The following is a 106,750-nucleotide window of genomic DNA, read 5'->3' as shown; positions in this document are numbered from 1 at the left end:
ACCCTAATGCTTCTTCACTCACCTCTCATTTTTAGCAAAGGGCATCAGATCTTCAATGCAAGCAGCAATGAAAAAAGTGGAAAAGGGAGGAGTTTGGGGGTCTTCGTCCTAAGGTATCAGAGAGCAGATTTAATACAAAGAAGTTATCCAGCCAGGCTCAACCTAAACCAAGATCTGTCTGTGTCCAGTCCTGCCTGCCTGACTGGGGAAGGTGGGTTTAGTACAGGGAACCATCTTTCCCTAAAATGTCCTGAAGGAATAATATGTCCCAGGGCCAAGACAAACCATGACATAAGAGGATCGCAATCCTATTCAAGAAGCTACTTGCAGGGGATTCTAAAATGCAGTGCTTTCGGGAAGGCGCTTCATTGTAGGTGCATCGTTAACAGAGAGGCCACCTGAATTTCTGGAAGGAAAGGTGAGGCCAGTGAAACCCAGGGTGAAGTGTGTGAGAGGAAGAAGGGAGACTTTCACCAGGAGGACATTGAGGACATCCCAGATTGTCTCCAATGGCAGAGGACGCAATATACCAGGGCCAGTGGTGTGGGTGCACATCGTGTCCCTGGCCAATCAATGCTTCTAGGAGGTAAACCAGAATGAGTCGACCTGCATGGTATCTTCTCAAGACAGAGCCTGAAAATCTGTTGATCGGCTTACCCATCAGCTGAAAGGACCACCATGCCAGCGCTGGGTGAGTGACCAGGGGCGTACCAGAGCAAACATCAAAAAGACCATGCACCCTATGTCTGGTGAGGTAGCTTCAGCCCCAGGATGCGGAGTAAGATAATCATTAAACACAGGAGCTAAACACAACATGATTGGAGCAAGAGAACTAAAGCTTTCCTGGGGAATCAGGTCCTTCATGGTCTATTACAGGTCTGGTAGCAGAAAGTCAGATTTGAAGGGGAAAGCAGGAACTCTGGATTGACATCAGCTGTTATTTAAAAATTTATTTCTTGGCCAGGCACAGTGGCTCACACCTGTAATCCTAGCACTTTGGGAGGCCGAGGTAGGAAAATCGCTTGAGTCCCAGAGTTCTAGTTCAGCCTGGACAATATAGCAAGACCCCATCTTTACAAAAAAAATACATTTTTTTAAAAAAAAGTAAATAAAATTTGATGCTACCACTTGTTCACTGGGTGATCTTGGACTGGTGCCTTAGTTTCCTGCCATAAAAAAGTACCACAAACTGGGGGGCCTAAAATAGCAGGAATGTATTCTCTCGCAGTTCTGAAGGTCAGCAGACTGGGACTGGCAGAGTTGGCCCGTTCTGGAGTTTCGGGGAGACAATCCTTCCCATGCCTCTCTTCCAGCTTCTGGTGGCTCCAGGTGTTTCTGGGCTTGTAGACGCATCACTCTAGTCTCTGCCTCTGTCTTCGCATGATCTGCTTTTCTTTCTTTCTCTGTGTGTCCCCTCCTCTTCTTATAAGGACACTGGTTACTAGATTTGGGGCACACGCTAAATCCAGGAGGATTTCATCTCCAGATCTTAACTAACTATATTTGCAAAGGCACCGTTACCAAATAGAGTCACAATTTTACTTTCCAGGTGCACATGATTTGAGGGGACAGGAGGATATTATTCAACCAAGATTAATCAGTTACTCTGCTTCTTGGGAATCTCTGTTCCCTCATCCACACAATGCACACGATAATGACACCTGCTGGTGAGAATCAACTGAAAAATCATGACTAAAATACGTAGAATTATCCAGGCCAAAATGTCAATTAAGCCACAGTTAAGAAACCCTTCAACTGAAACCCATCAGCCCTCTCTGACCTTAATGCGGCACGTGGTCTATGGTAAAGGCTTAACGGTAACCAACTTCCTTTTTCACCTTTAAGGATGGGAGTGGGGACATGTGTCCAAAGAGAAGAACCAAGTCTATCGTCCACTTGAAAATCCTTTGTCACAGTTCAGAAGGAATGTTTGGCTATGCATTGGCCTTAAAGGATGAGGACTAAAGAATGAAACTTTCTCTAGACAGAGATGCGGAAACAGAGAAATTCCTCCACGAGGTAAGCTGAGATTGATTTTGTTAATAGCTCCTTTAAATGTATATGGAAATGAAATTTCACAGAGAAATCTCTAGTCTTGCGTGTGACATGAAGCTCGTCTCTGCTGGAACACCAAGTCAATGGGCTCAAGAGACTTCTCAGAGGCTCTATCCAACATCAGAAAAGGGCTGATGAGTTTAAATTAAAGGTTCTTTGACCTTGGCACTATTGACATTTGGGATCAGATAATTCTTTGCCATGGGGGCCGCCCTGTGCATTGCGGCATGTAGAGCCGCATTCCTGGTCTCCGCCACTCCGTGCTGGCAGCATCCCCCTGGTCGTGATGACTAAAAATGTCTCCAGATACTGCCAATGTCCCCTTGTGGGGAGAAGGAGGAAAAATCACCTCTGGTTGAGAGCACTGAGTTGGGATAAGAAGAGAAGAACTGTCATTTCAGGAGAGCTTGGCTGAGAATGAGCTAGAATTGGTCCATTTTTGCCATGCCACTAGACCAGAGTTATAATGTTGAATAATGTCAACAAAAGGAGCTAATATGTGCATTGCGCAGTCTCACTAAATACCAAACACTGAGCTAAGCTCTGGGCGTATCTTACCATACAAAGGGATATTAGAAGTCACACAGCCCATCTTTTTAATGTTTGCATTTCCTTTACAATATAAATAATAGTTGTTCACTTAAATCAAGAAACTACCATATGTGGGTCATTGTGCTAAGTTCTTCAATTCATTGTCTCATTTAATCTTCATAGGGACTCCTACAAGGATAGTGTTATTTAGCCCCACATGCAGGTGGGGAAATGAGTCCCAGGAAGGCTGAATAACTCGCCCAAACTCACAAGGCTAGGATGCAGCTGAGTTGGCATTCAAATCTTGCTGTTTAAGCCCAGAGTGCATTCTTTTAACTATATGTCAAACAACCCATACACACCATCTTCCTTCTTGGGATGACCTTGCTTTCTCGATCTGCCTAGAAAATTATTCCTGCTGATTTTCAATACTCAGCTGAAAGGTCTCCTTTTCTGTGACATTTTTTTCTAACCACTATCACTCCAAGGCAAAGCTGGGCTCCAGACCTCTCCGAGAACCCACAGCACCATGTATATGTCTCTGTTGCTTCTCTTTTCATACGGTCCTGAACTGGTTTGCTTAGCTGCTTGCATCCCTACCAAACTCTAAGTGCTTTGCAGGCCTTGCTAAGGAGTCTTTGTATTTCCAGCCCATCCATTGTTGATTGAATAGGACAGACTCGACCTCAGGAAGCTCTGCATGCTATTGTTGGGTAGATTTCATTCCTGTAGAATGTTTTGTTCGACAGAACCACAACTGGCCTGTCTGATTCCCAAGCACATGTGAAGTGGGCTAGTTAGGTCTCCCCTTCCCTTCTCATAGCAGTTTGTTAGATTTTGACAGCAGCTCTCACCTGTCCAGAAAGACCTCCCTCAACCGTGTCATCCAAAGATATTTTCCCTAGCAAGTTCCTATACGATCACTCTGTTTATGTTTTTTACATTTATTTCTATTTAAAAAGTATATGGTTTACTTCTTTCTTCTCTCTCTGCAATGAAACTCTGAGCCTCATGCATGGAAGCATGACCTTGTTCATCTTTTTCACTACTGTGTTCCTTCTGCCTCCTTCAGTGACTCACGCTAAGGAGGAGCTCAATTAACTGTCACTGAATGAATGAATGAATGAATAGTTGGGGACAAAAATCAAAATGTGTAGTAATCTAAGAAAGCCTTAAAGCCAGGCACGGTGCTCACACCTGTAATCCTAGCACTCTGGGAGGCTGAGGTGGGTGGATTGTTGAGCTCAGGAGTTCGAGACCAGCCTGAGCAAGAGCAAGACCCCATCTCTACTAAAAATAGAAAGAAATTAGCTGGACAACTAAAAATATATAGGAAAAAAATTAGCCGGGCATGGTGGCACATGCCTGTAGTCCCAGCTACTCGGGAGGCTGAGGCAGGAGGATCGCTTGAGCCCAGGAGTTTGAGGTTGCTGTGAGCTAGGCTGACGCCATGGCACTCTAGCCCAGGCAACAAAGTGAGACTCTGTCGAAAGAAAGAAAGAAAGAAAGAAAGAAAGAAAGAAAGACAGACAGACACCGATGAGACGATGGATGAGAAGGGACTTCCCTGACCTAGCAAAGAACATTTGATGTTCTTACTCTCAACCTCACCTTCCAATAAGCACACTCATACTGTCCTGAAACACCACTTGCACACATCGTCTCCAATACTGAGAACTTCTGAATTATGTTCTGGACCATTTCAACACTATGAACTTTTGGACTCTGTCTCAAAAGAAAGCCTTAAACTCCAGCTTTAGTGTGACATCGAGGTGAGCAAAACAAAGAGCTAGAGCTAGAGATGGCAGTCAGAGGTTAAGCAAAGGAAAAACATCTTGATCGAGATTCATGATTACAGAGAATCAAGTTGGAGAACCTAAAAGATAACCAAGGTAGGTGCATCATTGATTTGGGCACCAGAGGACCTTAAGTAGTCACCCACCCAACAGGGACCCTTCCTGGTTTTCAAGTAGCCCAACTTCTTTGGGCATCTGGTAAAGCAGACCTTTACTGGATCCATCCAAGGTCTACCCTCCTTGTCTGAAAAAGCCAGCTTCCCCTTCCATCTCTCTGTTCTCCTCTATATCTCCCCACTAATCATGGCAAGAGATGCTCCTTGCATCCAGAAGTTCTCAGTGTTAGAAGTGATGTGTGCAAATGGCATTTCAGGACAATATGGGTTTGCTCATTGGAAGGTGAGGTTGAGAGTAAGAACATCAGATATTCTTTGCTAGGTCAGGGCAGTCCCTTCTCATCCATCATCTCATTGGTCGTCTTTTTTGTCAACTACATTCATTCAGCAGAATTTTGTTGAGTGCTAAGCATAATATTCTCCACTCCTGTCCTACAAAATCAAGCCTCAGACAGATGGCTGATGTTCTGGACAACTTCTCACACACCTGCACTGTAAAGGGACATATGAGTTCCAACCTCGATCACTCATATGTCCCTAGGTCCACATCCTAAATATCATCCCACCTCTGCCTCATTGCAAACTTTGGCTCTGCCCTTCTCTCACACAATAATTTGGAAACAAGCCCTTTCTCATGGTTCTAGACTTAATTTTTTTAATCCAACCTCATCATCCCCTATTATCTTGGGCAAGTTCTCCCTACATCACATTCTAGTCTCGTCAGAATCTCACCTTGGCTTTGGCCCCAGGGAATCCGGGGTGGTATGTATTCTGACATTTCACTTGGGCTGTCTTGTGTTTGCTAGCCTGGGGACAGACAGTTTAACTCCAAGCATTTGTAGGTAGTGTTTTTCTGGAGGGGGAAGGTAAGACTTTTAGTTAGAAATGGCAAAATCAGGGCACAATGTTACTGTTCCCCACCTCCTGACCAGAGCAGACATAAGGATCAATTATGGTATATTTTTTGTCTTAATGAGCCTGAGCTGCTCATACCCTTTCCCAAGAGACTCCAGACAGCCACCATCAAACAACTGAAGTTAGCGTGTAAGATGAAACTAGCCCCATCGAGACCTCTTGCCAAATGCGCTGTTCTTCCTGCAGGTGAATTACGCCTCCTGGAGGATGGAGGAATCAAATCAATCAATGGCCACAGATTTTATTCTCATGGGACTCTTCAGCCACACAGGGCCACACTTGGTCCTGTTTTCCCTGGTGGCTGCCACATTCACCACAGGCCTTCTGGGCAACACCGTCCTGCTCTTCTTGATCAGCACAGAATCCAAGCTCCACACACCCATGTACTTCCTGCTCAGTCAGCTCTCTCTGTTGGACATTGGGTTTCTACTGATCACCATCCCCAAGATGGCAGCCGACTTCCTGCAGGGAGGGGGCTCCATCTCATTCGGGGGGTGTGCAGCTCAGATGTTCTTCCTGATGGTGATGGGCATCTCTGAAATTGTCCTGCTGTCCCTCATGTCCTATGACCGCTACGTTGCCGTGTGCCACCCCCTGCATTATCCCATGCTCATGCAACATCAAGTCTGCCTGCTCATGGTGGGCACTTCCTGGTTCTCAGGTGTGCTCGTGGCCTCCATCCAGACGTCCATCACCCTGCACTTTCCATACTGTGCCTCACGCAATGTGGACCACTTCTTCTGTGAGGTGCCCGCCCTCCTCAAGCTCTCCTGTGCTGACACATCTGCCTACGAGTTGGCGCTGTCCGTCTCAGCGGTGCTGATTTTGCTACTGCCCATGTCGCTCATCGCAATCTCCTATGGCCATGTGTTGGCAGCTGTTCTTCACATGCACTCAGCAGAGGCCCGACACAAAGCCTTCACCACGTGCTCCTCACACATCGCCGTGGTGGGACTCTTTTACGCGGCTGCCCTGTTCATGTACATGGTGCCAGGCACCTACCACAGCCCACAGCAGGACAACGTGGTCTCTCTCTTCTACAGTCTCATCACCCCTACACTGAACCCCCTCATCTACAGCCTGAGGAACAGAGAGGTTCAGGTGGCTTTGGTCAAGGTCCTTGGCAGAGGTGGCTTCTGGTCAAAGAGATGACCTCTTTGCTGGTAAATTCTTTCAATTACATGAGAAAGAAATAATGCCAATCCCATACAAATTCTTAAAGAGAAGATAGAAACACTTACGCATTTTATAAAACCAGAAAAACCCTGATATCGAAACCCAACAAGGACTTTATAAGAAGATAAAATTAGAGATCAGTATTCCTCATGAACATAGCTGTAAAAAAAATCCTGCAGAAAATAGTAGTGAAATATCCCATCATATATAAAAAAGATCATCATGACCAAGTGAGGTTTACTTCAAGAGTACAAGTTGGATTTGCTATTTGCTATTTGAAAATCTATCAGTATAATGCAGCATATTGACAGAATAAAAGAAAAAAGCAAGAGGTTATCTCAATAGATACTGGAAAATCATTTGACAACATTCAATATGCAGTAATCTTAAAATAAGAAAAGCTCAACAAACTATACGTAGAAGGAAAATTCTTCAATATAATAAATAGTACATACAAAAAAACATACATCTAACATCAAACATAATAGTGAAAGACTGAATTCTTTCCCCTTTATGACTGGGAAAAAGGCAAGAATGTCTGCTCTCATCATTTTTATTTAACATTTCACTGGAGGTTCTAACCATCAGATAAGAAAAAGAAACAGAGTCATAAAGATTTCTTCAAACTGTCTTCTTGCAGGCAACCTGGTTGTATACATAGAAACTCAAAAATCTACAAACTACTAGAACCAATAAATGAATATAGCAAATGTAGGGGGCAAGTTTAGCCTATTAAAAATCAATTATATTCCCATGTGTTATCAGCAAATAATTGGCATATGACATTTTTAAAGCAATAATATTTATAATAGCATCAAAAACCATAAAATAGGCCGGGCGCGGTGGCTCACGCCTGTAATCCTAGCACTCTGGGAGGCCGAGGCGGGTGGATTGCTCAAGGTCAGGAGTTAGAGACCAGCCTGAGCGAGACCCCGTCTCTACTAAAAATAGAAAGACATTATATGGACACCTAAAAATCTATATAGAAAAAATTAGCCGGGCATAGTGGCGCATGCCTGTAGTCCCAGCTACTCGGGAGGCTGAGGCAGTAGGATCGCTTAAGCCCAGGAGTTTGAGGTTGCTGTGAGCTAAGCTGACGCCACGGCACTCACTCCAGCCTGGGCAACAAAGTGAGACTCTGTCTCAACAAAAAAAAAAAAAAAAAAAAAAAAAAACCATAAAATAACTAGAAATAAATGTAATAAATGTGTGCAAGACTTTTACATTGAAAAATACAAAATTTTTTAAAATAATTTTTTTAAATACATGAGGAGATATACCATGTTCATGAATAAGACTCAAAATGATTACAATGTTTATTCTTCCAACATTAATCTATAAATCTGTATATTAATCCTAATATAAATACTCACAAGATTTTCATAGAAACTCACAGCCTGAATCTAAAATCTATATAGAAATTACAAGTGTGACCTTGAATAAGTTGACAATTGTGAGGAAAAAAAGAGCAAAGTTAAAGGACTCGCTACCTAATTTCACAACAAAATAGAGTCCAGAGATAGCCTCACACGTATTTAGTCAATTGGTTCTCTACAAAGACTCTGCAGTCAAGGGGAAAGGTGAATCTATTCAACAAAGTGTGCTGAAGCAACTGGATACTCTCAAAGAAAAAAAAATTAACCGTGACCTACCTCAGACCATACACAAACATTGAGCTGAGATGGATCATAAACTTGAAGGTAAAATCTAACACTTTAAAGTTTTTAGAAGAAAACATAAGACCATGGAGTAGGCAAGAAAATGTTTAGCAGGGCACAAAACACACTAACCCTAAAACAGTTCATAAATGAGACTTCATCATAATTAAAAACTTTGCTTATCAAAAGATACCGTTTAAAAAATAAAAGGCAAACACAGACTGGGAGAAATATTTTTGATAATATATCTAACAAAGAATTTATTCATGGCCAGGCACAGTGGCTCAAGCCTGTAATCCTAGCACTCTGGGAGGCTGAGGCAGGAGGATCACTTATGGTCAGGAGTTCCAGACCAGCCTGAGCAAGAGTGAGACCCCGTCTTTACCAGAAATAGAAAAAAATTAGTTGGGCATGGTGGAGTGCACCCATAGTCCCAGCTACTTGGGAGGCTGAGGCAGGAGGATCTCTTGAGCCCAGGAGTTGGAGGCTGCAGTGAGCTATGATGACACCACTGCACTCTAGCCTGGGCAACAGAGTGAGACCCTGTCTCAAAAAATAATAATAATAATTTATATTCATAATGTATAAAGAACTCCCACAAACTTAATTTTTAAAACTCATTTTTAAATGGGCAAGAGACTTGAACAGACACTTCACAAATGAAGAGATGTGAATAGCACATGAAATAAGCCCATGAAAACATGTTTAATATCATTAATCCTCAGGGAAAGGCAAAATCGCATAACAAGGAGACACTTACACAACACACATTTGGGTGGGAAAAATTTAGACAACTGACAATACCAAGTGTTGGTACCAACTGGAATGTTCATAATTTGCTTAGAGGGAGTGTAAAACAATGCAATCGCTTTGGAAAATGGTTTGGTGCTTTCTATTAAAGTTAAACACACATCTCCCTTGTGACTCAACAATTCACCCCCTAAGTTGAGACATAATGCACACATCCACAAAAAAGACTTGTATGAAAATATTCGTAACAGCTTTATTCATAATAGCAAAACAACAGAAGTAACCCAAATGTCCATTTACAGGAGAACAGATAAACAAAATGTAATCTATCTGTACAATACAATGGAATACTATGTGGCAATCACAAGGAATGAGATACTGACACATAAAACAACGTGCATGAATTTCAAAAGCATTATATTGCATGAAGAAGCCCAACAGAAAAAAATACACAATAATTCCATTTATTGAAGTTTAAGAAAAGACAAAAACAAATGGATCTATGGCGATAGAAATTCAGTGGTTGCCCTGGGAAGGGTAGAATGGGATTGGGACAGAAAGGGGCAAAAGGGACATTTCTGGAGTGATGGGAACACTCTCTATCTTGGTTTAGTGATGTTGAAATCGCTGTTTGTTGATTTGGGTGAATATTCTCTGTCGTGATTTGGGTGACAATAACATAAGTAATTACATTTGTCTAATCTCAAGAAGCAAGGGTCCCCAACCTATGGTGAGTGGTATAATTATTTCATTATATATTGCAATGTAATAATAATAGAAATTACAATGTAACAAAATTATAGTGTAATAATAATAGAAATACAATGTAATAATGATAGAAATGAAGTGCACAGTAAATGTAATGCACTTGAATCATCCCGAAACCATCCCCCCACCCCCACCCCAGTCTGCGGAAAAATTGTCTTCCGTGAAAGCGGTCCCTGGTGCCAAAAAGGTTGGGGACCACTGTTTTACTATATATAAATTATACCTCAATTTTTAAAAAATTTAAAGGCTGGAGGAAATGACAGTGGGGACTGCAGGTGCAAGACGGGGAGACATAAAGAGAGAGCATATGTCTTGGGGGGGCTCTGTGTTCGGAGCTACACAGGATGGAGTAACTTTGAGGCCAGAACCGGGGGGTGGATCCCATCACAGAGAGCTCTTTCTGCTGCTGCGCTGCCATATCCACACACTGACAGTGCGGTCAGTGACAGACCGAGTATATGACGGTGGTCCCATACGATTATAACACCATATGTTAACTGTACCTTTTCTATGTTTGGATAAGTTTAGATACACAAATACTTACCATTGTGTTCCAATTGCCCATGGGGTTTTTTAATGAATAAGGCTGTAATGAACATTTTCCATGCATTATTTCTCTTGGTAGAAACGGATCTTGCTATGTTGCTCAGGCTGGTCTTGAACTCCCGGCCTCAAGCCATCCTCCCACCTGGGCCTAAAGTGCTGGGATTACAGGCGTGAGCCACTGCACCTGGTGCCTATGTATTCAGTACAGTAACATGCTGTTCAGGTTTGTACCGTAGGAACAATAGGCTACACTAGACAGCCTAGGTGTGTAGTAGGCTATACCATCTAGATTGGTGTAAGTGGACTCTAGGATGTTTGCACAATGACAAAAATCACCTGATGACACATGTCTCAGAAGGTATCCCTGTCACTAAGTGACACATGTCCATGGCTGTATATGAATTCATTCCTCAACAGTAGGTTGATTGCAACTCTTTTGTGGCATATATTCCAAACCAATCACCAGGAGGCACTAGCATGTCAAAGTCAAATGGGTCGTTTCGGAAAATTCTCCAGGGGCATCATATTTTGCTGCTCAGAGTCTGGACAGGCCCAGCTATTTCTTTCCAAATATCAAAACCGGGCAGTGCCCTCCCTGCCCCTGCTTCGTCTCAGGAGACTCTGAAATTACTGGAGATCTGGGTAGAGAAAGAAAGAGAGAGAGAGAAAGGAAGGAAGGAGGGAAGGAAGGAAGAAAGAAAGAGAAAGACGGAAGGAAAGAAGGAAAGAGAAAGAAAGAAAGAAAGAAAAAGAAAGAGAGAAAGGGAGGAAGGGAGGAAGGATGGAAGGAAGGAAGGAGAAGAAAGAAAAAGAAAACAAAAAGAGAAAGAACAAAGAGTTTGGCTGCAAAATACAAAAGGAAAACCACAAAAACAGAAATCAATAAACGTTTAAAGAAACGACTGCCAAATGGAATGTCACATTAACTCCATTCCTTGTTGGCATTAGCATTTATAAAAACACCATTACAGCCCGCACAAATGACCCAAATGTTCTTCAACAGGTGAATGGTTAAACAGACTCTAATACATCCATGCAATGGCTACCACCCTGGATCAGTTTCCTAGGGCTGCCGAGTGCCACAGACTGGGTGGCTTAAGACAACAGAGATCTATTTTCTCACAGTTCTGGAGTCTAAAAGTCCGAGACCGAGGTGTCAGCAGGGTTGGTTCCTTCTAATGGCCATAAGGGAAGAACGTGTTCCCGGATTCTCTCCGTGGCTTGTGGATGGCCGACTCCACCCTGTGTCTCTATTTCGTCTTCCCTCTGTGCATGTCTGTGTCCAAATTGCCTCATCTTATAAGGACACCAGTCATATACATTCGGGTGCATCTTCATGACCTCATTTTAACTTAATTACCTCTATAAAGACCCTATCCTTAGGGCTTCAACGTATAAATTTGGGGTGGGAGGGGAGGACACAATTCAGCTCATAGCATACCCAACGATAAAAAAAAAAACAAAAAAAAAAACCCATAACATATCCAAAATGACTTGGATGGGTCTCAAGGGCATTTTGTTGAGTGCAAAAAAAATTAAAAGTTAGTCACAAAAGGTAGTATACTGTATGACTCCATTTCTGTGATGCCTTCAAAATATCTAAAATTATAGAGACAGAGAACAGGTTAGTGGTTTCAAGGAGGAGGGGGCGGATAAGTGTCCTAACAGGAGGGATTCTTGCAGTCCGGAAACAGTTCTGTCGCTTGATTGTGGTGACGGCTACCCGAATCTACACGTAATAAAATCACATAGAACTGTATACACACGTTGTACCAGTGTGAATTTCTGGGGATCTGATACTGTACTGTGGTTATGTAAGATGTAGCTATTGAGTAAACAGATTCTATTGGGTATCTAGGATTCTATGTCCTATTTTAAGAACTTGTCATGTGTTTATATTTATTTCAAAATTAAAAAGTTTTTTTAAAAAACCTTGCTTTGGTAATCCTCTAAGTATCCAGCTAAGGGTTACATAAACTCATGGTAGCAAAATAATTTCAAGAGGAAAATTATAAAGATCTTTTCCTTTTTTATAGAAAAAGTGTATACACACACGTAAATTTAATGTAAAACTACATTTTAATTTCTCTCTTAGGAAGTGGCATGTCTAGCAGAGTACAGAGATGGGTTGAGCTACCCAGGTTTAACCAAACGAACCCTCACATAATGGACAAGTAGTTTCAAGAAAGTTCCTTGAAAGGTACCGACAGAATGAAATTCATTTTAACAATGCAAGCACCGTGCCTGTGAAAATGACTAAGGAAGGACCCTTTGCTGGGCACAATGTGATGGGAAAATAATCTATCAGCTGATTTGGCAGATTACATTCTCCAAGGATGTCCATACCAGTATATCTATCTCCCACCTGCATAATCTTCTTACAATCTGATGTTGACATTTCTCCATTGAGAAGTAGGGTTGAAGTTCCCTCCCCTTAAATCGGGTGCTGGGGGGAGGCTGTGTCTGTGACAGAGTGGCATTATGTGACTTCCAAGGCTGTAATTAAAGGTGATACAGCTTCCACCTGGTCCTAGCTCTTGGAAGCCAGCAGCCATGTTGTGAGGAAGCCCAGCAGTCACCTGGAGGCGCCATCTGCAGGTGTTCCAGCCCAGCCCCAGCTGAGGTCCACCCGACAGCCAGAGTACATTTCGCCTCCAATGGATCCCAGCGCCTAGCCATCGAGTGGAAGAGATGCGCTGACCTCGCCAAGTCCTGTTCAAATTGAAATTCATAAGCAAAATTAATGTTGTTTTTATCTACTAACTTTTGAGGTTACTTGTCACACAGCAATTGATAACTGAAACAGCTGGGGTAGATGTCAGCCCTCCAAAACTCAAAAACGTCAAGAGGACAGATTTGTGTGCATTGATGTTAACCTTGATATGTGCCTTGAGGTATAAGCTAAGAATGCTATGAAGCCTCCCATAATTAAAAATCCATGTAAATTGTATTTATTTCACTCTTGCCTTTTATAAATTAATATTCACAGGTTATATTTATGTAAAATATCACATATTAGGCAAAATGCTGTACATTAGGTAAAATATTATATATTATCTCTGTAGTGCCTGTACATAATTTAAAAATAAGCATGAGTATATGGTACCAATGCTTTTAATTATAAAAGTGCTATGTAAAAAAGTGCGGAGGCCACTGTCTAGGTATGTGAGCCATGGTGGGATTTGGAGCAATAGAGGAGCACCAAGGACTTGCCACCAATGACCCAGGAATGCCAAGGAATTCTGAGATTTCTAAGGTCCTTGTAGAAGGTTCTCCCTAAAGTAAGTGCCCCAAAGACCGGGGTCTCTCACCACCCCAGGCTCAGCAGAAATGGAGGAAAATGAAAAAGGACACAGTGAGTGTGGCTCTCTTTCCCCAAGTGGCCACAGCGAACTGTGGTTCCATTTGGTGCAGACAATTATGTGGCATCTGGCTCCCTAATAAGGGACTCAGGGGCTCAGCTCAGGGTGCAGGGATGGGGGTAGGAGCACTGTCAGCCCCCCCCCCAGGGACCTGCCCCCCATGGGCAAAGCCCTGACCCCATCCCCCACATAATCCAGCTCTCCACTGGACAGATACCCCCAAAGCCAGAAGGCACAGATGGATGGGCCATCGTGGGCAATAAGGCTGACAACATCGCTCACCTTCCAGGTAAATGGGGAGAGAGGTAGAACAGGTGAAAACAGAAAGAGAAAGCAGGCGTTCTGGAGTCAGCCAGACCTGCTGTGTGACCATCGACAAGTAACTTTGCCTCTCTGGGCATTGGATAGTTAGTCTACATGTTACATAAATGAGACCATAAACATCTCACATGTGTCATAATAGATCTTATGTCGCAATGTATTTAACAATGGGCTTTGGAACCAAACGGACTGGGTGACTTCACCTCCTGGAGCTGCCGTGTCCTCCCCTAAAGAACAGAGTAACAGTAGCTACCTCAGGGAATGAGAAAAATAGCATGCAGAAAATCACTCAGTGAGTGCTCAGCACTGTGAACTGTCTACAGCAGGGAAATGGGGAGCTGCCGAAGGGGCCCCGCATGGGAGAGGCAGGTCGGGTTACTTTGCAGATTGCCGGGGTGGTGGGGAGTTAGAGGAGGCGTTCAGGTGACCAGTGAGGGGCAGATGGGCAGTCCAGGAGGGAGAGGATGCAAACCGTGTGAGGGCTCTAGGAAGGGGTGCAGAGGACAGGAAGGAGGTCAGATCAGGAGGGTGGTGATGGACTGGCCCTGTGTGTGAGGAAGAGGCAAGAGGGGTGGACAACACCTGGTGTCTGGTTTGAGGCAGTGAAGGTGGCGGGGAAGATTATCAGGGAGGCTGAAAGTCCTGAAGGGTGTCCACCGGGAGAAGCCCAGGAGGGTAACCTCAGCCCAAGCAGTGTGGATAGAATCCAGAAATACTGGCCTGTCCTAGTTCATTCTGGCTGCTGTAACAAAACACCATAGACTGCGTGGCTTATAAACAACAAGCATTATATCTCACAGTGCTGGAGGCTGGGAAGTCAAAGATCAAGACACCAGAAGACTCTGTGTCTGGTGAAGACAGGCTTTCTGGTCTGGACATGGCACTTTATAGCCATGTCTCCACATGGTGGAAGGGGCAAAGCACCTCTCTGGGGTCTCTTTTATAAGATTTCTAAGGCCCTTGTAGAAGGTTCTCCCTAAAGTAAGTGCCCCAAAGACCAGGGTCTCTCACCACCCCTGGCTCAGCAGAAATGGAGGAAAATGAAAAAGGACACAGTGAGTGTGGCTCTCTTTCCCCAAGGGCACTAATTACACTTATGAGGGCTCCGCCCTCATGACCTAATTATCTCCCAAAGGCTCCACATCTTAATGCCATCACATTGTGGACTTGGGTCAACGCATCAATTTTGAAGGGGACACACAAACATGCAGCCACAACATGGATGGTGGATCCACTTCATTTGTTCACACATTCTTCCTTGAGAATGGAGGACAGGAACCATGTCAAGCATGTGTGTAAGGGTGTGTGTGGGTGAGAGAGAAACAGAGAGAGAGAGAGAAAGAAACAGAGACAGAGACTGAGAGACACAGAGATAGAGAGACAGAGAGAGAAATAGAGAGAAAAGCATTTAGACTTCAGGCATTCAAAAATTGTTCGGTATCTTTTTTATTATTATTATGCAATGTCCACAGAGATTGTTCAAAATTGCCAATGCTGACTATGTCACAAGTCACCATCGCAGGGTGTTGGGAAGAGTTTTTAATTCACAATAACCATCCCTTATATGAACCTCATTGGTTATGATACTACCGCTGTGCAGACCTTGTTCAGTATCTTGATTGTGGTGATGATTTCCCGGGTCACACATATGCTGGAGCTCATTGAAATTCTGCATTGAAATATATACCAATTATTGAATGTGAGTTACACCCCAGCAAAGCAGTAATAAAGGTCAAAAGGGAAAATGTTCAAGTATCATTAATAATATTAATATCATTTATAAGGTAGGTCTTAAGGAGAATCAGTAACCTCCTGTGAGGCAACTGCCTTAAGTAAAGTTGTTGCAAAGTCTTCAAACCAGGTAAGACTAATCTCATCATTTAGGAAAAGAGTGGTTGGGTTTGGTTTGTTTTTTGCTAGAAAGCAAAACGTGGGGGGCAGGGGTTGGGGGTTCAAAGTTCTCATTTTTCATATATATCCACCCAAATATTCCCATTCTAATTTTCATAATCCAACTCCTCACCAATCAACACTCTAATTTTTATATAAAGAACCTTGCAAGGCCGTGAGTTTGACTTAAACATGATTACGCTGCAAATCACAGAATCAGATTCCAGGTCTGTTTTTCAGCTACCTCAGCTGTTAGCTGCAAAAAGTGAGAGCATCTTTTAAAGCTGTCTTGGAAGAGCTCTGATTCTCTGACCATGATTTCAGCCACGGATTTAAAGCCCCGAGCTCGCCATTTTCCTTCTGTAAACTCTCCAGTGCAGCTTAAAAAAACAGCCATCTCATCCCGCAGCACCCGCCGTCGTGGTTCTCGCCTTAACAGTCCACTGTCGCGGCCGCTGCTCTTCCAGGGCAGGCGACTCCAGGTAGCAACGAAGGTAATTGTTCTGCTGATGCCCCAGTGGACTCACAGTAGCCCACTTGCCACTGGCCACTTGCAGACAAGTTCAAACAAAAAACAAAACCAATCCCAAAGTCATAATCTATTTGAGAGTCCATTTCCTAGGGCCACTGCTAGTACCAAATACCGTATCAGGCTAGTTTCATTCAGGAAAATAGAAACCACTCTAGGTATTTCCAACAGAAAAGCATTTAATAAAAGCAATTAGGTTGGAAGGTCAGGAAATTGGTGAAAGGTCAGGATGAGCAAAAAAAAAAAAAAAAATTGAGGGGAGATGGTATTACCCAGATATCACCAGCTGCAGAAACCACAGCCATTTCTGCAAGAAACGGCATCGGTTTGTCCCCATGCTGCTGTGCAAATTCTGATTCCTTGCTGGTGGCTGCCCCTGCGGGAGCCTGCGTTCTTCAGCACACACTTTTCTGTCCTTGCATTGCCACGTCAGGGCCTGTGTAAGATTCTGCCGTTCCCTGCCACCGCCACGCAGCTGTCAGAGCCGCAGACATCTCCGTTCCGTCACTCCTCATCTCCTGCTGATGCTACTGTGAGAGCCTCCGGCACTATCACAGTCACCTACCTCTTCAACCGTCCTCCCACCTTCCGATTCTACGTGAGGCCCTCATATCAGCAGAAAGTAAGCGGAAACCAGTCGGCTGCTGAGATGACCAACGCGCAGAAACGCAGTGAAATGTGAGGACATGTCTCCCCTCGTGCCCTGGGAGGCGCCACGTCCTCCGTAGCCCTGACACACTGCAGCCCGCACCCTCTGCCCAGGACAGCGCCTGGCCAGACAGGCTTTCCTGGCTCTTCCTCAGGGACCTCTCTTCATCCCAGGGTGTCTCAAAAGCCATCTGAGCATAAGATGTCCGGGTCCAGAAAGAAGGCGGCGGACAGCATCACATGCCTCCTGAAGTTCCGCACCAAGAAGGACACGACACCACTTCTGTGGTTCCTGTGACACTGTCCAACTTGAATCTAAGCACGAGGAAACATCTGGTAAACCCACGCCGAGAGGCATTCCGCACGAAAACGGGCCTGGATTTTTCAAACGTGTCAGTGTCAAAATGGTGCGAACTAGGTCAGGCGCAGTGGCTCAGCCTGCAACCCCAGCACTTTGGGAGGCTGAGGTGGAAGGATGGCTTGAGGCCAGGAGTTCGAGGCTGCAGTGAGCTATGATCGCAACACTGCACTCCAGCCTGGGCGACAGAGCGAGACTCAGTCTCTAAAAAAAAAATGAAGAGGAAAGAAAGAAACCGAATTTCAAAAATGGAGAGGGGACTGCAGGGCAAAGGCAGATGGGGGGCAGGGAATGTTGTGTCGGGGCGAAGCACACCTCCGAGCTGGAGTTCGGGTTTCCTGGAGCCGGGATAACTAGGAGGGAAGAGTGAGGAGCCGGCAGCCCAGCGGGGGCTGCGCGTGGATTTTCTGCGCCCCCACGTGGGCGCGGGTCCTGCACCCTCCCAGGGCGCGCTTCCCAACCGCGACGCTGGGAGGCGCTGGTACATCGCGAGCCCCGCGACGGTCATGCCACGGACGCCGCGCAGTCACCCTTTTTCCTCCTGCAGACCCAGAGACCCGCAACCGCGCCCCTGGGTTTCCCAGAAGTCTCCGAAAACATTCGAGGCCCGGAAGAAAAAAATTAAAAAGCCACACAGTTGCATGTTCCAAAACATAAGAGCAAGGCAGCAAAATCAAAAGCAACAAACGTTTGCACGAAATGTCTACTTCGCTTAACGTGGTGTCGCCTGGATTGATCGCTGGCTTTAGCATTGCCCTAAAATGCCATTGTCCTGGAAAGCTATTTGTGGGCGAGGTGTGCTCTGTTTGCAAGAATCCCTGTGGATGAACAATAAGCTAATGTGTTTTGCACGGCGCCTTAATAATTTCAAAAGCAAAAATATAACTTTTTTTCTACTTTTTTTAACAAAGGAAGAAATACATTTAATGTGAGCATCTTTTAATACGTTTGATGTGAGACAGGACAGGACCTCCAAGAGTGCAGGAACCCAGCCTTCTGCCTTTGCATACGCTGTTCCTTGGCCCTCAGTCACCCTTCCCTTCCTCCCCATTTTGGCCAACTCACCTCCCATTCACCCTTCCTATGTCAGCTCAGCGTCACCTCCTCAGGGAAGCCTTCCCTGGCCCCAAGTAAGGGCCCCATTACCCGCTGTCTTAACAACACATGCTCCCCTGGCTCTCTTCACATTGTAACCACAAACTTATTATTTATGCCCTTATTGGACTTCTGTCTCTCTTCTCCATTCAACTGCAGGACAGATGAGGGGCGAGACACTGTCTGTCTTCACCTGACCTGGGGCTTGGAACATCGTAAGTACTCAGTGACAATTGAATGAATGAATGAATGAATGAACACAGTGCATAAATATTAATAAGCATGATAAACTTGTGCCTATAGGGACAACCTATGGTATCCCCAACCTATGGTGAGTTGTATAATTGTTTCACTATATATTACAACGTAACGATAATAGAAATAAAATGCACAATACATGGAATGCGCTTGAGTCATCCCGAAACCATCCCCCTTTCCCCAGTCCGTGGAAAAATTGTCTTCCACGAAAACAGTTCCTGGTGCCAAATAGGTTGGGGACCTTTGCTGTAAGGGCTTTCCCATTCAACTCAAAATTCATATGATCTCAGTGCAACAAGATGAATACTAGCTCACAAAGTCATCTGCCAAACACACTCATTCGTTTCAGCAACAGCCTCTCTCCTCCTGCCGGCCTTCAGTGCCAGCCCTGTGCTGAGCTGTGATGAGGCAGCAGAGAAAGCTTAGCCCAGGCCATGCCCTCGCCAAGCTGCAGTCTGGGGGTAGGAGCACAGAGCCTGACACAAACATCCCCAGCCCATGTGTTTAGGGACAGGCCACAGTGAGCACTCCAGGAACGGGGAGTAGTGAAGGGAATATGTCCTGTAGAAACAGCTTGGGCTTGGCATGGAGAGCAGAGTATGAGGAATGGTTAGGAAGCATTAGGGGATTCCAGGCAGATAGACTACAGATGCAAGGGCTCTGAGCTTTGAGACAGGGAAGTTTTAGGATAGAGTAGGGGATGAGAAATGGCCACAGAGGAAATTAGTAAGGTCAACTGGAGCCAGCTTGTGAGAGACCCGGATGCAGAGCAACAGAATAGAGCCAGCATCAGCTGTTGTCAAAGTGGGGCAGGCAAGATGTTCCAATGAGAAGCAGACGGGGCTGTTAGGAACAGTGGAGCAGGTTGTGCACTGCACTAACTTCATGGGGTGCCATCCACACAGATGGCAATGAGAGCAAGCACATGTGCACACAGACACAAGGGAATGATTCCACATAGTGGTTGCTATAGACTGAATGTTTACTGTCTGTGCAAAATTCATACCTTCAAACATAATCCCCAATGTGACAGTATTTGGAGATGGGGCCTTTGAGAGATGATTGGGTCATGAGTGGGATTAGTGCTCTTATTTTAAAAAACACCCCAAAGAGAGCTGCCTCACTCCTGTCTATCACAGTGAGATGACAGCCATCTGTGAACTGGGAAGCAGGCTCTCTCATCAGACACCAATTCTGCTGGCACCTTGATCTTGGACTTCCCAGCCTCCAGAACCGTGAGAAATATGTTTCTGTTGTTTATACACCACTCAATCTGTGATATTTTGTTATAGCAGCCTGAACAGACTAAGGCAGTGGCCCTGCATGCAAGGAGATAACTGAAGAATTTTGTTTACATTCATTTTTATCTTCCAAACATTTTTTTTTTTTTTTTAGACAGAGTCTCACTCTGTTGCCCAGGCTAGAGTGCCGTGGTGTCAGCCTAGCTCACAGCAACCTCAAACTCCTGGGCTCAAGCGATCCTCCTGCCTCAACCTCCCGAGTAGCTGGGACTACAGGCATGCGCCACCATGCCCAGCTAATTTTTTCTATATATTTTTAGTTGGCCAGCTAATTTCTTTCTATTTTTAGTAGAGACGGGGTCTCGCTTTTGCTCAGGCTGGTATGGAACTCCTGACCTCAAGTGACCCACCCATCTCGGCCTCTCAGAGTGCTAGGATTACAGGCATGAGCCACCGCGCCCGGCCCAAACATTTTAAAATACAGTAAAATTATAAAAATGGGAAAAGACTTCAACACTTGAACCGTTCACCAATGAGGATATACGATGACCAGGAAGCACGCGGAAAGATGTTCAACGTCATTAGCCCTTAGGAAAATGCAAATGAAAGCCATGATAAGATACCACTTACCATGACAGCAACCAAAATCTTCACACTTTACTAGCGGAAATGCAAAATGGGATGGCCACTCTGGAAAATGGCGTGGCAGTTTCTTACGGAGTTCCTCTTACACGTAGCGTACGGCCCCGCAATCCCATCTCTGGGCATTTCTGCACATGCAGATATGAAAATGTATGCACATGAATATTCATAGCAGCTTTATTCATAATATGCAAAAGCTGGAAACAACCCAAATGTCCTTTAACTGCCGAGTGTATAAACAAACTGTGGTCCCATCCATGCAATAGGACACTACTCGGCAACAAAAAGACACAAACTATTGATACATGTAACAACCTGGATACATCTCAAGTCAATTATGCTGAGAAAAAGAATCCAATCTCAAAAGGTTAGATGCTATGTAATATTGTTTGCATAACTCTCTTGAAACGACACAATTATAGGGATTGTTTGTCGGATTAGAGTTGCCAGGGGTGTGACGCGCCTATGAAAGGACAGCGTGAGAGGGTTTGTCAGGGGTGCTGGAACAGTCTGTGTCCTGACTGTGGTGGTGGCTACATGAGTCGATGCAAGTAGTGAAATTTCACAGAGCCATGCAAAACGACAAAGCACACAAAAAACTGGCGATCTCTGGGGTGGGGGGAGGAATAGGGGGGTTGGTGTTTAACAGGGACAGAGTTTGTTTTATGTGATTTAAAAAAAAGTTCTGGAAATGGATGGTGGTGATGGTTGCACAGCAACGTGGATGTATCTAATACCCTGAACTGCAGTCTTAAAAATGGTTAAGATGGTAAATTGTACGTTGTATGTCTCTTGCCACAAGAAAAAATATTGATGAATTCGGAATAAGATCTTTAGTTAATATTACTGTACCAATGTCAACATCCTATTTTTGATAATATTCTGGGGCTACATAAGATGTTAATATTGGGGAAAATTGGGTGAGGGGTACACAGGATCTCTGTGTATTATGTTTGCAACCTATATGTGGTTCTAAAATTCTTTCAAAATAAAAAGGCTTTTAAAAATGAAAAGAAAATGTACCTTAATAATAGTTTATATTCCACCGTATTGACTCAGCTTTCAGCCTACATTGATGTGCATAATGCAGTTTCCATATGCCGAGATGATTAGAGTTACAGGTTGTGTTATCCATTTTTCTTTGTTTCGTTTTTGAGACAGGGTCTCATTATGTTGCCCAGGCTGGTTTCAACCTCTTGGGCTCAAGTGATCCTCCTGCCTCACCCTCCCAAGCGGCTGGGATTGCAGGTGTGCACCAGCTCATCCGGCTACATTTTTATCCCAACCAATCATCAAAATTGAACTTGTGAGGCAGGCGGGGGGGCGCAGCTTAAGCCTGTAACCCCAGCACTTTGAGAGGCCAAGGCAGGAGAATTGCTTGAGGACAGAGCTCAAGACCAGCCTGGTCAACATAGCTAGACTCCATCTCTACAAAAAATAAAAATAATTAGCTGGGCACAGTGGCTTACCTGTAGTCCCAGCTACTCAGGAGGCTGAGGCAGGAGGATCGCTTGAGCCCAGGAATTCGAGGCTGCAGTGAGCTAAGATTGCGCCACTGCACTCCAGCCCGGGCAATGTTGGCAAGGATGTGGAGAAATTGGAACACTTGTGCATTGCTGGTGGGAATGTAAAATGGTGAAATCACTGCGCTAAACAATTTGGCAGTTCCTTAAAAAGTGAAGCATAGAACTGCCGCACGACCCAGCAATTCCACTCCTAGGGATACAACCAAAGAACTGAAAACAGGGCCTCAGACAGATATTTGCACACCGATGTTCACTGCAGCACTATTCTTAATTACCAAAAGTTAGAAACAACCCAAATGTCCATCCATAGATGAATGAATAAACAAAATGTAGTATATCCACACAAGTGAAAATTATTCAGCCATATAAAGAAATAAAATTCTGATCCATGCTACCTGCTACAAAAAAAACCTTAAAAATATGTCCAGTGAAAGAAGCCAGACACGAAAGGTCACATATTGTACAATTTGAGATGTGAAATGTCCAGAACAGGCAAATCCATAGAGACAGGAAGCAGATCGGTGGCTGCCAGGGGCTGGGGGAGGCGAGTGGGGAGTGACTGCCGATGGGGACGGGGTGTCCTTTTGGGAGGATGAAAATGTTTTGGAACCAGATAGAGGTGGTGGTTGCACAACCACGCCAGTGTATTAAACAATACCAGTAAATTGTTGACTTTAAAATAGTTAATTTTATGTAATAAGGTGAATCTCACCTCGATTTAAAAATAAGAGTTAAGAGGTCATTATTCTCAGCAGTGGAGAGCCACGCACTTACCCCAATGGTGGGCCGGTCTGGCAGAGGTGGGACAATTCCCAGTGAGGCCCCCCCAGGGGTGGCTGCAGCCGCCTCCTCCCCAAAGAGGTAGGCACAGCAGGGACAGGGCTTGGAGGGACAATTAGCAGGTGCCCTAATAAGACACAAGGGACTGAGCCCGATGTCTGAGGACAGAGGGATAAATTGTGTTCTGCCGGATCCTCACGTCCCCTCCCATGGGGCTGAGGACCTGCCCCTACGTCTCACACAGCCCAGCAGGACCCTTCCCCAAGAAGAGCTGGCTCACCTCCGCAGCCAGAGCAACACCTCCCACAGGTGAGCGGAGAGAGACAGAGGGAGGGAGGTGCCAGGCAGGGAACTTCAAGCAGGGAACGGTGGAGTCTCCAGCCAAGCCTGCTGTGTGACCTTGGGGAAATGAGTTTGCCTCTCTGAGCCTCAGTTAACTTCTCTGTCAAATGAAAACAAAATGAAATGGGAAGCCCCTCTAGGAGGTTGCAGCTTCTACATCCTGCATGGCAGAGTTTGAACAGCTTAGGAACAAGAGAGATTGGGAGATAGTGGATAATTTTTCTCTCCTATCTTCCTCATCCTATAAATAGAGGTAAGAGTCTTTGTCTTAGAGGGTTAAGTAAGAGGAAGGCATGATGAATTCCTAGTCATGGTACCTGGTGCACGGGAAGAGTGTAATAAATGTTAGTTATTAGTAGCAGGGTAATAGGGAGCCAGCACAGGATTTTAAGCAAAGAAGGGGCAGGTCATCTGGCCCGGGTGGTGGCCATCGTGGAGGGCGAACTAGGAAAGCAAGGCTGGAGCCAGAAAGACCAGTCAAGAGGCAGGTTTGAGAGTCTAGGAGTGACAAGATGGGAATCTGGAGGGGTGCTGGGAAGGAGAGAGGGGACCAGGTAAAATCGTCAGGAGGCAGTGAGTGGGCCAGGAGGGGACCCGGCTGCTGCCTGCATCTCTGCCTGGGTAAGAGACGACTGGGTGGTCAGCTAATCTGGGGTACAGAGAAAGGACCAGAATTTGGATAGACGTTGAGCTGGGTTTGACACCGAGTCTGCAGGGGCCTGAACAAGCCCACCAAGGGAAGAGGGACACCCAGCAGGTGTCTGGACCCTCGGGATGGGAGCCCAAAGGACGCACTGACCTTGACCAGGGAACGGTGATGGAATCTGTAATTCACTTATGCAGCCCATCCAGCTCTCTCCTAGTAGGTCCTGGAGGGTGGGAACCACACTGCGCATGTGTGCGCAATATTTCAAAAATTCCAAAAGCACAGGTAATAATTCCAGCTGGAACACACCTTGCGTTCATCACCCAATTTAAGAAGTAAAAACATCGCAGAGAAAACTGACGTCCTATGTCCAACTCATCACTTCCATGTACTTCTCTCCCCCCACCCCATTTAGTGTTTCCCATTCCCATGCACGTTTTACCTTTACAACATGGATGTATTCATGAACAATGTATCCAATTGTGTTGTGTGTCTGTAAACTTTATATAAGTGACATTATTCTGTGCACATCCTTCTAGAATTAGTTTACTTCTCTCTCAGTATTATGTTTTTGAGATTCATCCAAGTCAGTGCAAGTATTATAGTTCCATCTTTCTTCCATTTCTATGACTATGGAAATATCCACCAAGCAGGAAGGTCATATTCGATGCACGCACCCTACTGTGCATAGACATTTCTCCTTTCCAATCATTCTTGAATGTGCCTCCCCGTGCAGCTCGAAGAGAATTCCTCTTTGTTGGAACCGCAGGGTTGTAGGACGTGCATGAACTTCAACTTTATTAGATGTTGCCAAATTGCTCTCTGAAGTGTTTGTGCCAACCAGGAGGCCACCCTGATGTGTGTGAGCGCTCCTGCTGCTCCCTGGCCAGGCCAGCGCTTGGTGGTGTCAGATATTTTAATTCTGGCCAGTCTAGTGGGTGTGAAATGGCATCTCATTGCGATTTCCGGTTCCTGGTTATCAGTGAGGTTAAGCACCTTTTAATTTGTTGAATGGCCATTTGAGGGGTCAGGGGTGTCTCTTCTGTCGTATGCTACTGGGTTAGGGGTAGGGTGACGCTGTCTTTGCCATCGTCTTAGAATCCCCTTCCACAGCTTGGGGAAGGCTTCACTGAAGATACTCAATAAGTAATTGATAGGTTAACAAGGAAGTGAGACAGAGTGTAGACTTCCTGGGCAGGGGAGGACAGAAACAGGCAGCAGGCAGAGGGGTCCATGGAGAAGGACCCTCTCCACTTCCAGACCACCGAGTCATACGAGGGCAGAGAGCCCAGGGGCCACTGTGGGCTGAGCTATAGGAGAAGGAAGGGTTTAATGAGGGTCTTGAAAGCTGGAGAGAAGTCCTGAGGGAAGAACATTCCAGGTAGAGAAAACAGGAAGTGCAAAGGGCATGAGGCAGGATCAATCCTGGGCCAAGAGATCTGTGTGGCTGGGCCTCAGTGATACGAGTTGAGATGTTGAGAGGTGAGTGGGGGCCAGACTTTGTAGGATTTATAATTTTGTTCTAAATAGTATAGGGAGAGGGTGGTATGCAGAGGACAAAATCGAATTTACTGTTGTAAAAGCTCGTCCTGCCTGCTTAGTGGAGATGTTATTGTAAGGACCAGAAGTGGAAAGCAGAGTCGTGTGGAAAGAGAGTTCCAAGCAGAGAAAACAGCAAGTGCAAAGGCCCTGAGGCAGGAGCGTGTCTGGCTTGTTCAAAGACCATCACAGTGAAGATGGGAGAGTAGAAGGTAAGATCAGAGGCTGGGCTCCATGTAAAACTAACACTCTGGGAGGCTGAGGCAGGAGGATCACTTGAGGTCAGCAGATCAAGACCAGCCTGAGCAAGAGTGAGACCCCATCTCTACTAAAAATAAAAAAATCAACCAGGCGTCATGGCGCATACCTGTAGTCCCAGCTACTCAGGAGGCTGAGGCAGGAGGATCACTTGAACCCAGGAGTTTGAGGCTGTGGTGGGCTATGATGACACCACTGCTCTCTACCAGGATGACAGAGTGAGACTCTGTGGCAAAAAAAAAAAAAAGAAAAGAAAGAAAGAAAAGAGAAGAGAAGAGAAGAAAAGAAAGAGAAGAGAAGAGAAGAGAAGGAAAAGAAAAAGGTCAGAGACGATGGGGTGGGATTTCTGATAGGGTCTTGTAGGCACAGTGAAGGACTTTGGATTTTTCTCCAATGATAGGCTTTGAGCAAAGGGCTAATGAAAACAAATCTATGTTTTAAAAGAATTTCCTCAGCTGTCATATGGAGATGAGGCCATCAGAGGCCAAGTGTAGAAGTAGAAAAACCAGTCAGGTGACAACTGCAAGACCCAGGTGCTGAAGACAATGGCTTGGAGTAAAATGGGAGCGGAAAAGGTAGTGAGACCTGTTTGGATACTTGGATATATTTTCAGGGTGGAGTTGACAGAATTTGCTGAAGGCTCCGATGTGGGTGTGAGAGAAAGGCAGTTGGAGGATGACGCTAAGGTTTTAGGTGCAAATGGCCAGAATGACGGAGCTGTCATTTGCTGAGATGGGTTCAAAGTGATAGTCGCCAGGGGTCTCCTGCATCCTAAAAAAAATAATAATAATAATCAAGATTTTTCTTTTTTTTTTTTTTTTTTTGAGACAGAGTCTCATTTTGTTGCCCAGGCTAGAGTGAGTGCCGTGGCGTCAGCCTAGCTCACAGCAACCTCAAACTCCTGGGCTCAAGCGATCCTCCTGCCTCAGCCTCCCGAGTAGCTGGGACTACAGGCATGCGCCACCATGCCCGGCTAATTTTTCTACATATATATTTTTAGTTGTCCATATAATGTCTTTCTATTTTTAGTAGAGGCGGGGTCTCGCTCTTGCTCAGGCTGGTCTCGAACTCCTGACCTTGAGCAATCCACCCGCCTCGGCCTCCCAGAGTGCTAGGATTACAGGCGTGAGCCACCGCGCCCGGCCAAGATTTTTCTTTCAACATCAATAATATCGTTCAAAGTGTTGAGTCTTCTCTCAGCTTCTACCAACTTAACAGAACTATCATTAAAAGCAAAGTCCTACTTCTCCCAACACTGTCTGAGATTTTTATGTATTCGACACCTCACCCCTTGATTAAGTCCCAGAAATTGTTTAATTATCATGTTTCTTCGATCACCTTAAATTTTATTAATATCTGTTCCACAGAGCTCCGACCAGCTTCTAGGAGTCGATAAATGTAGTCACTTTTCCAGTTTTGTCATCAAACAACAAGTTTATTTTTATAAAATTTAGTACGCCCCCAATACATTCTGCACACCACCATCACCCCTCTCCCAGAACTGACACTTACCCTGTTGGCTTTCAAATGGCGTATCCCACATCCTCTCTTGCAACCGTACTTCTGCTTCAACATTCTCTTAACTGGTTTTTATGAGTTCAATCACTTTTTATGTATCGTTTGGTATCTATTGTCATGCACCATTGGATACATTATTATTAGCTTTAATGACTGAAATATTTCTTTCTTGTAAAGACAAATGAAGTATTAACCTCCCTGTTACAACTGCATTTACTAAAGCCAAATCTTAAAAAGCAAAAAAAAAAAAAAAAAATCTTTATTTTCTAAGCATTTACTTACTCCTCTCTTACAAATTTAATTGAGAAGAATTTATAAGACAACATGATTTCCAAGCTTCCTTTGTAACTCCAGCCCTGCCAGGTCCAAACACTCCTCCAATTCCCTCTTTAGGTACCTTTGGTTTATTCTTTCTGTATTTATTAAATGCATGGTGACAAATATATAAAGCTTTGAGAAAAAGGTTTAAAGTGATTCATTCACGTTATATCTTTTTTTGAATCATCCAATATTTGTTAGACTGGAATGATACCATATTAAAACATCCAGAAAGTTTTTGTACATTTTGCCTGAAACTCCAGACTTAACCAAATATCTGTTCAAAATCCAAGAAGGTTCTCACACAAATGTTTTTCCATTGAAATGACATTTCTAAATACCACCAGAGCATCACAAACATCGGTTCGGCCATGTTTTAGATTAAATAAATTTAACTACATTTTTACTTTTTGCAGATTTTATTTCCAATGTTGCTCTGAAATAAATCACACAGCCTCATGGGGTCCACAACAAATCTTAAACTGCCTTCAAAGTCTTGAGTTTCACTTTTTATATTCCAAAAACTTCCTGGAGTTTTTTTTTTTTTTTTTTTTTTTTTTGAGACAGAGTCTCACTCTGTTGCCCAGGCTAGAGTGAGTGCCGTGGCGTTAGCCTAGCTCACAGCAACCTCAAACTCCTGGGCTCAAGGGATCCTCCTGTCTCAGCCTCCCGAGTAGCTGGGACTACAGGCATGCGCCACCATGCCTGGCTAATTTTTTGTATATATATATTTTAGTTGTCCATATAATTTCTTTCTATTTTTAGTAGAGACGGGGTCTCGCTCTTGCTCAGGCTGGTCTCGAACTCCTGACCTCCAGCGATCCACCCGCCTCGGCCTCCCAGAGTGCTAGGATTACAGGCGTGAGCCACTGCGCCCGGCCCACTTCCTGGAGTTTTAATTACGGAAACAATTTTAATGACACCTTGGAAATGTCATAGATAATGGTTGAAATTGGGCTGACTTGACGTGGTTTTCTGCCAAGCTGTTATCTCTTTTCAATAAATGGGTTTTGCCACAGTAGATCCATGAGTCTGACTGGCAAAGTCATGCCCGTATCAATTTTACTTTTTTTAAATTTCTATTAAATATTTTTAATAACTGCAAAGTCTGTTACTTTTAACTGTACATTAGAGTGGTTAAAAAATCTTACATTACTTTCTAAATGCTTTCTGTCTGCCGTTATCAACATACCTTGACTTAAAACAATTTTTTTCCTGGAACTCTGTTATTATTCCAGTGCTTTATACGGTGAAACTGAAGAATGATGTTCTTTTCATTTTTCCTCACTGACTATTGCAAATTTTCTTTACTTCAGCCAAAAACTAACAAAAAATGATTGCCATTCAGATTAAACATTTGTGTATTCACATTTTCACCTTCTTTTCCCCAGCTTTATTGAAGGGTGATTGACAAATACAAATTGCATCTATCCTCAGGCGTGCAATGTGTTGATCTGATACACATTGGGAAATCACGGCCACAGTCGCACTAATTCATACATCCGTCCTCACGTAATTACCTTCCTTGTGTCTTTTGTGGTCTAAGAATATTTAAGATCTACCTTTAAGCAAACTTCAACTGTGCAATGCATTATTATCAACTACAGTCACCACTCTGTAGATCCAGAACTTACTCTTACCACTGAAACTTTGTATCCTTTGACCAACATCTCCTCCCTCCCAGCACCCCCAGCAGTCCTGGTAAACACCATTTATTTCACTCTCTGTTTTTAGGAGTTTGACTTTTATAGATTCCACATGTAAGTGACATCAGTAGTATTTGCCTTTCTGTTTCTAGCTTATTTCACTTAACGTAATGTCCCCCAGGTTCACCCATGTTGTCACACATGTCAGGATTTCTTTCTTTTTTAAGCAACCTCACTTCTGGGTTTATCTCCAGAGGAAACAAAATCACTGACTCAAAGAGGTATGTGCACTCCCACGTTCCTTGCGACATTATTTTTAACTCCTAATGAACAGTTTTTGAGCAGAATTTGCAACTAATATTTATAACACCTGCACCATAAGCAACTCATATTTTTGTTTAAAATTTTGTATTTTTGGAGAAGGAAGAGGAAGAGGAGGAGGAGGAGGAGGAGGAGGACAGGGATGGAAAAGGGTTTGTTTTGCACTTTGCTGAAAACCTTCAAATTGTTAATATTACCACAGCAGCTGCTAGGCTGAAGGAAAATACGTTTTCCTCATCTATAAAATTCAAAATAAATAAATAAATAAATAAAATTTTGTACTTTTAATTCCAAAAATACAAAATCGGCTGTTATATTTCACAGCGAGCCTTACGTTATACAGTAGCACGACTGTGCCAGGTTTCTCTGATTTCTGCAAGAATTGGATGCTCCAAGGCTGCAGTTCACTGTGAATACCATGGCTTTGCTGCTCTCCCATGAGCACCGCGGAGCACAGCTCACGGTGTTTAACAGGAACTTTAAGAAGCTCATCCAGACTTTGTTGCCTTTTCATTCTGGATACTTTCTTTCCATGTTTTATTATAAACTCTCCAATTTACAATCATCAAACATCATACACTTGCAACTTAAAAGTTACAAGGCATGAACAATAAAAACCAAACAAAATCCTCACTATTTAAAAACCAGAACCAACCACAAAATGTGAAAATATGGTTGGATATTAATTGTAGATTAGCAATAGGAGGTCACGGTTGCCTTGGACATGCAAGAACAGATGATATTTTCGAGGAGTGTTGAGGGCCAATGGAGCAGAGAAAATGGGTAGTTGGAATGAAAAAGGGATTCTTTCGAAGATGGAATAAATTCTAAAATTCTTGCATCATACTTGGATTCTCCCCAAAGCAGGTTTTGAGTCAAGGATTTGAGTGTAAATAGTTTATTTAGGAGGCTGGGCGTGGTGGCTCATGCCTGGAATCCCAGCACATTGGGAGGCCAAGGCAGGAGGATTGCTTGAGGTCAGCAGTTCAAGACCAGCCTGGGCAACATAGCAAGATCTCATCTCTACAAAAAATAGAAAAATTAGCCAGGCATGGTGGCATCCACCTGTAGTCCCAGCTACTCGGGAAGCTGAGACAGGAGGATCACTTGAGCCCAGGAGTTCAAGACTGCAGTGAGCTATGATGATGCCACTGCACTCTAGCCCAGGGCAACAGAGCACGACCCTATTTCAAAAAATATATGTACAGTCTATTTAGAAGATAATCCTGAGACCTAACGAGCATCGGGAGAAGAGGGAAATGGGAAGGGAGGTTGCAGATGAGTAGGCTCCCACTCCGGGCAATTGCAGAGTGATTCCTCTAGGGAGTCCAGAAAGACTGTAGAACACCCCAGAACTGCCCCACTCGGGAATGAGGAAGCCAGGGATTCACCCAATCATTCCTGTCTCTCGACAGCCAAAGGTCACTCCTAAGGGCGTCAATTCCCAGGACTTCCATGTTACGTCTGCATGCAAGCTGAGCTGCCCCTGTGGCCAGATGAAGTTTTTGGGCTTAGAGATACAGGTGGTCGAGGTAAGAAACGATGGGCGTGCTTGGGAGCTGCCTGCCACGCTGCAGGTGACATCCTGCAGGCGGGCTGGGGGGCAATGAACAGTGTCTGCTCTGGTTTGTGTGTTGATGAGAATGAACAAATGGGGAAAGGCGGGGGGAGAATTGCTGAATATCTGAAACCGACAAGAGGAGATGAGATCGAGGTGCAATGGATGAGTGGATGTCTCCTCCGTTTCCTTTCTGATTGATGCAGGATGGCGAACTTCACTCGGGTCTCCGAGTTCCTGCTGCTGGGCCTCTCAGAGGACCCTGAGCAACAGCAGCTGCTGTTCGTCCTCTTCCTAAGCATGTATCTGGTCACAGGACTGGGGAACCTGCTCATCATCCTGGCCATCGCCAGCGACACCCGGCTTCACACCCCCATGTACTTCTTCCTGGCCAACCTGGCCTTCGTGGACATCTGCTTCACCTCCACCACCATCCCCAAGATGCTCGCCAACCACGTGTCAGGACGCAAAGGGATTCCTTATGCCGGCTGCCTGACCCAAATGTTCTTCTTCATCTGGCTCGCGGGCATCGACAGCTTCCTGCTGACCGCGATGGCCTACGACCGCTATGCAGCCATCTGTCACCCTCTGCACTACGCCAGCTCCGTGACACCACAGCTCTGTGGCCTCCTGGTGGTGGCGTCCTGGACCTCCGCCTTCGGGAACGCCCTGACCCACACGGTGTTGCTGACCCACCTCTCGTTCTGCACCCACAACCGGGTCCCCCATTTCTTCTGCGACCTGAGCCCTCTTCTGAAACTGGCCTGCTCAGACACCTTTCTCAACAACGTGCTGGTGTACACCGTGGGCGCCCTGTCCGTCATCGCCCCCTTTGTGGGCATATTAGTCTCCTACACCCGCATCTGTGGGGCGGTGCTGAGGATTCCATCTGCAGGAGGGAAACGGAAGGCCTTCTCCACCTGTGGCTCTCACCTCTCCGTGGTGTCCCTGTTCTATGGGACACTCATTGCGGTTTATTTCAGCCCCATGTCCTCCCACACGGCCCGGAAGGACAGGGCCGCTGCAGTGATGTACACGGTGGTCACCCCCATGCTGAACCCTTTCATCTACAGCCTGCGTAACCGCGACATGAAGGGCGCGTTGGGTGCTCTCGTCAGCAGAAAGCCAGTCGTTACTCAGTGAACACAGGACTGGGAGGCCCGAGTGTTTGAATACAGTACTGCTCTGTCCTGCATTGCCCTGCACGGCCCCAATCTCAAATACCATATTACCCTCATTTCATTTGTCTATTACTTTATTCCTCCACAAACTGTTTATTGAGCCTCTATTATATCTCAGGCACTCTTTTAAGGGTGGAGGATGCGGAAGGGAAAAAACAAAATCCCTGACCTTGGGGACCTTACACTCCAGAGTGAAGAATACCCAAGGCCTAAAGGGAAGTGCTCCGGACACCAGAGACGCCAAGATTCGAGTCCCACTCTGGATTACGGTTTGCGTTAAGCTGCAATACAAAGAGACCCAAGATGCAAAGGCTCAAAAGTCACAAGCTTTTGCAGACTGGGCTCTGTTTCTTTAGCAACATAGTTTCTTCCAAAGGAAAAAAAAAAAAAAAGAAGAAGAAGAAGAAGAAAAGAAGAAGAAAGAAAGAAAGAAAGAAAGAAATTAATTTAGTAGACATCTGGTCTAGTTGCTCCTAGTTTGTTCAATTCCTTGGAATGGCATCCAATTTTTTTTTTTTTTTTTTTTTTTTTTGAGACAGGATCTGACTCTCTTGTCACCTGGGGCTAGAGTGCAGTGGCATCATCATGTTAATGATGATTAATGATTAATAATGATTAATACAATAGCTCATTGTAACCTCCAGCTCCTGGGCTCAAGCAATCCTCCTGCCTCAGCCTCTCGAGTTGCTGGGGCTACAGGCGCTGCCACCACACCCAGCTAATGTTTCTATATTTTGCAGAGACGGAGGTCTCACTCTTGCTCAGGCTGGTGTCCTCCCACCTCAGCCTCCCAAAGTGCTAGGATTGCAGGTGTGAACCACTGCGCCCGGCCCATTAATTCTAATACAGAAATTGGTTCCAGACATGAGGTGCTGCCATTATGAAAATGACAAATTGGTTACATTAGCTTAGTGGCCTGGAATTGAGGACACAAATAGTGCAGGCTGCAAAGCTGGTGAACCCTTGCTATGTCTAAGAATAAACTTTGGTAAGACCATCACATGTTATCACCTAAAGGTAGATCGTGTGTCTACTGAACGTGTTTCTAGAATGATTGGAAAGAGCATGAATGTCACCAAAAGTTGGCTGCTTCTTAAGCCAAGAATTACAAGAAACAGATGATCTCAGACAAGAGTTGGTCACCCTTCAGGGTCAGAAACATCACCCGGCTGGGCTCATGCCTGTAATCCTAGCACTCTGGGAGGCCGAGGCAGGAGGATCGCTCGAGGTCAGGAGTTCGAGACCAGCCCGAGCAAGAGTGAGACCTGGTCTCTACTAAAAAAAAAAAAAAAAATAGAAAGAAATTATCTGGACAACTAAAAATATATATAGAAAAAATTAGCTGGGCATGGTGATGCATGCCTGTAGTCGCAGCTACTAGGGAGGCTGAGGCAGGAGGATCGCTTGAGCCCAGGAGTTTGAGGTTGCTGTGAGCTAGGCTGACACCACAGCACTCTAGCCTGAGCAACAGAGTGAGACTCTGTCAAAAAAACAAAAACATCACCAGATTGGAAAGACCAACAGCTTTCTGTCTGCCAAACAGTAGACACAGGGTCTTCCTCCCTTCCCAAAGCTATTGTTTCAGATGGCTGCAAGGTGAGCCTCTATTAACTGAACGTGACAAAGATATGGGTATTTTAAGGAAGCAACTGCTGAAAATTAAACACACATAAGAACTCTGGCCAGAAAAGAACACTGGGGTAGACTCTTCCATCTCTGTTTGCAAATTGACCAAGTCCTTGCCCACCAAGTCCATATCTCTCTTGTAAGACTTTGCTAAAAGCAGCAAGGAGCACCAACTCACAATAATATTCTGTCTCTTTCTAATAATTTCATCTACAGATGTAGACTCAATTACCATTTGAACTATCCTTCTGTTTTTCTATGGCTATTGTTTTACTAACTGTTTTGCTTTGGCGTAAGGATGATATATAGCTTTCCAGCCTGAAATATCTGTGTCCTCACAACCCGGCCATTAAGCAAATGCCATCTGGCCTTCCGGCTGCACCCCACTTCCGGAACCAATTACTGTATTTCTTAGGACAAAAATCTAAGCTCCAGTGCACAGAAGAGAGAGGTCCAAAATGCAATATTTCAAACAAGATAGAAGTTTATCTATCTTTCCAGGTCCAGGTGAGCACGCAAGTCTTCTTGGTGCAATCATTTAGGGACTCAAGTTTTTTCCATTTTATTTCTTCTTCAATCCCTAAGACATTGCCTCGTCTGCAAGCTGGCTCATAAGTAAGTCCATACTCCAGCTTGCCAGCAGGGAAAAAAGAGAGCAGAGAGGAGGTGGGGATACTGTCTCAGAGGCTTCATGCAGAAGGTGCACACATAACTCACATTCATGCTCCCTCCGTGAGAACCACCCACATGGCCTCACAACCAGGGAGGCTGGGAAATATGATGTACCTTCGAGGTCACAGCCTGTCAGCTAGAGAAGAGGGGGAGACTAGGACTGGGACAGAGCTAGCGTTCTCCAAGATGCTTCCACTATTTTCTTCCTGCGTAGCCTTGGGCCTGTCGTGTCGCCCCTCTGAACCCCAATGTTCTCCTAAGTAAAATAAAGATAATAATACCTATGGCCCAGAAATGTTAAGAGGGTTAAATGAGATGATGTGGTGTATGCTTACTGGCAAGCAAGATGATTTAAGATGTTAAATCGATAACTGCATTTTATTTAAATGTGTATTAGGAAAAAAACAAAACTAGCACCTCATGCCTGCACTTAAGCTAAATGGCCTACTTGAGATTTTTTTTTTAAACAATAGATTTAAAGAAAAAAAATATTGCAGGTAATCCCAGCTACTCAGGTGGCTGAGGTGGAAGGATTACATGAGGCCAGGAGTCCGAGACCAGCCTGAGCAACATAGTGAGACCTCGTCTCTAAAAGATGTTTTTAAAAATTGGCCAGGTGCGGTGGCATGCACCTATAGTCCCTGCTACTTCGGAGGGTGAGGTGGGAGAATCCCTTGAGCCCAGGAATTTGAGGCTGCAGGGAGCTATGATCGTGCTACTGCACTCCAGCCTGGGCAGCACAGCAAGACCCCATCTCTAAAAAATTAAATTAAATTAAAATTAAGAAAAATATCAAGTAAATGATAATACCTCTGGTACACAGATATAGCCTTAGCAGACACTCTTGGTCACCTCTTCCTGTATTTCTTCAGCCGCCCCGTAGTTCACCTGCACAAAGTTCTCATACACACTAACAATTTCCAACATGGAATATTCTTGGCCCCACCCAAGAAAGACCAAAAGCACCAAGGCATTAATGTCCGACAGGTACCCACCAACCAGTGAACGTCAAGAGATAGTGGGCAACTGCCCTCAGTGTCCTAACCCTTCCGCGGGACGTCTCTGAGGCTTCTTCTACTCAGTCATTCAGATGATCCCATGTGGCGCCCAAGCTGCCCACTTGCAAATGTGTCTCCCCTTCCTGCCCCCTTTCTCCACCCCGTCACTGGCTTCCTGGGACCACCTCCCACAAATCCTTGTTTTGGGGTCTACTTTCTGGGAAACTCACGGTAAGACATGGACAAAAGTTGGAGGTGAGGCGGGAGTGACTGAAGTTTGTAAACCCTGAAATAATGCATCGTAAGCGCTTGCTCCGTGCCTGGCACCTAGTGAGTGCGCAACAAATGCTATTAGTTATGGCTGGTGTTGCTTTTTTCCCATTGCGGTAAAATGCACATGACATGAAACTTACCAGGAAGTGTACAGGTCAGTGGCATTAAGTACGTTCACATCCTGCAACCATCACCACTGTCCACGTCCAGAACTCTCTTCGTTTTGCAAAACTGAAACTGTCCCCATCAAACACTGTCTCCCCATCTTCCCTCTCCCTGGCCCCTGGCAACCACCATTCCACTCTCTGCTTCCAGGAATTTCACTATTTTAGTTACTTCACATAAGTGGAATCATACAGTGCTTGTCCTTTTGTTACTGGCTTATTTATTTAGCATAATGTCCTCAAGGTTCATCCGTGTTGTAGCCTATGTCAGAATGTCCTTCCTTTCTGAGGCTGAATAATATTCCGTTGTATGTATGGATATGTCACATTTTGTTCCTCCATTCAACCATTAATGCATAACTGGGCTGCTTTCACCTTTTGGTTATGGTGAATAAGGCTGCTATAAACATGAGTGTGCAATGTTGTTTTTACTTTTTAAGTATTCATTCATTCATTCAAAGTCCCAGGAATTCCAACATGCCAATGTCCAGACTGAGGGTATTTTAGGAATAATTTCCATACACAGTCAGCCCATCCATATGCATCCTCAGATTCAACCAACCAGGGATCCAAAATACTTGGGGAGAAAAAAAAAACAATAAAAATTAACAGCAGAGCAATAAAAATGACATAAATTTTAAAATACAGGCTAAGAACTATTTACATTGCATTAGGTATTATAGGTAGTCTAGAAATGATTTAAAATATACAGGAGGATGTGTGTGGGTTATATGCATTTACTACACCATTTTATATAAGGGGGAAGAACATTCGCAGGTTTTAATGTCCTAGGGGGAATTCTGGACTCAAGTCCCTGAAGATATGTAGGGATGATTGTAATTTGGGAATATAGAGGATTTCTCATAAAAGCAGATTCCCTAAGCAAAAGGAGACAGCTTTGGTGGATGTCCAAGATGTTGGTCTTTCCTTAAGGGAATGATTTGCAAAAAAGGAGGACCATTTAGCCCGCCCAGCAGTGCACATTTGGCAACGTCAGGAAACATCTTTGGTTGTCACGACCAGCGAGGGGTCGTGACATCTAGGTGGTCGAGGCCAGCTATGTTGCATCAACATCTTCCAGTGCTCAGGGGAGCCTCACATTTTAAATGATTTGGGCAGTGAAGAGTTAACACATGCCATCCTTTAAGGTTGATATGTCAACTTTGGCGCTATTAACTCTCTGCTGCCACACTCTGCATCTGGTCAGAAAGGTAGCGGCAGAGGTCGGCCAAATCCAGGATCCCAAGAGAGACACCCTGGTGACAGCTGGCATCCCAGAAAAAGCAAGCAGGTGTCAAGAACTGTGAAGGGTCTGAAATCTTACTCTCCTTGCAAGCCGACATTTTAACCTGCCGCACCTTCACGGATGCTGGCAGAAGACATGAGATTCCAGGGGCAGAGACAAAAGACTTCATTACTTGTAGCACAGTAGGCGGCATGAGCTTTGGTTCACACCAGTTCCTCCCATGTCCCACACTGGGTTTATTCCACAGTCATGGAACTCTGAGCTTAGAAATCCCAATTTTTACAGCGGACTGCAAACAAACCTGCCCTCTGCGCCACAGGAAGAAACGATCTTCCAAAACTGTTTGCAATATAAACAGTTGTTGTTCATGCCCCCGCCTGTGAGGTGTACAGAAATTCAAGAGACCCATGGAGAATTGTTCCCCAATAGCAGCACTGACACCTAGTGGGCGTGGCTGTCTGCAAGAGGAACTAGGCTGGACGTAGACTAAGGGAGGCTGCTCAGGGTATAGTTTAGTGGTTCAGTGTGTGGTCTCTGAGTCAGACCAGCCTTGGTTCTGATCCTAAGTCTGCCACTTCTTGGATGTGTGGCCTTGAGCAAGTGACTTTCCCTTCCTGTGCCTCAGTTTCTCCTTCTGTGAAATGGGAATTATAGCACCTATTTCACAGAGTGATAAGGAAAATTAAGTTAGTGTAGAAACAGGCAAGGCACTTAGAACAGCATGGGCAGATTGACATGTCAGTGTTAACTATAATTATTACTAATTACCGTGATGCTGCTGCCAAGCGTGTGGTCATGCCTGTTTTTCGGCATTCGTGGGCAAGCTCTCTAACCCACACGGTTCCCTTGGAGTGGCTCAGAGATCTTGGGGAGGACGAGGGGCCCTTTGTGCCCTCTGACCCAACACTGACTTTCCCCTTCCCAGATAATTTTTTATTTTTTTTGTTTTGTTTTATTTTTTGACACAGGGTCTTACTCTGTAGCCCTGGCTGGAGTGCAGTGGCGCCATCATAGCTCATTGTAACCTTGAACTCCTGGCTCAAGAGATCCTCCTGCCTCAGCCTCCCAAGCAACTGGAACTATAGGCGCACACCATCAGGCCCAGCTGATTTTTCTATTTTTTGTAGAGGTGGGGTCTTGCTCTTGCTCAGGCTGGTCTCGAACTCCTGGCCTCAAGTGATCCTCCCACCTCAGCCTCCCAAAGTGCTAGGATTACAGGCATGAGCTACTGCACCCAACTGGTTTTTAATTATTGACCAGAGAACCCAGTCTAGCACTTTAGGACTCCAAGGAAGCTGTCCTTCCTTCCCAGGTAATTCATTATAAATGGGGCACCAATGGGGGGGAGGGTAGAGGTGGTTACAGGGTCCCCAGGAATCCGACAGACTCAGGTTCAAATTCAGGCTTCACCACATGCCAGCTGTGTGACTTTGGGCGAGCAGTTTTGCTGCTGGGGACCTCTAGGGACACAGTGCACAGGTTCTAGATGAAGGATCAATAGTCCTCCATTCCCCCACCCCCCATGTGACCTGCTCAGCACAGCGTCTGGCACGGGGCATGTCTGGATCATCCTTGGCCACAGCATTTATATTATCAGGGCTTTTTTATATTATTATTATTTAAGAGAGAGAGTCTTGCTCTGTCACCCAGGCTGGAGTGCACTGGTGCAATCATAGCTCACTGTAACCTCAAATTCCTGGGCTCAAGCGATCCTCCCACCTCAGCCTCCCAAGCAGATGGGACTACAGGTGTGTGTCACCACGTGCAGCTCATTTTTTTTATTTTTTGTAGAGACGAGGTCTCCTCAAAGTCCAGGCTGGCCTCAAACTCCCGGGCTCAAGCAATGCTCCCACCTCTGGCTTCCAAAGTGCGGGGATGACAGGTGTGAGCCACCGTGCCTGGCCCAAGGCCATTTTTATCATCATCCTTGTCATCTTATTATTCCAGTGTACTCTGTGGAGCAGGACTTGTATCCATAGGATACAAGCTGGGGACGTATTTGCTCTTTTCCATCAGAACTCAGGGAACTCACTCTGTCCCCTTGGTCTCTCTGCATGCCTCAAACTGCAAGAGACACATTTTGGGGAAGGGGGGACATCCTCATACTCTCCTCTGCTGTTTGATTCCTGGAGCCTCATCGCCCACCACACCCCACCTCCACCTCTGCATGCTAGGTGGACACTTTCACCTGCTCTCAGTCCCTTCCACCTGTGACCTTTGCATATGCCCCTCCCCCACCCCCTACCGTTCAGACCTCACCTCAATTGCCATCTCCTCAAGGAAGCCTTCCCTGACTTCCACTCAAGACTGATCAGTTGCTGGAATTATACATGCCATTAACATTTTTAGCCCGCAGTCTTGATGTCCACCCAGGTGTTCTGCTGCACACCAAAGGTGACCTTCTTCCAGCACCTGCATCTCTCTGCTGGGGGGAGAGAGAGGCTTTCTCCAGCTGATGAAGCCGACGTGGCCCATATAAGGGCAGGCCAGCAGTGTTGGCGAATCAACACCCCTCCTCCCCCAAGAGCATCCTCGGACCAATGACGATGTGCAATTGGTGGGTAGATACCCCAGCTCCCTCGCCCCTCAGCTCAGACAACGCCAGAGTGTGCTCTCTGCTGCCGCCAGAGGTCGCTGGTGAGACTGCACCCTGTTTGCCCACAGCTGTAACTGTCCTTGTCACACACCCTTTACTGGCCTTTCTCTTCCTTGTCTCACTTCCCCACCCTCTATTCATGTCTCCTTGGGTGACCTCCCAAATAAACTACTTTCCCTCGAATTCTTGCATCAGGGTCCACTTCTGCCGGTGCCCAACCTAAGACAGCCATGTGCCCTATTGTAATTCATTCCACAATTTATGCCACAATTGCAGTTACTGGTTGCTTAGGAAAAATTCAACCCGTGATTTTCCTCTGCCCTCACACGACGTCAATGCAGAAGACTTCTGTGACCCCAAAATATGCGGAGATTCCTCCCCACCAGCAGGCAAGGAATCAATTCCGCAGTGGACACCAGCTGGGTGTCCTCCAAGTCAATGCCGACACGACCTAGCCAGAGGCAGCGTCAGATCCTGCAGGGTGAGGCTCAGGGCCCAAGACTGCCCCGCTCTTTGGACCCCAGCTGCAAGTCTGGGCCTCCAGAACTTCTGACCAACTGGCTTCAAGTTGGGGTTCCCACGATCCCCTCTTTGGGTTCCATTAATTTACTAGAGCAGCTCACAAGACTCAGAAAAATGCTTACTTACATTTACTAGTTTATTATAAAGGACTTTTTTTTTTTTTTTAAGACAGAGTCTTGCTCTGTTGCCCAGGCTGGAGTGCAGTGGCATCATTGTAGCTCACTGCAACCTGAAACTCCTCGGCTCAAGCGATCCTCCTCCCTCAGCCTCCCAAGTGGCTGGGACTACAGGTATGCACCACCATGCCCGGCTGATTTTTCTATTTTTAATAGGGACGGGGTCTCGCTTTTGCTCAGGCTGGTCTTGAACTCCTGAGCTCAAGCGATCCTCCCATCTCGGCCTCCCAGAGTGCTGGGATTACAGACGTGAGCCACCGCACCTGGCCCTATAAAGGATACTTTAAAGGATACAAATTACCAGCCAGATGAAGAGATACACAGGGCAAGATCTGGAGGGGTCCCACGCACAGGAGCTTCTGTCCCCATGGGGTTGGGGTGCACCACCCTCCTGGCACGTGGGTAAGTTCTTGGTCGCCTTCCTGTCAGCCTCCATGTGTTCAGCTCTCCGGAAGCTCCCCAAACCCTGTCCTCGTGGGTTCCTGTGGAGGCTTCATTACACAGGCATAACTGACAACCATGCAGAAATGCGATTGGGCAAAAAAGGTGCGATCTAAACCCAGCAAGGCCTGTCTGCTCAGAGTTTTCCTGGCCTCTCGGGGCAGCATTCCTTCCTCCAGGGTACGGAGTGGGACTCTCTCTGGAATGAGGGTCTTAGAACCCACAGTAAGAGTTCACTTGGACAAGTGAAAGGAGGGCAGGAGGAGATCAGAGAGATTCTGTTTCCTGAGGCTGCTTCTGGGGCTAAAAGCACCCCAAAATTTTACCAAAAGGCTGGAACAAGGGCTATGGGAGTTATGAATCAGGAACTGTGGATGAAAACCGATATATATAGAGAGAGAGACAAACATACTATATATACACTATACTATATATACACACACCATAATATCGCACTGCTTGTCTTGTCCCACTGGGCTGAGTCATGTCCAACACAGCATCCCTAAAACCCACAGTGCCTGGCATATAGTAGATGCTTGATAAATGACCCTGAGTCTCATGACTGAGGGGGCTAGGATGGTGCTGGGGACTTGTGTCTCCCACAACCCCTCCCCAGAAGCCCCCAAGTTGGAGAGCTGCAGTGCAGGAAGGAAGCTCGCTCCTTCTAAGCTATAAATGGCAGCCTCTACCTGCCTTATGCTCCAGGCCACACAGCCTGAACAGGGGGGCCAGGGCCCCCAGGGGACCAAGAACCCCAAATGACCCTCCCAGCCCCAGCCAGGACTCCTGTGGTGTCCCTGGGGCAAATACATGAGGAAGGCATTAAGTGCATTCCAAGGCCGTAGCACAGGGGCCACAAAAGTCCCTAATAGAGTGACACAGCCGGCTCTAACGCCATGCCTAGCCCCCTTCTCCCCTCCAAGGCCTAAGATTCCACCTCTGGGAGGTCCCTGAGCAAGAGACTGTGCCAGGTACCAGGGTCCGCCTGACAAGGCCACGGAGCAAGGGGACGTCTCCTGCGGGAGGGAACCCTTTCCAGAGCCAGTGGTGTCGGGCCTGGAATTGGCCACGACACCTGCGGTGAGGCTGGTCCCAGGGACTCCGGGGACAGCAGGGGTGGACGAGCTGACCTCTGATGACTTCAGCCCGAGGCAGAGAAGCTAATGAAGGCGCCTTAGGACCCTCACCAGCTCTGTTCTAGGGTCAGCTGGGTCACTCGCAAGCTGGTGAGCCGCCCTGGGCCTCAGTTTCCCCATCTGTAACATGTTCGGGGCTAAGAACTGTAGCTCATTTCTAGGGTTTGTTGCAAAGACAAAGGAGCCTCACTCAGTGTGGCCACCTCACTGGCTGGACGGCCTTGGGCAAGCCGTGTGACCTTGAGAACCAACTTCAGGTTCCTCCTCTGTAAAATGGGTATAAAAACAGTCCCCGACCTCTTAGGGTGCGGGAGACTGAAGAGAGACGTTGCAAGTTATGCACTGGGCTCAGCTGGCAAATGAGAGTCACTATCTGTTTGGTGTCTCTCAATGGGCGTTGACATTCATCCAGATGCAACTATTATGGTCTGCTTTTGTCACAAGAGGAAACAGAGTCTCCACAGCCAGGACATGGGGAACGGTGAGATAAGAGAGGACAGAGTTGGGGAGGAGTCTGGGCTGGGCCCCCTCAGCTTCCAAACATGGGGAGAAGCCGACATCCTTAGTGCACGGAAGAGGTTCTAGAATGTTCCCTTGCTACCTTTCTGCCCATCCCCCATGCCAACAGGAGTGAAGTTCTCACCATGACAAAGAGAAGGAAGCTGGCTTAAGGGACGGTAAGCAGCTGAGCAGGGGGCTGGGACCTCAATGTCTTGGCGTGACCCCCACAGTCCCCAGAAGCACTCACTGGACACTGTCCAGTCTCTGCCTTCATCCTGCTTCCTCTGGGGCCTTGGGCAAAAAACAATGAGGCCTCCCTACCTACACCCCATCCCTCCTAGAAGTCTTTTTTTTTTTTTTTTTTTTTTTTTGAGACAGAGTCTCGATTTGTTGCCCGGGCTAGAGTGAGTGCCGTGGCATCAGTCTAGCTCACAGCAACCTCAAACTCCTGGACTTAAGCGATCCTCCTGCCTCAGCCTCCCCAGTAGCTGAGACTACAGGCATGCGCCACCATGCCCGGCTAATTTTTTTTTTGTATATATATATATTTTAGTTGTCCATATAATTTCTTTCTATTTTTAGTAGAGACGGGGTCTCACTCTTGCTCAGGCTGGTCTCGAACTCCTGACCTCGAGCGATCCACCCGCCTCGGCCTCCCAGAGTGCTAGGATTACAGGCGTGAGCCACCACGCCCGGCCCCTCCTAGAAGTCTTAATGCTCCCTCCAGGAGGAGTGTGTCTGGGAATCTGGGAAGACTTCCTGGAGAAGGCACCATCCAATCTGGGCCTTGAAGCATGAATAGAAGTTTCATAGGCAGAGAAGCGTGTGCATGTGAGTGTATGTGTGTGTGTTTGTGTGTATACGTGGGGGAAATGGCATGTGTTATTTAACAAGCATTTTCTCATTTTCTGGGGGGACCACAGACAAGACTGAGGCACAGGCCTGCCCCAAAGCAGTTCACAGTCCAAAAATGATGCTCGAATAATAACAATAGTAGTAATAGCTCCTGCCTTCCAGGCACGCACTGCCAAGGCACAGCGCGGGAGCAGCACCCTGTTTCAGTGGAGTGAATGAATGAACGAATGAAAAAAACTTTCTGAAGTCAGCAAATCCTGCCCGGCATTGCTGGAGGGAGAGAGGGACAGCACCGCAAGCCGGGGGTCTGCAAGAGCAAAGGCCTAGCGGTGGGAAGTCGGGGTCCTGTGCGGGCTGAGGTGGAGGGAGGAGTCTATGCAGGGAGCCGAGAAGCTGAGGCTGTGTCCTGTTCCTGTGGGTACTGGGGAGCCACAGCCAGGTTCTGGGCAGGGGAGGGAGGGGAACATGGGACCTAAGGAGGACGGCAGGGGGCAGGAGAGACAGAGACAGAGAAAGACAGAAAAAGACATGGAGAGAGACACAGAGACAGTCATCGAAAGAGAGACAGAGGCAGAAAACGATGAGAACGAGACCCCACAGAAAGAGGTGGCGGTAATCCAGGAAGGCTTCCTGGAGCAGCAGCAGGAGACAGGACAGAGAGAGGCCTGACCCCCCCCCCCCCGCCTCCGAGGAGAGGGGAAAGGAGGACAGGAGCCTCCCCAATTCATAGCGCCCAGACTCTGCACCCACCCATACGTGCTCTTCACTCCTCCCAATGACAGATGGGGAAACTGAGGCCACCTGGAGCGCCCCCACCCCCGGGGCTCTGCCGCCACGGGTCCCTCCTGGCTTGCACTGTGCCTGCATATCCACAGAGGACCTGTGTCACCAGGTTAAAAATGGAAACGGTGCAGGCCCTTTTTTTTTCCCTCCCTTTAAGACAATCCGAGGCCCAAATAAGGCGCGGGCTGTGGGGCGCCCGGTGAGCTGGCCAAGTCCTCCCGGCAAGCGAGTGGTGGCTGGCCCGGCGGCCGGGGCTTGGGCCTCCTCCAAGACGAGCCTGGCTGCTGGGCGGTGCACCCCGGCCGGCTATAAGGGCCTCTCCTCCACCCTCCGAGGCTCACTCGGGCCGCAGCAGCCACCCCCTTGAGCCTGCGCCACCCACCCCAGCGCCCAGCCATGGAGGCCATCAAGAAGAAGATGCAGATGCTGAAGTTGGACAAGGAGAACGCCATCGACCGAGCCGAGCAGGCCGAGGCAGACAAGAAAGCCGCGGAGGACAAATGCAAGCAGGTGAGCCGCCCTCCTGCGCCGGGCCGCGCCCTCTCTGTGCCAGGTCCCCTGCCCGGGAAGGCCAGGCAGTGGGGCCGAGGGTGCGCGGCACAGAAACCTGCTGGGACCAGGGCGGAGAAAGAGTGAGGCAACGCTGCCTTCCCTGGAGTGGGGTGTCTGGGCGGTAAAGGGGGGTGACAACTGATCCCCACGTCCAGCAGGGCCATTGGGAACACAGTGAATGGGACAGAGGGAGGTGGGTGAGAGTGAGACGGTTTGCAGGACAGGGACGGGTGTTCTGTGTACTCGGGGCTGGCCTAGATTTTCTTACAGTGGAATCAAGCGTGTCTGTGTATGGGCATTTGTGTGTGCACCTGTGTCGTACACGCCCGTGTCGTGTGTGCGCGTGTCTCGGCCGGGGGTTAAGGTCACCGTGAGAACGAGCGCGGACGGGACAGGCGCGAGTGTGGGGCTGCGGCCTGCGGTTGCCGGGAAGCGGGCGTGAAAGAGCGTGGATGTGCTGGTGACTGTGTAGACGGTGGTGTCAGTGTGAGCCCGTGGGGGGAAGAGTGGCTGTGTGTGCGCTTGCGCAAACGGTGGCATGGCAGCGACTGAATGTATGTGTCGAGGTGGCTGTGTGTTTGTGGCGGCACACGCCTGTGTGTCGGGGGGATGGTGGGTTTTGTTGGCATGTACGTCGTGTGTGTTTGGATGGGCGTGTCTCTGCCGGCGTGCGCGCGCGCGCATGCGCACTCCGGGGAGAGCGCGGCAGCGCAGAGCTGTGCGCGAGCGTGGGTGGCCCTGTGCCCGTGTATCCGGGAGCACCCACCTGTGACGGGAGCCTGGGGGTCCACATCGGCAGCTACCCGAGGAGGGTGGCCCCATGCCTGGGTGTGTGATGGGGACCCAGGGCTGTGACCCGCTGAGGGGACGACTGGGTAGGGCCTGGGGGCCAGGGCGGAAGGAGAGTTGACAGTGAGCCTGATAATCTCAGCGTGTCCCTGTGGATCCGAGGTGCCCCTGCCGTCCCTGCTGTAAGCCTGGGGGCAGGGGGAGGTGGGCGGCCCATGGCGGGCAGAGGGCGGGGAGGCCAGTTCCCATCCCCCAGCGGCCCGGGAGCTCACACAGACCTAGGGCTTTGGGGATGAGAGTCCCGGGAGGCCCTGCCAATCGGGTGCCTCGAGGAGCTAACGGAGGGGCAGTGAGCAGGGGCCTGGGGCACAGCAGACATCAGTCGTCTAGGTCTGGTGGCCGGAGCAGTGGGTGGCAGGAAGGAAGGGAGTCCCCACAAGGCTTACCACACCCCAAGGTCAACTGCCAAGCCCTCAGGAGCGTCTAGGTCTCAGACAAGCCCAGGGAGACACCCAGGAGGGGCGACACCGAGTGCCCGGCCCTGCCCAGTCCAGGCGCCAGGACAGCTCGGCAGGTGAAGGCAGCGGCTCTGAGCTCAGACCGGCCACGTCCAAGTTGCAGCTTGTCACTGGGTGCCCCAGAGCGAACGCCCTCACCTCTCTGGGCCTCGGTGGCCACATGTGGGAGATGGGGACATAACAGTGGTACCTCCCTCGCTGCCGCCACAGCAGGATCAGAGGTGACTGTGCAGGTGGAGCCCTTGGCCCGGCGCCTGGCACAGAGCAAGCGCTTGGTAAACGTGGGTGTATTTCCTGTCCCGCCCTACTTCCCCTTTGGCCCCATCCCCCAGTGTCCTGGGACTGCTCTAAGAGTCTGTGACACATCTGCACAGGCCAAGCCCCACCCCTGCCACGTACTCCCTCCTCCTTCCCTGTGCCCCTCCCTGGCAAACACAGAGGTCCATCCTGTGCTGGCCCCTGGACTGCTGGCTTCCAGCCATCATTTAGCCCTCACACCATGGGCTTAGCCAGAGAGTCAGAGAGAAGTAAGTTTATGGCTCTAATTCTCACTAAGATGTGAATGACTGATACAGCTTAATCCCCAAAGGCAGCCACAAGTTCAAAAGGGAAGGATCCTCAAAGCCTTCAGCCAACTGTGTGGCCAAAGAGGTAGGGACAGATTCTCCATACTCCAGTTGGCTTTTCATTATGCTTTTTATAATTTTTTTTCCCACAAAGCCACCCACTGGGGTGGACTTGGGTTCAAATCAGGGCGGGGGCTTCTTCTAGCTTTGTGACTCAGAAAAGAGCACTTTCCTGCACTTCTCTGAGCCCTCAGTGTTCTCATCTGTGAAATGGGGACAAACTATGTCTTCTAATGGCTGGATGCGGGACCTAAGATCCCAGAGCTCCGAAGCAAAAGCCAGAGGCCCACAGGGTGGAGGGCCCGTCCTGCCTGGGAACAGGGGCAGGAGGTGGTGAGGAACTCAACTTACCTAGGGTGCCTTTAGCTGCAGGAGGCCAGAGACAGCACGTCTGGGGGCCAGCCTGACCTTTGAGGACACTTGGAAAAGTCCCGATTCCCAGCGCTGTCCTTCTAGTGTGGGAACAGGACAAAGCTAGGCCAGCCCAGCCGCTTCCTGCCCACTCCCCTCCCAGGGCAGTGACACCCTCCACAGCTGGTCTTTGACCCCACATCCTGCTGCAGTCCTGACCTAGGGCCCCATGCGCAGGGACTAAGGTGTGTGCAGTCCATGATCCTCCTGGCCATCTCACAGGCAGGGAAACTGAGGCCCACAGGAGGACAATGACTGGCCAGGGAAAGGCTACACACGCCCACACCTCCTTTGTGCGTGGAACTCGGGCAGCAGGAACGGAAGCTGATGCATGTCGGTCCTATTTATTTTTCACAACCACTACCTACCACTGAGGGGTTTAGCGTGTCATTGATCCAGTCTGCAAACTCCCCACAGTGTTCCAACGCTGGGGCCCACAGTGGCCTCACCCCCACGACCCCCAGGCTGGGGGAGACAGAATATCACACACGGATGTCCCCAGCTCAGGGGGCAGGGCTGGGACAGAGGGTGGGACAGAGGCTGGGAGAGCCCTCAGGGAAGCAGGTGGGCCACCAACGGGGTGTGGAGGACCAGTTGGAGTCCTCCCAGCAGAAAGTGGGGAGGAGGGCTGTTGGGCGGTGGGTACAGCACGGCCCCCTAGCCAAGCAAACCAGCTTAGATTCAAACCCCCAATCTGTGTGGCCTTGGGCAAGCCCCTTCCCCTTAATCCAGGGTCTCAGTTTGCCCTCCTGTAGCACGGGGCTTCAGTGACATAATATTTGTAACACGCCTGGCACATTACATTCTAAATACCCGATAGCCCTCTTATCCAAACGTTGCCAAAAAAGTTGTCGAAACCCCAACCTATCTTTAAACCCTGATGAGTCCAGAGCTGTCAAATTTGCACTCACTCTTCTTATATGTGAAGAGAGTCCTGTGCCGGGCACACAGCTAGTGCCCCCTGCTGTGATCCACAGATCTGGAAGGAAGTCGGTGGACACTGGGTCAGGGCTGACCTGTGAAACGTCTTTAAGGAAACTGGCTCGTTTTCTCAGTGGAGGGAGAAGTTCAGAAGCAGCTGCCAGGGTGCTCAGAGACTACCACCTCAAGGCTTCCATTCTTCAGATGGGTAAACTGAGGCCAGAATAGGAAACAGGGGCCATGTGGCTGGGATTTGGAGTCGAGCTTCCAGGCTCCCCCTCTGCCTCCCTAAACCTCCTGGAGGTCAACTTCAGGCCCTGTGGACCATGACTTTGGCTGGAGCTGCTATCAGCCCTGGGTTGGGCCCTGTCTTCCGCCCCCGGCGATTCATGGACATTGTTGGGGTGCCCTGGTAAACTTCAGAAAGACCAGCCCTCCCTGCTGTCTGTAGCACCTCAGCTAGAGATCCTTGCAGAGCACCCCAGTGACTTCAGCCAGAACCCCAGCCTCTGCCGCCACCCTCTCCCAACTGCTCCCCCATCCCCCAGCTCAGCAGCAGGGAGCTAGATGATTGATACTGCCCTGAGGCAGGGGCCCCGTTTAAGAGTTTGCGCTGGTGTGCGGGTGCAGACAGGCACAGAGCACCTGGTATGCTTTGCACATAGTCTCTGGGGTGAGCGCATAACCCAGACCAGATCCAGAACTTGGTCTAGACACTGCAGGTGCAGCTTTTATAACATACCCTCTCTTTGGGAAGGAAGAGAAGAGAAGCAAGTTACAGAGGAAGGACAGCCACACTGCTGAGGGACAGGGCCAAGGGCATTGTCCCGGTCAGCTCAGGCATTTATAACAAAACACTATAAACTGGCTGGCCTAAACAATAGACATTTATTGCTCACGGTTCTGGAGACTGGACGTCCAAGATCAAGGTGCCGGCAGATTTGGTGCCTGGCAAAGGCTCTCTAGATGGCTTGCAGATGGCCGCCACCTTGCTGTGTCCTTACATGGAGCAGGATGAATGAGCTCTGGTGTCTTCCTCTTCTTACAAGGGCGCAAAACTCATCATGGGGGGTAGTCCACACCCGTGACCTCACCTAAACCTAACCACCTCCCAAAAGCCCTCACCTCCAGTCACCATCGCACTGGAGATGAGGGCTTCACGATATCAATTTGCGGATGGGGACACAAGCATTCAGTCTGTAACAGGCTCGTGTTCAGAAGAAGTGGGTTCAAATCCTGCACTGCGTGACCTGGGGAAAGTCACTCCACCTCTCTGGGCCTCCTGCTGCGAGGAGGCAGGAGAACGAAGGTGGGCCCAGTGGGGTTGCCTGGCCACCCTGGGATAACGGACACAATCGGGGTCAACAACCTGAGACGCAAGTCAGATCAAGGCAGGAGCTGGACGACACCACCCCAGCCCAGGGAGGGGGGGCTACGGTTTCTATCCCACAGACCTGAGCTTCTCAGACTGGGGGTGGCAGGAGGGTGGGGGCAGACTTGAAGGAAAAACAGAAAGGACTGAAAATTGGGGGAAGGCAGGGGACATTTTTATCATGATGATCACACCAAATAGGCAAGCATTTAAAAGATTTAACCTGAGCCTCCAAAGCAAGTGATCCTTGAGGGATGGGTCTCTTCTAGCCAAGCCCCCAAAACCCAGAAGGGGGGCTAGGTCTGAGCCCTTCAATGCTTCAGGGTATTTTGGTGAGACAGTCTGAGCACCACTGCCTTGGGCAATGGGGAGCCATAGCAGGTTCTAGGCAGGGGGAAGGGCAGACATTTTCCTTAGGTTTCTCTGCTCGCTGGGAGGTGGGCAGAACCAGAAGGAGATAGGCTGAGAATGGGTAGTGGGGATCCAGGCCCAGAGAATGAGACTCCCCTTCTTCCGCTTAACCCAGGATCGCGGGGAGCCTGCACCCCTGAAACTGGAATGCAAAATTGAACGTGTTTGGGGCAAACGTGTAGGCACTTCAATTTCCCAAAACTGTAAATGAGTCCCCAAGCGCACTGGGGTCTCTAATAAGGATAAGAACAGCAGATCCCCAGGGCAAGGGAGGAAGATGTGAAAGCCATATTAACCTGTAGCATTTATTGAATGGTGCATATTATTGTTAACCTATTTTACAGATGGGGAAACTGAGCCCAGAGAGAGAGACCGGGGACTCTTGTGACTATGGGGGACAACCCCGCACCTCGGGGTCGTGGCCCCCGGCTGATGCGTCCCCCCGTCTGTCCCCAGGTGGAGGAGGAGCTGACGCACCTCCAGAAGAAGCTGCAAGGGACGGAGGACGAGCTGGAGAAATACTCCGAGGACCTGAAGGAAGCGCAGGAGAAGCTGGAGCTGACGGAGAAGAAGGCCTCCGACGTGCGTGCGCAGCGCCGGGGCGCCCGCGGCAGGGACGGGCGGGATCCCGGGCTCGGGCGGGCGGGAAGCGCCGGAGGAGGAAGAGGAGGAGGAGGAGGAGGAGGAGGAGAAGGCGGTTCCTACCGGCGCTTTCTCCAAATAAGTCCCGAAAAGGGGCACTTTCCAGCAGCTGCGGCCAGCGGTGCCGACGTCAGGCCCTCCCCCAGCGGTGCTGACGTCGGCGGCCGGGCCGGGTGACCTCACCGCCCCGACGGCAGCCGGGCCGGGGGCGGGGAGAGGCGGGGGCGGCCCCGGCGCAGGCAAAGGCTCGGGGGCCGGGGCGCGGCTGCTGCAGCTCTCGCCGGAGCCGAGCCGAGCCGAGCCGAGCGCCCGCTGCGTGCGCCTCCGCGCCATGGCCGGCCTCAACTCCCTGGAGGCGGTGAAACGCAAGATCCAGGCCCTGCAGCAGCAGGCGGACGAGGCGGAGGACCGCGCGCAGGGCCTGCAGCGGGAGCTAGACGGCGAGCGCGAGCGGCGCGAGAAAGTGAGCGCCCGGCCCCGGCCCCGCGCCCGCACCCCCGGCCCGGGTCTGCACCCCCAGGGCGCGCCCGCATCCCCCGGCCCCGGCCCCGCACTCCTGCACACTCCGGCCAGGCGCCCGCACCCCCTGCCCCGTGCCCGCAGCCCCCGGCCCCGGCCCCGCGCCCTGCTTTCTTCCCCTCTTTGGGCGCCGCCTGCTTCCCGCGCTCCCCTCCCGCCAGCCGCCGCCGCCCCATCCGCGCCTGCCTGCGCGCGCTCCCGCCCGGCCGCGCCCGAATCGCGGACCCGCACCCGGCACCCCTTTCTCCGCTGCCATCCTCCCTCCCGGGCCTGGCACGCGGGAGGGGGCGCCGCATCCCGGCCGGGCGGGGCCGGCAGAGCGGGAAATGAGGGGATGGGGCCGAGGGGGGGCGCGATCCCCGGTGGAGAGGTGGGAGGGGGTGCACCGCGCCGGCTCCGCCTGGAGACTGGCGCCGGGATCCCGGGCTGGGGGGGGGACCCGCCCGCTACTGGACCTGGAGGCGGGAATGAGGATGGAAACGTTGAGTTTCCATTGTCTGGGGGTTGACCGGCCCACGCGGGTTTCGGCGGTGGGGTTGGGGGGCCGGCGGGGAACGTCGCAGTTTCTCGCCTCTTTGGCGGCTTCCCGGCTCCGGCTGAACTTTCCCAACCGTTCCCAGGGCCGCGGCGGCGACGTGTCTGCTCCAGGCGGGGCGCGGGGGATGGGGGGGTAGCGGAAGTTCATCCCGGAGCCGCCTGCCTTTCTCTCCCCAGCTGGTCCCAGCGGGAACTAGGGCTGCGAGACCCCGCCTGCGTCCAGAGGGCCCCTGGAATGTTAGCAAGGGGAGAGGGGGGGCCCTAGACCCACGGTCATTTGAGCGCCTGCTGTGTGCCTAACATAGATAATAGGTCTGAAAGAGGAAGGGGGTCTCACCACCCCCTTGCCATCCCCTGTCTCTCAGGACAGGTGGTGGCAGCGCCTGGGGCTGGGACAGATCTGGATTCTAATCCCATTTCATACCACCTACCAGCTGTATCACTGGGTACTTCATCTCTGGGGGTGTTGCCCCATCTGTAAAAGAGGTGATACTAATGCCAACCCCTGGAGTAGCTGGGAGGGTCCTAGGAGTAGGATTTCCCAGCGTGGAGTCTGGCACATAGTAGGTGCTCAATTTGTGGTTTTTCTTCCCTCCCTTGATCCTGGGAAGGGTTCACAGTCTAATGGAGGCAAGGGGGCGGGCAGACAAATGAGACTGATGAAGTGTGGTTTGCGTTCCAGGAGTTTTTTGTGCTCTGTTGTGTGACAGAGGGAGGCCGCCAAGCAGCTGAGGACAGGGGAGGCTTTAAAATGGAGGTTGTGCAAGGAGGGTCTTGTAGAATAAATAAGTTCCGCTGGGACAAGAGACCTGGGTGAGCAGAGAGTCGGGAGCAAGAAAGTTGTGTTTGGGGGGAGATGGGGTTGAAGCCCAGGGGCTGGGAAAGCTGAGTACCGGGGCTCAAGGTGGGGACCCCAGAGTGTAAACGATGCCGGGTCAGATGGAGTTGGGGGTGTGCACCGACAAGGCTGGGAAGAGCCCAGACTGCGGCTGTTCCCTCGTCCCGAGGCCACTGGCCCGGGTTGGAGCGTTTAATCCTGCGTTAGGGATCCTTTGGCGTGAAGAGGCAGCAGAAACCCCGTGTAAGCCTCAAACAGTAGCTGGTCTGGCCTCTTTCACACATGTAACCCACGGAACTCTCCCCCTCTCCCTCTGATCTCATCCCAAGTCATCTCGCTGGAGGACAATTACTTCTGCTTCAAAATGGCCCTCAGCCGCGAGCCAAGACTTGGGACTGGGATGGTCCAGTTGGGAGGGAAGCTGTTTTTGGAAAGTTTAAGACTTCTTACAACATTCACTTTACAAAGCATGCTTCTCTCAGTCAGAAGAGGGAAAGCCAGAGATGGTTCCAGGGCATAGGAACTGAAACAAGAGACCAAGGGAAAAAACCTCTCTCGGTCTCTTGTGGAATAAGCCAAGAGCCCGGCGTGTGGCAGACTTCTGGGCCTGCCTCCCGACAGCTGGTTTCGTTTAGATTTTTGTGTGATTAACCGACATCTTCCTGTTCCTTTGCCACATGTATCTAGCAAGCCTCTTTTCCCTTATAAGGGAAATCCTTTGTAGAGTGTGGAAGGCTTTGATTGCAGGAAGGGGTGGAGCCCAAAATGACTAGCAGTGACTAGCAGTTTTTCAAAAATACATATATATGTTGTAGGTATGCACATATGCGTGTGTATCTCAGAGCTCTTTCGGTTCCAGACGGTTGAAAATCTGCCAAAATCGTGGTTGCCAGGATTCAGAATTTCCTACATAACAGCTACTCACCTTTCTTTTTTTTAAGACTCATGAATCAAGCACCTCGGTATGATCTTAAAAATCAGTTCCTTGACTGCTAACAGATATGTGGCTTTTTGGGGTGATGAAAATGTTCTGGAATTAGTGGTGTCGGTTGCAGAATTTTGTAACTGTACTAAAAACTGTTGAGAGAGAAATAAAAAGCAGTTCCTGCCCCAGTTGCTGGCAGTGTTAGGAGGAGTTAGGATTTAGGCAGTTGAAAAGGATGAAAAAGGCACCCACTCATTGGAAGGACTGGATGGGGACATTGTCCTAAGACAGTTCACCAGTGGTTTTAAAGGATTCTCCGCGTTGGTGTTTCAGAGGACACTGCGATCAGAAACACCTTTGGGGGTCTTCTCTGTCCGCTTCTAGAACTCTGGGGCTGAGAAGCCTTCCTGACTCTTCTCTACTTGTGCTTTTCAGCCACTCTAGTCTCTCTCTCTCTTTTTTTTCTTTTTGCTGTATTAACCCAGGGGGCAGGGGAGGGAGCGGTGTCCCATTAATTTTTATAGCCTTCCCCAATTCAGAGATTCCTTATTTGTCCTGATAGGAAGAAGCTAGTGTAGCTTCACCTGCACCTTCAACCTTCGGTGCAGCCCCATTTGGCCAACTTTCAACATTGCTCCCTAAGGGTGGACGTCCCTGGATAACTTGTCTGGCCTCGAAGCCCCTGTAGGACTCAGGGGGTAGGTTCAGAAGGGGAAGAGCCCTGGATTGGGACTCAAAAGGCAATTCCTTACCAGATCTGAGTCACTGAACAAAACTGCTTCACCTAGCAGGACCCCTCAGTTTTCCCATCTGTAAAATGGGTGAGAGGTGTGAGGATTCAATGAGGTGAAACCATGGCAGGAAGAGCTGCCCTTCTTGCCAGGGGCAAGCAATGCCACGCCTTGGGCTACGGCCCTCACAGCAGCAAATAGCAACCAGGCTTTGGGATAGAAAAGTGAAGCCAACTCCGCATGGCTATAAATTGGCAAAGCCGGGATTCTTTTTCTTTTCTTTTGAGACAGAGTCTTGCTCCATTGCCCAGGCTAGAGTAGAGTGGCCTCCTAACAGCTCACTGCAACCTTGAACTTCTGGGCTCAAGCAATCCTCCTGCCTCCTCTTGAGTAGCTGGGACTACAGGCGTGCCTCACCACAGTCAGCTAATTTTTCTATTTTTTGTAGAGACGAGGTCTCACTCTTGCTCAGACTGGTCTCAACTCCTGACCTCGAGTGATCCTCCCGCCTCGGCCTCCAAGAGTGCTGGGTTTACAGGCTGGGATTCTGACCCAGCACTTTTTGACCCCAGAGTTCCTGTTTTTATGCACTCTACCATACCTCCTTCCTTGTAGGTGAAAACACCTTGAAAAGCCAATAGTGCTCTTCGGATATCTCTTCCATGCCCGTAACCAAGTTTTCTTTCCTTTCTCATACCTTTTTGTTCCATCACCTGTCAGCCAGGCTTAGCTAAGGATGGTGTTCTGCCTAGGCTGCCTCCTCCCCACCCCTCTTGCTAATTGTATGGTCACCATTTAACTGAGGCTTCTATATTCTTGCATGTATCTTGCCATTCAGATGAGAGGGAGCAGATCTTATAGGACAGGATGAGCTAGGCTACTGATGACTCTAGGAATCCCACAGTGAGCCCCAGAACCCTCTGTGTGGTAGCACTGTGTGTCTTTTTCAGGGAAGAGCCTACATTACATGTTATACTAACATTGGGTCTATTATGAGCTGCTGGAGAGACCAGCACTGCCATCTTGGAGCACACAGTGTACTTGTCTCTCTTCTGTGTTGATGTGACTGGGACACTCACCTGTCGTCATTGAGTGGTGGATGTTCCCTGACATTGTCAGGGAAAATCATACTGAAATTTTACATTCTCCAGACAAGAGAGTGTGAATTGCCGATGGCCTGGATTCCTGGTAGGCTTCGGCGGGGAATCGGGTTAGCTGAGGGAAGGGCGCAGGGCAGGTTCCCACTGGTGGCTGGCCTGATACTTCTTAACCTGGCTGTACCTCTGACCTCCCCAGGCTGAAGGTGATGTGGCAGCTCTGAATCGGCGCATCCAGCTCGTGGAGGAGGAGCTGGACAGGGCTCAGGAACGGCTGGCCACGGCCCTGCAGAAGTTGGAGGAAGCGGAAAAGGCTGCGGATGAGAGCGAGAGGTAAGGACGCTTCTAACCTGGTGGCGTCAGTGTGCACTTCTGGAAAATGGGGATTGCATTACTGACCTCCCAGAGCTGGAGTGACAGCGGACAGGATCACGTGGACATGCGCGTGTCTGCAAACAAACGCTTTATAAACCATCATAGCGCATGTAGCGATGTCTGTCCTCATGGTGGCCATGAAGGAAAACTTCCAACAGGCAGAGAAAGGCCAAAAAATGGGCGGACGCAAGACTGCAAGTGTGACTGTCCATGGTGGTCAGTTTGCAAAGTGCTGCTTCTCTCAGTTTCTCTGAAAGCCACGGTACTTCTCATTGGTGTTCTGAAGACATCGAGTTTCAGGGTGATATGAGAAAGGGAAATGAGAAGTTGGGACGGGCTGTCTGCGGAGGTGGCAGTTAGCAACGCTGTCAGGCGAGCTTTTGCCTCTTGGGTGGTGACAGCTGTATTTTAGGGACATGTGCAAACCACCACCGTTAATGTCCTTGCATTGGACAGTGCTCCTCACCCCCATGGCGTTTGCAGTGTGTTCGGGCCTCCAGCAAAGCGCTCTGCCCCCAGCAGCGAGCGGGGTCATTCTCGGGCACGCCTGGGCACAGGCTCGGCAAGACTGAGGGCAGATTGTGTGGCCCACAGGAGCGGTGGCCTCTGCGTGGTGGTAAATGGGTTCCTTGTGCGGCAGCGATGCAGGCCGGGCCAGTGGCCGTGGCGTATGTGCCACGCCATCACACCAGGGTTCTCACTCGACCCAAGAGAATCCGCCGTGCTTTTCCAGTTGAAACTCCTCCAAAGGATTCGTTTCTCACTGTGCTATTGTAACCGTTACCAGAGATTAGAAACCAACTAGGGGATCTTAAAGACTGCCTGTTGCCCGAGCTGGGACTTTCTTCCTATGTAGTGGCACAGCCAGGGTGGAGGGAGCAGACCCCACTGCAGGCTCTGCCTCAGCCGCCGGACAGAGGGCGAGGTGGCAGCCCAGGGTGGGGAAGTGTGAAGGAGCCCGTGGTGGAGGGCTCGGGGCTGCGCCTGGAGCCTGGATCACTGCTGCCCGTGTGCCCAGCCTGGCAGGATGCTTACTTCAAGGGCCTCCCTACTGGGAAACCAAGAGAGCCTGGGAAGCCAATAGCTTGTTTGCATCATGTCACCAGAGGCCTCTGGTGACACCCTTGTTGGAGGCTGCTGTGTTTCAGTAGAAAGAATTCTACACTTGGACCCGGACGATCTAGACTCAAGTCCTTCCACTGCCACCAACTACGCAGCCTTGGGCTAGTCGCTTTGAACTCTGAGTGCTACAAAGGGTTTTCCAACAATAAACATCCCAGCGGACACTGACTCACCTGTTGAGGAGCAAGGCCTGGTACAGGTGTGGAGGCTGCTTCTGACAGTTAGCTGAGAATGGGAGTGACAGACAGCCCACATGGAAGTGTTTCTTGGACAGCAAGAAGTATATAGTCCTCCACTCTGGGCAGGAACGACACACATCACGCTACGTTGGAGCCTCTCTGGAGGTCTCTGATGTTACTTTGTCCATTCCAAGCAGGGCCGGCCAAGGTGACTCATGACACATTTCACGGTCAGCCAGCTGAGGTGTAGCAGGGGTCCAGCTGTCCCCAGGACACTGTCCTTTCCAGATTGGATGTTTCCACTTTAGTTCTGGCCCTCCTCACCCCCTGCCTGTTGGAACCTGCCTCTTACCTGGTCTTCCCATGCGGTCCATCCACTATGCTGGTTTCTGCTCACTCCTGTTTTTGAAACCTTCCAGCAGGTCCTTTCCCCTGGCATAAAACCCTCAGCACCCAGCCCGTGTTCCAGCCACCCTGAGCTCTGAACCCCCTGCCAGTTCCCAGATGTGCAGTTCTCCCTCCCCACAAAATACCTCCTTGTTCATTTGTGGATGCTTTTCCTACCCTTGGATGCCGGGCATAAATGTCACCTCTTCTGGAAAGCCTTTTGTGACCTACCCTCCAACCCCCACTGCTCCTCAACATGTCCACAGCCAGCTGCCACAGACCTCTAATCATGTTGTGGCAACTGCTGGCTTACAAGTGCGCCTCGTTACGAGTTATTGAGGGGAACATGGAAGGGGGACACAGACTTTGGAGCCAGACCGCCAGGCTGTGAGTCCCAGCTCTGTAACCTTCAGCAAGTTACTTATCCTCTCTCTGTAACTCAGTTTCTTCATCTGTAAAATGGGGATAATGTACCTATTTCAAAGGGCAGTCGCGAAGATCAGTGCCTGGCGATCAGTAAAGATGAACTTGGCTGGGCGCGGTGGTACACGCCTGTAATCTCAGCACTCTGGGAGGCTGAGACAGGAGGATTGTTTGAGCCCAAGAGTTTGAGGTTGCTGTGAGCTAGGCTGATGCCATGGCACTCTACCCTGGGCAACAGAGTGGAACTCTTTCTCAAAAAATAAAGATGAAGTCACCGTGAGCTTGGTGACGGCAGGGCCTGCAGGGTTTTCATCTTTGCAGTGTGGTAGATTCAGAGACGCCTTTAGATGAGAGGTGGGTGAGGGCTTTAGCGTGGACAGTGGTGGTGACGGTGAGGCTGCTCCTTGCAGGGGAATGAAGGTGATAGAAAACCGGGCCATGAAAGACGAGGAGAAGATGGAGATCCAGGAGATGCAGCTCAAAGAGGCCAAGCACATCGCTGAAGAGGCCGACCGGAAATACGAGGAGGTGAGTGGCGCTGGCGGGTGGCAGCGGCGGGATGTGGGCGGAAATGGATCTGCTGATAGGGAGGATGCCGGGGGCCCCCCACAGGAAGCCCTGGGTTGGGTCCTGTCCTTCTGTGTGCACATCTGTTTCTGCAGAGACAGCCGCTTGGCTGGGAAACTGTATCTTCCACCCTGCCAGAAGTCCTGGGGACACTTGTCACTTGGTGGGAAAACCAACTGATCCACTCACGTTTGTCCTTCCTTCAGCTGAGTGTTTTGGCACAGTTTGGCGAAAAATTGAGGATTATGGTCTCCAGCTGTGGATCCTCGGAGCAGGAAAACTCGGTCCCTCTTTTGCCCACTTTTGTGACTCAGCTCTTCTTCCCCCTGTCTGCCTCACTCCTGGGGCCTAAGGAAGAGAATTAGCATTCCCTCCAGGCCCCAGGACTATTTGAGTTGAAAAACCAGCAGAAAGGTCCACACTACAGAGGGTCGTGGCGGGGCGGGGCTGCCTGCACCGCGCATCCTACTAGCGCGGCTGGTGGGGACCAGTCTCAGTTGGGCCTTTCTGTCTCTGCAGGTAGCTCGTAAGTTGGTCATCCTGGAAGGCGAGCTGGAAAGGGCAGAGGAGCGTGCAGAGGTGTCTGAACTGTGAGTGGCAGGACGGGACCGAGTGGGGACGCCTCGGCTCCCTGGGCATGGCGTGCGGGAGTTGGTTGTGTTGGGAATTGACGCTGACGGGGGTATCTGGGACTCCTGGTATCTGGGACTCCTGGCTCTTCCCTCCTTTTTGTTTTCACGGCTGATGGTGGCAACTATTTGTTCTTACTGCCCTGGGAAGCATTGCCCATGTGTTGACTGTTCCCACAAAGATACTGGGAAGTAGGAGTGAGGCAGGTGGCGGCAGAGAAGCACAGAATTCCCATTCCCCGGGGAGGAGATCTTAGGAGGCTGTGCCTGCTTGACAGAGCACTGCCCTAAGGAAGGCAGGCTGCCCATCAGTGTTTGAATGCTCTGTTCCTGGTGTCAGTGTTTGGCCATGACTCATTCCTGGGGGGAAGGTGAGACGCTTGACCGGGATCCTGCAAACTCCGAGAAAACAGAACGCCTCTCATCTTGGTCTGGGAGATGAGGAATTCAACCACTGAGCATCCCGCGGTGCAGAGAGAGATCTGGTTTCACAGATCCACTCCGGGCTGGCTTGCTGGAATGTCCGGTGTAAACTCTGATCACAATCTCCCAGCCTCCTGCCCTCTGTCTCATTCCTACACCTTCCAGAGCCCGCCTCATCAATCATAGATTTCACAAGTCCCTGCTGCCTCACCCTTGGCGGAAGCCCAGGAGTGCTTTACGGCCCTCCAAATCCTCCTCGGCCTGCCTCGCCTCTGCCTGGTATGACAGGGTGTTGATAAGTACACAGCCTCGCATCTCAGAAAAATGCATTAACATTTTTCCCCACATTCCTGCTGGGGGCCCCCCAGGGAAGCGTAGGTTTCTCCTTTTGAAAACTGCTTTTAGGGGGATTGTGTGCTGTAAAGGGAGGTAAGACACAAAAAGTCCTTTGTCTTTGTGCAGAAAATGTGGTGACCTGGAAGAAGAGCTCAGGAATGTCACTAATAACCTGAAATCGCTCGAGGCTGCATCTGAGAAGGTGGGTGGTTGGCGTGTGGCTCGCTGGACTTCGTTCCCTCCTTTCGCCAGGGTTCACGGGAGCATGCCAGGGTATCAGGAATCTGACCTTTATTCATGACCAGTAGCCTTGGTGCCCAGCGGCCAGTGTTTTCCCCACAGAAAGGGCTGTCCGGTGGCTGGATTTCCCCTGCAGGCTCTCGGGTCCTCTTCCCTGGGGTCTTCGCAGCATCTTTTACCTCCATCTCAGAGGAGGATGGAGATGGAATCTCCTCTTAGGGAGATCTGAGCATAATCATATGCACACAGAGCCTCCCTCCCACCTGGACCCCCTGGCTCCCCCAGAAATACCATCGCAGAGGTGGAACGGCAATATCGGAGGTGGGATTGGGCTTTGGGGCTGAAACGGTACCCAGCACGCTGTCACGTGACAGCTGCACCAGGAGCAACGTCCACACTCTTCCGCGCCCAACCCACTGTCTGCCCCAGCGCGTGTCTTCCTCACTCCCCCCTCCGTCCCCGCAGTGGCATTGCACTGAAGCTTCACGGACATCCCAGGATCGCCCACCACCTACAGTTCTTTGAAACTGCTGTTCACGCAGCCTGGCGCGACCTTCCTTTTTCCCTTTGCTTGATGAACCTCTCTCTGTTCGTCCCTTCGGCCTCTGCTGAAGCATCACCCCTTGCCTGACCTCTCATCTCGGTTGGGTGTTTCTCTACTGTGTAGCCCCATTTGCTGCTTTTCCTATCATTGTGGTTTATCACATTTATTATAATTACCCAATTAATTGCATGCCGTTCTTGCTAGATTGAGAGTTTCTAAGGACAGGGACCACAGCTGTCTTGTTCAAAGCTGTGTCCCTGCTACTTGCGTTGTGCCTGGCATATATCTGATACTAGGATAGGTAAGGAATAAATGCAGCCCACGTGTAGAACAAACGCTGCCCTGGGCCAGAAGGACAGGTGTTACGGCAATAATATGGCTTCTGCTCTTTTTTTCTTTTTAATTTTAAATATTTAATTATTACGGGTACCTAACGGTTGTATATATTTACAGGGCATGTGCGATGTTTTGATACAGGCATGCAATGTATATGAATGAAATCAGGGTGACCGGGGTATCTGTCACCTCGAGCATTTATCATTTCTTTCTGTTAGGAACATTCCAACAATAGTTATTTTAAAGTATACCCTAATTTATTGTGAATAGTCTGGCTTTTGCTCTTAAAGAGCTCAGAGTCTAATCTAGTGGAAGAGATTGACCAAGTTACAGATTGCTCTGGGAATACAACAGAGGGATCTTGGAAAGTTGCGACGAGGTTACCAAGAAGAGGTGACCGATGATGGCTGGGAGCACAGATTCCAGAGTCAGGCTCCAGTCATGGCTTTGTCACTTAACAGCCACGTGTCCCTAGACAAATAACCTTTCTGTGACTCTTTCCTCATCTATAAAATGGGAGTTAGGGCATCTAGCTGTGATGCCGCTGACTGTCTGGACCCTGGCACGCGGTTAGTAAATATTAGTTACTGTGAATCTGAGTTGAGCATTGAAAGACAACTATGATTTCTGACAGGTAGTCCTGGGGAGAGGAATGTTCCGTGTGAGGGACAGGCCACATTTATAGACAAGGGCCGGGGTAGGAGTGCCCAGAACATGTTCGGGGAGTGGCTGGCACCTTGGGGGTGGGCCGGGCCAGCCGCTGGGAAGGGCCTTGGGTGGGGCTTGTATTTCCAATGATCTGCCCCGTCTTCATCATCTTTTTCTCTCAAGTGACCAGCCCAGGCCTTTACATTAACACCCCCTGGAGGGCTCTGCTGTGGATTCTCTGCCTTTCACACATAATTCTGCCTGGAAGGTCCCTGCCTCTACTTTGCTTCTTAGGCACGTTTATAGCGCTTCATGCACACACTTTTCTCCGAGGTATAGAGAACCTGCCTTCTTTTATGCTTTTTTTCCCCCTCTCCCCTCCTTTTCTTAAAGCAATGTTTTGGTTTTTCCCACAGTATTCCGAAAAGGAGGACAAATATGAGGAAGAAATTAAACTTCTTTCTGATAAACTGAAAGAGGTGAGTGTGATCGCACCTACCAAAGGCAGGTTCCTTCTGGGGCTGGCCGTGAAACGGTGATGGTGACTCCCTTCTTCCTTTCTAGGCTGAGACCCGTGCTGAATTTGCAGAGAGGACGGTTGCAAAACTGGAAAAGACAATTGATGACCTGGAAGGTATGAAATCACCATCTAAATATGTTTGTGGGTCCCCTCCCTCTGTGACACGTCCACAAACAGCTGGGAGATGTCTGCGGAGGGGTTGAGTTGGGGTTTGTTCGCCTTAGGAAAGTGAAGTGCAGAGTGATGTCACATCTGGAGCACGGGAATGGGACAGTGCAAATCAAATTCAGACTTGAGTTGCCATTTCCAGAAAGTATGATCTCTCTGCTGAATTAGCTGCACGTGTGAGTAGAGACCCAACTACAATACGGCTCTGACTTAAAAAAAAAAAAAAAAGTCTTTAGAATTTCCTTCGGTTTGCTCATTTCTGAGAGATGCCTTGCATTTTTTTTTAAATGCCTTACATTTTTACAGAAGCTTTCTCCCAGCGAGCTCAAAGCTTATCACAAGATGAGAAAACGGAAATACAAAGAATAAAGACTCTGGTCTGCAAGCCTGGTGCCCACATACCCCAGAATTCCTTGGAGAGGTCCAATTTTGAAAATTCTGTCCCGTGTTCTTTATGATATAGCCCGGAAATTCCAGATCTTGAGGTTCACATGAAATCTCCCAAACTGCCTGTCCTGCCCCACCCCCGCCAAAGGGTGCAAAAACTCCTTCTTCAGCCCCACAGGCCCCAGTGTTTGGTTTGGGAAGTGAGGTTTCCATATAAGGAAAAATGCCCCATTCCAAAGTGTAACCTTTGGACTGGGTGACATCATTGGAAATCAGAAATACCCTGCTGGGTGGGGGGCGGTGGGGCAGAGCTCTGTCCTTTTCCAGTCACCACTCCTCTAAAGGTTCATTATGGCTAATCCCCTGCAGAACCGCCGACCACTCAGAAATCACTCCATACACCTTTTGGTTTTTCTATTTGTTTTACACAGGATACAACTTTCTCCTAGTTCATGCTTTGTTTTCTCACCTTTTTTTTTTTTCTTCCTCTCATTGCTCGTGTGTGACACTCCATCCTGACCCTCGTGTTCTGTCCCCTGTACCTCTTCTTCCAAACTCTCTCCCTGGGGACCTCCGCCCTCTAGATGAGTTACATGCTCAGAAGCTCAAGTACAAAGCTATCAGCGAGGAGCTGGCCCGTGCTCTCAACGACATGACCTCTCTGAGGGGCAGCCAGGGTGCGGCCCTCTGTCCTAGCAGTACTGACGTCTGCCTTCTCACTGTGGTGCCCACACTCCCGTGGGCTTCTGGGAGCTCCAGTGGCCTGCCTCCTGGTTTGATCTTTCAAGCTTTCTTCTGATGTGTCTGGGACCTCTGGCCGCAATAAAGACAGGCAGTCCTCATCTTCATGCCCTCTCATTTTCATTTTCTCCACTTGCCGCCTTTGAGTCGTAGTTGTGTGCCCTTGACCGTGGCTGGAACAAAAAGTGGCTGGTTAGCCTTCTCTCGCTCACAGATGAAGAGCTCATTACAGAAAAGAAACTTATGCTTATGTGATTCTTTTCTGAAGAGGCAAAAACAAAAGCCAGTTTGGCACGCGCTCTCGAATGGGCATTAGCTCACTGCATGTGCGTGCCAGGAGTTTTTCCTTAAATAGAAATTTTTTCAATGGAGGCTCATCCCTATCAACCTCTTAGCAGCTTAAGAGTCAGCAGAACTTGCAAAGACCAGCGAGCCTGTGTCTAAAATGAGGCTACCCTTGAATGGGGTTTGAGCTGCGAATTCAAATAGCGGCAGTGGCATTTTGGTCTCCTTCTTCCTTTTCTCTTTTGTTCTCTGTGTTACACTCTTGGAATGGTGACTGGGGTTTCCCACGTCTTCACTGTTCATGGAACATTTATCCAGCTCCCCGTCCTGGGAGGAAGTTCACCAGTGAAGTTCACCTTCACACCCAGCCCTTAGGAAACTGACTGTACGAGGAATTAAAGAACATCCTACTGACAGGGAAAGGGAATAGAAACTGCTGTGATGTCAAACAAAAGTGGGTGATTCTTTACTGAGTTCCAAAGTTGCCTGAGATGCTGACAACTGTCTCCCTTCATACCCGAGTTAACTGTAACCAGGAACCCTGCTTTAGTTTCGTAACAACTCATAGGGTTGGCCTGTGGGAATTAAAAGGTCATACTTTTAGTGATCAAAAACACAGATTTTTCCAAGAAAATCCAAAATGCATCTCCCCTAAACCACCTGCACCTTTCCAGCCGAGTCTCTCCCTGTTCCTAACTGCCACTCATCCTGAGCTTTTATAAAAAGCATTCCCCTTACACATTGCCTTACGTATGCCCTTGGAAAGATGACAGATTGTGTAGGGGGCTATTTTTTGTTTGCTTTGTCTTTGTATCTGTTCCCGGGATTTTTCCGGACATTTGTAGCCTCCACCCTTTGAAATGACTATGCAGCCTGCCTATCCTGTCATTCTACCTACCTAAGCACCTAAGTGGAGTTTCAGAGATTAACGCTATGGAGTTCTGCTTCTACCTGTTGATAGTCTGTGGGCCTCATGACAATTCTCAAGGACAACGAACACTTTACGGGGAAAGTAATTTTTTTTAAAGATTCATTTTATTTAAGATGCATAAAGTAACATATTCTCCTAACTATAATACATTAAAATAAAACACAGACTGATCTTTAATACTGAAACATAAGGCTCAATTATCATACTACACAGATGGGGAAAAAAAAAAAAGTTGTTCAGAGAAGTCAAGAGATTTTCGAAAAGTCCAACATCTAGCTAGCAACGAGATTTCAGTTCTTCTGACTTTCAGACCAAAGTGTCTTCCGTTTCTTCCATCCATTAATGAAATTGTGGTAGGTAGAATTGTAAGATGGTCCCCAAGATTCTCACTCCCTGGTGTACAGGTCCTGTATACCCAAGGGAAAGTAATTTTATCTCAGACCTAATAACAAAATAGATGCCAATAAATCCAGGTGACAAGGTAAAGTGTGGTCAGGATTCATAGTCGAGAGACCAGGGTATGAATCCTAACTCTGCTTTAGCTGTGCAACCTGAACAAGCTGCTTAGCTTTCCTGCAAAATAGAGGTGAGACCTCAGTTATTGTGAGGCTTAAATGAGATGATGGAGAAATTGGCTCATACATTCAGCATTCAGTTAACATTCACCCAGACTAGACAGGCCCAGGCCACCGTTCTGTTTCTGACGGATCCAAGTCATAGTCACTTGATTTCTTTGTTAAGTGCCTTGTCAAAGGAAAGGTTCAGTCGTTGCAGCAAAGGCTGCCATCTTCTGCAGGCATTTTTTTCTTCCTGAACATTTCCAGGCTGATCACATCACATTTTATGAGGCATTTTGCTTTCCTCCGGTATTGTAATGAGTTTTGGCCTTAGCCCTTATCGGCCGTCACTCTGCAAACAGTTCTCTCGTGCTGTCGTGCATAGCTCTCAATGCATCTTTTTCTTTTTCTTCTTGGTTTCATCAGCTCAATCGCTTGATAACGTGCCTACAGTCTGGCTTAAATTTCAGTCATGTTGCCTTTACCTGGGGTTTGACCTCATTGCTGTGGATACACAGACACAATAACACCAATATGCGGAATTTAAACAACCATTCCCAGAAGCTCCAAAGGAAAGATGCGTTTTAGGATTGTATTTTCCTACCAAAGGCTCAGGGTCTAATAAACTGAGACTAGGGGAATAATGTATTAAGTCATCCATGTCTAGGACTAAAATCTTATGTTTGTGTAGCAGCAAGTCATAGGTTCTGAAACATTTCTCATTTATTCCTCATAATAACCCCCACAGCACACATTGGTATTATATTATGTCCATTTGACAGATGGTAAAACTGAGTCCTAGAACGGTTAAATGGCTTACTTCAGTCGTACAACTGGGACTTAAATTCGGGTATTCTGACTCTAGGGTTGCCAGATTTAGCAAATGAAAATTCAAGTTAAATTTGAATTTCAGATAGGCGATGAATAAATTTTTTGGCAAAAGTATATCTCATGCAACATGTGGGATATACTTATACTAAAATATTATTTGTGGCTTATCTAAAATTCAATTTAACTGGACATCCTGTGTTTTATCCTACAACTCTGACTCCCAAATTTGGTGCTTGGTCCCTATTGGTCCATGGTGTTCTGTTATAATTGAAATACAAAGTATTTTCTCTGCTGTGACTTTCACTCTGGCAGCTTGAGGTTTAGAAGCCTTTTTTATTTTTCCTTTAACAAAGATGCTTATTAATTTATTTTCCTCCCACTCTTAATCCTCACCAGAAAAACTTGCCCAGGCCAAAGAAGAGAACGTGGGCTTACATCAGACACTGGATCAGACACTAAACGAACTTAACTGTATATAACCAAACAGAAGAGTCTTGTTCCAACAGAACTCCAGAGCTCCATGTCTTTCTCTTCTCTTGTAAGAAGTTTCTTTTGTTATTGCATCTTCGCTTTGCTGGAAATGTCAAGCAAATTATGACCAAATATTTTGTATCAGAGAAGCTTTGAGCACCAGTTAAATCTAATTCCTTCCTTTTTTCAAATGGCACCAGCTTTTTCAGATCTATTTTTTTTTTCCTTAAGTTGCATTTATTCCTAAGGTAGGCAGGGTATTTCATGTTGAGCATACTCTCTCAAGACTGAGGGCACATTTGGTTCCTGGGAGAACAGACAACCCCACACTTTCACAAACACAGCCTCCAATATCTAGTCATGGACCAATTTAAAACGCTGAAGAATAGAACCTTCTGGGTCACCACTGGTCAAACTACAGGAGACTAGGGACTATCACACGGGTGGGGATTTTCCATCCAGAGCAAATAGAACGGGGAGGGAGCGCTGTTGTGGGAAGTCATAAACCACAGGTAGATTAACCTAGTCATGCTGGCCCTTCTCCACACTCCACTGTGCAGAGCAAACATCCTCTTGAGCAGCAAGTATGAGAATGCTTGGGAAATAGTTGCAATAATTGCCCAGATATTTTCTGGCTAGACCCTTGATGTAACATTCTCCTCTGAAGGCTTCTAACATTGTTCTCTGAGGACCAAGTGTCTTAGTCCAATAATGACTCATGTTTTTCTGCTCAGATATAATGCCATCCACTCAGCAGGAATATGGTGGAGTTCAGTCCTGTTCGGGTCAGCTATATCAGAAAGACTGCCTGCTATCAATAAACTGGGCTTTTTTCTATTAGCAGAAGGGGCTTCTCTGGCAGCAGAGCAGAGATAAAAAATTGGCCCAACTTCATTCCCATACTTCAGAAAATGGCAAATTGAAGAATTACTTATCTAGGACTTTAATGCCTTCTTCAGGACCAAGTTAGTAAAAGACCAAGAAACTCCTGATTAAACTGGATATGGAGTATTTTGTAGGCCGGGCTGCACATTTTGGCTTTGTTACATTTGTTTTCTCAGTTAACATCTCAGCGCTGAAACATTCCACATTCCCCAAGTGTGGGGGCCGAATCAAGTTTACAAGTCTGACTGAAAATCACCCTGCTTCTAGCTTATCTGAGTTCCCTGCCCCTCACTCCTATTTATTAAGCATCACACTACCCAGGAGATACACTAGCAAATTGTGCAATTGAATAAAATTCACACTTCTCTTTAGATTCTTGCAACTGTATCATATGTAATAGTATCACTTTTTCTACATTTTGGTCAAATAAATTTTTACATAAACTACAATTTGTGTGAATTTTAGAATGCGTGGGGACATACAAAGCATTTGGTTCAACAAATGTTAATGGGATGGAAAGGGAAGATAATTGTGCCAAGAACTTAGCAAGTGTTATTTATTTGCTTTGCACCATGACTTTACAATATAAGGATTATGATCACTGTGTTACAGATGAGAGCGCTTGACCTCAGTAACGCAAAAGCCCCTGTCCTTTGTTATCCCCAACCCTGCCTGAGCCAGGCTGTGAAGAGTGAATAGGGTTTTAATAGATGAGGGAGGTGCAGGGCAGGTGATCTCTGCTGCCTGAGTTAGGAAAGTACAAGGCCTGCCTGGGTGAATAAGGCTTTCTATGTGTTGCACATATAATGCAAAGCAGAAGTAGGAAAACTGGAAAGTAGGCTGGTTCCACGCTGATGAGAGCCTGAACTTCATTTGGTCAGGAGTGGAGAGCCACTCAAGACTGGAGTACAGGAATCAAAGCAATACATTAGGAAAATCCACTTGGCATTCATTTTCAGGAAGGACTAGAGTCGGGGTAGACTACAGACAGGAAGGCAAGTTCGGAAAATGTTTCAATCCAGGACAGTGACTGCCATAGAAGAAGAAGAAGTGATCCGCAGAAAGTAATCTTAAAACTTAGCTGACTGGATGACAGGGAACTGAGAGAACAGTGTCCGAAGACCACTACAGTTTCACTACCTGAATTGCTTTGATAGTGTGCCCCAAGATTTTATGCTGGGGAGGGGAAGTAGGGAATCAGAAGAAGAAAAGAAATCCTTTAAAATGTTAATGCAGCCAGGCACAGTGCCTATAGTCCCAGCTACTCAGGTAGCTGAGGTGGGAGAATCCCTTGAGGTCCGGAGTTAGAGCCCAGCCTGGGCAAAGTAGGGAGACCTGTCTCTAAAAATCTTAAAAAATTAAAAATTAAAAAAAAAAAAAGCTGGGCATGGTAGCACACACCTGTAGTCCCAACTAGTCAGGAGGCTGAGGTGGGAGGATCACCTGAGCCCGGCAGTTCAAGGCTACAGCAAACTATGACCATGCCACTGCACTCCAGCTTCAGTGACAGAGCAAGACCCTGTCTCATTAAAATACAATCAACCAATCAATAAAACATCAGTGCAGTCTCCAAACAATTTTTTCTTATCCAGTATGATTAAAACACTTCCTTCATATCAATTCAATGTTTAGCTGACACTGTTAGCTTGTTTAGATGGCAGGTACAGGGGGTGTCAATCAGTAAAGTGTCATTCCCTCCTCTAAGTGCGCTAGCATTACTAGATTGAAGTCACTCCTCTGTGTGTCTGTCTGCTCCCTCCTCCCCACCCCCTTGGGTCGTAATCCAATCTCAGGATACTGTTTTAGTCATCCTTGTGGCTCAGCGCTTAAGAAGTGCTGAATGAGGCCGGGCGCAGTGGCTCACGCCTGTGATCCTAGCACTCTGGGAGGCCGAGGCAGGTGGATCGCTCGAGGTCAGGAGTTCGAGACCAGCCTGAGCAAGAGCGAGACCCCCTCGTCTCTACTAAACAATACAAAGAAATTATCTGGCCAACTAGAAGTATATATAGAAAAAATTAGCCGGGCATGGTGGTGCATGCCTGTAGTCCCAGCTACTCGGGAGGCTGAGGCAGGAGGATCGCTTGAGCCCAGGAGTTTGAGGTTGCTGTGAGCTAGGCTGACGCCACAGCACTCTCGCCCGGGCAACAAAGCAAGACTCTGTCTCAAAAAAAAAAAAAAAAGAAGTGCTGAATGTTAAACTGACCTGTCCCAGATCTTGGGTGTTCCCAATCCCATGAAGTGTGGGTGGAACACAGGGTGAGGTTAGGACCAGATTGTGCGGGATGTATGCTAAGGGAAAGGTTTTGGACTTTACCCTGCCAAGAGACCACAGAGGGATACTAGATAAGCATACTTAGGCAGTAGCTAACATCCACTGCAGAGTGGAATCTGGGTAAGAGAAAATGGCCAGTGGAGAAACGTGATGCGCTGACTGTGGCAATGAAAATGAAAGAGCAAGATTCAAGAGCAACGCAGAGCCTCCTCAAGAACCAGGATGTGAGAGATGTAAGAAAGGTGTCCAAGATGACTTGGGTTCACTCAGAAGGAAACCCCACAAACCAGCCTGAGTAGAAGATGAGTTCAGCTGTGAACGTACTGAGTTTGAATAATCTTTGACAAATCCAAAGGTAGGCGTCCAGAAAGCAGTTGAACGTAGGGGGAAGGCTGAGCTATGGATAAAAAACTTAAGAATCATCAGGGTGGAGGTGTCAGGACCACAGCAATGAATGCGATCACCCAGACAGTGAAAAGAGGCAGAACCATGAAGAACACCAACATCCAAGGGGCAGAGACCCCAAAAGAAGACTGCAATGGAATCTGAGAAGCAGGACCCAGAGAAGGGGAGGCGGAGGTGCCAGAGGAAACAAACAAATGAAACGGGGAAAGTACCAAGAAAAAAAAAATACCCTGGGAAGATGGTCAAGAGTATCAAATAATCCACTTGACCAGCCTTTAAAAAAAAAAAAAAAGGGTATCAAATGCCACAGACGCTGGGGCCTCCAAAGTGGTCAGGGGCTCTGGCTGAAGCCTTTCTTAACCGGAGCCAGACTAGGAAAAGAACGAGCTGAGGTGGGAGGGAGGAGGCAAGGCCACCTTTCCGCGGATCCTCGGGCAAGTCCCGAGCGCCTTCAGTAGCACGCGCCAGCGGCCCAGTCTTGGCTCCTGAGTTCGCGTTCCAACCTTCCACGCTGGACCCAGGGAAAGTCACTTTGCCTCCTCTGGCTTCAGTCTTCTCACCATAAAACGGGAGGAAAAAAACCAATAATACCTACCTCTCTGGGCTGATGTGGGCATTAAATATTTTGTATTTTTTATAAAGGGCTAAGAGCATTGCCAGGCACAGAACCAAATGCTCCTGAATAATGCCTAGAATCATCACCTGCTAACTCCCTCGGCGGGTGCCGCCTCAGAGGACCGGCTGGGCGAAGGACAGAGAGAGTGGCCCGGACAACCGCTAATTAGGCCAGAGGGCGGGTCCCCGGGAGTCCCGCGCGCCTCCGGGCGCAGCTTGTGGCGGTGAAGCCGCAGGTGTGGCAGAGGCCTTGGGTGTCTCTAATGGGCCCCTTGGCCAGCGCCGAGACCCCGGGCCACGCCTCCAGGGGGCCACTTTTCGATTGTGACCGGCGCCTTTTCTCTTTCCTTTTCCGGCTCCCGCTGGCCCGCCGTGGAGGTCTCCAGACCACGCCGCCAATACGGCCGGCACTGCAGCGCCTTCCCGCGCTCCCCTCGGCGCCCACTGCGGCTGCGCGAGCCGTGAGGGCGGGACCCACAGACACACCCACTTCCCCCCCCCAATGCGCGTGCGCCCTCTGCTGGCACGTAACGGTCTTCCCGGCGTGCGTGCGCACGCGCCCCAGGCCTCGCGCCTAGGCTGCCAGCGCGCGGAGCCGTTGGCGGCACTCCCTGCCCTCCCTCTCCCATAGAGGGGCGGGGCGGGGCCGCCCCGGAGTCGGGGGAAGAAGGCGGGGACATGGAATGCCACGCCTCTGTTCCGTGTCCATTTGAAGCCCCTCGACTCTTCACCGCTGGCCAATCACAGCCCGCCCTCTCCCGAGCGCCGGCCAATGGGCGGCACGCTCGGGCAGCTTCCGGCTCCGCGGCCGTCTCGCCCCTTCCCCAGGTCTCTCCGCGACGGGCGGGGCGCGGGGGGCGGGCATCGGCTATGATGACGCGCGGCGGGCCGGGAGCCAATAGGGGGCGGGCTCGGCGCTGATAGACGGGGCCAGTGGCCAGTGGCGAGGCGCTGGCCGCACTTCCCGTCGCGGAGAGAGTGTAATATGGCGAAGACCTACGATTACCTGTTCAAGCTGCTGCTGATCGGGGACTCGGGGGTGGGGAAGACCTGTGTCCTGTTCCGCTTCTCCGAGGACGCCTTCAACTCCACTTTCATCTCGACCATAGGTAGCGGGGCTGGGGAGCGGCCGGGGGCGCGGGAGGCCCGGGCAGGGCGCGCCCCTGAGGGGCTGGGGCTGAGGGATTGACCGGGCTGGACGGGTCAGGGGATATGAGATGGTCGAGGGGTCCTGAGAGAAGAGCAGCCGCCTCCACCGCCGTCCGGGGGTTTCCGGCTCGTGGGGAGGGGAGGACCAAATGCCCATTCTGCAGATAGGGAGACTGAGGCTCTGACCCTCAGCCCGCTCGTTAGGGAGCATATGTCGTGGGCTGGAGTCTTTGCGCCTGTCATCTCGTTCTGTCCTCGAAGCGGTTCTTTGGGAGTTCCCGTCTTACAGAAGTGAAAACTGAGTCATGAGGAATTGGCTACGGGAAAAAGACGGTGACATCTGACCTTATCGAGCATTTACTATGTGCCAGCTGCTTTGTGTGCATGATCACACTCTCCAGTCTTCTGTATTAGGTACTGTTGTGAGCCCTTCTCACAGAGGAGGAATTTGAGGCTCAGGGAGGGCATGGAACTTGCCCAAGGTCATGCAGTCTGCAGGTGGTGAGGATGCGATTTGAACCCAGGTGTGTCTGAGCCCAAAACTCAAGGCTCAGCCATCCAGAGAGATGCCACCGTATACCCCCAGGACAAGCACAGCTAATCCACCTCAGAGTCAGGACTTTAACTCACACCTCTCCTGCTCTTTGCTCTGGAATATTCAGAGGTTGAGCCTCTCTCCCTGACCCTGTTTGCCCCATGAGTGTATTTTCCTTTGGGAAGGAATGATGAGGAGTCAGGAGCCTTTTCCTGCCCGCCTTCCATCCTGCTCAAGGGTGACAGCAATGGCAAGTGACAGCTGCCCGCCCTGGGACTTGTCAGGCCTGAGGAGATGCAAGATAAAAGCCTCAGTGAGAAACTAGAATCAGCCACTGCCACAGACATCCTTGACTTCCCTATCGCAGGGCCCAGGACACCGGTTGTCACTTCAGAACAGCCTTTCCCACAGGGCCAGCCCACATTGTGGTTGAACAGAATTGGCTTGTTGCATCTCAATTGTGACGTCCACAGAAGTGGAGCTGAATTCTCTCTGCGCCACAAAAACAGTCATTGCCCACAATGAAGAGGTTTGACCTGAGAGTAACGGATCAAACAGAGTGGCCTGTGAGGTGTGTAGCCCTGCTCAGGACGAGGGAAATGGCAGAACAGTCAGCAAGCCCAGGAGTTTATTCCAAATCAAGAAAACCTAGGGAATGGCCTTTGCTTTACTGTGTAATAACTTCAACCAAATTGTGTTGTCTCTCTGAACCCCACCATGGCATGCTAATTCTATCCTTGCCCTTTTCTGGGAGCTGCACTTTGTAAGAAGTGCACATGGAAAGAATTGGACTAGAAATCTTCATGCTTGGTTTCCATTTGCTGTTTGCCTTTGAACAAGCACTGCCCCTCCCTGAGCCCTGTTTCTTCAGAATAGGAGTAACACTGTCTGCCTTGGCCAGTGCCCTGGGTGGTTGAGGGTCAGAACTGTCCAATGACTAAGGGTTGTCACCACTGCCAGAGGCCATATAAACGAAGTAGAACTGCATCCCACCCCTGGAGACAAGTGCTTCTGAATTCTTCCCACTCTCCCACTCCAAGGTCAAACTCTGGAATAACTCTTGAGTCCCCACCAATAAGGAAGTGGTGTTAACTCCAGACATGCCATGGCTCATCCCCCAGAGCTCAGTTTCCTGGCCTCAGTACCTCTCCCCATCCCCACACTGACACAGGTGAGATCAATACAGGGGTTGGGTTTTTTTTTTTTTTTTTTTTTTTTCCGTTTTTTTGCTTTTAGGAGACAGGGTCTCACTCCTTGGTCCAGGGTGGACTGGGGTGCAGTGTGCTTTTTAATCCTTTTTGTTGGAGACAAGATCTCACTCAGTTGCCCACGCTGGAATGCAGTGGTGTCATGATAGCTCACTGCAACCTCAAACACCTGAGCTCAAGCGATCCTCCTGCCTCAGCCTCCCAAGTAGCAAGGACTATAGGCATAGGCCATTACACGTGGCTAATTTTTTTAAATTTTTTGTAGAGACAGGGGTCTCACTAAGTTGCCCAGGCTGGTCTCAAAATCTTGGTCTCGAACTCCTGGCCTTAAGTGATGCTCCCACCTTATCCTCCCAAAGTGCTAGAATTACAGGTGTGAGCCACTGCTCCCAGCCAGTTTTTAATTCTTGACCAGAGTAGCACTTTGGGGCTCCAAGGAGGCCGTCCTCTTCTACCTGCAGATTAGAATGGAACTTGGTCAGGGTTGCCCAGTGAGACGGAGGTGTCACTTGAACCCAGGTTCCCCGCCTCCGACCCCAGTATTCTGCTCCTCACATTTATATCCTTCTAGGAAAGTTTAATTCACCATGACCTTGAAGTTACGGCCTCATAATTCCTAGGCCTCGTAAAGTTTACACTTCCTGGTTCAATCTGACTTGTTAATAAAACCCAGGACAGAGTAATGCTGTGGGGCTCGGGCGACTGAAGGGTGCTGCTTGATTTTGTGTGTCTCTGCACCTCTGTGACAAGAAGTGGGGAATGTTTCAGGAAGAGTCAGCACTGGACTGCTTAGTCCTGAAATACAACTTAATCCCTAAAGGCAATTCTGTGTTGGCACCAAGTGCACCCCTGGGCTTGCTTTATAGATTAAGGATTGAGTGGCTGTTCATTTTCGGCCCAGGTTGCGTTTTGCCAAAGCCTATTCTCATAAGCTCCATCAATCATTTGTGGTGTAAACTTGGCCGTGTCTCCCTGGAGTTGGTTCTCACCAGCCTGGCATGGTCCCCGCTGCCTTCTCGGGCCCATTCATGCCTTCAGTGAGATGGATGGTGTTTGTGAAAGCGCTTCGTAAACCCTGCAGCACTGCATAGGCCCTGTTACACTTCAGTGTTTTCACCCAGCCAGTCCCTTCGATGTGCCAGGCATCCGCCTAGGTGCAGGGGCTGCAGAGATGACTCGGGCGAATCAGAGGGAAGCAGAAACGTAACCTGGAATCCAGGTGTGTGTAGGACACACCTTGGGGGGTCGGCTCCTAGGCCCCTGGCGAATGTTTTATCCCTAGATGTAACAGCAGTGAGTAAGACGTATCAAGTCCTTGCCTCCGTGGAGCTTATGGTTTAAAGGGCGAAATTCCAGGGCTGAGGCCGGTGGGATGGAATCAGCTCCCCCATCGTGAGCTGAGGGAGGTTAAGCCAGCCGGGGCCTCAAGTCTTCCAAGGTGGAGATTTAGATCAAACTTCTGGCAGCAAAGGCTGAGTTTGGCTGTTTCAAGGCTACCCTGAGGACAGGATCTGAAAGGGGGCCTGGGTGAAGGGATGGGGAGCCAGGTGGCTTCGGAGGGAAAGAACATTCCAGAAGAGGGAAGAGAACATGTCAAAGCCCTGAAGCAGGAGCATACTTGGGATGTTTAAGAAACAGACACATCCAGCCTGAAATACATACATTAAACAGTAAAGATAGGCCGGGCGCGGTGGCTCACGCCTGTAATCCTAGCACTCTGGGAGGCCGAGGCGGGTGGATTGCTCAAGGTCAGGAGTTCGAGACCAGCCTGAGCGAGACCCCGTCTCTACTAAAAAATAGAAAGACATTATATGGACAACTAAAAATCTATATAGAAAAAATTAGCCGGGCATAGTGGCGCATGCCTGTAGTCCCAGCTACTTGGGAGGCTGAGGCAGTAGGATCGCTTAAGCCCAGGAGTCTGAGGTTGCTGTGAGCTAAGCTGACGCCACGGCACTCACTCTAGCCTGGGCAACAAAGTGAGACTCTGTCTCAACAAAAAAAAAAAAAAAAAAAAAACCCAGTAAAGATAAAAAAAAGAAGAAGAAGAAGAAACAGCCATGCAGACAGTGTGGCCTAGGTGTGGCCAGAGAGAGGAGGTCATGAACCGGAGTGCTGAGAGGTGACCAGGTTAGGCGGGACCTTGGTGCACACGGGCAGCTACTTTCACTTTTTTCTGGAGGAAAGAGGGCCAGGGAAGCCACTGGAAGGTGCTTTTTTTTTATGAGCTTTATTGAGGTACAATTTACGTGCCATATGATTCACCCATTGAAGTGTACGGTTCAGTGACTTTTGGTGCATTCACGGAGGTGCACATCTGTCACCACAGTCAGCTTTAGGACATTTTCATTATGCCAGAAAGAAAGCCCATACCCCTCAGCAAACCCTCCCAGTCTCCCCACTGCTTCTCCCCCGCCCCTGGCAACCACGAGTCCGCTCTGTCTCTGGATTTGCCGGCTTGGACGTTTCGTGTCAATGGAATCATATATTATGTGGCCTTTTGTGTCTGGCCTCTCACACTCAGCGTCATGGTTTCGAGGTTCATTTGTGTTGTAGCAGGTGTCAGTGTTTCGTTGTTCCGTTTTATGGCTGTATAACATTCCATTGTACAGAATATACACATGTAGATTGTTCATTCATAAGGTGACTGTGGATCTGTCGGTGGACAGGCGGGAAGGTTGGGAGCATAGGTTAGCTTCGTGACATGGTTAGGGTCGTATTTTTGAAGGCAGGGGAAGGGACTGAGAGGGAACTTCAGGAGCCTGGGGAGCAGTGTGGTCACTTCGAGGTCACCCTGGGGAGAAGGGATGAAAGTGGGGGGTGGAAGAGAAGGAGGATGGGGTCAGAAAGGCTTCCTGGGAGGAGGACCTTTGGGCGAGCCTTAAGGAGGAGAAGTTTGCCCAGCTGATGGGCCACTGGGGCACAGGCCACCCACAGAGAAGGAATGTTTGCAAAAGCCCAGGCCAGGAGATGGTGTGGCCCACATGCGTGGGTGCATTGTGGGTGCATTGTGGGATCCGGGGCCCTGCATGCTGGGGAGGGAGAGGCAGTTGCAGGGTGGAGGGAAGTGGGACTTGGGCCTGCAGAGGACTCTGGTGAGACCCCCTCTGTGCAACTACCTGGGGCAGAGAGGCAGGTTCAGCTGGCAGTGGTAGGGGACAAGAGTGAGGCTTTGCCTCCCGCACCACCTAGGTTTGCCCCCTGGCCCTGCCACTTGCCAGCTTTGCTCCAGGCAGCTCCTGTCAGCCCTTGGAGCCTCAGGTTCCCCTCTATGAGAGGGCAAAGTTTCTCCAGAGGCTTCTAGATTCTGAGATCCCATGTGCCAGCGCCAGGCAGGTGCCCCACAAGCCACAGCAGCTGTCACCTGCACAGGTTTGCAGCGCCTACCTCAGACACAGCTCGGGAAGCGTGCCGACCGTGATATGCCTTTTTTTCTTTTCTTTCAGGAATTGACTTTAAAATTAGGACCATAGAGCTCGATGGCAAGAGAATTAAACTACAGATATGGTAAGAGTTGTCGCTCTGTCACACTCTTCACCTGGTGAGCACTTCGAGCCAGAAGCCAGCCCTGACACGGGGGGCTGTCTTAGAAGCTCCTCGAGTTTCTCACCCTACGCTGTGCTGGCTGCGGGAGCGGAGGGTCTGTGTCAACACCTGCTGGGGACAGAGCTGCCCAGACCCGGTTAGCTGAGCAGTCCAGGGTGGGCAAAGCCTGGGTCTGAGCTGCAGAGCCGGCTGCTTCTGTTGAACTTGAAGAGAGCCCTCTGCGCCAGATGGCGGTGCAGGCCTCGGGGATGGAGAGATGCCTGGCAGGGAGTTTCCTCTCCAGCCCATCAGCCCACTGAGCAGTATGCAGCTCTGACATCGCTTCCCCTTTTCTCTCCTGGGGAAGGCCAGGTCTCACTTCCTGGCATGCAGACCTGAAAGCCCCGAACCAGAGTTAAGCTGAGGCCCCCTGGTGAGACCTGTTTCCATTCCTCAGACCTGACAGTGACTTCTCCTGCCACGTAAAATGAGGGAAGTGGTGAGACTCCCAAGTCCCCATCGCTGGCGCTGACCCTGGTCTGCAGCCCATGGCATGGGGCCCTGAATTTAGGTGTTCAGGTATGGTGGAATCCACCCTGTGTCCACATCACTTGCGTAGCGTCACTAGCCCCAGGCGAAATACAGAGAAGAAGACATATTTCAGTGTGCGATGCAGTCCCCATCCCAGGCAAGCACCTCTGGGTGGGAGTGGGATGCCAGGAGATGGGCCATGAAGCCGCCCTCCGTGCAGCGTGTCGCTCTCCCTCAAGTCTCAGGGCATGAGCCATCACCCCAGCTTTGCCAGTGCTGTTGGGGGGCCTCATGCGTACCCTCAACTCCAGGTGATGTTCATCTCTTAATCTGACTTCTCAGCCGAAATCTGGGCAAGGTTTAGCACTGTCAGTCCTGCAGACATTGGTAGTCAGTCTCTGGCCACCTCGTAAGTTATGAGCTGTGGAAGTTTCTCCACTTCCAACACGTTGGCACCAAAGCAGCCTTTGTTCCCAAGTCCAAAGTGACACTGTACCAGCAAGCAGAAGGTGCACTTTCCTCCTGTCTTCCTGCTTCTGCCCTTAGCAATCTTGATGGGTCAGTGACTCAAAACTCTTCTAAGACAACTAAGACCTTGGTTAAGATTAAAATGACTGTTCGTAACCACTAATGTCACCTGCCACTGGCATCAGAATGTCAACTTAGCACCAAGTGAGGCATTTCTGCATAGTCCAGACAGTATGGGGCCCTCCTGGGGTGTGCAGGGCCCTGGGCTAAGGGACAAAAGGTACGGGTCTTGCCCTGCCACCGATCAGTTAGGTCACCTTTAAACCAAACACTGAGTGTCCTCCGTGCCAGGAGCTAGATTCAGGCGTCACCTCCGGGGTGATAGGCACTGCTTCCCCCATCGTATAGGTGAGGAACTTTCCCGGTCACCCAAAGCAAGACAGAGCGTGAAAGCGCCGAGTCCCAGCCCCTCCCAGTAGCAAGGGCTGCATCCTCTGCCACGTGACTGGCTTTTTGTGACTCAGAAACTCCGGGGAGAATTCCCTGGAAGCAAAGCTGCAAGAGGGGAGGGGGCGCATGGGCCAGGAATCCGGCAGCGACAGCCCCAGCGGGAAGCCATCAGAGGACCTCAGCCCTTCCAAGCCACATTTCCTTCTCTGTAATAATCGAGAGATTAGAAGGTGCTGGCTCACCCAGTTAATAAAAAGAAGGAAAACATTTTTTGAATCTTTCAATATACAACTCCTTTAAAAAAATAAACAAGAACGTGCTGCCTCAGCAGGAGGATGAATCACAGCAGTCAAAAGGCTGGCATCCCAGGTAGATGTTCTTTGTCCCCTCCTGGGGACGATTAGTTGCCTTTGGTGTCGCTAATCTCTCCTCTTCTCACATTTAGGGACACGGCTGGTCAGGAACGCTTTCGGACGATCACGACGGCCTACTACAGGGGCGCAATGGTACAGATTGGTCTTTTTGTTTTTGTTATTTTTTTAAGCCACAATGAATGTCACTGTGTGTTCAGTACCTAATTCTGGATGTTTCTGTGGACCCTGTGGTCTGGTTCCTCGGGGCTCCTTGGTCCTGAGTTAGTTTTAGGAAGAGGCTGTATGCCCCCCCACAACCCGCCCCCGCGTACACGCCTCCCCTTCTGGCTGCAGAGACAATGCAGGGTTTAAATAAAGTGGAAACGTGATTCTTGGGGAATGAAGACACAGGAAGCTGGTTCTTCCAGGTGAGGTCAGTGAAGTAGGAGCCGGCATGCCCCAACATTTGCCCCAGCAATTAGGCGCGTTCACGTGGCCCGCGTCAGTCTCTGTGGAATTTGCTACCAAAAATTTGAAGATCTTCCAGGAGCTGACGTGCCCCGGGCTGCTGGCCATTATATCTGTCGCCCAGGCCAGAGGCAGGGTGACAGGAAGACTCATTTGTCATGTCTCAGATATTTACCAAGCACCTTCTCTGGGCCAGGCCCAAACGAGACGCAGAAGGCGGCAGGGGACTGGATGGGGTTCTGCGCTCGAGGGCAGCTGTGTTTCCAGTGCCCTAGTGTTGCGGGAGGCCAGCGCAGCTGGATGGGACAGAGCAGAGATCATTGTCACTATTGAAGCTGTATCATCATCTCTATCCCGGAGGTCCTAGTCCCTGAGGTCTAGAAGGCCCAAAGTTGGGGAGCACTGGGTGTCTGGTGACCCGTCACAAGCTTACAGATGTGTGGAGATGCGCCGGGGCAGGGCTGCAGAAAACTGTCATTGAGCCCTGCAGGGAGTTTCAAGGAGGGCCTGGAACAGGGTGAGCCAGTGTTTTCCAGATACTTCTGCTCTGTCCCAATAGAGAGCTGAAGCCACTGCCCTCTGAAGTCCCAAATTGACTCCCCCTCCCCTACAATAGGTAAAAATCTAGGAATTTGGAATGTTGGGCACATGGTACCAACTTGTTGGCGGTGGTGGGGACTCTGGGCCACCAGGGGGGCCAGGGCATGTGGAGATGGAGGGAGTAGGAGACAGACCCCCTGGACCTGGCCCAAGACCCTGGGTCACCCTCTGAGCTCCAGCTCCTTTCTTAGGAAATGGACCAGAGAACTTGACAATGTCCCAGGCTGCAGTGAGGGTGAATGGCCGTCCCTCCCCCTCCCCAGCACCCCCTGGCCCCCAGCCTTTCCCTAGCACACCCTGTCGTCTAACGGAGCGGGCACCTGTTTGCGCCGCTAGAACACAAGCTCTGTGAGGGCAGCGCCACGTCTCGGTCACTGCTCCGTGCCCAGTGCCTGGGAACCTGCCGGGTGTGCAGTAGGAGCTCGGGAAAGGCCTGTGGGTGGCAGCAGTGAATGGGGACATTAAGTATTTAGAGCATCCCACGCACCATCTGAAACATAATAGAAACTCAATCGTGTGGGCTGCAACCTTAGTGCTCCTCATTAAAATTAATTTACTTATTTTCCTCTCACCTCGGCCGTGCTCTGGTGGAAGGTGTGATGGGGCGGGGGCCTCAGGATCCTGGGGTCCTGGGGGAGCTTCTGCCCTTGGAGAGAGCTGTGTGACCTCGGGCAGGTCCCAACCCTCTCTGGGCTGAAATTGCCACCCAACACCCTGTCCTGATTGCCGAGACACTGGGCCCAGGTTGTAGCCCAGATTGTCTCGTAGCATCTTGGCCATAAACCCACCCCGAGTGTAGGTGCCAGTGTCATTGCCCCGTTGTATGCTGGGAACCTGAGGTTCGGCTCGGTTGCCTGCCCTGCTTAAGTGCACGCAGAGGTCGGTGGCTGGGCCAGACAGGTGGGCTGTCTCCAGCGCCCACGTCCTCGGTCAGCACAGAGATGATTGTGGCTTTCGGTCCTCCTAGACTCGGCCTAACCCTGTTTGAATTTAAACCAGTTAAAATTGAAAATCCAGTCCCTCGGTCAGAGCAGCTTGGTTCGTGTGCCCCAGAGCTGCGTGTGGCCAGCGGCGGCCACACGGGCCAGAGCAGAGAACATTGCCACCGTTGCAGCCACATCAGCATCTCCATCCTGGAGGTCTAGACGCTGGGTCCAGAAGACCCAAATTTGGGAAGCATTAGATGGCTGGTGACCCGTGCCATCCAAACATATGTGGAGGCGGGCTGGGGCAGGGACCCAGGAAATAGTCACTGCGGCCCTGTGGGGAGTTTCAAGGAGGGCCTGGAATAGGGTGAGCCAGTGTTTTCCAGATACTTCTGCTCTGTCCTACCAGAGAGCCGTACCCACTGCCCTCTGAACTCCTACATTATCTCCCCCTCCCCCACAACGGATCAAAAATCTAGGAATTTGGGATGTTGGGCACATGGTGCCAACTTGCTGGTAGTGGCGGGATCCCTGGGCCATCAGAGCAGCCAGTCCTGGTCAAGGGGGCAGAAACACCCTCACGCCCCTCTGGCCCTGACAATGTTTGACTCCCAGGGTCTGCCCACCTTGGCTGGGGCATGGCAGACATCCAGGCCACTGAAACCTCTGGGTCCTCCCAGCAGCAGCCTCCCCAGGGACCCCTGAAAGAAGGCTCCCATGCAGCGTCGGTGAGGGGCCCTGGCGGTGGTTGCAGCAGGCTGCAAGGACATTCATTTCCGAGTTCACATGGGATTTGGGCGTGTGGCGGCTTTCTCGCCCCACCTGCACGGTTTTGTCCCACACCTGTCTCCTAGTGCCACACGGCCTATGGTCTTACTCTGCAAAGTCTGGCGGCCACAGAAATGACTTGGCCAACACCAGAGGCCATCAGCATGTCCCGAGGTGCCACAGACACAGGGCTGGGCCCTTGGAGCAGGTAGCACAAAGGAATGGGTTAAGCCAGGCCTGGGCGTGCACTGGCCACGTGCCTCGGCACCAAGGGTGCTCAGCCGAGAAGGGGGCCTTGCGGTGGCCTGCATGCAGGTCCACAGGCTGGCCCGCCGGCTGGCCCGCCATGGGTGCCCCTCGAGGTCATGGGAGTAGCAAGTGACTGTCGAAGTCACTTGTTGGCCCCACTTGTTGCTTTTGGTGCTGACAAGGGCCCAGGGAGGTTCCCAAGAGGGGCGGTGTCATCGCCTCTTCCAGGGTTAGCCCCCCTGGGCTTGAATCTTAAAGGTCACGTCTCTCTGTGCCTCAGTTTCCCCTTGTGTCATGTGGAGATATTTGCCCTTCTCCACAGTGATGGTGAGATCGTGGGCTTAGGCGGGGCCGCTCTGCGGCTCTGTCAGGACCCCTGGGCTGTCTCCCAGGCGCACAAGCATTGGTTAGGTCTGCGGGTCCCCAAACCCTGGGCTGAGGACCAGTACCAGACCGTGGCCTGTTAGGAACCGGGCAGCGCAGCAGGTGAGCGGTGGGCGAGCGAGCAAAGCTTCCTCTGTATTCACAGCCGCTCCCCATCGCTTGCCATCCCCCCTGCCCCCCATCCGTGGAAAAATTGTCTTCCATGAGACCAGTCCCTCTTGCCAAAAAGATCGGAGACCTCTGAGTTAGGGAGCCCAGAGGGCCTCAGCACCACCCAGACCCCACTCTGGTAGGCTCACTGGAAGGCACGTGTGTCGGGATCAGGCCACCTGGGTTCAGAGCCCCGTCTTCCCATTTACTCTCTCCTGTGACTGTAAACAGGGGCCTCACCCCCACCCCCACCCCCACCCCCCACCCCCGTCTCGGGCTACCCATGAGCAGAGTGGGAATGGTGGGACCACCCGACCAGGGCCTGGGGGGCTCTAGTGAGACCCCACTGCAGTGCCAGCACATCGTAGGGTGTGGGGGAGAAGGGTGTGAGGGGCGAGGAGGAGCCTGCTGCAGGGGAGGGTCAGCATGAGGGGAGCCTGGTGGGCTGCGGGACCTCATGGGCCACCGGGGCTCGTCAGCCAGACTTACCCTGCCGGCCATGGGGAGCCAGCCAGGCTGCTCCCCAGCACGGGCAGGATGGCCTGGTCTGTGAGGCAGAAGGGTTGCCGGGGCCAAGGGGGCAGGTCTAGAGCCTGGAGACCAGGACGGGGCTGGCCTCCGGGGCGCCTCACTGGCGGAGAGGGTGGCAGCCGAAGGGCTTGGCCGCGGGGCAGGCGGGGCCCCAGGCCACGTCCTCCATCCCCACTGTCCTGCTGGGACTCTCTCTTCAAGAGCCTGTGTCTCTGTCTCTCCCTCTCAGGGCATCATGCTGGTCTACGACATCACCAACGAGAAGTCCTTCGACAACATCCGGAACTGGATTCGGAACATTGAGGAGGTGAGGCTTACCGGCTCCTCCCACCAGCCCCCTCCTCGGCCCTCGCCCCAGAGCCCCCTGGTTTACAGATGACAAGGCCCAGAGGCACCTAGAAGTGACTGGCCTCAAAGTTAGGGACAGAGGGGAGCAGGGACTGAGACCCAGGCAGTCGACCCTAGGGACCACATGCTGGCCTGGCCCCTTCACAGAATAGCTCTGAGAGCCCATTCATTTACCCAGCTGAGCTGTCAGCTGGCCAATGTCACAGTCACAAGGAAAGGGATATCCAAGCTCGTGGTCACCATGAGCATGTGGTGCTGTCTAGAGAGGGAAGGTTCTAGCACCAGCATGACCCTTGTATTTGGCGGGTGTGGTGAGCAGGCAGGTCAGACTGTACTTTGAGCTATGTCAGAGCAGGGTGTGAGCTGCTACCCATGTTCAGACCTTGAACTGTGGGGCAACAAGGAGGCGGAGGCCAGCCCCACCCCACCCCAAAGCCAGCATCTCCATCTTCCCACCGCCCAGAACGCCGACCTCACCCCAGAGCTCTCCTAGACTGTGGCTCCTGCAGCTTTTGATAACCAGCCGGGTGGGGCCCTGGGTCTGCGGCGCAGCCAGAGAACTTTACCCATCCACAAAGCCACGGCAGAAGGTCCAGTCACCGTCCACCTAGAACTCGTGGACCCCTCGGGCCAGGCCGAGAGACTGGCCCTGTCAGTTATGGACACTTGCACTGGGCCCACCTCCCCAAGGACCCTGAGAGGGCTGCGGCTGCCCTCAGGCCGGGGAAGCTGTCTCCATGGGTGGCAGGGAGGAGGGACCGCCACGCTGGTGTTTGCGGGCGTCCTCTGTTCCTGGCCAGCGAGCCAGAGGGTCTCCTGGTTCCTGGGAAGTCAGGCAGGAGCGGTGCGTGGGTTCCATCGAGACCAGGCCTGAGTGAGTGGGAGAAGATGTTACTTTCCGATGTCGCCGTCCTTCAGGAAGCAAGATCCGCTCCTCTGGGGGCTGCGGGAGGACGAAGGAGCCATTTTCAGGGATGAGGGCAGAGCTAAGGCAACATGGGGGATGGTGGAGTCCCCAGGGCTGGCAATGGCAAGGACTTGCAGCCCCCTCAGGCACAGCCCATTTCCGGAGCCCAAAGAGAGAGTTGAAAGGTGAAAGCAGGACCCAGGACTGCAGCCGGGGTCTCCTGCGGGGGAGCTGGGGAGGGAGGGGGAAGACAAGAGGGTGAGAGGGTAAATATCTCAGCCTTGCTCACCTCCCATAGGCCAGACCCCAGCAGCAGCCCAGGCCCAGAGGCCCAACTGGTGCAGCCCATGGGGAAGCTGCTCTCAATAGCTGGAAAGTGTGTGTCTGGTCAGGGGAGCAGCTAGAACCCTGGCATGGGCTGTGTGACGTGGGCTGAGCTGCTCAGCCTCTCTGAGCTTCAGCTTATCCCCTGGCCTGGGCTGTGCCTGGCAGTCCCAACCCCACCATGCTGATTTAGGGGCCAGGCCACGTGTGGGTAGAGGTGTCTGGCCTGTCATCCAGCCTGACCACCCCCTTTCTGCCTCTCTCCCCTCAGCACGCCTCTGCAGACGTCGAAAAGATGATACTTGGGAACAAGTGCGACGTGAATGACAAAAGACAAGTTTCCAAGGAACGGGGAGAAAAGGTGGGCATGGTGGCACCGAGGGGTCTTAGGGTTCCCTGCACAGAGAGCTTCCCCTGTCCCTGCCCTTCCCCAGAGCCCCCTAAGTGCTCACTGGCGGAAAGGCCAGGCTCAGGGGGGACAATCCGCACAACCTTGTGAGCAGGCCTGGGCCTGGCTTCAGGTACAGACTGCACTGCAAGCCCCAGGGCTTCTGGGGTTCCCTCTGCACAAACCCACCGCGGCCACACAGGCCGCAGCCCCAGGCTCTCAGGGCCACAGGGAGCAGGCGATGGAGCAGGGGTTGAGCGCAGCAGGCCCTGTCCCTCGCCCCACCCTGTCGCTGCTCCACCTCAGCACCAGCCCTGGCCCTCGGCTCGGGGCGCCTGACGGCTGACGTGCGCATGCGTGTCCCTTCCTCCCTCGCAGCTGGCCCTCGACTACGGAATCAAGTTCATGGAGACCAGCGCAAAGGCCAACATCAATGTGGAGAACGTGAGTCCCAGGCCCTGCTAGGGGACAGGGGGCCTGCGAGATCGGTCCTTTTGGGCCAAGGGATGGGCTGGCATCTTCCGGGAGGTTCTGCCAGAGGGACCGGCCTCAGGTTCTGTGGTGCTGGTTGGTCCTCTGAGGGACACTTCCTGGGCAGCCCTGGGGAACAGGCGGTTTTGCAGATGAGGAAACTGAGGCTGAGAATATCCCAGGCAGCCGGGCACCCAGGCCCAGCTCCCGGTTCCCGCTCTGGGCCACACCGCTTGCCCACAGATAGACCGTGGTCAGAAGTCCAGGCAAAGTAGGGAGCTTTTACCAGGTCTTGTCCCTGTCCCCACTTTTCTCTCCACCGGGTGACACCAGCCTGTGGCACCAGCCTATGGGTGACCTGGTTCCCCCTGCACTTCACTGTCCCAGTAATGTTTCCAAAATGGCTCTTCCACATCTCACCGTACTGAACCCCCACACTGACCGGAGGGTATAGCTCGGGCGCCTCGCCTGGCACAGAAAGCCCCCCTCGCTGGCCCCAGCTGGTGTGTGCTGCCCAGGGGCCACCTGGGCCACTCCCTCTTCTGAGCCTTTGCCGAGTTCCCTCCCTCGAGCCCCCTCTTCCGCCTGTCAGATTCCCCCTTCCCGCAGGGCCCAGCCCAGATGGCTCAAGGAGTCAGGGGTGGAGAGCTGGACACTTCTTTCAGATCCTTCCGGATCGGTCAGTTAAGCACTGGGTGTTTAATGGACAAGTCACGTGACGTCTCTGAGCCTCAGCTTCCTCTCTGCCCACCTGAGTGTGGCTGCACCTCGCAGCGTTGTTGGCTCAGGGGACACAGCCATGCAAAAGTCCTCCGTCAACCATAAGGCGCCCTACAGACGTGAGAGTTGACGTTGGAGAGTTGGGGCAGTCGGGTGGGCAGGAGGAGCCCGGGAAGGACAGGAGGTGTGGCGGGACAGGCCAGCCGAGTCCACTGCCACAGGCAGGTGTCAAAGGGCCTAGTGGGAGACCTATGCCTGGAAAGTCATTTTAAGGCTGTGTACTGCCCACGCCCACTGTCCTGCCACACCCACTCCACATGGGTGGCCGAGGACTCAGGGTCCTGCCACTCCAGGGTCCTAACACTATGCCTATTCCACAGGCATTTTTCACTCTCGCCAGAGACATCAAAACAAAAATGGACAAAAAATTGGTGAGTATGCGTCCCTCCCAGATCCCCAAGTGGGACTCTGTCAGATCCGGCCATAGTCACAGGGGTGACGCAGCCCAGGCCAGGTCCTGCCTTCTAGGGCCCAGCTAGACCCAGGAAGAGGAGCTGGGAGAGGGGAGAGTTCTCAGGTGTGGTTGGGGCAGGGGCACTGCGCAGATAGACAAGGCCCTGCCCGCCGAGCCCCAGGCCAGCAGGGGACAGACAGCTGTTTGCATTCTGCAAGGCCCTCTGTAGTTCTCGTGTCTGACAGCCACCATCTTGACATTCGTGACAGACTGGTGACCTCCCGCCATCCCCTACCCCAGCCCCAGCCCCAGCCCTGCAAGTCATGACGGCTCTGTGACCTGCATGGGATCCCAGAATTCTCTGAGGCCCCTGGGGAGGCCTGGCTGAATCCCTCCCCAGCCACCCTTTGGTGTGTTTCCTGCTTTTTCTGTTTACCACGTGAGCGACTTCATAGTCCCCAGGTCTCAGCCTAAATGGTACCTGTTTGACTGAGTCCAAACACGTCCCTCTGCTTTGGGTGCACCTGGCGCCCAAGCACCATTGCAACCCTTCCTCCCAGTTCCTGGTCCCAGCAGCCACCCTTTCCCGGCTAAATTCCATTCGCTGTCTGAAGAGCGTAAAGAGCTCTGTTTGTCAGTTACTGTAAGTCTGGTCACACGACACTGCACGTAAAACACAAAGTGTCATTCAAGTAGTTTACATCCGATTCAAAGCAAATACATTTTCATAATTCTAAGATGCTGTAAATTGAATAATAATGCGCACAATTGATTTAACAGCAGCTCTTTGGCCGTTAAATCAGAGCAGTAAACAGTCTACATAAACCAGTGTTCTGACGAACAACAACGTGGAATTTTCTTCCAGTATTTCTTTCCCCCCTTGGATGTAAAGGTCAAGGTTTGAGTCTTCACGGCCCTTCTGACTCGCCATGGCCCGCTGAGCGTCAGGTGGTGTTTGGCTTTCCTCCGCCCGCGCTCGTGCTGCCGGGCAACTGCCTGCCTGCAGAACGCGCCGGATCCTTTCGTGGCGTAGACGTGCCCGTGTGCAACCCTCGTCCTGGCCGTTTTGCTTTTTCTTGACTGAATTGCAAAGCACGGACAGTAGACTCCTACCCCGTTCTCTGACCACAGCTGCTCCTTGTTAGGGTTCCTGTGACCAGACTAGGCCCCCCTGGGTATTCCAGGCTCCTCTCCCCACCTCACCTTCATCTCATTTGCAAAGTCCCTTTTGCCAGGTCAGGTGCCATATTTACAGGTTCCAGGGGATGGACGTGGGCATCTTCGTGACTGGTATTCTGCTGACCACACCCCTGGACCACCCCTGGTCTCACTTCCTCCCCTTGTGAAGCCTCCATTCGGACGTTGCCATCGAAACATACCTCCCACCGTCACCTCCACCCCTCGTTCTCCTCTCTTTCTCTCATTGCTCACCACTGTGGGAAGTCACACTGCGGGTGTGTTTCCCAAGTGATCTGTCTTCCCCCCGCACAGGCTGAGCTCCCCTGGACAGGACCCCTTGTCTCATCTGCCACTGCACCTGGCACATTGTAGGCCTTTGATAGCTGCTGTTGAATCAATCAGGTTTTACCTAAGAGCCGAGAGATGAAGAGTTAGTCAGAGAAAAGAAGGTCGGGGGTGGGAGGAGTGGGTACAAAGTCTTTCAAACAGGGTGAGGTGGAAGAAAACAGGATTTGAGTTTCCAGGGTCCGCAGTAGACAGATCACAGAGGCTTTGCGTGCCAGGCAGCTGACTTAGGGCATTCCGTTCTGAAGTTGGTGGGGGCACTGGTGGGTTTTCAGTAGAGAATGAGTTGACAAGAGTAGAGTTCAGGTCTTACATTCCCGATGATGGCAGGCGGAAAGCAGATTAGAGAGGAGAATGGTGAGGCAGCGCCGTGGCACAGGAACACGGAGACCAGTGGGTGGAAGTGGTGGTGGGACCTGGAACCCAGGCCTCCCAAATCCCAAGGGACACAGTCTTTCGGCTGCCCCTGGGCTGCCTCCATGCAAGGTGCACAGCACAGATGAGTAGATGGCTGGAGAGAAGGAAGGAGAAGCGGGCAGGTGATGGAGGGAAGGAAGTATGGAAAGAAGAGAGTTGGATGGGAGAATAAATGGTTGGAAAGATGTCAGGAGGTGAGTGGGAAGGGTATGGTAGGTGAATAAGTGATTGACATAATGGTTGGAAGAGGTGGTGTGTAATAAATGAAAAGTAGATGTGTTTGTGAAGGGACAGTTGGATGGGTGGGTAAAAGAGAACAGAGGGATGGATGGTTGGAAGGGGATGGATGATTGGAAGGAGATGGATGATGGATGGGTGGTAGGAAGGGGACGGATGATGGATAGATAGTTGGAAGGGGATGGATGATTGGAAGGAGATGGATGGATGGATGGATGGTGGAAAGGGGATGGATGGTTGGAAGGGGATGGATAGATGGATGGATGGTTGGAAGGGGATGGATGATGGATGGTTGGAAGGGGATGGATGGATGGATGGATGGTTAGAAGGGGATGGATGATGGATGGATGGTTGGAAGGGGATGGATAGATGGTGGAAAGGAGATGGATGATGGATGGATGGTTGGAAGGGGATGGAGAATGGATGGTGGGAAGGGGATGGATGATGGATGGTTGGAAGGGGATGGATGATGGATGGATGGTTGGAAGGGGATGGATGGATGGTGGAAAGGAGATGGATGATGGATGGATGGTTGGAAGGGGATGGATAGATGGATGGATGGTTGGAAGGGGATGGATGATGGATGGATGGTTGGAAGGGAATGGATGGATGGTGGAAAGGAGATGGATGATGGATGGATGGTTGGAAGGGGATGGAGAATGGATGGTGGGAAGGGGATGGATGATGGATGGTTGGAAGGGGATGGATAGATGGATGGATGGTTGGAAGGGGATGGATGATGGATGGATGGTGGAAAGGGGATAGATGGATGGATGGTGGAAAGGGGATGGATGATGGATGATGGGAAGGGGATGGATGAGGGATGGTTGGAAGGGGATCGATGACAGCTGGATGGCTGGAAGGGGATGGCTGGATGGATGGTTGGAAGGAGATGGATGATGGATGATGGATGGGTGGCTGGAAGGGGATGGATGATGGATGGATGGTTGGAAGAGATGGATGGATGGTTGGAAGGAGATGGATGATGGCTGGATGGCTGGAAGGGGTTGGGTGGACAGTTGATTAGGAGGAGATGGGTGCATGGACTGGTGGGTGACTGGCTGGTTGGTCACGAGATATGGCACTGATGCTCAGCAGTAACCTTGGAAAACCTCTTGTGACTTCAGGAAGGTAACAGCCCCCAGGGGAGCAACCAGGGAGTCAAAATCACACCAGACCAGCAGAAGAGGAGCAGCTTTTTCCGGTGTGTTCTTCTGTGAGGAACGCCGCCTTACTCTGCGCCTCACTCAGCCGAGCTGACTGTGCCTGTTCCGAGTGAGCCCCTCACTCGGCCGGGGCCCTCCCACCTCCAACGCCCCACCCGCGCCGTGGCCACCGGGCCCGCGGCCACCAGAATGCAATTGAGAAATTGTTTATTTTAGTAACTGTCTGATCTTTTTCAACTTCGGAGATGGAATAAGTTAAGAATTGCTATTTTTTCCTGTAACGTCCGCTGAACGGGCCGACCCACACATCGAGTTTCCAGAAAGAGAAAAGTGCAGTCAGGGTGTGACCGGCAGCAACAACCAGTGGCAGGCCTCCGGCTGCGGGCCTCTGATGCCTTGCCGTGGCGTGCGTGACACAGAGCCCCACCAGAAAGCCCGTTTACACGACCCCGCCGGGGAAGCAAGGCCACCGAAGGCCAGCGGCAGTTCTAGGAGCGTCAGGCTCCGCACTTTGATCCAAGCAACCGGCCACCAGGCCCAGGAGGCATCCGCCCAGCAAACCTGCTGCCCACTTCCTCCCCTCTCGGTTTCGGACAAGTGACAAAAACCATTTCTCTCCCCCCTCTCTGTTTTTTAACTGTTAAACCAAAGGGAAGCACAAGTTAAGGGAGTCCTGTGCAAGGCGTCGAGAAGGGAAGAGCCTGGGACGGTCCCTCCCATTCACGGCGGGGTTGAGGGCTGAGGTCCAGCCAAGCCCCTCGGCCAGCCCTGTTTGAGCACCGAGGGGACGCTGGCTGTGCGCACCACAGGTGACCCCAAAACACAACCACACCTGCCACACGGTCCTCCTGCCATCGGGTCACCCTCCTCTCAGCCCCGAAATGGCCCCTGCTTCTCTGCGTCCCCCGCCGCTGTCTCCAAATTGGACGTCCTTCCTAGCTGAGATTTTTATATTTCCAGATTCGTAGTGCCATGAAGTGATTCCATCTCTGATTTCCGACGGCAAACCTAGGTGATGAGGAACAAGCTCCTAATACCCCCAGCTGGATGTGGCCGAGACACAGGCATTCCGTGGCAGCGGGGTTGGTGTTCAGCTGTCATCGATGGGTTCTGTCTTGACAGCTGTGCTGTCCCGCACAGAGACTGCAGTTGGGACCAGGTCACCATGCTGGAGCAGTGCCACCAGGGAGCCTTTTCTTTTGTTTTTTTTTTTTTTTCCCCCTCCTTAAGCTGCTGTCAATCGAAGCCATTGGCATCGTAGTGTCTTTCTTTTTTTTTTTTTTTTTTTTTTTTTTAATTAAAACCAACATACCAGCAATAGTCTGCGCTCCCCTGGAATCTCTAACATGCTCTGTTTACATCAATAAATGCACTTAAGGAAAACAAAGCTCACTTTAAAGTTCATGGATTTTGATGTCCACGTTTTCCCTGTAGGCCGCACGGAGGGGGCCACGTGTCGGGGTGGAGGGGTCTCAGGTCTGGACAAGATCAAAGTAGGAGCTGGGGGCCACCTCGGCCGGGGGGTGCCTCGGAGGACATGACACCCATCCTCAAAAGACAAACTTGGGAAAGGAAGCTCCCAGCCCTGCCCCTCTGCAGCCGCGCTGCCTCTGCCCACTTTTGCAGGAAGACAGACTTCCGTGCCCCGTGTGCTCTGCTTAGCCCACTCAGCCAGCGTCCATCCCCGTCGGGCCACCAAAATTCTCTGCTCCCGGTGCCTGATGACACCCATGTGGCCAAGTTGAGCCCTTGGTTCTGAGACCTCGCCGCCCACCCCTCACCAGTTTCTGCCACACATCTCGACCACTGTTTCCCTCCCGCCTCCCTCGTGGCTCCTTCCAGGGCCGCCACCTCCTGACTGCTCTCCAGGGTGTTCTACTCGGTCGGGGGTTTCCCCAAGGCCACCCCCAGGTTCACGGGTTCACTAGGACCTGGCATATAGCTGCACTCAGGGCCAAGATGTGTCACAGCAAAGGGGTGCCACGCAAAACCAGCAAACAGAAAAGGCACACGGCGAAGTCCAGAGGAAACCAGGCAGAAGCTTCTAGAATCCTCTCCCAGTGGGGCCACGCACCATGTGCTTAATTCCCCCAGCAACAAATGTGCAATACGTCTTATCACAGAAGCTCGTGAGAGACTCCATGCTCAGGTTCTTACTGGGGCCGGTCATACAAACAGCCTTCGCCTGGCACTTACGGAGATTGCAGACCCCCAGAAAGCAAGCACGTGTGGAGCATAAACTGCATTGTTTGTACAAAAGAAGTTTAGACTGGGTGTTTTGGCTCACGCCTGTAATCCTAGCATGGGAGGCCGAGGTGGGAGGATCACTTGAGGCCAGGAGTTCAAGACCAACCTGGGCAACATAGTGAGACCCTCTCTCTACAAAAAATTAAAAAGTCAGCCAGGTATTATGGCATGCACCTATAGTCCCAGCTACTCGGGAGGCTGAGGCAAGAGAATCGCTTGAGCCCAGGAGTTAGAGGCTGCAGTGAGCTACGATGATGCCACTGCACTCCAGCCTGGGCGACAGAGCAAGGCCCTGTTTATAAAAAAAAAAAAAAATGAAGGACACACAACACATGGCCTCCGGGGTGAAGGGGTGAGCAGGGAGGAGCTGACATCTCTCCCCTCAAAGCAACCAGCTGCTAGGTTAAACCTGTGGCCTCTGCAACCTCGTGGGCAGCTCCCCATGCCCAGGCATCCTCTTTTCTGGGCCCCTCAAACCACCTCTAAATCCCACAGAGGAGAAGGCAGTATAAACAAAGGGTTTGGGAGCCCCTAGCCACACACTCCCTCCCCACCTGACCTGGTTAGGGGCCTGCCCTGGTGGTCCTCAGCTTAGCTGCCATCAACATCGCTGGGCCCCATCCCTGGGCCTCGGAGCACCACTTTGGGAGGACCCTGATTGCTGCTTCTAAAACTCAAAGCCCCCCAGTGATGCCTGGTCATCAGCCACTTGGGAAACCTTTGCTCTCTTTCCATTCCTGCCCAAAGCTGCAAAATTCTGAGGAACTGATGGCTGATGCCAATTAATAGCAAACGCTGATTGAGCACTCGCCCTGCGCCTGGCTTTCCTCTGGGCCCGTCCCAGGTCACAGATCAGAGGCAGCTCCCCCTGCTCGAATCCCAGACCCACGGCACAGCCTTGGGCACGTACCCTCTGCAACATGGGATGATCAGTTTCCACGCCGCGAAGGGCCAGTGAGATGGTGGATCCCAGAGGAGAGAGAGACACGTAACAAGCACCAAGACAGAATAAGCCACCATCAACAGCATCGTCACACCTTGTGGCCCAAGAAAAGAACCCACTTCTCTTTTCACCCCTTTTCACAGGGGACAAGTCACCAACGTAGCTCACAGCTTTGAGTTGTCATGGCGTTTGCCCCCAACTCCTCTGATTTCCCACCCAACCGGGTCAGGGTTCCTTCAACTCCTAAGTCCCACCTTATAGCTGCTCTCTTGCTCAGCGTAGCCCTAACTTCCCATCTCTAGGGGCTTTGATGGTATGGCAGGCAAGGAGGTCGTCCCCTTGTACCCAGAGAGGTGACACCTCAGCTTTTTTCTTTTGTTCTGTTTTTAGAAACAGGGTCTCGCTCTGTTGCCCAGGCTGGAGTGCAGTGGTGCAATCACAGCTCACTGCAGCCTTGAACTCCTGGGCTCAAGCAATGCTCCCGCCTCAGCCTCCCAAAGTGCTGGGACTGCAGGCGTGAGCCATCGCGCCTGACTGCTTGGCTTTATTTTTTTTTAATACCAGCTTTATTGAGCTATAATTCACCCACTAATGTGTGCAATTTAATGGTTTTTAGCATAGTCATAGAGTTGTACAACTATCACCCAAGTCAATTTTTCTTTTCTTTCTTTTTTTTTCTTTTTGAGATAAGGTCTTGCTCTGTCGCCCAGGCTGGAGTGCAGTGGCATAGTCATAGCTCACTGCAGCCTTGAACTCCTGGGCTCAAGCGATCCTCCTGCCTCAGCCTCCCCAGTAGCTGGGACTACAGGTGCACACCACCATGCCCGGCTAATTTTTCTATTTTCAGTAGAGACGGCGTCTCGCTCTTGCCCAGGCTGGTCTCGAACTCCCGACCTCAGCTTTGAACATTTGCATCATCACCGTCCCTATTAGCAGTCGCTCTCCACTCCCCTCCCCCAGCCCCTGGCCACCACTAATCAGCTTCCCGTCCCTGTGGATTTGCCTGTTCAGGACATTTCATGTCAGTGGAGTCGCACACTGTGTGGCCTTTGTGTCTGGTCTGGCTTCTTTCGCTCAGTGTAACGTTTTTGAGCTTCATCTACGTGGTAGGTACCATGTATCACTGCTTCATTCCTTCACGAGGCAGAATCACCTCCCACGGGGAGGAAGGACTGTATTTTGTGGATCCATTCACGTACTGATGGGCATCTGGGTTGTTTCCACCTCTTCGACACTTTGGCTGTTTCCTCCTCAAGCTCGTCTAGTGCATTCCTGCCCCAGGGCCTTTGCACTTGCTGTCTCCTCTTCCGCCAGCCTTTCCTGCAGGTGAACTTGTTCAGCATCTGTCTCCCCATGGGCTGTGGACCCCAGCAGGTCGGGACGGTGCCTGTCCTCCCTCCGGCTTCAGCCCCAGCATCTAGCATGGTGCCCGCACAGACCTGGGGCTCAGCCAGTGTTGGTGGGATCAGTGAGTGAACAGAGGCGTCGTGGGAAGCTAGAACCATAAAAGTACATCAAGCCCAGCACTGGCCGAGCCTCCGGACTTCCCCTCTCCCTAACATCTGTGGTTCCAGCACTGACTCAGTATGGTGGCCACCTGCTCGGAGGGCCACTCCCCCATGGGGCTGTGAACGTCCCACTCGCCAGCTGAGGCCTCCAGAGAAAAGCCCAGATCTACCTCCCTGCATGAAGCTGACATTGGAGGGAGGGGGGCCTTGGAGTCCCATCCCCACTATCTCCGCCCTGGGGCACCTCCGTTCCCCCGCACCGCACAGGCCTCCACTGGTCCCCTTCCTCCCTCTGGGGGCTGCATGTCCACTTGCGGGCCAGGGACTGTTGACACTGAAGGGTTGGGGGGGTGATTCTGTTGTGACATTCTTGAAAGGAAGTCGTTAGTTTGTGGGAGACCACATTGCCCAAGCAATGTCAGGGGAAGTGAACTGGAGCCTTTGCTGTGGGGCCTCAGAGAGACCTTGAACTCCACACAAACGAGACCCCGGATGGCCAGACTTTCCCAGGGGCAAGGATCTTTCAGGCACTTCCAGTCCCCTCCCCCAGCAGCGTTTGTCCCTCACCGTCGAATCTGCGAGCTGGCCCACTGGGCTGCGGAGGGCGTGGGGGATCAGAGAAGTGAAGTGAGTTGCCCAAGGTGGCCCAGCCCATGCGATCCGGAGCCCAAGACTGTGTCTCCCTCAGCCAAGCACAAAGGCACTGGATTAGGTCACAACTAAGAGTCCTGATGTCATTACTCTCGACTGAGCTCCATGCCCCATGCTGGAGGGTGGTCACACCTGTCATCTTCACGTGACTGAGTTGTTCTATTGTCATGCCCACTTCGCACTGCAGGCTCAGAGAGGCTGAGCGACTCACCCAAGGCCACACAGCAGGTGAGCGAGAAGCTGGGTTCCATGTGTCTGTCTCCTGCTCCGGGCTTGTTGACCTACAGACTACAGACAACACCCCTCCCCCCACCACCCCGAGAAGCAACAGGGGGCTGAAGGGGCACCCGGCTTGAGCCCACAGCAGGGATTATCCCGCCCAGCTGGGCCGCAGCGATAGGCCCAGCCAGGGGGATCTGAGCCCTTTCTGCGTGAGAGGCGAGGAGGAAGTGGCTTTGCCTGTGTGCCCACTGGCCAATCCGTTAAGCACGGGGTTGGGGGGCCACACCCAGGGCCCACGAGGCATGTGTAGGAGCTCCCAAAATATTTTAACTTCTTTCCAAATCAGAAAAAAGAAAACGAACACACCGATAATAAATACATAATAAGGAATCCAGTCTGGCTGCAGGGGCTTGATGCCAATGCAATTGTAAAATCTAACGTTAAGTGCGTGTGGGTTTTTTTGGTTTTTTTGGCTTTTTGTTTTTTGTTTTGACAGAGGAAGACCTGGTGTGGCCCTGTGTGCGCTGTGGGCCCCCAGCCTGTCCAGGCTCGGTCTGGTCTCAGAGCCTTTGACCGCGCCGTTCCCTCCACTGACAACACTCTTTCTGCACCACAGCCCCCGCCCGAAATCGCCTTGACTCCTGCGTGCCCTCAATGCTGCTTTTCGAGATCAGCAAGACCCCCTCTGTCCCCCCTTGTGACAGTAATGACTTCTCACTGATAGATTCTACATGCCAGGAGAGGAGGGCTTGCACCTGTCTTGGGGTCACCCCTATGTCCCCTGAAGAGCTGGCACACAGTAGGTGTTCAAGAAAAGCTCGTTGACGGCCAGGCAGGAGCTAGCCCCAGCTGCGGCTCCATGGCTTTGTGGGACGGCAGACAGAGGGTGGCTGGTCCCGCCTCCAGGGCTCACCTGCTAGAGGAAACAGAAACCCAGAGCCACTTGGGGCAGCCGGCCCCGCCCCACTGACGACATGCAGACCCTGAATCGAAACCCAGGCTCCTGCAGCCACCGGCACAGCCACAACGAGGGTCTCGGCCACCCAGGGGGCCCCCAGGTATGTGCTTCAAGAGCCTCAGCACCCTTCTGGCCCTCTTTCGGGGAGACAGAGCATGGGGGTGGAACTGGTGGGGTGCAGAGCAGCATGAGGAATTTTCTGGAGGCATGGACTGCCTGGAAGAGGGGGCATTTGAGGTGACCATCAGAATATGGAACTTGAGTTGGGGAAAGAGCACTCCTGGCAAGGGAACGTGGGCAAAGGCGTGGACGGGAGAGAGAGCAAGGATGGCCTTAGGACTAGAATGTGGGGAATGAGGAAGTGTGGGAGGCCCTGAGACCCAGGTCAGGAGTTTGAAATTTAGTATGGGTTCATGCATCGCTAGATAGCTGTTCTTTGGCAAGCACCCTTGCACCCTCCTCTGGGCCCGGCCAGCACCAGGGGATGCTGGGCACCCAGATTGAAAAAAAAAAAGAGCCCAGCCCTGGGTCCTGGGCCTCAGGAGACCCCAGTCTGGTGGAGGCAGAGCCAGATGAAAACACTCCAACTCCATGGGATCATAGCTGGGCCAGAGGGAGAACCAGTGGGGAAGGCGGGGACAGAGAGGGGTGCCAGGGCTTTATCTGGGAGGAGAGGCAGGAAAGCTGCCTAGACGAGGGGACATTCTTACCGGGTTTTGCATGATAAATAGGAGTTCTCCCAAGTAGAAAAAAGAATAAGCCTATAAACATTGCCCTGTGCTAGTTCACAACTGGATTTACCAATATGACATATATATACAATGTTTACTCTGTGCCAACTATACCTTCCCAGGCAAATATCATTATCCCCAAGTAACAGATGAAAATATAGGTACAGAGAGGTTAAGTGACTGGCCCAAGGTCACACAGCAGCTAAGTGGGGGAGCTAGGGTTCAAACCTAGGCCATCTGGCTCCAATTCCAGGCTCTCCGTCTCTTTGTCACCCTGTTTTATTAAGCATCTCTCATTAGATCTGTTTAATCTTCCTGGCCCCCAAATTCCCTTGGGCTACATCCCAGAGGGTGTGCTCGTCTTCTCGCAGGAGAAAGTCAATATTGACTGCCATTGGTCAACACGCCAGTGTTTCTCTGTCCCCAGAGAAACGGCCCAGTAACAAAGACCTTTGGAGATATTGAAAAAGTAGATGGAGCCAGTGAGGGCGGGATCTGAGCTCCAGTCTGAAGACAGAATTATGGATGAGCACGAGGGGGCCTTGGGGCTGATTCAGTAGGCCACGATCCTTTTGCTAGTTTTACACCAACTTGATGCCGTTTTGCAAATCGGTGCTGTTTTCTCTCTTTCTCCAGCTCTGTGCTATTGCTCACAAAGTCCAGTGGTCCTTGAGCTTAAACTTGTTGATAATGTGTGTGAATTAACGACACGCCTGACACATCGTAGGAGAGCCATCGGTGGTCACTACGTGTGGCAACACTGGTGGCAGAAGCAACTGTCTGGGCCACATGTCTCTAATGTTTAATGAAACCAAGGCAACCCTTTGCGGTATGCACCGCGGGTGGGCTGTTGCATTCCTTTGCTTACCATTTTGCTCTCTCCTCATCCCTCCGGGGGACATTGATAATTGACTTGATATTTAAATAAACTCTATTCATACATTTATATACACTTATTTATAAAGGAAACTTTCTAGCCCTTGTAGTAATGCATAATAAAAACAAAAAGGCCAGACATGGTGGCTCAAGCCTGTAATCCCAGCACTTTGGGAGGCCGAGGTGGGTGGAACTCTTGAGGCCAAGAGTTCGAGACCAGCCTGGGCAACATAGTGAAACCTCATCTCTACAAAAAAATTTTTAAAAATTAGCTGGATGTGGTGGCACGTGCCTGTAGTCCCAGCTATTCAGGAGGCTAAGGCAGGAGGATCTCTTGAACCCAGGAGTTCAAGACCAGCCTGGGTGACATAGCCAGATCCTGTCTCTGCAAAACAAAAAAAGAAAAAGAAGAAAAAAAGAAAAAGAAAGGAAGAAAAAGATGAGAAAAATTAGCTGGGCGTGGTGGCGCGCGCCTGTAGTCCCGGCTACTCAGGCGGCTGAGGCAGGAGGATCACTTGAGCCCAGGAGTTCAAGGCTGCAGTGAGCTATGATCACACCACTGCCTGGGCAACAGAGTGAGACCCTCTCTCTAAGAAAAAGAAAAGAAAAGAAAAATGAATAAAAAGAAAAGTGCTAGAGGATTTCGGGGAGGAGACAATGAATGAATATGTAAAAAGCGCCAGACACATAGTGAGTGCTCAAGAAACTTAAGCCACTTTTAAGCCCGTTGTTCTGTCAAGCCTAGAGGACTTCTCAAAGAAGGAGGAGCATAAGATGTGAGAATAGAGCGAATATGGGAGGTGCACCAAACTTGAATGTCCCCCTCTCTCGCCCCCAGGTGAACCCCACCCCCAGAAGCCATGACAGAGGCCGGTAAACTGCCCCCACCGCTACCCCCACGACTGGACTGGTTCGTGCACACCCAGATGGGCCAGCTGGCCCAAGATGGGGTCCCCAAGTGGTTCCATGGTGCCATCTCAAGAGAGTGAGGACACCAGTACCCTGTACCCTCTTTCCTGTGTGCCCCCACCTTGAGCAGGTTTTTATTTCAGAGCCCTGGGCTCAGCTCAGCTGAGTAAGAAAGGGGATGGAAAGAGCTCTCGAATTCTGGGCTCAAATCCTACCTCGTCTGCGGACTCACTGTGTGACCTTGGGCGAGTTAATTGCCCTCTCTGGGACTTGGCTTTCTCTATACAAGTAGCCACCAGGCCAGCACTGCCAAGGTCCTGGCAGCAACCCCCACCTTACCCAGGACAGGTATCATCAACCAATGATGGCAGGATACAGCCTCAGAATCCTTCTTAACACAGTGCCCCAAGCATCTTCTCTCAATCCATCAGGATGTCACCAATGTGTCCTTTCTACTTCCGACTGTGAGCTCTGAGGACATGAACAAATAAATCCAGCCAGTTAGTTACCTCCAGGGCCTGGCTCTAAATAAATGGAAGTAAAGAACATTTATAGCCACCTTCTGTATACAGGAAATTGAGAGAATTCTGGGAAGGCCACAGAGAGGAAGCATTGGGCATGGTGTCTGAGCTCTGGGGCCGCACTGATAGAAATATTACATGAGCTGCACGTTGCAATTTAACAATTTTTAGTAGCTATATTAAAAAGTGGCACATGCCTGTGGTTCCAGCTATTTGGGAGGCTGAGGCAGGAGGATTGCTTGCGCTGAGGAGTCCGAGGCTAGCCTGGGCAACATAGCAAGACCCTGTCTCAAAAAAAAAAAAAGATGAAGTCAAAGGTAACAGTTGAAATTAATTGCAATCTTATATTTTATTTAACCCAGTCTATCCAAGATACCACTTCAACATGTAATCCAAACTAAAAGTTTGATCCATGAGGGCCAGGAGCAGTGGCTCACGCCTGTAATCCCAGCACTTTGGGAGGCTGAGGTGTGAGGATTGCTTGAGGCCAGGAATTCGAGACCAGCCTGGGCAACATAGCAAGACCCCATCTATAAAAAAATTTTTTTTTAATTGGCTGGGCGTGGTGGCATGCACCCATAGTCCCAGCTATTCAGGAAACTAAGGCAGGAGGATTGCTTGAGCCCAGGAGTTCAAGGCTGCAGTGAGCTATGATCATGCCACTGCACTCAGCCCAAACAATAGAGAGGAGACCTGTTTCCAAAACAAAAAAAAAAACACTGTTTTCAAAATCCAGCATATATTGCAAGCTAAAAGCACATCTCAATTCAGACCAGCCACGTTTTAAGTGGTCAGTAGCCACGCGTGGCCAGTGGCCTCTGTATTGGACAGTGCAGATCCAAAGGCTCCCATGTTACCCCACAGAAGGCTGCCCTGCTCTCTGTGAACCCCAGATAATAGCATTATAGTAAGGACAGAATACGTAATAGTAATCATAATAGCAAATACTTTGGGAGCACTTACCAGGTAGCAGGCCGCACGCTCACCACGTTGCATGTGTTTCAGCTGTTCTCACATCCGCCCTGGGAGGGAGAGTTGACTGTCTCCTCGAGGAAGCTGAAGGTCAGAGAGGGACAGACCATCACCTGAGGTCACACAGCTGATCAACAGCAGAGCTGGGCTTTGAACCCAAACGCATCCGAGGACATCTCCTGCTCTGTTACCTGTGATACCCTGACCCAGCCAAAGGGGCCTTAATGTGGGACTTGCAGGTGTTTGGGAAGGCAGGTGGGGACTGACAGAGAAGGGAGGAGGTCTGGCCTGGGGTCAAGGTCATCAGAGGCCTCCTACCATCTCTGGTGAACACCCCTAGTCCCTGAATATCCCAACGGAGAAAAAAAATGGTTTTAGGTTTTTTGTTCATTTAGAAAACCAAAAAAGGACCAGCTTCTGTGGCTCCATGGCACCAGGAGTCTGGCCAGTACCTGGGGTGGCTGAACAGTGGCTCTCTCCCTCCTGTGTGTGCCCTTCCAGGGACGCTGAGCACTTGCTGGAGTCACAGCCACTGGGATCCTTTCTCATCAGAGTCAGTCACAGCCACGTGGGCTACACACTCTCTTACAAGTAAAGGCCTGGGCTAGGGGCCAGGGCAAGGGCAGGGGGGCTCTGGGGCTTCTTTGGAGGTGGCAAGGGGTGATTCATGCCACAACTTCTCGGAGAGCAATCAGTGTGAGGGTGTGGCCAGATGCGGCTGAAGAGTGAGCGGCTGCAGGTCTGGCTGTAACCAGCAGACGTAGGCTCGGCAGTAACGGAGACTGTAGGTCTAAGAACAAGGGGCTGCTGGAGGCCTGAGAATGCTGTTCTCCTCCCACCGCTGACATTCTAATCAGTGACTCCCTGACTCAGGGTTAAGGAAACCCAGGGAAGTCCCGCTCTTTAACACCTGAAAGCCTGATCTGGTATTATTTCAAAAGATTCAGAAGCACAAAACTTATTTTTCAAAGGGCAAATCCAAAAGATTCCAGGCAAAAGGAATAAACAAGTCCCCACAGTGGCAGAAGCTTGGGCCAGGAGTCACATAGTCCAAGGTTCAGCTCTGCCATTCTATGCTGTGTGACCTCAAACAAGCTATTCAACCTCTCTGTGCCTCCTGCAAAAGAATGCTAAAATTCAATTCAGAGTCTTGATGTGAGGATTAAATGAGATATAGTAAGCATATAGCCATTAATAAATAGTTGCATGGATTAACAGAGCATTTATTGAGCGCTTGCTGTGTGCTGGGCACACAGCCTTATGCTGGAATCTACTCAACATGTTTCATTGTTATCATGTCTACTGCTCATTTACCCCCAGCCAGGCACACAGTTTTGCCTGTAGTAGCTTGTTTTATCTTTGCAAGAACTGAGGTCCACCTTAGTAGCCCCATGTTATAAATGGGGAAACTGAGGCGGTGAGGTTGGTAACGTGGCGGGTGTTGCATGGCTAGCCAGTGGGGGTTAGGGGGAGGAATGAGGGGGAGGGGGATGTCCCAGCCCAGACAGTGTCTCCGCAGAGCCCAAAGCTGCTGCCGCCACTTCATGGTGAAGCTCTTGGACGATGGGAGTTTCGTGGTGCCCGGGGAGACAGTGGCCCACGCCTCACTGGACGACCTGGTCACCTTCCACCAGCAGAAGCCAATTGATTTGCACGGGGAGCTGCTGACACAGCCCTGCGGACAGGTGAAGGCAGGGCCCATGAGGGCCACAGCCATCTCCTTGGAGCCAAGCCTCCCAGACCCCTTTGCGCCCACCCGTCCCCTTTAGCTTCTCTTGATTCTGTCAGTCTCATGGCCCCTGACCCCTCCTGGCCCCCTGCACAAGGGTTCATGTGCAGGGCTTGGCTGATCTGTAGGAATGGCACGTTTCCTTACAAGGCCCAGTGGATGTGGCCCTAGCCCCCAGGAACCTGCTATGGGTGGGGCGTATTTCCTTTTAAGTCTCAGTGGGTGTGGTCTATCCGTTAAGAACCTGCTGTGGGCGGGGCGTATTTCCTTATAAGTCTCAGTGGGTGTGGTCTAGACCTTAAGAACCTGCTGTGGGTGGGGCGTATTTCCTTGTAAGTCTCAGTGGGTGTGGTCTGGCCCTCAAGAACCTGCTGTGGGCGGGGCGTATTTCCTTATAAGTCTCAGTAGGTGTGGTCTAGCCTGTAAGAACCTGCTGTGGGTGGGGCGTATTTCCTTATAAGTCTCAGTGGGTGTGGTCTAGCCCTCAAGAACCTGCTGTGGGCGGGGCATATTGCCTTATAAGTCTCAGTGGGTGTGGTCTAGACCTTAAGAACCTGCTGTGGGCGGGGCATATTTCCTTGTAAGTCTCAGTGGGTGTGGTCTAGCCCTTAAGAACCTGCTGTGGGTGGGGCGTATTTCCTTATAAGTCTCAGTGGGTGTGGTCTAGCCCTTAAGAACCTGCTGTGGGCGGGGCGTATTTACTTGTAAGTCTCAGTGGGTGTGGTCTAGCCCTCAAGAACCTGCTGTGGGTGGGGCGTATTTCCTTGTAAGTCTCAGTGGGTGTGGTCTAGCCCTCAAGAACCTTTTGTGGGCGGGGCGTATTTCCTTATAAGTCTCAGTGGGTGTGGTCTAGCCCTTAAGAACCTGCTGTGGGCGGGGCATATTTTCTTATAAGTCTCAGTGGGTGTGGTCTATCCCTTAAGAACCTGCTGTGGGCGGGGCATATTTCCTTATAAGTCTCAGTGGGTGTGGTCTATCCCTTAAGAACCTGCTGTGGGCGGGGCATATTTCCTTATAAGTCTCAGTGGGTGTGGTCTATCCCTTAAGAACCTGCTGTGGGCGGGGCGTATTTCCTTATAAGTCTCAGTGGGTGTGGTCTAGACCTTAAGAAACTGCTGTGGGGGGGGCTTGTTTCCTTATTAGGCTTAAGTGGGCGTGGCCTAGGTCCTAAGGAGCTGCAGTGGGGTGGGGCAGTCCCTTAGACCCTCCTTCCAGGGTTCATTCAGCACCCCAGTCTGGTGCCTTCCCTCCCCATAGTGCTGAGCTGCGGGTCCCTTTTACCCCACAGAATGACCCAGAAAACGTGGATTACGAGGATCTCTTCCTTTACTCTTACACACTGGCTGAGGAAGCCGCCAGCCCCACCCCTGACCCCAGGGAGCATCAGAGGCCTTCCTCCTGTCCGGTGGCCACACCTAAGGAGGTATGTGACCCGAGACTGGCACCTCCATCTGAGGGAAGGGCAGGAGCAGTGGTGGTCAACAGCTGCCAGGGGAGTCTCCTTCTGGAATGAGAATTAGGTCTTACATGTAGCTTGGTACTTACAAACCTTCCAGTGCTTTCCTGAGATTAAATTCAAACTGCAACCTCAACTCCTCTTCCTGCCCACCATCACTGGTGGCCCTTCTCTGGAACCACAGGACCTTTGCACATGCTGTGTGTTCTGCCCCCTGACCTCCCATGCCTTCTTGCAGTTCTCCTTCAAGGGTCTCCTTCCCCAGGCTCCAGACTCAAAGCAAGACCGACTGCATTTTCTCCCACATCACCCTGTTTATTCATTGCAGAGTGCTTCTCAGAACTTAAAAAGTCTTGTTTATGTATGGGTTTACATGTTCCCTGTCTGCCTCCCCCATCAGACTGTGAGCTTTGGGAGGCTCAGGAATCCATCTTCCTTGTTTGCCGCTGCTTCTCCCACCCCTAAGAGAGGACCTGGTATATTGAAGGTCCTCAACTGATGAGTCTGTGCAGTAGGTGAATAAATGAATAAATGAATATATCCCAACTTCTCAGGGATGGGCAGACTTGGAGAGCCTAGCTGTTCTCCAAGCCTCCTGCATAGCAGGGAAGTTCTGACGGTGGTGGAAATGAAATAGGCTGGTGCGATGAACATCAATGGAGGAGCAAGTCAGCGGAGGCAGTCAGGGAAGGCTTTCTGGAGGAGGTGGTATAGAACTGAGATGTGCAGGGTGAGGAGGACTCTGGCACATACAGAGACGCAGGCAGAGCGTCCAGGTGGCAGGAACAGCACATGCAAAGTCCTGGGGCTTAGTGTGTTTGCAAAGTGAAAAAACAATAGCCAGGGTGTAACGGAGTGGAGATAGTGAGAGGGAGACTGTTGAAAGGTGAAGCACCTGAGTCAGCGGTGGCCGACTGTCATGGAGGCTTGGGGCCAGGGTGAGAAGCTGGGATTCTATTCCACGTGTGCCGGAAAGCTGTCGGAGACGTTGAGCGTGACTGTATTGATGGCTTTAAATGTTCCTTGTAGCTGCTGCCTGCAGATCTTCTGGCTTCTGGGGGGCAGAAAGAAGGAGGCAGGGGCAGCGTCCAGGTGGGAGGGTCCAGAATGGGAGCCCTGGGGGTGGAAGGAGAGTGGATATTTGGGGCGTGTTTTAGAAGGGAGCTCGTGGATGGCTCAGACGCGGAGGGTGAGGGAAAGAAGGATGTTGTCAAGGTGTGGGTCTCTTGGTCCTCTGGTATTCGAGAGATGACCCCCGGAGATGGCAGTAGGGGAGCCGGGAAATGCGGCAGGAGAGAGAGGACAGTGAATGAAGGGTGCGTTAGTGAGTGGGTTACCCCTGCGGGCAACCAGGGCTCGGTCCCCTGGGGAATGCTGGGGGGCTATGTAGAATATGCACCTCAGTTATGTCACCTTAGGGGCGAGGGAGCCGGGGTATTTATCCTCCAACTTCCATTAGTCATTGGGAGATTTTAAATCTCTTACTTTTGGTCCACCGTGCACAAACACAGTGGGCACTGGTGACCAAAGGAGGTCCCCAGGCAGAGTCCCCAGTACTGGCATTTGGGGGCGGGGCTGGGGGCACTGATGTGCTCAGGGCGAAGGGATATGGAGCAGGGAGGGGCATTGACACTCATGTTTTTGGCCTGAACAACTGGTTAGATCAGCAGTTGGCAGCCTGTGGCCCTTGGGCCACGTCAGGTCCACTGCCTGTTTCTGTAGGGCCCTTGAGACCATTTCTGAATGGTCGAGACAAACAAAGTCAAGATAATACAGAATCAGATGACATCCAAATAAAGTTTTATTGGAACACAGGCACGCTGGTTCACTGATGAACAATCTATGGCTGCCTTTGCCCTACAACAGCAGAGGTAAGTAGTTGTGGGTATGGCCTGCAAGGCTGAAAATATTTGCTCTCTGGCTCCTTCCAGAAAAAGTTTGCCGATCCCTGGGGGAGATGGTGAAGCCATTTCCTGAGATGGGATGGATGGGGCGTGGAATCTGGTTTGGGGGTTCACACAGGGACGTTTCTCGGCCCCAGGGCATCCGGGTGGAACCCGGGCCACAATTTCTGGTGCTGTCGTGGGCAGGTTGGTCCCAGGTCTCACCTGCTTTCGGTTTCAGGCCTCCCCAAAGCCAGTCCTGCTGGATGGCCCAAAGGAAAGCAAGCCGTTGACAGAGATGGACGGAGGACCCACAGAGGATGCCCCTTCCTCCTGCCCCCCAAAAGCCCCTTTTGGGGATGCCCGCCAGAAACTCTGGAGGAACTTCAAAACGCTCCCCGAGAAGGGCAAGAGAGTCCAGCAGCAGCTGAAGTCCCAGCTCACGGCTGTGAATTTGTCATCACTCTGGGACGCCAGGAGATCGACAGTGACCCATGGCTCCAGGGCCAGGGCAGGCCGCAGGGAGCATTCAGGTGCTGCAGCCCCTGAGGACAATGTCTGCAGGGACCCCTTTGCGGCTGCACCCCTGAAAAGCCCCTCTCGGCCCCAAGCCCCAAGAGACAGAAATGTCCCCTCCAGGAAGACCAAGAGGTCTGTCAGCTGGGACAAGGTGACTCCAGGGGATAGGAGTTGGCACCAATCAGTGGTGAGGACTCTCTCCTACTCAGGGTCCAGGCCGGAGCCGAGGGGCGTGGCAGAGCCCCAGGAGGACTGGCTCCCCGAGGAGTACCGCCCGCCGCCACCCTTTGCCCCTGGGTACTGCTAGAAAAGGGGTTCACCCCGGCTCCAGAACCTTCGCTGTCAGAGGCTGCCACACTCCTGATGTCCTCGCTCTGCCATGGCCCCACACCAGTCCTTGGGAGCCCAGGAAATGTAATAAAGATGTTTTGTGGGTCTGGTCCAGCAGTCACCAGTGGAGTGACCCGATTATTTTAGTAATAATAATCAGAGTCACAGCAACGGTTCGACGCACCTACTGCATGCCAAGGCCCCACGCCAAACCCCCTTGTTCGTTATTTCTTTTATGCCTCTGAGCAAGCCCATCAGATAGGGTCATTCTCCGCATTTTGAAGAGACTGAGGTTCAGAGAGGAGAAGAGGCATGACAAAGGCCACAGTGTCAGCACCAGGATTTGAAGACGGGTGAGTCCGAGCCTTTTTCCCACATAGTCCGTGCTCTTGTCTAAAACCAGAGCTGCACCTGGGCGTGATCACCTTCCAGCATGTTCTTGCCTATAAATGGAGCTGTTCACACCTTCCTCCTGAGGTTTTTATGCAGATTAAGGAGATGAAATGCGTTGAGGGCTTGGTGCACAGTAGGCTCTACGACATCATCGGTGTCAGCTTGAGGATAAGCAAATGAGCCCTTTTTCTTTAAAAAAGTGAGGAGG

At 50.6% G+C, this 106,750-nt stretch overlaps 5 protein-coding genes and 1 non-coding gene across 13 annotated transcripts; 5 read left to right on the top strand and 1 right to left on the bottom strand.

The window, feature by feature from the left end:
- Positions 1-5,620: 5,620 nt before the first annotated feature.
- LOC138393028 (olfactory receptor 2Z1-like) lies at positions 5,621-6,565 on the top strand. The gene has a single exon (XM_069484046.1). The coding sequence runs from the start codon at positions 5,621-5,623 to the stop codon at positions 6,563-6,565; it is 945 nt and encodes a 314-aa protein (XP_069340147.1).
- An 8,893-nt stretch (positions 6,566-15,458) lies between these two features.
- On the bottom strand, positions 15,459-15,598 carry LOC138380969 (U4 spliceosomal RNA). Its single transcript, XR_011232931.1, has one exon. It is a non-coding gene; the product is annotated as a U4 spliceosomal RNA (small nuclear RNA).
- Positions 15,599-31,314: 15,716 nt separating this feature from the next.
- LOC138392944 (olfactory receptor 1f45-like) lies at positions 31,315-32,290 on the top strand. The gene has a single exon (XM_069483878.1). The coding sequence runs from the start codon at positions 31,315-31,317 to the stop codon at positions 32,248-32,250; it is 936 nt and encodes a 311-aa protein (XP_069339979.1). The 3' UTR covers positions 32,251-32,290.
- A 12,345-nt stretch (positions 32,291-44,635) lies between these two features.
- On the top strand, positions 44,636-66,827 carry TPM4 (tropomyosin 4). 6 transcript variants are annotated; one of them, XM_069477240.1, is made up of 9 exons: positions 44,636-44,787; positions 50,334-50,459; positions 55,366-55,499; positions 58,063-58,180; positions 58,739-58,809; positions 59,734-59,809; positions 61,792-61,854; positions 61,940-62,009; positions 66,192-66,827. In XM_069477240.1, the coding sequence occupies exons 1-9, from the start codon at positions 44,674-44,676 to the stop codon at positions 66,272-66,274; spliced, it is 855 nt and encodes a 284-aa protein (XP_069333341.1). In that variant the 5' UTR covers positions 44,636-44,673; the 3' UTR covers positions 66,275-66,827. The 6 variants fall into 6 exon arrangements, with proteins under 6 accessions (XP_069333341.1, XP_069333339.1, XP_069333344.1 ...); XM_069477238.1 differs by lacking the exon at positions 66,192-66,827 and adding an exon at positions 63,035-65,908; XM_069477243.1 differs by lacking the exons at positions 44,636-44,787; positions 50,334-50,459 and adding an exon at positions 50,723-50,959 and having other exon boundaries at positions 55,472-55,499.
- A 4,601-nt stretch (positions 66,828-71,428) lies between these two features.
- RAB8A (RAB8A, member RAS oncogene family) lies at positions 71,429-91,032 on the top strand. Of its 2 annotated transcripts, XM_069494592.1 has the most exons (9): positions 71,429-71,552; positions 76,782-76,842; positions 78,755-78,815; positions 82,968-83,045; positions 84,589-84,678; positions 85,084-85,149; positions 86,277-86,327; positions 87,965-87,994; positions 89,686-91,032. In XM_069494592.1, the coding sequence occupies exons 1-9, from the start codon at positions 71,429-71,431 to the stop codon at positions 89,746-89,748; spliced, it is 624 nt and encodes a 207-aa protein (XP_069350693.1). In that variant the 3' UTR covers positions 89,749-91,032. The 2 variants fall into 2 exon arrangements, with proteins under 2 accessions (XP_069350693.1, XP_069350685.1); XM_069494584.1 differs by lacking the exon at positions 87,965-87,994 and having other exon boundaries at positions 89,656-91,032.
- Positions 91,033-98,690: 7,658 nt separating this feature from the next.
- Positions 98,691-106,251, top strand: HSH2D (hematopoietic SH2 domain containing). Of its 2 annotated transcripts, none has more exons than XM_069494548.1 (5): positions 98,691-98,740; positions 100,734-100,823; positions 101,752-101,917; positions 103,250-103,384; positions 105,542-106,251. In XM_069494548.1, the coding sequence occupies exons 1-5, from the start codon at positions 98,691-98,693 to the stop codon at positions 106,124-106,126; spliced, it is 1,026 nt and encodes a 341-aa protein (XP_069350649.1). In that variant the 3' UTR covers positions 106,127-106,251. The 2 variants fall into 2 exon arrangements, with proteins under 2 accessions (XP_069350649.1, XP_069350642.1); XM_069494541.1 differs by having other exon boundaries at positions 98,691-98,815.
- The last annotated feature ends 499 nt before the right edge of the window (positions 106,252-106,750 follow it).

The sequence above is a fragment of the Eulemur rufifrons genome, chromosome 2 (genome assembly GCF_041146395.1).
Source record: "Eulemur rufifrons isolate Redbay chromosome 2, OSU_ERuf_1, whole genome shotgun sequence".
Lineage (NCBI taxonomy): Eukaryota > Metazoa > Chordata > Mammalia > Primates > Lemuridae > Eulemur > Eulemur rufifrons.
Note: the sequence above shows the minus strand (reverse complement) of the source record. Positions and strands in the feature narration are given on the sequence as shown.

Bases quoted from the DNA above. Each gene is read 5' to 3' on its own strand.
- LOC138393028 (XM_069484046.1), top strand. From the start codon at position 5,621: ATGGAGGAATCAAATCAATCAATGGCCACAGATTTTATTCTCATGGGA.
- LOC138392944 (XM_069483878.1), top strand. From the start codon at position 31,315: ATGGCGAACTTCACTCGGGTCTCCGAGTTCCTGCTGCTGGGCCTCTCA.
- TPM4 (XM_069477238.1), top strand. From the start codon at position 44,674: ATGGAGGCCATCAAGAAGAAGATGCAGATGCTGAAGTTGGACAAGGAG. The intron at 59,810-61,791 runs GTGGGTGGTTGG...TTTTTCCCACAG, and splicing joins TCGAGGCTGCATCTGAGAAG to TATTCCGAAAAGGAGGACAA. The intron at 61,855-61,939 runs GTGAGTGTGATC...CTTCCTTTCTAG, and splicing joins TTTCTGATAAACTGAAAGAG to GCTGAGACCCGTGCTGAATT.
- RAB8A (XM_069494584.1), top strand. From the start codon at position 71,429: ATGGCGAAGACCTACGATTACCTGTTCAAGCTGCTGCTGATCGGGGAC. The intron at 78,816-82,967 runs GTACAGATTGGT...TCTCCCTCTCAG, and splicing joins CCTACTACAGGGGCGCAATG to GGCATCATGCTGGTCTACGA. The intron at 83,046-84,588 runs GTGAGGCTTACC...CTCTCCCCTCAG, and splicing joins GGATTCGGAACATTGAGGAG to CACGCCTCTGCAGACGTCGA.
- HSH2D (XM_069494541.1), top strand. From the start codon at position 98,691: ATGACAGAGGCCGGTAAACTGCCCCCACCGCTACCCCCACGACTGGAC. The intron at 98,816-100,733 runs GTGAGGACACCA...GTGCCCTTCCAG, and splicing joins CATGGTGCCATCTCAAGAGA to GGACGCTGAGCACTTGCTGG. The intron at 103,385-105,541 runs GTATGTGACCCG...TTTCGGTTTCAG, and splicing joins CGGTGGCCACACCTAAGGAG to GCCTCCCCAAAGCCAGTCCT.